This window comes from Perissodus microlepis, chromosome 1 (assembly GCF_051167445.1).
Source record: "Perissodus microlepis isolate ML-2025 ecotype Zambia chromosome 1, ASM5116744v1, whole genome shotgun sequence".
NCBI lineage: Eukaryota > Metazoa > Chordata > Actinopteri > Cichliformes > Cichlidae > Perissodus > Perissodus microlepis.
The window spans coordinates 16,191,735-16,304,301 of record NC_140461.1 but is presented as its reverse complement, the minus strand read 5'-3'; the positions used below and the strand labels follow the sequence as shown (position 1 = coordinate 16,304,301).

The window sequence follows — 112,567 nt, the reverse complement described above, 5'->3', positions numbered from 1 at the left end:
ATGGACTAAAAATTAGGGGGGAAAACAAAACAGATGTCCAAAGAAAAACTTTGAAAACCAATTAAATGTAAGAAAGAAAGTATAAAAGTAAAATATAGAGTGACCGAAGACTTTAGTAATGAGATACTGATTAATGACAGGCTGGATTAATAATTAATAAATAATTAATTTCCTACAAGTAATGTGGATTCGTAGAAAGGATTTCTGAGGGAGGGGCAGGCAAACCCAGGTTAGAAGGCTAAAAACTGCAGTGCATCTGTGGTGTATTCTTAGACCTGGGCTGCCACGTTGTGATATTACAGGGGTCCTCCCTCTTTCAAGACAACAAGCAGGAGTTTTCTGGACTAGCTTGCGTCACATGGTGCCAACTTTTCACTGCAGCAGTGGCAGAAGAAAAAAAAACGTTTGATACTTGAAGAATCCTGCCAACAGAACCACGTGGCACACTGAGTGTGCACTGCAGTTTTGTACAGAATACCTACATGCAGAACTTCGGCGTTTAAACTTTCCTTAAACTTCACCCCCATAAATGAATCTTTAATGAGTATTTGTAATTAAGATCTCTGCAGACTAGTAAGTGTACAGTGTGTGCAAACAGTACGGGTGCCATAATAAAGCAGGAGTGCTTTCACAGGCACATGTTCCCATGTTTTTAAATGTTTAGTGTTCTTAGTCTGAACAGTTACACGAAACGGGCTTCAGCGGCAGAGTGTGTTATTTAAAAAAAACAAACAAACAAACACAAAAGCTCCAACCTGCCCTTCGAAATCCCACCAAGCCTGTCACTAACTTCACTTTCAGATACCAAAAATCAGCTTATGTGGCAGAGTGCTGGTAGCATTTCCTTACCCGAGCCTGTCCTTGCTCTCTTCAGGGGTGAGCTGATCAAATGTTTTGGCCTCTTCTTTGCCCAGAAAGGCCTCATGGTCATACTGGAAGCTCTTATTGTCTTCGTGGGCTTGCCTGCTTAGCTCTGGCTCATGATGAACTCTCTCTTTTCTCAGCGTCGGCTTGGTCTGCGCCACAGCGGCGCAGAGGAGCACAGCGCACACGAAGCTGAAGCCGGCCATCAGTCGGGGTTCAAGCTGACTTCTCTCAGAGGGCACAGCGATCTCCAAAACGGGCCTACAACACCACAACACACAATGATCAAGCGGCTGTGTAGCTCCTTTCACTGCTGGACCGCTAAACGCCGCCTTTTTGTCCTGTCTTCAGCGGCGGAGCGCAACAATGTTGCAGCAATGTTCAAACACCCTCAAAACGCAACCTGCGCCCGCAAACAGGTCCTCTACGAACACCTACACTCCTCACAGTTTTAGGCAATCCTGTCCCTTATCCCAATGAAAGGGATGCAACCAAACAGGGATTTCCTGCCGCCTTACGTACAGCCATTCACAGGCTCCGTTTCATTCAGGCCCCAGCCTCAACCACTGCCAGAATATCCCCCATTGGTCCACGGGATGTCGGTAACACGAGAGGGATTCCGGCGCCACGTTGCAAGCTGACGAACGACCAGAGCAGGAGAATCAACGTGGGTCAGCGAGCAACCAGTGAGAACGGGAGTAACACACACAGTTTTAGGGAACTATTTAAGTGTTTTCTGCCAACTTGTAATAAGGTGCATTTGAAATGAAAAGGCTGTGTACACAGCTACGCTGATGTACAGGGATATAAATAAACCATTGCTGTCTAAAAAAATCATCAGTCACGAGTATGCAGCTCGCTGCTTCAGTGTAAAACGTTTAAAGTAAAACATGCTGGAACTGATTTCAGTGTTTGATGTTTGTTTGAGGGTAAAGTTCCTTGAATCCGTAAAATATGCAATACTATAGTATTATACGAGTACTGCTTACTGGATTTAGATGGATTATTCTATATGTTAGTTGCTATAGAACTGAATGAATAACTGTCGCATCATGACACAGTTAAAGTCTTGCTAAGATAACAGCTGTGGAATATCTTTGAATGTGTCTATGTGCGTGTATGTGTGTTAGTGTGTCTGAGAGTGATGGAGAAAGTGAAGGATGGGAGGGTAACTTGTGGGAATGTTATGTACTGGCCATGCACTATATTTAGTAATAAAAAGACAACATATCCTATCAGATGTTGAAACTGGGACAAAAAATGCTGATTTTAACATGCTTTCAGAAACATATTTCAAAAGACTTAAGCATCTGGAAGCTGAGGAGGCCAATTGCTGTAGTTTGAGCTGCTTGCTTTTGTTACATTTTGTATTTCATAATCCCCAAAACGTTTTCAGTGGGTGAACGACAGGCAGGCTGGTTCAGCACCCACTGTCTTTTACTCTTGTAATCTTGTAATGTGGTTTGGCAATGCATTGCCTGAAAAAGACAAAGCCTGGATGGCAGCATATGTTGTTCCAAAACCTGATTTATCGTTCATCACTGATAATCCCTTCACAGATGTGTGTGTCACTCGTGCCATGTGCACTAATGTATCCCCTTAATGACCTTTATTTTTAAACTGCTTTCTGGAAACGAGTTGGATGGTTAGCTGAGAGGATGTAGCCTCTATTATTTCTTTTGTTGGGTAGAGAATATATGTGTGTGTGTATGTACACTACCAGTCAAAAGTTTAGACACGCCTTGTGATTTAATTGTTTTTCATTATTTTCACGACTATTTACATTGTAGATTCTCACTGAAGGCATTAAAACTATGAATGAACACATATGGAATTATGTAGTAGTAAACAAAAAAGTGCGAAAATAACTCAAAACATATTTTATATTTTACATTCTTCAAAATAGCCACCCTTTGCTTTGATTACTGCTTTGCAAACTCCTGGCATTCTCTCGATGAGCTTCATGAGGTCGTCACCTGAAATGGTTTTCCAACAGTCTTGAAGAAGATCCCAGAGATGCTGAGCAATTGTTGGCCCTTTTGCCTTGACTCTGCGGTCCATCTCATCCCAAACCATCTCGATCAGGTTTAGGTCAGGTGACTGTGGAGGCTAGGCCATCTGGAGCAGCACTCCATCACTCTCTTTCTTGCTTAAATAGCCCTTACACAGCCTGGAGGTGTGTTTGGGGTCATTGTCCTGTTGAAAAATAAATCATTGTCCAGCTAAACGCAAACCGGATGGGATGGCATGTCGCTGCAGGATGCTGTGGTAGCCATGCTGGTTCAGTGTGCCTTCAGTTTTGAATAAATCCCCAACAGTGTCACCAGCAAAGCACCCCCACACCATCACACCTCCTCCACCATGCTTCACGGTGGGAACCATGCACATAGAGACCATCCGGTCACCTTTTCTGTGTCGCACAAAGACACGGCGGGTGGAACCAAAGATCTCAAATTTGGACTCATCAGACCAAAGTACAGATTTCCACTAGTGTAATGTCCATTCATTTTGTTTCTTGGCCCAAACAAATCTTTTCTGCTTGCTGCTTTTCCTTAGCAGCTATTTGACCATAAAAGGCCTGATTCGCATGTTCTCTGAACAGTTGATGTAGAGATGTGTCTGCTACAGGAACTCTGTGTGGCATTTATCTGGGCTCTAATCTGAGGTGCTGTTAACTTGCGAATTCTGAGGCTGGTGACTCGGATGAATTTATCCTCAGCAGCAGAGGTGACTCCTTCCTTTCCAGGGGTGGTCCTCATGTCAGCCAGTTTTGTCGTAGTGCTTGATGGTTTTTGCTACTACACTTCAAAGTTTTAGCAATTTTCTGGACTTACTGACCTTCAGTTTTTAAAGTAATGATGGACTGTCGTTTCTCTTTACTTAGCTGATTGGTTCTTGCCATAATATGAATTTTAACAGTTGTCAAATAGGGCTGGCAGCTGTGTACCAACCTGACTTCTGCACAACACAACTTATGGTCCCAACACCATTAGGAAAGCAAGAAATTCCACAAATGAACCCTGACAAGGCACGCCTGTGAATTATTTATCAATTTTATTCTTTGCTACATAATTCCATATATCTTGTGTCCTGTATTTGATGTCATCAGTATCTATCTGCAATGTAGAAAGTAGTAAAAAATAAAGAAAAACAATTAAATGAGAAGGTGAGTCCAAACTTTTCACTGGTAGTGTATGCATGTATTTATTAATGTAAAGTATGCATATATGATGTAGTCATCCTTCCCACTGCCATAATTTTCATACCGTCCCTTTAATACCATCCATAAGGCAATAAAGATCAAGATTTATTCCTACTGATGTCTTTGATATCTTGAATGTAAAGATAGCAGTCCAGGAAACTGATAGATATCATGTTATCATTAATAGATATTGTTAGATATTATTAATAAAGTTAATCAAAGAAAAACAGTACAAAGTCAGTAACAAGAAACTCTTAGGTGGAATGATGAACTTCACTTTGAAGATTGTGGTTCCAAAATTTGGCATTTGCTCTTTTTGTGCGGTGTTAAATAATTCCGTTTCTCCCACATAAACTAAATAAACTATTTCCCAAGACTCTTATTTGTATAACATATCGCATATATCACATATTGTATAGCATATCATATATAATATTGTATATCATACCACATATCAGCCAGTGGTGTTGGAGATTTTGTTAAATCAATGGATCTGACATCCATCCATCCATGGATAGCCCTCCCCAGAGACTGGACCTCAACATCTTGACCGAGAACAGAACAAAACGCAGCCAACGTCCAAAGAAAAGCTTTGAATGTCCTTCAAGAAGCCTGGAGAACTATTAATGAAGACTACTTCAACAAATGACAAGAAAGCTTCTGTATGAGAGCTCAGGATATGTTGAAGAACACTCTGGGGTTTTTTGTTTGTTTGTTTTGTTTTGTTTTTTGCCTCAGACACACTATTTATTTCCCATTTTCCTAAAACAGTATAAAGTATAAAGAAGTGTGAGGCTGATTCAACAGTTTTGCACTGTAGATTTTAGTATTTACTTAAATTAGTTTAGGTTTTAGTAATTTTAGTTAAAGTAGTTAAGTTAATGTTTTTCAGTTTAAGAAATACAGAGCATGGGTTTTGGATCATAAACAATATCTGAGAATGTGGAAAGGTAAAAGATTGCTTCAACTACAGATAACTTCATAAGTCAATGCGAGAGTGTGAAGTCGTCCAGTTTAGTTGAGTCCTTGCGATATAATGTTTCGAGATAGAGGAAGAGTTGGTGTAGGGAGGGGTGTGTGATCATATCCACGTGAAGAAAACGAAAAGAATCACATTACTGAGCCCCATCTCAACATGAGGTAATATGGAAGAACAGACTCTGTACCCTGGAAACAACTTGCTGACACTGCCATGTCTAATCCTCCTTTGTGGGCAGGAGAAACATGTATTTTGCCATTCATCATTAGCATAATAAGCCAGCACATGGCACTTTGCTGTTTTGCATAAACAGTACACCCCAGTTTATGATTATAAAGAGGCCCTGGGGCCAACTAGCCTCTTTATTCAATTAATGAATAGTTAATGTATTTAAATTAGTCCTGCCTGGTCAATTTGAATCAGTGTGCTGTGCAGACATGAAGAAATACAAATGTGCTTTCCCAAAGAGATGCATTTCCTAAAGATACATATGGATATACAAGAATACAGGATTTTCATCTTGGTGATGATGATGGTCTCAGCAGGATTGATAGTTGGACCCTTTCATTAACTTTAGATCACACAACAGGGGCAGATTTTTAGGTGTTACCTGTATGCTGAAGACTATACTCTCAAACAATGGTAGCATGGCTGAACAACAGCGGGCATTAACATGTTGGAAGGAGAAAGTGGATGGCAAGAGTGGCTTTCAACATGAATATTTCACCAAGGATTAGAACGGGGAGGGGGCTGCAGCTACGGGCGTGTTCAGTTAACCATGAGATTGCACACACTGCAGAATGCATTTGGTTAATGTAATTAAGAAAACCCTATGGTGGGAGACACAGAGCATTAGTGTCCAGAAAATTCCGTTCAGTTGTGGCCTCTTTTTGCCCCGTGCTTACAGACACACACTGCATTTATCAGATTTTTGATCTTCTTTTGGTGCGACAACAGCTTTGTTAGTTTGATTAAGCAACAACAATTAATCAGAGCATCTGAATAATTAAAGGGTTATAAATAACTGAGATCGTGCACAATGGAAGTGAGTTTGACAGTAAATATGATTGTAGTTCTTTTTTTTTAAATCGCTGTTTACTGTATACCTGAAGTCACGCCTGCAACATTTCATTTACTAGTATTATCAAGTATCTTCTTTAAGCATTTGAAGACAGATAAGCTAGAAACTTGTCAATGTTTGCTTTTTAATTCCCCCTTTCCCCCTTTTTTGTTGTCTGATGTCTTTCAGTTGCAGCTCAGGACTAGTGGTTCTCTTTTGTGTAACTCTGAGCCACAAAGGCGACAAAAAACTAAATAAATCAAATAAAACAATGCAGACTTATGCAATGATTTTAATGTTAAATGAGAAGCCTCATGTTGTATTTCGCTAAGACACAAAAACTGAGAATGTTGCCAACATGAAGATTATGAGAAAGAACTGAGCTGTACTCCCACTCACATAAAAGATTGATCGTGCTGTGGCGTCACTCATTTGATAGTGAAGCCCCATTATGAAACGTCAAGCTGAGCGCGTTCAGCGTCCTCATCTTGGTGTTTTGAAAGTAGATGGGATCAGCGCGAGGTGGATCTGAGTTGAGGATACCACACACTCATTGGTTTCTTGTTTTATTCAGTATGACCTGAAACTACCGATTGAGGCCGTAAAGTTGTCAGGAAAGTGTCGAGGGCAGATTTTACATGGATTTCTCTAGAACCGGGATTCTTTTATGGAACGCCAAAAGAGTCACCCCTCTGCTGATCATTATAAGAATGCTGGTTTAAAGCACTTCCACACTGGTTTTTCAGACTCTGAAGCTATTTTATGTTATCTGTGGATGTGACCTTGTGTGAAGTTGCCCCTTCTCACACATAGTGTCAGACAGTTTCTCACTACTGGATACAAACTTTTTGATTTTTCATTTTATGTTTACCTTTATCAAAGAAGTGAGACTTGAGATTAAAAGCCTCTTTTACATCACAAGCCTCTCAAGAAGAACATGCAAAATCCACACAGCAGGGCTCTGCCTGGATTTGAAATCAAGACAAAAACAGTGGCAACAATTGCTAACCATGCTGCCTGGTTTAGCCAAGGGTACCTGGGTAATGAATGCGGGAAAATGCATGTTAAAGACTGTTTTATATCTGATTAGGTAATGTCGAGAAAAGACTGCGGGGTGGAAACAGCTTTAGAAGCTTAGTTTAAAGCACTACAGAGTTATAGCGGCACTCTAAGTGAACATATTCAATATACTTTGAAGTGAGACTTTACAGACAGTATACTGTTGAAGTTCCACTTGTATTTTTTAATGTATTGTTTTATTTTGATTCACAGAAACTGTGAGCCGTGTATTTTAATTTCTTTTTCTGCTTCTGAAGATGGGTATGTAACAAAATGTTTAAGAAACTGATTTAAACTATTACTTAAAAAATAGTTAACAGGCCACATCATGTGTACAGGTGAGAGAGTTTAGGGACTCTTGATTTACATCTCGTTTTATTTATTTTTCTTCACTGTATTTACCACAAAAGTGATTTGATACTATTCCACTTTATCCACTAAATTGTTTGGTTTGCGTTCTTGGGATTTCCCTCTGCTTTTTTCTCATTAATATGTTTGTTGTTGTTGCTGTTGTCAGGTTTCAGGTTGTGGAAGATTCGAGGTGGAATAGTGATTAGAGTGGAACAATAACAGAGAACACAGAGTCTCTCATCACAGAATTAAACAATTTTCCTCTTCCCTTGTGAATTTTCATAGTAACAATAACTCACCACCCTCACTATACTCAATAGATTAATAAACTTCTCATTGCTGCCACACAGGAGAAAAGAAACCTTTGCTCTGTTTAATGACAACTGTAAAGTGGAGGCAATCATGGGATACCTCCCATGACATTTCCCCCGTTCCTGTCCGCTCCACTTACCTTAGACAAATGGCCGTGCCAGGCCACTATCGAGATGAAGCGTTTTCCCCGAGTCATTACGTCTGTCACCAGGGCTATTTCCATATTGAAAAATCTGAAACAATAAACGACGCCTGAGCCTTTAATAACTGTGAAGGAATCATATTTGGAAAATTGCATTGAAGCAATAACCTTTTCTCCCTGTAATTAGATGACAGAGAGGTCCTGGTTTTAATTAAGTCAGCAATTTATAGTCGCACAGCCATACCTCAGTGTGCTGATTAGTATAGGAGGGATCACAGAACAGCGTTGCTTCAATTTGAACAGATTTGATCTAGTAATTACTGTGTTATATGGCAAAGGCCGCTGCAAGTCTCAGACTCTAGACTGTTGATGCAGTGCTCCGTGAAGCATGGCCCTTCCTTTCCAGTGTTACTCGAGCTGAAAATATGTGGCAAGCAAGTGTCTGTCTGAATAGGTTTTCAAAGGGGGGTCATCAACAGAGGACATAATCTTTGAGGAGGCATATTAAGGTGGAATTGTGAATGCGGGGACCTCTATATGTGTATGCGTCTGTTCGAGAGCATTTGTTCTGAGCGCAGCATGATTTCATGCCGCATCTTAATTGATCCTCTTGGTCACTGTTAAATGTTAACATTTGCACGAGGGGGCAGGAGAGTTAAGGATGCTGTTTTAGTGCAGTGTTAATAAACATGGCAATTTACTGTCAATTTATGTTCTGACAGGTCGTAATGAAGACCATGAAAAGAAGATTAGCTGGAGCTGTTACAGCAGACCGTCTGGGGACCGTCATCATGAGACTGTGGGGACCAGCGCTTGTTGTGCGAGCCCGCAGCCTCTGGCTCGCTGTAGCCGTCTACGTGATTGACAGTAATGGTCCGGTTTCAGAAAAAGAGCGACAAATTTATGTTCACTCATTTATCAGATTACACAGACGTGCATCTATAGGCGATCGGAACAATAGCGCACGGCAGCCCCCTTGACATATCATTAGTGACATCTAACAGATGCTTGTGATCTGTGCTGCTAATTTCATTTGTTTCTCTGGCTAACCTTAACAGGATCTTCACAGTGTGGTTAAGGCCATGGTGTGGAAGAACAGGGAGATTTTTGTTTTTCAGAGATGTTCAAAACCACTGAATTATTTGCTTTTTGTGTTTGTTACTTGTTTGCTGATTGTCTCGACCACATGTGAAGTGTGGCTCGAGTGGCTCAAGTCCCAAGGGTAAAGGCACTATGATGGTTTAGTGAGAAGTGCTTTGGATATTAAAGTACTGCCCATGAACTGCTTCACTAGTTTGGCTGTAGACCTCTGCTGCTTGTCCCACCACATCTTTCCCATTGCTTCCTAGCATCTTTCTAGTTCTACCACAGCAAATAAAAATATAAAGATGCCCCAGTTGAAAAGCAGCACTTAATATGAAGTCAATACACCTGGCAGAGATCAGAGAGACAGTATGTGGAGACTCCTGCAGGACTTCTTTCAACCTAATTAGCAATCCCAATGGCCTAATGGAAGAATGGGGTTAATTAATCCTAGCGGATATCTCAGATTGAGCAGAGGGACTCTTTCGGCCCCTAGATCTTCCCTCCATAAAGGTCACACTTCACAATAAGAGAGCAATGCATGTGTTCCCCCTCTGAGGTCCTCTCATCCAATCCCTCAAAACATAATTTGATCTCCTTTCTTCAATCAGCATAACTATATAGCCGGAAAACAAATCCTGGAACACAGTGGAACATTAAGTGCTAATACTAAATGCTGTCTCCGGGCTCTGAATCATCCATAGATATGTGACAAAGCACCCTCAGAGTTGATGGGGTCTGGTGCTAAATGCCTGCCACTGGCTAAACATCATTTGTGTGTGTGCTGACGCTAGATGCTAAAGGGTGTCTCTAGGCTTTGGCTGCATGACTGTGGCCTGTGATTTATGGGTCATCATTTGGGTGACATTTTCCTCTGGTTCAACTTTCTAGTCAGTTGGCATTGCAATACTTTCTTTACACCTTCTTTACACTGTGGCATGTTCGAGGGAAAACCATGCTCAAGTGTGTGCACGTGCCACAAATACTGTTTTCCAGCTTTTGCGCTGCAGGCTTTTTTCTGTGGCCGAGGACACTCTAGTAGATGAGCACTACTACAAAGACCTTAATAGTATGTGATGTAACGAGATTCATCTTCTCAGAGCATTAACAAATCATAACTGAAACACAACATCAGTGGAACTTAAGTATAAAGTAATTAAGAAACTAAATATCGGTGTTTTTAGTGTACTACTATTGCTTCCACTCTTTAGGTTATTAACAGCTCTTGCAAACTCTTTCACTGACTTGCTTCTCCGCTCCCTCATCCAGCAGATAGAATAGTGGAAAGGTTTTGGCTGCAGAAAGAGTGTCTCCCCTGGGCTGCAGCGCAGCTCCTGTCCCCCTTCTCTCCCTGCAGCTGGAGCTACTAGAGCCAGATGCTTCGTAGCTCCACCACCCTCTGTCCCCCCTTTCTCTCTTCCAGGAGGATGGTGCCCAGAGAGGAGGATGACAAACGCCTATGCCTCCTCTTACTGACGGATTTGGACGACCTGACTCCAGCCCTGCACTGTTCCAACCGCCAGCACAAGATGTTGACTTAATGGAAGGGGGTTGGCTGTGGATGGGCCCATATGCGTTTGTATTGGGAAAATATGGCAGGGCGGTGTGTGTCTGTGTATCTCACTATTCAGTAGGATTGTGTGTGTGTTTGTATGTGTCTGCGTGTGTGCGTCTTTTCACCTAGCCCAGACTGCCTACATCCATCATGCCATGGCGCTTTGGCAAAGAGTGGGACTCAGACAGCTTCACTAACACACGGTCAGTTAAATTGCCTGTTAAATTGTCCTGGTCTGTAGCTATCTTAGGTGTAGATAAAAACACTGCACTTAAAGCGTGCACTTAAAGGCAGAAATTGTCAAGTAAATGCCAGCCTCCCTCCATGCATAGAGTGAGAAAGAGCAGGACAGAGGGAGAGAGGAAAAAATGAAGATTCTCCAAGGGAAGCACATTTCCATTACAAGACAAAATTCTGCAGCAAACTAAGGTGAATGTATGTGTGCGACTATTGTCAGTGCCATAACTATGGGTCAAGTGGAAATATCATGAAAATATTCAACTTTAATGTTAGTATAACATTCCCGTACAGGCCATTGCAATCTATATTCCAAATTCTAAAGCACTTTGACACTTTGGAAGATTGACAAAATGATCAAAGTAGGACATACGTATGAAAGCTGCATGAGCTTCAGACCCACCTGATCAATAGACTAAATTATGCATGAGGAGCAAAACTTTAATACCTCTTCATCAACCTTCACCGTTCTCCTTTAATGATTAAAACAACGGTTTCAATCCAATACATTTGACATTTCTCACCATGCAACCAGATGGAAAATTAAGTCCCATTCTTTTTACATTACTGGGATATTAAGGATAATTGCTTGCTTCCTTCTTATGTACCTGGAGCAGAAAGATTTACAGAACTACTCTCCTGTAACAAGTGATGTAGCTGTAATAATATAAAAAAGATGGGTTATTTCTGGCCACTGGTCAGTGTTCGTGAAGGAAACGGCAACAAAGAGTAGGAAAACTTGAGCAAATGTTTGCTGTTTAAATAGGAAAAGTTTGCTACACTCCTTGATAGATCACTGACCAAAACTTAAAGTCTACATAATGAACTGATATCCAGTCAAAATCAGGCTTTGTAGGTTTTTAGTACCCTGAAGTCAAACAGCTCAAACCAGGAACCTTTCTGTACACTCTGATTCATTTTTGAAGTTTAATGGTCATTTATTATTTACACTACTTATATATTAGTGTTTTTTCAAGATTACTATATTACTTCAGAGGGTGTGAGAAGTATGATTTGTGCATAAAGCCAGTAGATAACTTGTCAGTAAAGCTTTAAATTAACTAAGCTCTGTTTTATCTTTTCTTTATTTTATTGTTTGGGATATTTAAAGCTGATTCAGAAATATATAATAGTAAATCTCTAATCTTTATTCTTCTTACGCATATCTATAATTTCATTAGCCAGTGTGCCAGATATTATAAACTGACCTATTCAAGCCACACACTGTTTATAGCAGTATTAGAATTTGACAAGTAGATGGATGCATGCAGTCTGCCAAAGTAAACTGTGAAGTGATATGACAGGTCTGTTGACTCAACGGGGAACTCTGTACATATATTAACTGCATCACTGCACGATGTGTGAAAGTGACAAAAAGACAATATTTGTCAGAAGCTATTAAGATTTTCATATTTGAACAGATGCATGAAAATGTCTCGGTTTAAAAACTCTAGTAAACTACAGAACATTTAATTGTATATATTGAAATTGTTCATGAATGTAGGTTTTTATAAGATTTCACACTGACATCATAAATGATGATGTCGGTGTCCTTGCAGGAAGGTCGGTATACATATCGTCATCTTATGTGGAAATTAAAACAAAAGTCTGTATATAAAATCTGCGTCTCCATTCGGCCTTCCTGAACAATGATGCCAAACATGCACAAACATAAACAAATGAACGAAACAACCAAGTTTTAATTAAATCCTACAGCCTAATTCGAGCCAGAACATAAATAGTGGACTCAAACAGTGAAAGCAATCATTCGGCACAATGTCTACCAGTTGAGTTGATTACAAACTGCGCCAGGTCAGTTTTGGTCAGGAGAGTACAAATTAACTCAGCGGCACGTTCCGGTATTTACACTCTGCAACATTATATGAATTTTTGTGGATATCTAACTCGGCGCTAGGGGGCAGAAAAGCTCCACAAGTGGCAATGATGAAGCGCTATGAAGCTGGCAGTGGAGCTGAGAGCAGCTGCGACTTGCAGGCCAAGTTTGGAATGTTTGCTATGATTTAGACTGAGCTTAATATGTAATTCGAAATGGTATTTATGAGTTTTATTGTGAAGGTTTGGTGAAATTGCGCTGTTTTATTGTCAGCATAGACTGTTCTTAAATAGTATAGTATATCACAGAGGTGAAGTCTTAACAGTGCAGTGGGTTATAATGAAGTTATCCTAGAACATCGCAGTATTGCTAGGTTGTGTGTCAGTAGCAGATTACGAAATATAGACCGCACACGTGTCTCTGCAGCAGTAAGAGGAAAGTTTAAGGATGGAGAGTGTTTTGGCTGGAGTTCTCGTTCTTGCACCCTTTTAGGGGAAAGTTGAATGGGGATGAGCTCTTTCCATCTGAGCGTTTTACTTTAAAACCACACGGTGAATTGTCGTTTGTCCAAGTAGAGCTCGAGAAGCCAAAGTGCAATCTCGTGTAGGTTTCTCCAGTGGTGGCTGAGCAGCCAGAGAACTTTGCGGGAGATTTTGGCTAAACTTCTGCCCATCTGTCTGCCCATCTGAAGAGGGGCAAACCTTTACTTTTAGGGTGCAACTTACGGAGAAAGACTCTTAGTATGTAAGAGCGTTGGCGCGCGCTTACAGGGTAGAAAATGAATCAGTGAGGATTAACCGAAGCAAATGTGAATATTCATCACCACAAGTGCCAGAGTTGTTATTGTTTCTGAAACAGCGTGGTCTATGTGATAGGGTGTGGTATGAGCTTAACGGGAGCAGAGGCTTAAAATGTGATGTTCCAGGTGCACTTTTACGCACAATATATACCTGAAACACAGGAAGACTCTAAAATTCAACTCTTTACCCAATAAAGCGAATTGATTTTTCTTAAATTGAAATGAGTTAATAATATGCACACTGAACCAAAATCTTGCGTTGATGTGTGATGTGTCCTGCTTGGACCCTCAGTGTCGCGCTAATGCGCAGACATGACACTAATGCAGGGTGACCGGGGGCTCTCTCCTGCTACAAAAACCTATGCAGCTGTCTTCAAATCAATACATGTCAAAGAAATATGAAAACAAACACCATAACCACCGCGTCCCCGCTCAGTAAATGGGCACGTACCTCTGATCTCAGATTATAGTTTAATACTTTATTGTATATCGGGACCTATACGCACAACTAACCTACCTTGTTAGTGTCAAGGATAGAGTTTTGTCCCATTTTCTACTCTGACATAATTATACTTCAAATTTTAACCCAGTGCAAGTTACACGAGAAAATAGTTGTATTTAAATGAGTTTGTGCTTTTATTTCGCGTCGCGATGCATTATGATGAGCAGCAACCGCAAACCACACTTCATCCATCATGATTTATTGAATATTACATCCATACATAAAAGACTATGCGAGTCTTGGTTTGTGTGCTTTTTTTTTTTTTTTTTTTTTTGCACCAAGGCAGGAGGAGGGTTGCATCTGTTAGGGTCCAATGTTAGTCTTAATTACTGGCCTTCTTGTTCTCCGTGGCCCTCAACCGTCTTTAATTAAAACCTTGATTAGGGGGGAGGAGGTCTCGGGCAAGGCTATTACCAGATGGGTTTCCAGTAATAATAATAAAGACTTTATCCGCCGCTGCTGCCTGTGTGCCATAAAGCGCAGAACTCGCTGCCCGTCCATATCAAAGCACAGCGAGCAGAAAGAGGCTGTTAATTACGCCGGTAATTACTTGTCTAATTACGGTTCGTTTGTGATTAGATTTAGAAACGTTTCGCGGTTTGTGCAGAGGCTTTCTGTAGCCAGTATGTCGGCTTAACACTGTATAGACTGAAATGTAGTGTGTATCCACAGCGGGGTGCTGCTGAATAACCGGCCTGTAAGGGATGGAGTGAATAAGATCAATAGGGAAGCACTGACCCGAAAATCATCCGTATTTTTCTCAGAGAAGTCCTCAATAATCTATATGTTCAAGGAACAACAAAGTGTCTCTGGAATAAGATACAAACATGTTGTCAATTACAATTTTCACAGGTTTTTTTTTCGCGTTTTCTCTAGAACTTGGCTACAATTCCTACGTTTTTTTTTTGTTTGTTTTTACCCTTCAGAATTTGGCAGGCTTTACAGAGCTTTTAGTGAGCTTTCTTAAAAGTAGCGGAGAGGTCAGCTTCTTCTGTCCTGTGACGTTTCAGAGTCTCTGCAGCCCTCTTATAACTCCCATTTCCAGTGTTAAAAGAACATTTGCGGCTCGCCAAAGAGACAGAAAAGCCAAATCAATAATGCGTCCTGACATATTCAGCAGAATTGCATATTAGCGACTTAAGAGTCGCCACATTATGAATATATCTTGCCAATGGTCTGAAAGTCATTATGACTGCGCACAGGCACGCCGCAGCTTTTATATTCAAGACAGAGAAACTTGCAAATAACAATCAGTTCAATTATCCTCAAAATATTTACTCCAGGATAGGATTTGTCATCCAGACAAGGAGAAGGAGGGAGAGGGGAGGAAGAAGTGATTTCTTGCTGCACTATGTGCGTCTATTTTCCAGACGGTTTGTCGTCGTTATTGCCTGATTTAGTGTGTGTTGTTTTACATAGCCCAGTTATCTGTGTGAGTTCATGTACAGCTTTTTGCCGCGGCATCCATTTATACATATCACATAGATCTACGTTGAGTTTGTCACATTTGGTGTTTTATGTTCTGTCTCCTCTGTTGCTGGAAGCTATAGGGTCATTGGCCTGTGCTCTATCTATCTATCTATCTATCTATCTATCTATCTATCTATCTATCTATCTATCTATCTATCTATCTATCTAGTCTAATTACCTCCCCTCCTCGGATCCTCTGCTTCTCTGCAGCAGGTGTTCCGGCTTCTGACCCTGCATAGAAAAGTGCCAGAGGCCAGGTGATGGCATTAGCGAAGTAATGTCTATTTTTACGCGCACAGCCCGCCTCCTTCACCGCTATAGAAAGGAGCCATGTCGAATAAGATTTTTATACACTTGTCACTTATCATGCTCGTTGAAACTAGGGTGTATAACCCTACTTCGCTCACTTTTTAGGTTAAATTACAGGATCCGAGGCTTTGTGGAAGCATCATTACTCTGCTGAGTTTTATTTGTATGATGCTCAGATATTTTTTTCCACCTGGTCGTTACTAAGACGGCGGACTTGACTAAGTCAGATCGTTTTCATTGACGTGCGACGATCTCCTACATTTACCAATCATCGGTTATTCTAGTTATCCCGAGTCAGCTGATCAAGCAAATATCATTTTAAACGAACGACAGAGCAGCTGCTTGCAGTGCACGGCACATCAATTACACTATCAGGCGGGTTAACCAAATATTAACAATACAACGCAGACCTAGATAAATTGTCCTAGGAGCATGCTGGAGCCCAGCTTCTGCCAGCCCTGGGGATTATGTATCATGACCACAACTACCATACCGTGTGTTGACTATATCGCGCACCATGAATTACACAGAAGAATGCACAACCTCAGTGCTCAATGTTATTCACAAAAATACAGTCAGACCACAGCCCTAGCATGAGTAATGGTGAAACCCTCTTAGCGCAGACCACTGCAAAGCTTGTGACTGGTGACAAGTGTTACATTTCACCATAAAACACTTCGAGTTTTGTCTGGATTTGAACCCAGCTCTACATACAAATTAGTTATTTTTTAAACAAACAAACAAATAAAAAACTCCTAAAGAACCAAATTTTATGTAGGCGCATTGGAAGAAAAATAAGGACTCCTCAAAATAAGAAACGTGAAATCTATAATAAAAATAATTTCCATCTACGAGGTCTAAATTTAAGTTAGAAACATGCTTTAAGGTTCTAATGACATAACATACTTAACAGGTCAAGAAATACCCAGTCAAGCCAACATGTTAGATCTTTGATTTATATTTGATCTATTAGCCAGGTAAATGTTGATGCGTACGAATCTGTTTTGTCATATTTAAGCTCTTCCCTCTCAGTGATTTTCTATTTTCCACACAAACATTTCTTCCAACAGTTACTAAGATAATCTTTGAAAAAAAGACCTTCATTGTGACTAAACTGGCCACATGTTGAAAAAGTCTTTTAATTATGTGCTTGGTCTAATTAGCTGTTGAAAGTAACAACAAAATCCAAGGTCGAGTTGCTCTGTTACCTACAAATCATAGGTTTTTTTATATAGATAGTCCTGTTTGGTGGTTCTGAATCCATGCCAACACCCTTTAGCTGATGCGTAATTTACCTCGCCGTGCGTAATTAACTGCGTCGCCATCAGACCCCGGTACGTGTAACACTTTATTTTGAACGGCGCAATACGTTTCCATTAAACGTTATTAAAGCGCAGGGAGTGACGAGCTCTCATTTGTCTTGTCAGGACATCTGACAACCTCGTTAGCTCCCATTTTCCCCTGTCAGCTCACAGCGCGACACGGACACTGACTTCAGCCACTCCTGGCAAGTGAGTGATAAATGCGCCTACTCAGCCCTGCGCAAAACAGCAACATTATTGTTGCCAGCACTAAGCATCAGAATCAATCACAGTCAAGTCTGAGTGGCAGGTGTCAGTCTTAACACTTTGCTATTATTATTATTATTATTTTTAACTTCAGACCACTGTCAATCTTTAATCTAATTTAAAGGGTCACAGATTTGGGGGGGCATAATATCGCCTCTTTGACTTCTCACTCCAGCCTAACTGACCATGAGTAGCCCACATTTAACGCTCCACACAGGCCTCACTAGGAGATTGGAGGTTTCGCAAAATGAACTGTTATGAATATTTGTAAGCAAATGGATGATCTCGTTACTTCGCAAAAAAGGGGCAGAAGAACACTTAATGGCATTGAATCTTTCCGCTCCCTGCACTTTCAGATGCGATTGTAGATCGAAGTCAGACTTGTCACGTTGAGGCAAAGTGAATTCCTAACATCCAGGACGTGCCTGTCTACTCCGGACAAATTGCATCCAATCACCCCGGGGGAATTCGGCTAATGTCTCGATCCAGGGCCGGGGAGCATGGAGAGAAAACAAATCAAACTCTGCACACAGAGCGTGTAGGGCTTATTAAAACATTTCACACAGGGGAAAGAAAGGACGAAACGAGGAATATGTGTCTGTACACGTGTATGCGTGCGTCGGCTGAGGGGGTGGGCTAATTATGATACATTATCTTTGGACATTGTAGTTTTAAATTGTAAATATCAGTTGTGCAACCTAAACATTTTCACACTACATGCCAGCTGTTTGAGTGGCGGAGAGCGCATGAACTGGGCCTGGCAGTTTAATCACTTCAGCAGGTTGGAGTGGTTGACTAACTTTGGTCTTATTTAAACTCATGTGGGCCTAGCAAGATATTCTTGACGCTAAATAAAAACAATATGCTCTAAAAAAAATCCTAAGGTTAAATGCACACGAAAGATTCTAACAAATTCTCGTTTGAAGCAAGTTTAAACGCGAGGTTCAAATAGAACTTACCTCCTTATCTCCATTGCAATTAATCCTAATTTAGATGGATGAAATGCCCCCCTTTGAACGCAGCATCGGCTCTGCGTGCACCCTCTGCTTTCTGGTAACGTGCTCGGTCCCCTGGACATTTTTCTCTGTCTGCTACAGCGACAGTAAACAATAAGCTCATGAGGCGTAGGCTATGGCAACATAATGTTCTGCATGGCTACAGAAGGGAGGTCGATCATTACACAATTTGTTTTAAATTTGATTAGTCACAGAGAGATTGGCATCTCCCTGGAAAGCCCGGGCAGGGTTGAGCTACTGTAGCTTAAATCCAGGTTTCACTCGTGTTATCCTTACAGACCCCTTCACGTCAGCATCTTCACTGTAGGCCGAAATAATGTCAAGTATTTAACTTTGGCTAGAGTGTCCGTGGTTGTTAAATATGCAGTATAGGCGTAAAGACTGGGATCGCATGCAAATGTGGGTCGATATTTGCTATCATAAATATTTGATTTGCAAAATTGTTTCCCTACTGACATAAAAATTCAGAAACTGACAGTATGATTTTAATGTGTGTGTGTGTGTGTGTGTGTGTGTGTGCGTGTATTTGCGAGTGTGGGGGACACAGAGAGAAAGAGGGGGGAGAGGGAGAGAGAGAAAGGTTGGTTTGTGTAGCAGCGTGGTGACGGCAGAGGGAAAACCGGCTGGACAGATTTGCGTTTACGCCTGATCTGCTTCTGGAGAGCGGGGCTGTGTGGGAAGGGAAAGGGAGCACCTGGCTCGACCGCTGTATCCCATCTCGTTTTATTGACAGCCTGATAAGCAGGGACCAAGCCGTGCGGTTTCCAGCGCGGATGTCGAGCACCCTGCTGCGTTGCACAGTATCAAGGCCTCTTAATGGCTGTTCCTCTAAATAATGGCCCAAACACAGCCAGTCCTGACTGGCCCGTACCTGCGCTGCCCCGGTCTCTTCCTGAGAGACAAGCGGTGGCGCGGTTGCCCATTTACTCAGTCTTGTTCAAATTGACACAAACATCAGAGGTTGTGAAATAGGATTTGAGGCTTTTAGCCTGTCTTAGTAAAAGGGAAACTAAAGCCCCCATTATGAGTCACAGTGACAACTTTATAGGGCTGTAGAAATAAAAAGGTTTTAGCGCAGACTAAAACACTGGGATTGTCTACAAATATAAGTAATGTAATGACCTAGCTCTGCAAACGTGTTTAGCCTTACAGCCGGAGTACGTCATAGGGAGCAGCCAGGGGACATCTATAGACCCCGAGCGGGACTTTCCTGCATCCGTTCCCCCCACACCTGTTGCGCTCTGAGCATGCTCAGATTTAAGAACACAACAGTGTACTTGCTAATCTATTAATATTCATATGACCTATCTATGACCTAACACCAGCAACTGTTACAAGCAGTAACTGTTAATGGGGAATTTCAAAACTTGTTGTTAGGAAGATGCATTTTTGTTACATATAGCTTGTACATTCGAAAGCTGGAACAAATATGTAAATAGCGCCAAGACTCTTCACAGTTTCAATGTAAGATCGGATGCTCGCTCAATCTCAGCCAATCCTCTTTATTCTTAAAATCAACGGGAACACATCCGAGTCATAAAAAATTATTATTATTATTATTATTATTAATAATAATAATAATAATAATAATAATAATAATAATAAACATACAGTGCTTCGATCGGGTGATTTTGAGCGCAAACAGCTCAAACATTTTTAACCATACGGCACGCTTCTTGCTGAAGTGCTCTCGAGCAAGTTTTAGGCTACAAGTTCCATGAATAAATAAAACACGAACAGAAAGATAGAAATCAAACTTTGGATTGAAGTAAAAGCGGATAACATTCACTAAGGTGATGATGTAAATAAAAATAAAATAAAATAAATTATCAATCGGGGAGCGAGCCCGCAGAGTGAATTGTTAGCTGTCCGCCCCTGCACATAGCCGACACACCGGGAAAGTAAACAGGCCGGTGTGCTCCACATGTTGGTTACCTTGCGCACTTCCCCATTCTGCGCTCAGCGTCCTGTCCAAGGCGTGACGTCGAGTCGTCGCTCCAGCCAATCACTGCCAACTTGAGGCTGATGCTGAAGGGAAAGTTGCTGGTAAGAGTCGCAGATTTTTTTCCCCCTCTCACTGACATTTCAACTTCACGACGGATTCAAAGGTAGATAGATTTTCATCGGGACCTATAAGTTTCTGTTTCTGTGACACGGAGGAGAGATCCGGGGAGGGAAGAAGCGAGTTTATATGCACAGGATATCGGTCAGACGCCTCTGCTGCCTTTCTTCCGGTGAGTTTGGCTGGACTATAGCCTACTTTTAAATAGTCTCCTTTTAAAATTTAAATCTACTGTAACTTACACGATAAACCTCTGAGAATATTTAAAGGGTATCCTTTCTGTATTTTTGTATTTTATTTCATTTTTTTAAATCCTGAAAAAAAAAACGCAGTTAAAAGCATGCAGACTGATTTCAAGCCGGGCGCACTGGGAAAGTTGGGAAAATTACTGGTTAAGTGTTTGCACGTTGCTTTGTGTATTACAGAGTAGGAAAACACCAAAACAAAGTGGAAAACAATAAGCCCAGTTCGTTTTTGTTTTTTGCTTGTTTTTTTGTCATCTATCGCACACGCGCACACAACGTGTAATTAGCGATCTTCACACAGGAATTAAGCGCTCGTCATTTCTTTTAAAAAGCGGCTATTATTGTGCGAGTTACGCCTGGAGGGGAATTCAGCCTATACATCAGGAATGTGTACAGTGAGATCCATTCATCTATGCACGATCTATAAGCGCAATGGAAACGTCGATGTCCATCACCGGAAGATTTCATTCTGTGGGCTTTTTCATCAACATGACACGTCTGTGACATTTTGGAGAAACAGCGCGATATTTTGGTTGAAATGCTGTGAGTTAACGTTTAAAGTCAGAGGTACTGTTAAAGAACTAAAACACTTAAAAAAAAAAAGTTGTGAAAGCAACTTGCAAGCACGTGCTTCAAATCTTCAAAAACAACGAAGTGAAGTGACTCGCGCGCCTTGGTGGTTTTCAGATTGATTTTGTTCGGAGGGCCCGGACCTGCTGTTTATGTTTGAGGTTATTACCATTTAATTTCTTCACACACCCCCTCGTCTAATTACGAGCTTTCAGTTGCATTATTATTTACACCCCTCACACATGTACTCATTTCCACACAGTATCTGGAAGTCTTTGGAAGCCTCGGGTCAAGGTTCTTGTATGTTTGGCTGCAGCGTGTCTTCCTGTCACACTGGCCGATCAGCGCTGTGACACCATTAGCCCCGGTGTTTATCACAGCCCTCAGCCTTTTGCTGAGGGCTTTAGCCTTTTATGGACTGTACATATTCTGTGAACTACACAAGAACACGCCGTAGTCTTCACTGTGTCCCCACAAACTTTACAAATTGTTGGGTGGGGTTAAACTACACAGGATAAACTAAATAAAAACAAAATTTTCCTTAAACGATGTACAAAGCACTCCACACTGTGGAGGTGAATGTGACTAGAAAATGAAGCCATTAGATGAGCCACGAGGACGTTAACTGTAACAACATGCTTAAAAAATAATAAAGAGCAGGGTTTGAGCGTGTTTGGCATCCCGACAGAGCAAGACGGGGGCCACCTTAGGAAGCTACATGCGGCTGCCCAGTCCGTGATGGAGTTGCGTTTCTTTATGTTTACTCAGTCTGATGAAAAATGAGTTGCCACTAATGGAGCTTCTGTTGCGGGTCGCTCTCCACGTGCGCCACCACGCTTTCAAAACAGCAGATGGATAAATATCGGCGCAGAAGTCGAACAAGCAAGTGACTCTTTGATTATGGCTCATGAAAACAGAATAATACAATCGTAAACGCGCGGATGATTTATGCAAATAAACCGGCGACGTGCTTATGAGGAGAAATGTGACCGGTCGGCTCTGTCTGATGAATGACAGCTCAGAGCTTTGCAAGAATGCAGCTACACGTAAAAGTCGAAATTTTATACATCGGTGACAACAACAACAACAACAACAACAATAATAATAATAATAATAATAATAATAATAATAATAATAATTATTATTATTATTGTTATTTGCTACCTGGAGTTTTTTCACGTGTCCATCAACATTTACAATACTGCTTAAAAACACAAATGATAATCATTTAATTGAGAATTTCTATAATAATAAGATTATTTTAAAAAGAATAGTAGAACATTTATAATGAAAGGTAAATTAAAGTACATTTGTTACACTCATAAATATTTCATTTATATTTATTTATAATAAATAACAAATTTATTGCATATAGAAAACTCATATTTATATAATTATTTGCTCACCAGTGAAAGTAGGTGTAATACAGTTCTGGGGCTTGTATGTGTACACCACTTAATATGTATGTAATTGTCTAAGAAAAAAAAAATCCCCTCCTATATTAGATACAATTTAAATACAGAAAATGAAGATGCACATCACACCAGGCTTTTTATTGTCTGCGTGAATCACCGTGTTTTCCAAGCGATTATTACTCGAATCAATGCTGCAACAATATTTCTAATAGAAAGCTCAAAGGTCCTGATTTTTGTTTATATATATATATAATTTTTTTTCCTAAGGTGAGTAAACTGTGACCTCCAGTGGAGGTCATCACAACTGTAAACAGTTGTCAATTTTAAATAAATAATAAATCAAAGCAGGCTTTTAGGTGTGGGGTCGTGTCCAAATATAGTGTCAAGTTGTGAAGTGAAAATGAGTTAAAATACTCTATCTTTCCTTCACCAAAACAAGGTTTTGTTTTTTCAGCTAGCTCTCTCTTTTTCTTTTCTTTCTTTTATTGTATTTAAAAGTTTCTGCAGGGGTACAAATACCACACTGCCTCAGGGGAAAATAGCGACGAGATTAGGCTTTCCTTTCAAGGCCTATGACATTAGTTGCTGCTAATCCGAATTGGGCTAATTGCTTTCCCAACATCACCCTTAAAGACTTTTACAGCAATGCAATCTACCTTATAAAAAGATAAATGTATAAATAAAAAATGTATATATTCATAGAGAGGTGCCGTTGACCTACTTGGCATATCACTTAGGTTTCTGAATAAATAAATAAAAAATTAATAAATAGATGAAAAACAAAAAAGAAATCTCTTGAGAATGGAGACAACGAATTAGCTCCTGGAGCGGATTTACAGCTTAACCAAAGAAATCAATAACATGCTGGAGGTATTGTTTCCAAAGAAAACTACTTGACACACTCATCGGGGAATCCGTCTTTCTATGAAGGCAGGTTAGTGGTGTGAATTTTTGACAGCTGCACTCTGTGACAAGTGAGTAGCAATAACATTTGCACTACAAAGGTGCCTCACAAATACACTTATTCAAGCGTCTCACCAGAAAGAATTTAACATTTAGGCAAGATGTTGAATGTGTTTTCTCTCTCAGTACTGTTACACTGATTATGAGAAGATGACATTCTACTTTTGACAACTTCCCTGTCTTATTACTAGAAACCAGCAGCTGCTAAAAGTGGCACACGTCCCGTGCACGCGCGGCTGACCGAGGCGTCCACGAGGACGCAAACTTTAGCGCAGAAAGTTTCATCTTGCGAGTCTTCTTGCGTCAAAGAGTCAACAACCCACCATAGATTTTTTTTGTATTACACGTCGACTTTTAGTTTAATTCCTTTCGAATATCTTTTCTCAAATTAGCCACAACATAATCCATAAACTTGTGAACTTGAATTGCATTGATGTTTCATAATAACTGCTAATTGAAAGTTCCAACTTCGCCGTGTCCTTGATGTATTTATTTTTTATTTTTTTACAGTAAATTATAACCAACACGAGGTCTCTCACTGCACAAACCCCTGTCAGGAGGGGCAACAGGGTTGGGTTGTGTGTGAGGAGGTGTTTGTGGTCTGATGCATTCTAATGGAGGGGTTCTTGACGTAAAAATGTTTGGGACCCCCCCCCCCTCCTCTCTTAACTGATATAAGCTGCGGCCATTCACGGTAGGCCTATAGGCTGAGCCACCAGTCTAAGTGAGTAGAAACAATGCAGGAAGGAGAAACAGATGAATGTGCTCGTTTAGTTTACGGGTTGTTTGATGAAGGAGTATTGGCCAAAGTGTTGTTCCTCACCGCGGGACCCTCAGTGACAGTTTGAGCCGGTCCTCTCAGCTCATTATCTCGCCGGCCCACTGAGGGCCCCATTCAAGCCGGGCAGTCCCTCTCCCCCTCCCCCCTGTCCCTTCTCTCTCTCTCTTCTCTCTCTCTCTCTCTCTCTCTCTCTCACCCTCTCTCCCTCTCTCTGGCAGCGTCGTTTGTCTACTCATTGAACCCGTAGTCAGGAATGCGATGGTTGTTAGGGAGCCCTCTTTCACCTCCGAAGTGTTTTATTGATGAGCTCGGACTTCTCCTACTTTTTCACATGTCAAAGAAAGTCAAGTGTAGGCCTCCACGACTTCATTTCACGGCCTCCCATCCCAATAAGAAGAAGAAGAAAAGGAAAAAGAAAACGCATTTCTCTCCCCCTCCCCCTGCTCATGTCTGTCCCTCTCCCGTCTCTCTCGCTCACTCTCTCCCTCTTTGCCCTTTCACGCACCCCCTTTTCTGCTTCTCCACTTTGGCTTCAGCATCCACACAAACCTCATTCTCTTCCCCTCGGTTTTCCTTTTTGGAATAAGCAACGGGGCTCCTCAGTGCCGAGACTGGTGCTGGCCAAAGCTGGAAGTGTACGCTCAAACACGGGCGCAGAGGGGGTTGATTTTGGGTGCGCTGAGGTGTGCGCTAATAGTCGGTCATTCAGCCGGCTCAGTTTGGGAGCGTGTGGCCATGGCTACGCACTCATTTGCTTTTACTTTATTTACGCGTGCTATTTGCTGTCAGGTCGCAGGAGTGACGTCGCCGTGCCTCGCAAATGTGTCCATAAAAAGCACCCGAGCCTGCCTAAAGGCCGGACTCTTTATGTACGGTGCTCTTGTTGACACGATGGGGGTGGTGGGGTGGGGTGGGCAGGGTGATACTCAAAAGAATCAACAAAAGCACGTGGTGGACATTTTTGGTTGCTTTGAGTGTGAGTGAAGGCCGGACAAGTGCAAAATGATTTTCAAAGCAAAACAACTTTCTTTTTCTTTTTTTGGTGGGGGTGATTAGATGATTTACTTTGGAGCTCAATCGCTGTGATATAAGAGTTTAAAACTGGTGGTTTTTCAAAGTAAAAGTTTTTAAACCTTCAAAGATGACTCCCAATTGCGGCACTTGCGCAGGTGCAACATCGCGCTACATTCAGTCCAGAAGGGAAAAAAGGGCGCTGAAAGTTTTACGCAGCGCGGATGTGCGTCTCTATAACGTTAATCGCATCTGTAGTGCATCGGCTGCTTCATAAAAGGCACGCTGCAGCTCTTTGTAATTTTAATTTGGTGTTACGAGCTCCAGCATTCCAAGTGTGCGCTGCTCCACTGCTAGTTTCCGTCCCCCCCACTACAACAGACACACACACCACCACCCACCGCCCACCCCCCCTTGCGGCTCCAGCTAGCCTCAGGTTGGCGCTGAGCATGCCTGAGATTCCCTGTGCGGACCCAATTCAGCCTGGAAGAATAGAGCCTTCCGTCCAATGGGCATTTCCGAGGCACTTCCTTTGCAATAGGGCAATATTCAGCAAGTGAGCGCAGAGTATTTGCATGCGTGGGCTGATTAGTGGGTTGGGAAGACGCGACTCTCTCTTTCTCTCTCTCTCTCTCTCTCTTCCCCGCTTTCTCGCTCTCTCTCTCTCTCTTTCGCTTTGGCTCGGCCCCGTTTCCCGCTTTGGCTGTGGTGCAGGGGGAAGTGTTTATATGGGGGATGATGACAGAGGTCGGGTCGCGCTAATGGGCCAGTGAAGAGCGGCGGAGGGAGGCGAGGCGAGGCGCACACAGCAGACCAGGAACACATACATTAATACACTTGTTCCATCACCAATCAGTATAGGTGTGTTCTCTTACCCCCACCTCCTCCTACCACCACTCACTCACTCACTCTCCCTCCCTCTTCCCCTCCTTCCGCTCTCTCTCGCTCTCTCTCTCTCTTTCTCTTCCCCATCTCTCTCTTCCCGACTCTCTCATTCGCTCTCTCACACGCCAGCGCGCATCCTCGCCAAACTCCGTGCGTCCTGACATCTGAGTTCACTGTCAATCTCTGTCTCCTTCGCAGGGATATCCCCTTCGTCTCCGCCGAAGACCACTGGAAACTAAATTTTTTTTTCTCTTCGAAACTTCCCGGGAGAGAGCGATCCTGGTCGCCGCTTTTTTCTCCCCCTTCTCTCTTTCTTTGGTGTGGACAACTAGGCTGCAGCCCATAGTTTACCCAGGACTTTGATAACGACGCAGGATGCCCCAAAAAGGTGAGATCCTGACTAAAAGTTTGTCTTGTTGCTGTTAAATTATGCATTATTATTTGTGATAGCCTAAATTATTATTATTATTATTATTATTATTATTATTATTATTATTATTATTATTATTATTATTATTATTATATCGGGTTTATTCGCGGCTGTAAGTGGAGGGTCAGTGTGAGGTAGAGGGTGTTTTATCGTTTGGACTGTGCAGCCTGGACTCCCTCAAAAGTGCGAACAGCCTTTTAGCGTCTCTGTCGGTTTTATCTGCTCGATTTTTGGTTGTTGGGTTTAAGCCCACAGATAGCTTGCTGCTTATTTATGACAGCAAAGAGTAAAAAGTCACGTTGGGCCAGGACAGTGATCATCGTGGAGAATGGGGCGCAATGACCCGTTGAGGAAAGGTGTCAGATTGATTCATGCAGGCGAGTCACCCAAGCGCCTTCTTAAAAAAAAAAAAAAAAAAAAAGCCTTCATGAAGCACTTGCTGAGGAGGCCCGTGTTCAGCGTGTTTGTTTGTGTGCCGGGGATAACACAACTTTACTCCTTGTCTCTAATCTTCTTCGGTGTGTCTTTAATGACAGCGACTGAACTGCTTTTACATTTTAGCAGTCAAGCTGTGGAGTATTTTAAAATACTCAGATAAAGAGGCCTTGGCTAGCCTCAAATTTAAAATGTTTCAAAAATTTTTACAATTAATAAAAGAGAAACTGAAAAACAAGCACAAATTGTTGATGCTTTGAAACTATTTTTTTAATCCACGTAAATAAGCAAAACCTATATTTTAGTGCAAAGCCTCTATTGTAATTTTAAATATAATTTTTAAAGAAAAAATGCATAAAATAATTAAAATAAAACTGCAATGAAAGAATAAATAGCTCTGTAGCTTTCTATGTTAACTTACTCCTTTACTCTTAAATCAGATTAAGCTCTAATGCAATAAATGCTTTCTGTGACATGTGACTTTTTTTTGATTTTTTAATTCGCCTTCATGTGCATATTTTCTCTGTTAGCCAACAGCAGGGCCACTGCAGTTCAGGCCTACATGTTCTCCTTCCTTGTATGAATGTTGTGAGCGCAGGATCCAGCGGTCAGAATAAGCATGTTGAATTAACACATTGTTGTTGCGGATTACTAAAGGGAAAGAAATGCAGATTAGATCGCAGTTAACCTCAGGAACAACAACGTTTGAGCTTTCGACCTTAAATAAATGATTAACCACTTGGACCTTACAGGGCTATAAGCTACTGGCAGCAGTGTATTTGCAGGCTGAAGCCGGTCTCTTATTATTTTTATTGTTATTATTATTATTTCACGCACACATACAGAGATATTCACACCTGCTAAAACCGCCGTGACATTAAGTCGCGGCTAATAAAAATATGTAGTATCATTTACAAGTTTCCTGTGTCTTTAAGATTAGTGGGTAACTCGGCCTATGCGGGCCAGTGTGAAGGAATCTGAATTTGATTAATGACCGAGCAGGCTATTTGTTACAACATGAAAGAAAGCTACACAATCTGAACTTAACGGCGTCCCTACGTGCATCTCACCGACTAGCCCGAGACTAAACACAATCTGTTAGACGTCGACATTACAGGCCATTTTACTCTGTACACAACACAACTTTGCACGGAGAGAGAAAATGAAAACTTCAGACTTCTCCCTCCGTGGCCCCCTTTTTATCTGTTCCCCCATTCAAAAGCTTCTTTAATGCATTTGTCTTTTCCAATTGAGCGCCCTACTGCGCTGTTGTGTCTTTAAAACCGCTTTACAACCCGCACCAGCAGCACAAAATAACCACCAAATATTTATAACAAGAAATTACTTTTCCAAAAAAAAAATAAAAAAATCTTGTTCTATAAAAGCAGGGCAAACAAAACCCCACATTCACGCACTAGCGGCGCAGGGGTCACGGTCGTGTGTGTGTGTCTGCGTGTGTGAAAAAGAGAGAGTGCATGTGTTTGTGTGTATGTGTGAATGGTCCCGGAGGGGGTGGATGCATGCCTCCGGCTCTTTGTATTAATCTGAACTTGTTGGTGTGTTTAGAGGGGAAGCTGCGTGTTTCTAGTCGTGGAGGCCGAGTTTTCGCCCCGGGTTTGAGGTATACGGAGGCAGAAAAGGGGGTGCATTGTTGGGAGTCCAGCAGGCTTTGTACACCAGCTTTGTACCCCCTCCTGGTGTGGACTTTTGCGGATCAGTGAGGCGAGGTAGACAGCGTGTGTCACTGTACAGTTTCCACGACAGACTCCGCAAGAGGAAGGCTATCAAGTTTTAAAAACTACACTAAAGCCTCTTGCTGGGACGATGAGAAGCTGATTTCTTTATAAGAACTAACAAGAAAAAAATGGGGGGGAGACACCAGGACTATTTTTTGTAAAGAGACAATGCTGTAAAGGAGTTACAGGCCCAATATCACATCACGGCTAGGCTGTTAGCTGAGATTTATTGTGACAGGTGCTTTCGGAAACAGGCCTAACAGAGACGTGAAAATAACGAAGATGAATGTTGTCCCGCGTCGATTTTAATTGATTTGTTTGGCACCAAAATTTAGGTTATCTGTAAAAGTAGGGCAAAAAAAATAAATAAATCTGAAAATACAGTAAGTACATCAGTGTAGCTGTGGCTGTGCTAATGTGTTGTTTTGCTTTGTCCTATAGGGAGACATTAAGTAGTGAAAACGGCAGATGATTGACTAAATTGTTATAGCGTGGACAGTCAACTCTGTTTCCAGGCAAGTTTAATTAAAATACATACATACACTCAGGATGTTTTTATTTAAAAAAACAAAACAAAATCATAATTATGGATCAGTAAATGTTTAAGAACCAGATCCGCAATTTAAAAAAAAAATAAAATTTAAATCGGACGACATGAGAAACTTTTTTTTTGTTGTTCAAAGAAATGTTGCAAATTATTTGACACCTTAAAAACAATAATAATAATAGTAAAACAGATCTGTACACCAGTTTTCTGATTTGCTGCTAACCACTTTTGTTATTTCCTTGTGACGCTTAGAATACCACAACCAAGCCACGTGGGAGTCTGGCGTAGCTTCAATGATGCAGAACAGTAAGTTGTTTTCTATATATTTTATTTTGAAACTTTTGATTACAGCCGCAATGTGGTTGCATGGAAGCAACACCCACTGACATTTTTCTATTCATAATTTTATCTTTTATATTTATTTATTGCACTGCTTGTTAACATACATTTCAGAAACACTATTTTTTTAATTTGATTTTTTTTAAAGAGGGCAGATGCATGTGCAGTCATACATTTTCAGGACTTTTTAAGAGCAGGGATGATAATATTTTTAAGTTATTTGATGACGCTTTCATTGCTGTTAATTTATTATTATCTCCCTCCCAAATGATAGGTAGGCAAGTTATTATTGAACAAGTTAATCACACGTCGTCCTTCCTTCTCCAGGGAGAGAGAGAAAGAGAGAGAGAGAGAAGGGGGGATTAGAGGGGGGTGCTGGGTTGAGAGGGAGATTTTTGTTTCTGCTTGAGTTGGTATTAAATAATTGCACAGCCGTCTGCATTAGCGTTAGAGCTGGCTGCCAGGCTGCATACAAGATTAGCTGCGTAGAGAAGAGCCCTGCATGAAACATGAGGGAATAGCAATAATGTCTTATGTAGATTAGTCCATATTCTTCACGGACAGACAGCATGAACTAGAAAGAAAATGCTCATATTATAACCGCAGGCCTCACTGTTAGGTGCAGGCTGAACTCAGAGAGGAAGATAAATATTAACAACCATATTGTCGTGGGTGCCAATCAAAAAAAAAACAAACCCAAAACATGGTAGATGAAGTTGCTTATAGGCCTCATGTGTTTAAAGTGGCCTCTTGCAGATGAATGATTTGTCTTGTTCCTGGTGTGTGTTGAAACCAAAAAGGATAAACATGAAACATTTTCTCTCTTGCTGCTGGACAAGAGGTGTATGACATCTGTGATGAAGGTGTGTGGAATAATTTTATTATATTATTCTCCATATACCTTGATGACGTGTCTGTGCTGTAACCTGTGCGCATTAGTCCGAGTATGTTTGAATCCAATGTTGGACCACGTGAGAGGTGGACTGTTTTATGTGTAGAGAGCTGTGATTCATAAGAAAGCGCTGCGGGGAAAAAACCCCCCCAAAAACACGAGTGGCTTACTTTTGTTTTTCTCCAACTGGTCGTGGTGCTACTAGATTTTTTTTTTCTTACGTTAAATGGCACAGCAATGTGATTTCTTTCTTTTAATCTTATCAGTTGTCAGTTATAGAGATGACAGAGCCTTAACAAACCTGTGTACAATACCCACTGGATTGATGTTAATAGGATGCTCCCCTGGCTTGGCGTGTGATGTCTGGTGCGAATTGCCGAGGAGATATCATTGGGCCCGGCCCTTTGGGTTGTCTAAAGGTCGCGACGGCCTCGCTGGCTTTTGTGCTAATAACTCCTGGGTGTATATAGTGGGGAGCGTCCAAATTGACACCATATGTTTTCCTATTAGTCGACTTGCAATAGAATACAAGGCGCATAATCAGCGCCAGCGGGCGAGATCAACTCCGGGCACTTGAGGGAATTGTGCCGTGATTAAGACTTAACCTTAGGAGAGTTTGATTTTTATGTGATGTCGTTATCTGACGGGTTTTATCGATCCGGAGGATTTATATGATGGTTATAAACCAGAGGTGACGGAGCAACCCTGGAGAACCCGCAGAGCAGGGCTGCTTAATGTGGGTAGGCCAATTTCAGCGTAAGAAGTCTATTAATTCCACTTAATCCTGGAATTACCAAAGAGCAGGAGGGATGATAATGGATTTACTATCAATCAGATCCACGCAGGAAGATTATAACACATAGCGGCCAAAAGGGATATGTTGCTCAGTTAAACAGGTTTATTCTCACTCAAGTAGCTATAAACAGGCCCGATCCCCCTATTTTTTATTTTATTCCTTTCTTTTGTGTCATCTATATAAAATAAAGTCCGTATTTAAAGCCAACTCCTATGGCACATTTCAGCACGAAGACGCCAACCGATTCCACACAACAGGACTGCGGTGGCTGTGAGCATTTGTTGTCAAATACAAACAAGGGGGGGAAAAACTGCATGTCACTTTTAATATGTTAAGAATCCAGGCGCGCCCTCGTTTGTGTGACCGCGCGTAGCCCCTGGCCACCTTAAAACGAAGTCTCCCTCGGAGGGTAAACGAGTAGCGTCCAATTTTGTCTGAGTGATATCCAAATGCAGACAGAAAGGGTCGTTTTATCATGCTACTATTTGTCGTGACGATGCGATTTTCAAAAGCAGAGCGGTGTCATAAAGTGACATGCCTGCCACAAGTGCTCCAACTGATCTTTTCAATTAGCCTCCCATGCATGATCCGAGGCGACTTCCGCCTATTTCCAGAAATTAAGCTCAAACTTGACGTGCAGCTAGCTTTATTTTAAAGACAAATGTCAGGCAGGCTCATCATATTTTCCCCCTCTTCTATATTTGGAGCTTATTTATTGCTAAGGAGCCTCTGCTCCCGGAGTCAATGCACCGGGCGGCAGCGCAGGGGAAGGGAGCGGAGAAACAGAGAGCAGCTCAGGCACTCCGGGGAGTCAGCTCTCCCTTTTGGCTTCAGGTTTGCGGGCTTTTTCTGTGCTTTAGAGCGATTCCATACAATTATTTAAAGATAATTTCTAAATATCACTAATTTTTTTAGACACTAAGCAAAAATAAAACCTCATATTTTAAAGCGAAATCCTTATTTTTTCCTTGTCTTTCTGATGCGTAATTATGGCATGTTTTTTTTAAAGGATTGTCATGGGAAGGATTTTAGCGATTTAATATCGTTTTTCCTACAAGATGCTTTTGAATTGATGCTAATTTAACACATTATTGTAGTGGAGTGTTTATGGGATCGTCGGTGTGGCTGGTTATTGTTTTAAAGCACTGTTTGTGAGAGAGGTGCAGGTCTTGGTGATGGGAGTGGATAACGGTGCGGGTGTTTTAACGCCCAGGTTTGCCGGTTTGCTACAGGATTGGATGAGTTTCCTCTGGCCAGATCATCGACTGAGCTGTAAAATTACTATGAGGAAAAAAATTCTATATTTTTTTATTCGGTGTATGTCGTGCTGCTGTGGTTTGATCCATGTTTTTGCATGTGTTACTAAATAGCTGACGATGCGCCGAACCTCACAACAGCTTAAAAAAAGATTTCTGGAGTGCACTCCGGTTTAAGATATTTTTATAAAATCGTGTGAGAGTTTATTGTGAAACTTCTCTATTGCTGTGTGCTCTGCATCATATCACATTGCATCTATAACTCGATTATTCTGAACGCTTAAATCATTCTGCTCACCATTACTTGGAAGCCGTTAGCTTTATCATATATTTCAAGAGGAGCTGCGACATGATTTGATGACTCCGGTGCTTTTGTCTCCATGTAGGTCACAGTGGCGTAAACCAGCTTGGTGGTGTGTTTGTTAATGGCAGACCGCTGCCGGATTCCACCAGGCAGAAAATAGTTGAACTTGCTCACAGTGGTGCTCGACCTTGCGACATCTCCAGGATACTCCAGGTGACAATCCCACTCCTTTTTTATGAACAGAAAACGCCTTCATAAAGACTTTGGTCTCAGTGAATACAAGGAAATTAATAATAATATCCAAAAGCAAAATTATTGAAAACAAACCGATTTGAATTTTCAATTAAAGCCAGGTTTCCAGTAGCAGTTCACGACCGCTTTAAGCCAGTAAAACCACTTATTACTTTTCAATTAAAGGAATGTTTTAAGGACAACAAACGGAAAAGTAATCTGCCTGCTGTTGTAAAGAATAAATGCCTAATATATCATTCAAGGCATATTTTCTGTATTTATAGACCCATGATGAAGTCCAAGTGCTGGACAGTGAAAAGGTGATAATTATTTGAGCCATCTTAGCAATTCCGTTCATAGTCGTAAATAATGTATGTGAATTGTGTCTTTTGTTTCCCGTCCAGGTATCCAACGGCTGTGTGAGCAAGATCCTTGGTAGATATTATGAAACAGGCTCCATAAGACCGAGAGCAATAGGCGGCAGCAAGCCCAGGGTCGCCACTCCAGAGGTGGTCGCGAAAATCGCGCAGTACAAGCGGGAGTGTCCGTCTATCTTTGCGTGGGAGATCCGTGACAGACTTCTGTCGGAGGGGATCTGCACCAACGACAATATACCCAGTGTAAGTGTATTGACTGTAAGTTGTGTGCATGATTTAATTTGCCACATGAAATGACTTTTTTCTCATGCACTGGAGGAAAAGGAGAAGGGCATCCAACCATTCAGTCTTATTAAGTGCACTGCGATTCAAAGCGTGGGGCACACATTACTGCGAAAGTGATCAGCCAAACATACGCTCGGTTTTGATGGGGCTCGTTGTTCATTTGTGCGCTTTGCCAGAAACATCTTCCTGTACATATTTATTATGATTATAATGCTCGCGTTATGCGTGTAAGAACACGTGTTTTGCCCGCGCGAGCAGAGACGTGCCGATGCTGCGCTCCATCCAATCCTAATCCAGACTTTTATCATATGTAATTTGTCATTCAGGTGTCATCAATAAACAGAGTCCTCCGCAACCTGGCTAGTGAAAAGCAACAGATGGGCGCAGATGGCATGTATGACAAGCTGAGAATGCTCAACGGTCAGACAGGAACTTGGGGGACCCGGCCCGGCTGGTACCCCGGAACATCAGTGCCAGGGCAGCCCAACCAAGGTGAGCCTCATTGTCATGCAGTAGCAATAAAGACACCTTGACGCACGCACAGTTGTGAGGTTCTCTACAAAAAAAGAAGTATACATCCGGGTGGTGTGCTGGCACGCAGTAACATTTATGGTCACCCACAAAAGCATCTGATTTGAATTCAATGAATTAGGTTTAAAGTGAACTTTGTGAGGTCACCACAAGTTGCCATGTATGAATATGAATAGGTTTACGGCCTACTCTTCCAGTGATTCCGGCCCGTGGCTGTTTGCAGGAAGGTATTGTATGGTCATGCTTTTGATGCTCTGAACAAGACTGAAAATGTAAAACTAGTCGATCAGAGGAAGCCATAGGCCATGCATGCATTCTGAATGTCTCCACTGTCCCAGACATGGATGTGCGTGACAGAAGCTTGTCCTTTCAGCAGAGGTGTCCATCCAACAGCCTACATTTTCCTCCCCGATGGGGAGGCAGGGAGCCGGGGGAGAGCTGTGTGCGGCGATGTTAGCACAAAGGAATGCTTTTCCTTCACACGCAATGATTAGTTATGGGAACAGTCCTCACTACGTGTAATTGCTCATTAGAGAGGGCTTTGTCTCTCATTATGGCAACATGCAGGAGTGTGGAGATGGTGAGGCTGCTGTGGAAATGTTCCACTTCAGAGGGTTTCCTGACGGCCCACTGCAGGCCAAACACCGAGCAGCTTTTCTTATAAGAAACTACAACTTTGCAGGCAGGAGTTTACGATCACGGTTTATTTGCACATGTAAAGCGGAAATGCAAGGGTTGGAATTAAGTCCGACAAGATTTAATAAATTAACTAAAAAAACAAAAACAAATTAGCATTTGTGTGACGGCAACTGGTCACGTGGGGCTGTCAACGAGCAGTAAAGCGGAAAAGATCATATTCACGGCTAAAATAATTCATTTAATGATGAAGCTATAACGGCTAATTTAAATAATAATAATAATACTAATAATAATACTAATAATAATAATAATAATAATTATTATTATTATTATATGTAACTATTTAATGTTAGGTATTTAATTATAATAATGATCATCATTTTCATCTGTTGTATATATTGTTTTGCAGCCTAGATTAAAAAAAATCTCCAGAAATAAAACATATAATAATAATAACAATGATATAAAAATCTAAAAATAACAAAGTTGTGTTTGATTAAGTATTTGGGTAAAACAGTTGTTTCAGGGGAACGAAAATATGTTTTCAATCAGACAGCCGAGTAAGCACATATAATGGCTACATGGAGAGTGACAGGGCCCCAAAAGAAGACAACTCTATCCAAAGAGAAACGAATAAAACTCCACACCGATGCTGTCTTTCATCTCTTTCTCATGCTCAGTCGCTGGCTATATGGCTCTAAATCCCGTCTATAGGATTTAGTCTCTCACTTTCTCTTTCAGTTTTAAGCGGTTTCTCAAGAGTGTTTTGATCCAGTCTCAGCAGCTGAAAGGTGCCGCAATTGGTTCGGTATCTCTTTTTTTTTGCTGCTTTTCCGCCTCACTGGCTGAGACATCGTGATACTAAAGAATGAGTTTATTTCCCAGCGCTTTTATAAAGAAAACAAATCCCATCCTAGCGTCAGTGGGTCTGGCGCACGGATAATAGCTGCACATTCACTCCTTTTTATAGATTATCCGGAGTGAAGAAACAAATAGCGTGGATACAAACTATTGGTCTATAGAAGAATACTTTGGCTATTATGCAGCAATGGAAATTGTCAAGAAATGTGTCCCATCAGGTTTCCTTCACTGAACAAAAACGGACACATATAGACACTAAATGTGTTTGGAGGCCTGTGTGAAGCAGGGAGAATTTCCACGCAGCGGAACTATGAGGAAATGTGTAACTTGGTTTATTTTTCTATGAGGCAAACACGTGTTTTATTTTGTGCTATCGCTCTATAGTTCATAGAAACACATTAAGTAATTGGCTGATCTTATAATCCACGTAGGTGAACAGTTACTCGGCCTTTTCTGCACCTTTTCCCCAGTTTTGCAACAACCTGGAGTACATGACTCCAGCTGCTCGGCTCTGGGTTTTTTGGAACACAAATAAAATTTGCTCTGAAAAAGAAAATGCTGAAATGCCACTTCATGGCGTGAACCCACGGGGCCCAGAGCGCCATCGTTGAGATATTACATAAACCTCTATCAACACACCCGCTGCTTAATTTCGCATTAACTTCTTGGTGTGATAATGATGTCCAACAACAAGACAGACATTAGTCGATAAGCCTCGCCCTGCGAGTGAAGGGGCCTTCAGGCCCACCGCGGACAAACAGCAGCAGTGAATAGATTGGCCTTATTTTGGTTGTTCAGGGGGTTGCATGCTCTCTCCTCACTCATTTGTTTCCAATTGAAGACAGAAATCCTGACTGGCGTGTAGCTGGCCGGGGGACGTGATTAATGATGGTAGTGGATAAGGGTTAACACACTGGACTCAAAGCTCTGTTGACTGGGATCCTCGTGCGCACAATGCCAAAGTACTATAGCCTGTGTGCCTCCAGAGAGAGGGGATCCTTTTGTCATCTCCTCCAAAAGCTCCCCTCCACACACACACACCCACCCCCATCCCATCCCATATATTACACCCACCGAGGGCTCACTGCTCGTCCCTGGCTGTGTCCATAGTTTAATGGTTTCCCTTACTCCTGAAGGCATTGTATCATTCTGAAAAGCGTCTTCTTCTATTCAAAAGTTGGTGGTCACCTCAATGGCCATACCAACGCCCATATGGGAACGGCCATTGAGGCACTGCTCTGTCCTGGAGGAAAAAAAGGGAGGGGGTTTTGGAGCTGTGTAGAGAGTTTGGGTTTTAAATACATTTCATAGGCTCTGAAAAGAGGCTCAGCACATCTTGTCACATTTCTCTTAACCTTTTGAGAACACACGCCATTGTTGGGACACGATAAGTACGCGGAGCTTTCCCCTTAGCCAGCCTGTTTTTCCCACAATATTTTATCAACAGTTTAACCACGAAGCCGGTTTGATGTTGTTCCTTTTTCACGCAGCCAGTCGTCTGTAAAGTGGCAAACATTAGGAAGAAATTGCAATAATTCCTCCAATTTTGAAACAAATTAACCATGATGGGTGCTTTAATTAATGATGTACCACCGAGGTCTGTACAATTAGCGCTAGGCTGATACAACACGAGCCCCGATAATTAATTATTCAATTAAGCTTAAGTGAATGTATATTTCCATTAATTTCTCTCTCCTTTTTTTTAGATGGCTGCCAACAACAGGACGGTGCAGGAGAAAACACAAACTCCATCAGCTCGAACGGGGAGGATTCAGAGGAGACACAGATGCGTCTGCAGCTCAAGAGGAAACTACAGAGAAATCGCACATCCTTCACACAGGAGCAAATCGAAGCACTGGAAAAAGGTCAAATATGCAGTGGATAATTTTTATAATTAGTTTTAAACATCCAGACTAATGTTTTATCCATAACACAATACAAACATTTTGGTTATTGTAAGCAAATTCAAAGAAAACGCAAACTGCGTGAGGGACTACATTTCTTTATTACACTGCGTTAAATAAGAAGCCTAATTAAAAACCTAATGTTTTGGATCCAGGGCGAAAGACACGCAATTGTTTCACTAATAGCTCTGAATAAAATTAACTGCCCTTGACCTAATCTTATGTTTATTTACTAACACTTATACCTGTGTGATTAATCCCACTGCAGAATTTGAAAGAACTCATTATCCAGATGTTTTCGCGCGAGAAAGACTAGCAGCGAAAATCGACCTGCCCGAGGCAAGAATACAAGTGAGTGATCGCAACTTTTATGAGCACGTTTAAACGAGGTTTTAAACTTGAAGCTAAAATTATGCTTTTCCCATCCTTCATCTGCAGGTATGGTTCTCAAATAGGAGAGCAAAGTGGAGGCGAGAGGAGAAGCTGCGGAATCAGCGCCGGCAGGCCAATAACTCCTCAAGTCACATTCCCATCAGCAGCAGTTTCGGCACCAGCGTCTACCAGGCCATTCCACAGCCTACCACACCGGGTAGGTCAACCTAATCAGAGATATTACTTTGACCATATGCCCAGTAAGGTAAAATAATACTTAAATTTAATGTTTCAACTGAAATTATTAAAAGTGCAGTCCTACTTCACACGCGCTGCACAAGCACACACTACTTTGTTACAATTTTTTTTTTTTTTTTTTAAATGCATTAATACTGTGATGGGTTCCATAGGCTCAGTGGGTTAAATATTTACTAAACAGTATCATGCCACAACCTGCGGATTCATATAAAAAGGGCAAAGGAGGCCTCGGTGGCTGTGCGCTCTAGTTCGCATGAAGAAGCGCCGTTGCTTCCCTTTGATGGATGATTGAGCAAAACTTCTCAGCTGACTATCTGAGCAATTACCGAATCAGGCACGAGGGTACACCGGCAGAGCTGAAGCTCGTGAAGTCAATCACCTGAGGCTCTCGCTGTAGAGCTATCTGTCCGGGCCCATCAGCCTGTCAAATAAGGCGTCACCTTCCGCACGCACTGCTTAACGCTAATGACATGACTTCTCTCACCGGAGCTCGGTGTGTGTGAGATTTCTGCGGTTTCAAGCGAGTTTTCATTTTCATCCACAGTGTCTTTCACCTCCGGGTCAATGCTGGGTAGACCTGACACCGCACTCACAAACACCTACAGTGCGCTGCCGCCGATGCCCAGCTTCACCATGGCAAACAATCTACCTATGCAAGTAAGTCAAATACTCTGCATACATTACATACGAGTGCTTAAATAAAATGAATTTAAAGCTGGGTTTTTACAGTGACTGGTGTGACTATAAGAGTGGCAAAAAAAGTACAAAATTACATAGGCCTGCATACTGTAACTAAAGGATTCGTGAAATAATTTGATAGTGTTAAAAGCAGACAAACTAGATTACAGACTACTGAGCTGCAAATTATGGTTGGCTAAGCTAATGTAACATTCTCTCCTCATTTTTAGCCCAGCCAGACCTCCTCTTATTCCTGCATGCTGCCTACCAGTCCGCCTGTGAACGGGCGGAGCTACGAAACATACACGCCCCCTCATATGCAGGCACATATGAACAGCCAATCTATGACCACTTCTGGTACCACCTCAACAGGTAGGCAGAAAATTTCACTTTTTTAATTTTTTATTTTTAAAGCAGCCTGCTTGGGAATTAATAAAGCAAACACTGCACTCTTTGAAATATCTGCCACCTTTCCAGTAGTCAGGGGATACTACAGAGTCATGTCTGATTCATGATCTGTCATCCCAAGTTTCCTTTTCCTTTGGTTTAAATGTCTGAGGATCTATATCTCTACATCGCACATCATTTTTCTCTCCGCAGTTGCATGAACGAGACTCATTTCTTTGCCACTCTGGGCCATCATGTCAACCCCACTACTCCAGCCCATAGTTTAGTTCCACCCCATTAGGATGTTACTGAGAGCCATATATACCGGTTATAGTCATGAAGAGTTAATCATGCATAACCACATTTCCTCTGTGCTAAATTGCTAATTAATTTGATTCATTTGCTGTTGTATTCTCTCTGTTTAAATGCCATTGCCAAAGCCTCAATTTATTGAGCTTGCAAGCATTTTACCGAGCCACCACGTGCAGAGCTTTGTGACTCATTGCAGGCCCATGCTCATCTACCTATTTGCAAGCATTTAAAGCACAATGCTCTGTTAGTTAACTGTCATACTAACCGTGCATGGTAAACCTGCTCATCTAATTTTAGCATTTAGACTGCTTTTTTTTTTTTTTTTTTTAAACTTCTTTATGTGTTTCCAATCTGACATCAATCTTTCTCTCTTTGTCTTCACAGGACTCATCTCTCCTGGAGTGTCTGTCCCAGTCCAAGTCCCAGGAAGCGAGCCTGACATGTCTCAGTACTGGTCAAGACTACAGTAGAGAGAAGAGCTACTTCACCCTGTAACCACCCACTCCACCATCGCCCTCCGGCAGTGCTCCTCACACATACACGGCACAGGAGAGTAAAGAAGACGAGAGGGTTGAAAGGAGGCAACAGACAGAAGAGGAGGAAAAAAAAAAAGAGAGAGAAAGGGACTCTGGGAGAGCCTTTGGGACGTCTGGGCTTTGTTTTTCCAGTGGGACAGTGTGCTGTTATGTAGCTCTAGGCACATTCAAACGAGGACTTGGAAGAGTGAACAACGATGGGAAGATCGGGGGGAAAAATGGACCTCTGTAAAGTGCCCGGTGTTAAATTTATATGGAACAAAAACTTCTTATCTGTTTTTTTTTTTTCTATTTCCAACTTCAGTCATTGTTTCCTTTTGTTCTCTGGTGTGTTTGTAAATGGCCATTTGTATGTTAATATGAAAAACCAAGATCAAGTACTGATAGATGGACTGCTAGAAAACCATGTTGGTCTTGCGTTTGTTTGAGAGAGGAGAACCTGAGAGATTCTGCCATGACTATCTTTTAATCTGCTTATATCAAGACTTTCTACCAGCCTTTGCATGGTCTCTGGACGCTGTTGCATATCATTAAAGACGAAAAGCTGGAGGGAAGACTCTTACTGTGTCAAAGAAAAAAACACAAAAGAAGCAACAACTATTTATTGGTCTTATTCCTTGCGAATGGATATTTTAGCAGAGGAAACTCAAACTCGATCCACCCACTGAGGCTGTGGTCTTGGCCCCTCTGACGTGAGCCTGCATTTGCTGGCTTATTAGACACGGATCACTATGAACAGCTTCAAGTGCGCAAAGAAGGTGCGACACGCAACCCAACTCGGACCCTTTTGCTTCGGTGGTTGGATTGACACTTGATTACCACGAAGAACGTTAAATGTGGAAAACACAGGTGCAAAAAAACCCTGTAGTCTGTAAATGGTAGACTGCATCTTCGATATAATCCAGTTTGTTTATGTCAAAATGTAAAGTACTTGTCTTCCCTAGAAATCTTCCAGAAAGATTTCACCAATAAAAGTTGATTTCATTTATCCCCCTCCTCCCCCCAGAATATTCTATAAATGTTCCATGCATCATAAAATACATTTTCTTTAGGGTCAGGTACAATTTGTCTCTTAGGTATAGTTGTATTATAGTGTCCTATGGTCAAAAAAAAAAATGTGCAACTAGAAATATTTAATTCCTATAATTATGATTAAACATTGCTTGACAGAGTTTTAAACTTAAGTGTTTGGCAGTTGTTTACGAGTACATATCAGATTTAATCATTGTTGATTGTAAAACAGACCAAAGCCTTTGTATTTCATCTAGTACACAATGTTTTTTTAAAAAAAGATATTAGTCTTGTGTTGCAAAATTTTGTAAACACGTTCTGTTCAACTATATTGGCTTCGAGTTCGTAAGACTGCAGTCGAAACCCGCAGTCCTTATTTATAATTGAAGACCATGGGAGGGTTTTTCTAGCATCATCTGTCATGCTCTTTTGAGTTTTGCATTTTTATTTCGGTGTGTACGTAGAACATGGACACATACTGGGTTTACGTCTGAGCATTGCTTCTGAGATAAAACGTCTACACGCTGTCTCTTAAATATTTCAATTTAATTTTATTTAAAATGGAGCTTTCTAAATGTATTTTGTGAAAACTATAAAAAACATTTTGTACAGTAAAATTGTGTCTTAAAGAAAGCCTTTTTGCCTGGTTAATGCTGTGTCAGCTTTTACTGAGCAAGGAGAAACTCTCTTTTTTTTTTTTTTTTTGCATCGTTGCTGCAAAAGTGAACAACTCTAACACGGGCCGGTGCCAGTGCGACAGCTTGTGGTGAACGTAACACGTTCGATTCCTTCCCAACAAAGGTGTCCAAAATAAAAAAAACACATTCCTGATGTGTGGGGCCGAACCAAGTCGACACAGACCACACAATGAGAAAGGTCAAGCAATTCAACGTCTCTTGCTCTTGTTTTAGTAGAGTTACGATGGTATGGAAAAAGAAAAAAATACAGGACCGATGACGGGACCAATGAGGAAAAGGAGGGAGCAGAGAAGAGAAAGGGGAAAAAAAAGTCATGAAATAAAGCAGTCAGTGCCTAGAGCGAGGTGGAGGAGCGATTGTGTGGCAGAGTGAGTTATTTTGCTTCACTTGCTGCCTCAGCAGGGGGTGGGGGGTTGTGTGTGTATGTGTATGAATTTAAAGGGGTATGGAGGGGGAGAGAGAGAGAGCGAGAGTAACCATCTAAAAGGAAAAGTTATCCATGAGAGAGTGAGGTCAGGTAAGATTCACTCAGCATGGACCAGCTCCGAACATCCTGCTAAATTGATCAACTTCATGTAGGTGTCTCACTCGATATTAAATAGTTCAGTTAGAAGTTTGCAGGATTGGAGGTTAATCAGATTTTTAAGAGGATTTTTTTTTTCTTGGACTAAAGCAATTTCTCTGTTCATTTAATCCAGTTTATCACACAAATGGAGGAAGTCTGTTTCGGGAGCACGAGGAGGGGAAGACGGAGCAGACTCGATGACTGCGGCAAGACGGAAGAGGAACATTAATAATTACAGAGAGATTCAAAATGCAAGAAAGACTGCAATTAGTGGAAGTCTAAATAATACACAGCTTCGGGATAAAATGGTTTAAATGTAATTCTTGTGCGGAACAAAGTCAGGCAATAGAAGTTTCTGTAAAAGTTGCAGAGAACTTTTTACTTTTTGATATGATTTTTAATGAGACACAATAATTCTGACCTGGAGAAATCTGAATCTGAATTCCCACAGCAAGTGAACAAATGCTGACGCCCGGCTACTTAGCGTCTCAGCGTGAGCGTGTGCTTGAAGCAAACATGAAGTCATGCCTCCCTCATCATTATGAATACAAATAAAGAGTAGTATAAGCTTTGAGTAAGATGTTTTTGACAAGTATGGCTTAATTGGTTCTCATCTCTAAAGCAACACACAACAACACATTTGAAGGGGAATCTGCTTTTACACTAAACTTCTCAGAGAAATAGTTAATGCAGAAAAAAGATATTGAATCTGGTTAAGAAAACACCCTACTTTTTACTTCTTTAATAGTATGTGATAGAATACAATCCATAAAACCCAAGTAAAAGCAACTGTATTCAAATAGTTGGCTTTAGCTAAGAAACATATAGATGTGCAATCTCCACACTACTTCAGGAAGAGCTGCATAATATACCTACAGCATTGAATGTTCATCTTATGTGACAGTAATATGGATTTCATTCACATGACAGTCATTTACAGACTGGTAACATACCTAGTAATAAAGGTGCATTGCATTTTGAGCAACACAACTGAATCAGTCAGAAGAAAGGTGACAAAACAGGCAAACACTTGGCTAATCATAAGCCGCTGCATTGTGGGAGGACGCTGACAAATCCGCTCTATGATAAGTCATATGCTAAATTCTAAATTTGATTCAAAACATTTTATAAATTAAAAAAAAAAAATCAGCTCAAGTGCTTCTGAACAGAGTAGACAGAATGTGAATCAGCATGCTGACATAGAAACTTGGGCTAAATAATGTAAAACAAAAAAACAACAAACTTGCATGCTAGTAAAACGGGAACATAAACACGTGTCAAAATGAGTCTGTTCTATTTTAATCAACCTTTAATTTGTACCCTGAATATGTCATCAGCAACAATAACTTTAAAAAATGCGCTTTTATCTTTCATTCACATGCGTAAGTGACCTGCGTACGAAAACTCATTCTTGCTCATAATATACACCTGATACAAGAGCGCTCCACTCATGTATGAATCCGTCAGGTAACACTACCCTCTCCCGACAAGTGTTGCAGATGGTTACCAATACTGCCAGTTTTTACGAGCAAAAATATTCAAACTGGCATCAACAGCAGACTGAGGAAAATAAAAATGAAACATTTAATTTTTCATGTTGATTTTTTCTTCTCCTCTGTTTCTCCATGTCACCGTTTGACCTAATTTGTTCTTTTGGGCTTGTCATGGCAAAGCAGCTCATCCAGCAAACATGCCTGATGAGGTGTGAAGCCTGCACCCAAATTCAGCTCTCCTACCCTCTGCCCACATTCCTGCTCTGCTCTGCTTACTGGAGGTATACATCACTCACAGGCACAGTCTCAGGGTCAGATGGAGGCATCCCTATCCAAACCTGAAACCAGTCAGGCAAACCAGAGATCAGTCACTCCCAGTCTCACAGTCTATTTTCTCCTCATAGTTGGCGTTGAACTGCAGTAAAGTAAAAACCGACAATATAGTGTGTGCCATGTTCTGTATATTTATTGTTTATTATTTACTTGTACATAAGAAAATTTGATCAACCTGCAAAATAAACTGTATTTATAGACTTTTGTAAACTGGAGTGAGTCGACAGAGGCCCAGGGATTAGTTAAATTATTCAATATTTACTTCGACTGTCTGTCTGAAAGAAAGGTTAAAAAAAAAAATTAACGGCTGCACTTTGCTTGTAAACATATTCTCTAGAGGCAGAGAAAACAACAAAGAACTTACAAAATGTACCAAACCTGAAAAAAACACCCAGCTTGTATTTTATTTAGGTTAAGTAATCATCACCTTACCAGCCATTTACCTTTACATTACATTTCAAAACAACACAGTGTTTCTATGTTTCTGCAGCTTGCAGGAAAAACAGAAAAAAGTTTGCTAGCAACAAAAGTGAAATGAGTCCGTAATGACAGTGTGGAATGTGTGAATATCAGCTTTCAGAGTCAGGAAAAAAACAAAAAGCATGTAGACTAAGTGTAAATAAAAGAAGAGCTGTGAAATATAGGATGAAATGTGTCGGTTATGAGAAGAGGTACTGTGGATGTTTAGATCTTCACCCCTGGCTGTGTCAGTTGGCAGGTGGTAATGGCTGGCAGGGTTATAGATGTTGACATTACGTGGGCAAGGGAACAACCTGGTCACCGCAGTGAAGAGGACAACGCCGCGGCATTCCAGGTGTTGGTTGCCTATAGCGACTGTGTGGGAGCTCTAGAAGTCCAGGTGTTTGTTGCCGGAAGTGCCGGAGCCACAGGCTGACGCCACCGCGGCTGCTCCTGCCAGCTCCCCCCTGCTCACACGACTCACTGTCTCAGACAAGTCTGGAGGCAAATGCAGTCTCTGCACAAATCAGAGAGAGAGAAGAGGGACAGAGGGAGGGGGCAGAGCGTCAGTGCAAGAAGAAAGCTCTGCAGTGGATCAGCATACAGTAGATGTTACTCTTCAGTGATGCTTATTCGCAGAGAGCCATGTTGGGTTGAAATTGCATTAGATGCTTCAGCACTCCCCTCAGCACTGGCAGCATGGAGTAAACCTGCCAGCGTGTTGCTAAATGCTTCAGAGAGCTTTAGGTCTGTTACACCTCACAGGGAATATATGTATGTGTGTGTGTGTTAGGGTTGTTTTGGAGAATTGTGAATGGGACACAAAATCACTCATTTATGAAGTAAGAGAAAGTGTGTGTTCCAACACAACTGTGCCTGGAAAATCTGGATGGATGCGTTTGCATCAGTGCAGCAGCGCTGACTGCTTTACTGTAACACAAATTGTGCTCAGTTGTCTACAAGTAAGTCTTTTACAGTTAAGCTTATCTACAGAGCAGCCTTGTGCCAACTCAAAGCACAAAGACGCCAAGAGGTTAATGAGGGCCACTCGTGTAAACCCCCCAAACACCAACATGCTTACTGCTATAAAGCTTAAGAGGGGTTTCACTGCCTGCTCTGCTTTCTCCAGATCTGCCATGAAAGGCTGTCGGCGGCCCTCCATGAACAAAGTCTTGAAGAGCTGTTGAGAGCGTGAGAGGAGGTGAAGTATCTCCGGAGTCAAGTGTGGCCCTGACAATGGTGCTGAGTGGCTTGTTGCCCAAGTGTCTATTGAGGAAGTTAAATCAGAATACTGCCATTCTGGGTACAAGAGAAGTTAAACCCTATAATTTCCCCCTGAAAGAATCTGCCATGACATCTGAAACCCACTGGCCAAAGCCTGCACTCCCACACCTAGCCCACCTCAACCCTGTAAACCTTCCCTGCCCGCCACGTCCTTCCCCTCCAGACATCCAGCTTTAGCAGAGCCCTTCCACTCCCACAGATACTTATCTTTTTCCTAATGACTAGGTGTTTGGGTACGGGGTTTAAGAGCGTCATTACTTAGAGATAATCAGACCAACGCCGCACTCTTTACCCCTTCAGGGTAGATGACTTCCAGCCTTTATTTTTTTAGAGTGCTGAAACACCTGAGTGTGTTTTAAATGACTGATCTTCGTGTCTGATATGAAGCCTTCTCTTCCTGCTCCTGTGGCCGACAGCTCAAGTTGTTGAGCATATTGCCTTTGTGTGTGTTTCAGAAAACCATTTGTGAGGCAAACAGAGGAAAGAAGAGTAGTCTTCCTGCAGATTATCTAAGGGAAGGTGAGAACTGAGACACTTGTGAAGGACCTGTAATTTAATGTGAGATGGTAAAGCTAAGGTTACATAGAGGCAAGGAAAAAGATTCCCAGTGAAGAACAAACATGAGGCACATAATAAGCATGAACTAAGACTAGTGAGACCAGAAGATGAAGTTGTTAGAAAAACATGAATCTGTTCAACTTCTCTCTGCATGTTAGTCTTTCTTTCACTCCTTTTTTTTCCCCACACACATGCACGCACGCACACACAAACATCCCAGGCAAACTCATACACCGGCCTTGAGGGGGCCTCCAGAAGCGCTGCTTTGCTTCCATACCCTGCCAAACCTCACCTGTGTAACCTTTCGTGTCTTCAGCTCACTCGAGTGTGATTGAAAAAGAAAAACAATGCATTGATCAAGCCTGGACTCAGTCCTGCTTAGCGCACTGCAGCGGAAACATGTTAGAGAGAGAGGTAGGAGAAAAATCAATCACATATACATCATCCTCAGTGGGTGAGTTAAAGGGAAAAAAAAGACATCACACCGTTGTCTGGCTGTCACGCACCCACGGCCCTGGCTACACCATGTCTGTTTGGCTCTGGGCTCTGTAAACCCACTGAGCATGTGCAGAGCGAAGGTCAAAGCAATTCAGAAGTGCAGCTCAGCTCCTCTAACCTTTGAGTTCAGGGGCAGATGAGAACAATCAATGGTAACATCAAAGTTGGAGGGAGGAGCAAACAAACCAATCGATTGGTTTGACACACAGGGAAAATACAGCCTAGTAACAGCCAGCAACCACCACACACATCACTGACAGCCAATATAAGAGCTGATAAATGTTATCAGGGCCAAAAAACTTTCTTCTATACCAAATGAAGTAATCCTAACCACAGCTAAATGCATGAAGACAATCAAATCATTTTCAATAATTTTGAATTAATATTTGAAATTTACACCAAATATTTTAAAAGCATTGTAAGTACAGTAGATTATTGTAGCAATGTTTGCAGCAAATGCATAACTGCCCTGAGCATTTCACACTGACAACAAATGAATGGAGGTCAGTGTAGGACTTCGAGAGACATAGTCAGGGAGGCTCTGAATTTGCTTCCCTACGACCTGCACACTCCATGATGTAAACAAGGACATCCGGATAACCCTCAGAGGCATAGTGGGGTGTATGTGTGTGTGAAGTCTTTCTTTGCTGCCTGGCAACCTTCGCGAGGGTGGAGAAAGAGGAAAAACATAAGAAAAGGCCGAGGGGTGGGGGGTGGGTGCTGGAAGGGAGTGGACGGCGGGAAAATAGACCATTGGCTGTGGTGCAGTGGTGGAGGGGGGCAATGTGAAATTGGATGTGTGCTACAATGTTAGTCAATGTGTGTGTGTGTGTGCGTGAGTGTGTGTCTTAGAGCTGTGATGTCAGTGTTCCCTCCCTGGTGGTGGGCAGGGGTAAAGGTCTGTGGTACAGCTCCGCCACCACAGCCAGAGGGGATGGGGCCATGCTGGCAACAGGGCGAGGGGTGACAAAGCTCCAAACGAGCGCTAAGCACTTGAAATGAGCCCTCGGGGTCGGCCCACAGACTAGCTTTGCCTAAGAGGGTTACTAATATCACCCCACAATGGACAATTCCCTTCAGCTTACCAAAGACCCCAAAGACCTGTTTCTCAGAGAATACGGCGTTTTATGCTGCCCGGTCATTTCCACTCTCTGTAGTTTTATTTGTGGATATGACGTCAGTCGTTTAAGGGTCAGAGAACACACTAAATCACTGTTTTGGGCATCTTCTTTTGTTTTGGTTGTGTGTGTTACAATGCAAAGCAGTTGTGTAATATTCCAACATCTAAATGGAGAGATTTTTCCAAGTGGAGCTTACAAGGGACCTACTCACACAAAGCAGTGCCATCAAAGGCATTCCAGTGGTGGTAACGGCTTGCTAATGACTGGAGTATTAGGTGCTAATTTAACGAGTCATTTCTTCCATAGAGTTTTAGCCACACTTTCAAATGGCCCGTGTCACTGTACAGCTTTGGACGATGGGAAACCCAACACCTTGTTAGAACACATGATGACCGGTCTGGCTGTTCCAATCAGATTAGCTGGCACAGGAATATGTTTAAGGAAGTGACAAGATATTTACCATAAACACCTACTTAATCAATCAGTGCTGTAATGCTGACAGCATTTTGTAAACTCGGTGATTTCACCGAAATTACATAAAACTGAAAATTGCTTCTCTACATTGAAGTCATTACAATCGCAGTGGAGAAAAAGTGACTGAAATCTGGGTACATGCTGTTACCAATAAGATAAGCTTGGGTCATTTTATTAATGCAGAACAATTCAACAAAATGTATTTTTAATATATAGCTCTAGGTCCAGTATTCATAGACTGCGGTCACATTAGAGGTGATACCTTTTGCCAATTCCATTTCCTTGAGCGGCACAGCTGCAGTGCAGCCACTGTAAACTAATGTGTACATCTGTCCGTGACACCAGGTCAATGTCTTCCATTTCCAGCCCCATTTCTACAACCAGCCAAGGGTCAAAATGGCAGCAGACTGTTTCACGGCTGAAACTGGTAGACTTGCTGATCTGTTCAGTGACTAAACCAAGGTAAATCGCCTGCCAGCGCTGTAATCCCTCGCAACTCTAAAGTTTCACAGCATTGTGTGGGAAATCATTTGCTGTATCTATAGGAACTAGTATTGGCTTTAGCACACCAAAAACCCACATAATGAGGTGATGAACCTTTCTATTCGACAAGTAAACTATGAGCACATTTACCCTGGCAATTTCGGAGAATACTTCCGCCACCTTCCCAGAAAAAAAAATGCAGAAACAACCTGGCATAAATCCTTTATGCCAATCACTTTGGAAATTCTAGCCCACCTGCACCTAACAAAAGCTGAGAAGAAGCTCTACCTTTCTCTTCTTTTGTGGTAACAAAGAGCGTAACACAATCCCTGGCCTTGCCCTAAGAATAACCTGTTGACTAGCAAAGTCTTTCTCCTTTAGACTTTGAAATTTTTAAGTAAAAATTTGTTCTCATCCTTTTATTTTGTCAAATTAATTTGACATTATTAATCAGTTTTAGAATATTTGGGATTTTATTCTGCATTCTTTTTGGTAATAACATGGTTTATTGTAGTATATTTAACCTTCAGCGTTATTTGAATACTAGCAAAAAATACGCATGAAAGGACGGATGCATTTTCTTGCTTGTTAAGTTGCATGCTACCTGATAAAGCTTTTTCCTTTTCCTTTTTCAGGAGACAAGAGAAGAAAGAAACAAACGCAAACTACACTGGAGCTTTCTCAAGTTTCTCTTTGGTAATTGGGTGATGGTCACCTGCTCACCATGTCACCTGCTGCCTGATCCGGGATAATCTAAAAGTCAGGCATACAGACAGTCAGGAGGACTGACAGATAGACAGATACAGACACAGGCTCCTCATCTATTCCGCTTCATGGCCTAATGCATCTGACAGAGTAGGCAGCAGGCAGGCAGAAGGATGAGTAAGCATTTTGAATGTAATTATATTCCCTAACACTGGAAAAAGGGGAAGGGACTAATAACTGACTGAATTTCATTAAAAGCGAGCATGTCCAAACAGGAAATTGATTAGCTGACAATATTTCAAGTTTTTTTTAATACCTAATGGAATGTTTATTCTTGTTCTCTTGAATAGCTAACTCCTCACTTACCCTTCACGCTCCATAGACTGATAAAAAGCAGCATTTGATTGTATCTGTCATGTTACTAAACATGACATGCATGGGAATCAGTTAGCTCTGTGATGATTCTGAATAACTAAATGGACAAACAAGGGCCAAAGTGTAACTGTGCTGTAACACAACAACTTGTTATATCTGTCGTCATCATCTTCAACTAAACCCTCCTCTGGGGTCCTCCGCTTGGGCCTGTCAAGAGCTTTGACAGGAGAAGCGGCGTGGGGCCATTTTGTCTCTTTTCAGTTCAGTTTTGTTTCTCTTTGGAGGGCAGTGTTGGTAAAGACCGTGGGCATTGTAGGGTGAGGGCACATTGACCCTTGTGATGGTGGATAGTGAAAAGAGGGGGGTTAGTTGGTGTTATGAACTTGGGCATAGCCAGAGAGTGCTGGATTTCCCCTGGAGTGACATGGTGCCTGGGGAGAAAGGGAGAGGGATAGAGGGCGAAGAGTACAAACATATCTAAGTGCTGCTTTCACTACCAATAGGCCCATAGCAAAAAGTGCGGTTGCATGGGTTATGACAGCATATCTGGGGGATCTCTTGTGCCCTCCATCCTTCAAACACACATTTTACCCCTCAAACTGTGACTCTGATATTGGCATCCTCAAGCTAAAACCTCACTGGCAACTTTAGTAAGAGCAGGTTGTCTAATGTCCTGCTTTAACAATCACACTTTTGGGAATTTAAAATGATTTAGTAAGAAAAAAACAAAGAAAAGCAGAGCTATAACAATAAGATTTAAGCTGACAATGATTTACCAACTATTGGTGTTTACAGGTGAAGTGTATCATTTCTCCCTGTTTTTTGGGGGGCTACAAATCAAGTTTACTTTAAATTTTACTTCCAATATGCACACACCGGCCACTTTGTTAGGTACTCCTAGCTAGCTGAATCCGTTTACCATCACGACTACCTTAATTCTTTGTGGCAGAGATTCAGAAAGGTGCTGGAAACATTTCTGAGAGACTTTGGTAAATAATGACATGACAGCACTACACAGCTGGTGCTCTGCTGGATTGACATCTGGTGACTGTGGAGGCCATTTGACTACAGTGAACTAATTGTCATATTCAAGAAATACCTGCTGGAAGCAGACACTAGAAGATGGGTATACTGTGGTGATACAGAGATGGACACAATACTCAGTTATGCTCTGCATTTAAATGATGTGCAATCGGTACTAAGCGGCTCAAAGTGAGTCAAAAAATCTCTCCCACACCATTAAACCTCCTCCAACAGCATGAATTGTGATACAAGGCAAAACAGATCCATGATCTAGTGTTTAGGCCAAATTCTCATCCGAATGTCACAGCAGAAATCAAGACGCATCAGACCAGGCGATGATTTTCTTCTGAGGTGTGCTCATGCAAATTGTAGCCTCAGTTTCAGTTCTTAGCTGCCAGGAATGATACCCAGTGAGGTCTCTCGCCGCTGTGGCCCATCTGCTTCAGGGTTCGATAAGTGGTGTGCTCAGAGATGCTCTTCTGAATGATTATTTGGTTTACTTCTGTATTCTTACCAGCTCAAGGGAGTCAGTCCTCTGACCTATGGCATCAATAAGGTATTTTGAGTCAGAGAACTGCTACTCAATAGATATTTTCGGAGGGGTTTTTGGACCATTTTCTGTAAACTCTAGAGAGGTTGTGTGGAAAAATCCCAGTGGATCAGCAGTTTCTGAAAAACTCAGACCAGCAAGTCAGACAGCAAATACTATATCACACTCAATGTCCCTTAAACTTCATTAGGTTGTTTTGATCCTGTTCTTATGTGTAAATGCGTTGAGTTGGTGCCATATGATTGACTGATTAAATATTTGTGTTCAAAAAGATGAGATGAGGACTTCTACCTAATGAAGTCGGGTGCAAGTGTATATGAAATCTGTTTATATTTTAAATCAGAAGAATAACAGAAGTAACAATGTAAAGAAATAATTGAGATTTAGATTTTTTTTACTTGCAGAGGTGATTGGAGCACTGAAACAATTCATATGTCTCATCTCAGGGTGAGTTTGGAGGAAGCACCAGTCATCATAGCTTTGCATAAATACTAGCAACAGTGGGGAATAGACTCTTTCCGAAGACAGCAAAACTATCCAGCTAACAATGCTAAATCTCACTAACAGTAGATTCGATATGCACTAAAGCTGCATGTTTTATGAAGCGCTCGTTACTTCAAAAACTCTACTACCCTTTCACGAAATTGTCTGTCACTGTTTCAGTAACCCAAAAAATAAATAAATACAAATTTGAAAAAAATAAAAAAATAAAACCTAGAACATTTCCACAGATATTTTGTCATCTATTATTCATGTATTTTTCGGTGCTGCACTCAGTCTACAACGCACGGCTACTTTCCTATGCATGTGTCACACAGAGGTACTTACAACATGAGTGCACAAAGCAGAATTGTACATCTAGGGTTACCTAAACCCGGCTTTAGCTCCCACTAACAAGTCTTGTTCTTTCTTTCATCATTTACTGTGATAAGAGTTCACGCAGTTTACAGGCATAACATTTGGCAAAGCAAAAGGTCGTCTGGAGGTTACTGTGTCAGCCTGGGTAAGTGGCTGACCCCTCGGGAGGGGTGTGGGGTAATGACTCTCACAGACGAAGTCTAGTGTGCAAGTAAAAGACCAGAACTGAAAGAAAAATCAAAATAAAAGGAGAACACAACAATATATCATCGGCCATTTAAAATGTCTTCAGTGCTGCACGTGACGATATTAAAACTACAAGTTTATAAACTTAACCTGCTCTTACCTCTCTTACTAACATATTGCACATAGCATTGCTGCAATGTAAGCCATGAGATGCACATGACACCAGCACTCCGGTTAAGCGTGTCTGCAACTGAAAACGGCAGAGCATATACACTCGTAAACAAAGGCACAGCTGTGTATAAGAATTATGGGCCAATTCTTTACACTGGGGCCAAACAGTCTCTCCAATTGCAGGTTTCTGCCATGAAGTTCACCTGCTAAATCTTTTGGAGCCAAGCAGCAGTTCAACAACTAAGATTTAGCAAAAGATGGTTGAAGCTAAGGAGGAAGAAAAAAATTCAGGAAAAGAGAATCTGACGAAAAACAAACTGTGGGGATCACGTCAGGTTCACCAAAGAAAACTATACATTTACACATGTAATGCTTTTTATGCTGAGTGTGACATTACATACATATCTGCGTATACCTAAGACATACATGCTCGCTCGCATCTTTCTCTGTTACTCTGCCCGGATGAATAAAGAAGGGTGGGTATAATCCATCACCAGTTGATAGTCCTCACAAAAAAGAAGCCCTTTTTGCTGAGAGGACAGCCCTTGTGTGGACAAAGACCACCATACTGGGGACTTCATAGGACCCAGCTGAAAAGGTGTTGCCCAGAGTAACCCCATTCACACTAACAGGCATGCTGGCCAAAGCCAGTCATTACTGCTGACTTGGACCAGCCGGGCCACACATAGACCAGCCTAGAGCCTCTAAGGCCATTCACTCCACATCAGCCTACAGGCAATCAGCCTGAACTCTGCCATTGGGGAGCATCTAGAATTGTTACCATTCTATTCGACTGTCCATCTTGGGAGCTTCAATATAAGCATGCTTTCAGTAAATTTATAAAAAGCATAAATATGGTTTAAGTGGTTAATACTTATGCCTATTCATAAAACAATCATAATCATGCGTAAATAAGCCGAGAGATAATTTATCACACGCTGACATCTCATTTATTTACTGAATTTTCAGTAACAATCTGTTTGGCAGCTACTCTGAGCACAAAACCAAAACAGCTCTTGTAGTATTGGTATTAATAGCTGAACACTATATATCCAATAGAACTGTACACCACGGACGAGTAGTCGTTCTCGTTATAATTTTTTGAAGTCAGCCACATGGACGTTGGCATGGAGCTTCGTTCTCAATGACTCTGACCTGTGGTGACCTTAGAAGACTTGTGGGCAAGGAAACTTAAAACACATCTGTAAGAAGAAAAAACTGGTGTTACTGCAGACCACAGACATGTTGGTTGAAAACATAATTTTTCACCTTTTTCATACAGGCCGTCTGGATTTATTTTGTAATTTTGTCTGTAAAATTCCAAAATATTCATATTTTTTAGAAATTATTTGAAGTTTCTCTCTAAGCCCAGAATGGTTAAGGATGTAATGTAAAGTAATGTAAAGCTCACATAGTAAAATCTAGGCACAGCTGATATTTCTGTCTACGTTCAGACAGCAGTACCTTGTGAATGCTTTGTGCTACAGAAAATCACAGAATATTCCTGTAAATCGCGTCTTCTATTCTTTCCAAACCTGTTTGAATTTTGTCTGTAGCACAAATGGTGAGCTAATGGAGTTAAAGAGTGCTTGTAAAACGGGCACACCACCAGGCCAATTGTTTAAAAAAAAGTGGGTGGGGGGGTGGGGGGGTAAATAACACAGTACAGGTGGAATACGTTTTTTCCTTTACAACAGACGATAAACTGGAAAATATCTCCTATCTGAGGTAAATTAAAACAACAAATAGCACTGAAAGTAACTACGTAAACATATTTTGTATTGAATTTCTCTGGCACACCAACATACTTCAGTCCCTCCCCCCTCCTTCTCTCTCCCCCATTTGCCCTCCATCGCCACTCCACCTCCACCTCTGCTCTCCTCTCTAGTTCCCTCCCTGTGGGCAGGTGGTTGTGTAAATTTAGCCACAGCTAGGTAAGGTGCTTCCTGGGTAGACTGTTGGCAAAGCCACCTTTAGGGTGTTCAAGATGTCAAAGGGAATGAGGCATCACCTCGGCTGCCCTGTCAAAAAATTCACCACCTTCCATTTTGCCCATAACCACTAGGTCCTAAAAACACTGTGGGTGATGGGGAATTCTTGTTTTGTGTTTTCTAATTTAGCCTGAAAAACACCAGCCATGACCTAACCCAGAGCGCTGGCTGAGTGTTAATTGTGAAGCATTACTAAAGCTATTAAAACAGTGAGCCAAGGCCTGGGGAGAACACATGCTAAAGTTAAAAATCAGACAGCGCTAAATGCATGTTATACCCTCCCTGCAAATGACCCCATAAGAGGTGACACTTCAGAGAATGTCGAGATTTTAAAAGAATGACAAGAAACAAATGTTCTGAGATAGATGGCTGTGACTATTGTTTGTTTGTCAGCATTAATGTGCACAAAATAACCAAGATGATTTTCATGAAACTAGGCTAGTCAAAAAGTATTGACTAAGGGAGAACCCATTAAATGTTGGTGCAGCTACAAATCACTTCTTTGAACTGCAATGATCACTGTAATAAGCTTCCAAAGCAAAATAAGACATAATATTCTATTTATTAAAGGATTTTACAGCAAGATTTTCAAAAAAGCAGATGTTTTATCAAACAGTGCAGGTGTTTTAAACACCCTTTCACAAAATCATAGTTTTTTGTTTCACTTCTTGACCAATTAGGCATGAGAAATTTTATTTGGTGTATTTTTTCATGCTTTTCTTTTCTCTAAAAGTGCAAAAATGTTAGGTTTGTTGTTGAGGAAAAAAATTACTGCACGGAAAGTATCATTTACAGTTATACGAGTGACTAGAAAATGGTCTTTATCATGCAGGAAGGAAGAAAGGAAGAAGGAAGTGATGAATCAATGCATTAACTCAACAGGAATAATTTTAGCATCTTAAACGGGATCTTAAATAAGCTCTTATGAGGGTTTATTTTAAATAAACTAATTTATAATGTCAAGTATGACAATACAACTAGTGCAGAGATTTTTTTTTCAATGATTAGATAATGTTGCATTTGTGCCAATTATGAAGCACTATTAACTTCAATATGTTAAAAGAACTGAATCGTGAGAATTAAATATGACGTGTGCAGAATGAAACTGTTTCATGTCTTAAAGCTGTGTACCTCTGCAGCTCCAGTTGTGGATTTTTTGAAGTTATGGGCAACTGAAAAAAGTTTCATGTGAAATGTATGAACCCCTGGTATGTACCACTAGCATATTGCAGTTGTAGGTTGGTTATTATTTAGGTTAGGTAGGTTACAATCGCTCAAAATAACACAGTTTTACAAATTTCAGAAAAATGCTTTTGTAATTACTATGTGTTTCATTTTGCTGGTAGAGCTTTAGAAAACTATTGCAGTGTTTCTTTTTTTTTTAAGGAAAAGCTTTTCTGTGGTTAGGGTGGTGAGGTTTATTGTCAAAAACCTTTGATCACAAAACCACAAACGCTTGAGGAGACTAATGAGTAAGAATATTAGTTTAAGCCATGCAATTAGCGTGCAATTATATTCTGTGAAGTTTAAAAGAAAAAGAAAGTATAGAGGTGGATACAGAGTACCGTTGATATCAAAAGAATAGCAAAATTGGAAAGCAGTTCAGATGTGACTATCAGCTTCTTCATTCTCCCTGATGTGGAGTTAGGCGTTTTGCTGGGAAATGGGCGGCCTGCCAGATTGGGGCCAAGTCAGAGTTGTCAGGGGATTACAGTTCTGCCTTGCTCACTGCAGGGGGTGCGGAGTGGGCCTCAATTACCCTGGAGCGGCGTGTTTGATTTGGCCCGGCACTTTTGGGGACAGACCAAAAGCTGAATAATGCACCATTAGCAACTCAAAATCCTGCCGTAAAATGAGTCCACTTATGCATCACATACAGTAATTGTGTGTCTATCAAAGGCTGGCAGGTCCACACCAATTACCCTGATAACAACAAAACAATCTATGCATAATATTATCTGCTGAACACCTGTGGGTGCCCACAAACATCCAAGCTTTCCTGTTTAAAACTTCTACCGCTCATTCAAAGTCTGTCACCAACACACTGCGGGGTAATGAAGTGTCAACTTCGGAGCGCAAAAGCACTAAAATGCAAGGTTGCTCTGATATAATGTGGGAAAATGTGTTATGGTACAGATGTTTGTATTTACAAATACATGGAAGATGCTAGACTGGGGGAGAGACAGAGCGTGTGATGACAGAGCTAGAGAGCAAGAGAAAGAGAGCGAGTAAGAGAGGGAGATCCCACGACTCTGGCTACAGTTAGAGCTGTGCAATTGAATTTCACAGGATATGAGGCAGCAAATGGCATGTAAAGGCTGAAGCGTCAGACGGTTCCTGCCACACGGGCCAGACAGATAAGGGAGGTGTAAGTGAAATCATTAGGTAACTCTGCAGGACATCAGGGGCAGTTTGAGGTTGGCAGGGGGCTATGAAAGCCAAAGGTCCTCCTTGAGCTCCATTGAACACCCACTCAGCCTGATATACATGCACTTACAAACACACAGGGAAAATCACTTATACAAACACAAGCTGCAAGGCAAACAAGGACTCGAGACAGAGACAAGCACACAGCCTAGCGCTGTTTTTCCACCTCCCCCAATCTCCACCCACAAACACATGCACATGAACGCATATGGAAATGCGCTCATGCACACATACACACACCACTTCAGACGCCTCATTGAGGTATCAGCCCCAGCGATTGTATTTGTCCACCTGGGTATGAAAGAGCCATTCTGACCTGTGTGGCGGAGACAGCAGTGTGGTACAGCTCCAACCGGAGCCCAGCTAGGCTACGTCTGTCTCAGGATCTCAGGGAGGGGAGCAGCCAAGTGTGGATGCACCTCATTACCTCACTCATCCACACACCAATTACCCCTAAATAAATACACCCAGCCCACAGGCAGCAACAATGACATCCAGCCTGAAAGGGAAGAAAGGATGGCGTTCAGAAAGCATTTGCACGCAAAGAAAAGTGCTGTTGGATAATGATGAAAAAAAGTACGAAGAAAAGAAGCAAAAAGAAGAACATGCAGGGGGCTCCAAGTCTTTTAAGGAGCTCAAAGACGAAATGGAGGAAGAGAAAGAATGAAACAAACACAGAGCAAGCAGAGTGAAGTGATTCAGAAAATGATAATTTCTTGCTAAATTTCACCCAACACATCCGCAAATGATTGTTGTGGCGGGGGAGGGGCAAAGTTTAATTGTTTTAATGCATGCAGCCATGAGATAGCTCTGCCGCGGACTAAAATGGTGATCGCTGTAGAGCCGACACATATTTGCATGTAAGACAGACTGCTTGGGGTAATGGTAACGGCGCCGTGTCCGAAGGCCAAAAAACCCAAAGCTAGAAAAAAAGACACAGGTTGCAATAACCAGCCGCTCAATTCCCACAAAGTTTGACATAATATCGCAGGTGGCATGAACTGTGAGAAGAAATCCTCACGCCTTAAATATGAGAAAACGGTTTAAGCTGTTAACAGTGAAAAAAAAACAAAACTCCATTACTGGAGTGAGAAGGTGAGCGAAGGATGCAGAAAAGGTGTGTGGCAGAGAAAAGAAGACAGATGTGTTTTCAGGGAAGGGAGGTACAAACGAGGAGAGGAAGCCAAGAGTTCCTTCATGCCCCCCACCCCCACCACCCCACTCTCCCACCTCCCTCCATGTGGGATCTTTCTGCATGAGTGACTCTGTCATACCTGGGGGACAAAATGGTCTCTCTCTCTCTCTTCCTCTGTTTGTCTCTCTATCTGCCCCAGTTCTTCCTACCTCTACTCTTGTATGTCTGATGTGATAATAGTAAGCCACGCTTTGCTAGTTGTGTGGTGCTGTGTGGTAAAACAATGTTAAAACTAAAAGTATATTAGTTCTCACTCCAGTACTGAAAATAGTTTACTACAGTCCTCAATATATACATTTATTAGAGACCCATGAATCCCTTATTTTGGCACCAAAAGCAAAAAAAAGATCATGCACTTGCACACGCAAGCAATCAGGTGACGGGTGTAACTTTAAGTTGCTAAGGATGGTGCGCTCTCCACTCTCCAGGATCATGTAGAAACTGAAAATAACCCACATGACCAAAGCCAACCGGTTCACCTGACCACAGGCAGATTCCTGGTTAACGGAAACAGTGGCTGAGAACATATCAGATTTCCACGCTGTTGATTCGGTTTAATAAATTGAAGATGATGGATAGAGTGGAAGTGAAAGAAGCAGGTTTGTTAGGATTCCTTCCTGATGGAGAGCTAATTGAGGGAAGGCACGTTGTGCAGGTTTGGTGCCACAAGTGGGTGGAGTAGCACAGACATGCTGTGGCAGCATAGTAAGGATTCCTGGCGTACAGCTCAACCCTTAACTGGAATCAGAGTGCATGAGAATCCCAGGCTCGGCCACACAGAACATCACAGAAGAGGCCTGCACGGACTTACCTGCTTTTTACCAACTGCATTGTCTGCTGGACATAAAAATAGGAAGCTGTTGTGTCACCCTCTCTCTCCTTTTCTTCCCAGCTTGACATAGCCTAGAGGTTTCTCCTGAGACCTCCAGTGTTTTAATTTTCTGCACCCTACAACATCAACACATGCTGCTGTCAAACCCTGCAGCACGCTTCGCACACTGACGTATTGTGAACATATCACATTTTCTTAAAGGTTTCTAATTTTTTTTTTTTTAGATTAAGGCTTTCAGGCACACACACACACACACACACACACACACACACACACACACACACACACACACACACACACACACACACACACACAGAAATCAGTATCTTCACAATTTCAGAAAGCGTGTGAAAAACCATGAAAATGCTGCAGCAATTACAGTATCTGAACCAGCTTCCAAGACAGGTTTGCGTGACTTGAGAGATTTCACACACTACCTGTGCCTGATTGGAATGTACAGGAGATATGCAACATCCCCAACACACACCCTCAGGTGTTTTTCAATCTGTACAATTCAGGAACAAACTAAATTAAATCCGCCTGCTGTTGTTTGTGTTCATCGAAACATGTCCAGTGGACAAGATTACACAAGCCAGTCATCGATGTCTCTTACACAACTGATCACTAAATTTATTTACTAATGATGAACTTGCAGCTACAGGTGTATGTGGTCTATAAATACAAACTCTCAATGGCTGAAGGGTGTTTGTACCTTAATGGTACCTCTGAGACTTATGAGTTACGGATCAATCAAATAAAGTTGTTAATGTTTAGCAGAGATAAAAACTGTTTTCTACTGTGTCAGATCCCTCCCTGTTACAAAAAAACAGAACTTCATAATTATATAACAGACACTGTTAGAAATCAATGTGTATTTTACAATGAGACAGTGTAATTCTCCAGTGTTTTATCACCAGAGATAATGTATAGTGGTTTTTTAGAAGAAAGGAAAAGATAAGACACAGTTCCTTTAAAAATAGAATTTAAGTCGTTGCTCTTGTATGTTTCCTAATTTAAATAATGTGTAGTGTACTTCTGTGTGAATTTGTCAGATCTGATTTGTCATCAGAACACAACCTGTTCTGGTGGGTACCAGTAAAGCTTGTTGCGTGAAAACAAAGGTAGCTTTTCCTATTTCTTAAAGACATAACTTCCCGACGGTGTTCATCTGCTGGATATACTTTTTTAGGCCTGCCACTTCTAATTTTTCTCCTCCACTTGAGTGGTTTCCTCAATTTTGTTCTGGACACACTGCACACCATGAGATTTCGTACACTAGCTCTCTGAGGATCACCTTCTTGGTACAAAAATACTATTTTATGCCTGTCAAACTGTGTTAACTTTGGCATTTTTCATAGATTCAAGCAAAGAATGCCGAACAAATGTGTGTTTGTCACAGGCTGCTAGTCACAAAGTGCCGAAAGACACAATTCAGAATTGGTTCTTTGCCAATTTGTTGAACCAGTGTTGTCTAGACACAACACTGGTTCATCCTTTGAGTTAAGTATCTCTTTTTTATGCTTGAATGATTCATAGGTCAATGTTCAGTGACTAAACAAACAAACCAAAAACCTTCCTCTGAAAAGTATTAGTTACAAGGACCCGACTGAAAGTGAGGGGAAAAAGAAGCCCACGTCCAAATAAAAACTTTGAAAGAGCTTCAGAAAGCTGGGAAAAGAATTACTCCTCAACATCACTTTAAAAAAAATTACAACAAACTCTCAAAGTATAAAGAAATGAGGTGTACTTCATGACTTTTGCATTTCACTGTAAATAAAAGTACCAGTTATAATAATATGTTAACTTTCTATTCTTACAAAGAGCAGGAACAATGTCATGTGCTAACATTACAAAGTCAACAAGTCATAACTTATAAAAACAATATAAAAATGTTAACACCTTTGTAAACATGAGGCATCTGCTCATTCATCCACCCAACAAATCCCTAAATTAGACAGCTACTCTGTTTGTCATATACTGATTTGTGGTAAGCAGACAATGACATAACTTGGACAAGGTGCTTTGAGCACAATCTCTGAATTAGCAGGACAAAAATGGCGCATCCCAGTTTCATTGGCCATACAGACTGGCAAACAGACTTACTTCATCTGCCAAATCCCTAAATTAACACCTTTTTGGTGAGAAAGCTCAATTTGGAACACATCACACCAACACCACAGCTGGCATTCAAGGGTAAAATTAATTACTTCAGATACATGTGCTTCCTCTCAAAGTGGCAGACTTATTTGCATTGAGGAACATTCAGCAGAAGTAATCGATGCACACACAAAATACGGCCACCCAATGACCCCGGCCCCGTCTCAAAGTCCCTCCCCATCCCCAAAGCCCTGACGGCTCAGCCATGCATGGAGGAACAAACACAGGTAGCGAGAGCAAATCAGACTGCAACAAAACACAGAAACATGAATGGGAAGCATTACAATGACAGGCTGGATGCAGGACAATGGGCCCGCCATTAAACAAACGGCAAATCCCAGGATGGGCTGCGGGAGTATGATACAGATTACAGGCACCTAGTCCCTGCTTGGGGAACAGGGGAGAGGGAGAAAAAAGGACACAATATTGCAATCTGACAGCTGACGTCTTCATATAAATGTATGAATTTACATTCCAATTAGAGGAAATTTACATCTTAATCACAGCGAGCAGTGTGTCGGTCCCTCGGTTAGTGTGTTGCTACGGTAATGAGGTGGGATGCTGCTGTGCTCTCTCATCCAGACAGTGATCTGTCAGCAGACGACACCTCCCTGTTATGAGGGAGCTGCACCCTTAAATGTAACCGCCACCACAATCCAGTAATATTCGCTGAAATCTGTCTTAAATACCAACAAGGTGTGAGCTGCCACCCGAGCATAATGTGCCAAATATGGAGTTTGAAAAACATCAAACACATCTTAAATACAGTGCACTGAACCAGGAGTGTCTTTAACTGTCACTCAAGTGACAAGCTTTCAGTACTCTGTGGCATTCCATTTCAAATTTCCATACTAATAATGGGTATATTATCTTTAATGGTTTGACTTTGTTTTATGGCATTTGAAATGGATGGTGAAGCCATCTGTGGAATTACTCAAACATACAGTATTATGTCATCAGATCACATGCTTTGGCTCTAATGAAAGCAATGTGAACAGGTGAGATGGAACAATTGCGAATATATAGTCAATATCATTTCGGTCATCTTTTACATGAATGTAAATCACAGCATCCAGCACACACAAAAACTCAACGAAATGACACTATGAGTTCTCAAACAGCATGCATAACTTCGTAATGAGGGGGGAAAAGCCAGCCTGCAAAAATAGTAGTGGGGAAGCAGTCAAATCCTCTTTTAAAAAAAGGACTTTCCTGAGGACTTGAGGACTCTTCTTGTGGTTTCATTTAATTAGCAGGCAAGCGCCACTGGTTTGAGGTTGCAGATTCAACTTCTGCACAAAAATTGCACTTCTGATGTCAAATTTAGCAAGATCAGAAAAGGGTTGATTAAATTACACTCCAACATTTTTGGAAAATGCTTTAATCCAGTGAAATCATGTACAGGAACGCTGACTGCTGACAATGCAGTCAGGGAGCACAGATTAGCTACCACCAAATAGAAGACCACATAAATCAGTTTAACACAGTCCTTTGCCAGCTTCACGCTTGACTTTAATACAAGGAAGTACGAACAAAAAAATTGGGGGGAAATGAGGCATGGCTTCTTTATCACCTACCTCGTAGCCAATCAGACCCCTCCTGCCAGAGACATTGCTCTAATGGCTGATATCTATGGAAGCAGCCTATTACTGAATACTGCCTGTAATTAAGACAAGTCAGATTACACCGAGCCAGTGCATCTCCTCTGATATGTAGGCTGCCATTAAGGTCTGAATTGGTAATGCACTTGTCCGTCGCATTCAAAAAAGGAAAAAGGCCCATGTGGAAGGGGGGCAAAAATCGACTGTAAAATATTGCGTGTCTACGGTAAGTGCTGAACGCATCCTCAAACATTACATGGGGTGATATGTGGGGCGTGGCTGGGATTTCACTTTAGCCTGCAGGCTGTTTAAAAAGGATGCCAGTAAGCCGCACACAACCCCTTTGGGTTGCAGATTGATTCCCACAGCAGTGCTACTTTGCCTGAGCACTTTTGTCCAGGCATCCAAATTAGATCGTCTCATCTTTTTGGGGGGATGTGTGAGTCTGTGTGTGTAAGTGAAATGAGGTTCGGCAGTTGAGTTTAGCTTGAATGTTCGCCATGATTACAACTTCTTAAAACAGGCAGCAGCTTATAAGGTGCCAGGTCGACTTTGTGTCTGGAAGTAAATGAGGTGAGACAAGTGAATGCGAACGCTGTTAAGTTGGAACCAAGGTCATGAATGTAGAAAGACGACAATCTTAAAAAGCTGACTATGATTATAAAGAGGACTAGAGTACGGAAGCCTCCCACAAAAGAAACAGTGAATGAGAGGGACACAGAAGGAGGGACAGCGAGTGAGTATGAGAAGGAAAAGCACTTCTTTTTCTACACAGAGTGACTCTGCTAACACTTTATCTACTCGAATATTCACCACTACACTTGCTTTGATGCACTATTCCTGACTCATCCGAGCATGCAAACCCTCCTCTCGACACACACACTCTTCATCATAAAAATTTCCCTGCCTGTTAATATCTGTGCAAGTCTCCATGCCTCCACACACACAAACACATACTAAGATGTAAAAAAAATTCACTGTACTGATTTTGATTATAATTTTGCATTGCATACCTGCCTCCTTACATGTCCTCTGTTGATTCAGAAAGCTCAAACGATGACTTTGTTTTTAAGAATATGCATTAAAGGAAACTGTGGACTTTGATGTTTATATAGATAAGGACATCGTGTATGATCTTTCCCCTTGTTGAAGGGAACAAGGTATTACTCATATGACTAAATGAAGTCACTGAGTAGGTGAAAAATGTATTATTTATTACAAAGTCCAAAAATATTGGCAATTATATCTTAGTGTACAAACAATCAAAAAGAAAAAAAACCTTTTGGACTTTCCAATTAAATTGAGGCGCTTGAGTTTCTTGCTTTTAATCTAAAAAGTTTCATTACAAGTACTGAAACACAGTTTTCATGAAAACTAAATCAGTATTTTAAACACTGTATAGTCCATGTACACATAAATCTAATGAAAGACTAAATTTAAGCACACCAATACATATATACACTCACACCCATTCGCAGAGGGTGACAAAGCAAGTGTACGGTACATGACACCCCCATTCAAATATTCTGTGTAAGTGAGCATACAACATCAGACCATCAGATCACTTCACTCTCCAAACATGAAGCCTTTAATAGATGTGGAACTGGATCTTTTCACACCACTGAGTCGCAACTCACACAGAAGAACAGCAGGCACAGGATGGCAGTGCAAAAAGAAAACAGAAACAAAAAAAACCCTAATAATAATAATAAATAAATAAAACAATGAAGCAAATTCCAGACAGAAAAAAATAAATAAATAATACACACACACACACATATATATATATATATATATATATATATATATATATATATATATATATATATATATATATATATATGTACTTGTGGCACAGGGATCAAGCAGAAGTGTATTACATTCGATTAGATTCAGACAAATGTTTGCAGACTTGACAGAAAACACACTTGTCTGAAGAGGGGAGAAAAGATTCATAAGAATCCTCAGACTAACATATGGAGTAACCTTTGTGGCCTTCCGGGACTTAGGGGTGGTGGTATGGTTACGCGGGGGGGTCTAACGCTCCAAGGACTGTAGGCACGCTAGGGAGAGGTGAGCTGTCACCCCCCATTATGATCACTGCCTGTACCCATAAAGGGGGAGGGCTAGGAAGAGAGCAGGCAAAAAAAAAACAAAACAAAAAAAAAAACTGGTTCCTCTCTAACCGCCATCTAGAGCCATCCCTGGGCCTCAGAACCCTCGGACTACAACTGCCTCCTGGGAAACACTTGCACGCAAGTCCTTCTCATCCCTGGCTAGCGGTGGGGCATAATGTGTGCATGTGGGCAAAAGGAGGGGTTTGTGTGTGCTTAGTTGGGCTGTGTAAGCAGAATGTATGGATTTTGCGTAACAAAAGGAGACAACTGTGCATGTTTTCATAATTGGTTCAGAGTAAGAGAATACACTGTTATTCAGTTTGCCAAAAAACAGAGATGCAGAGAAATATAGTGCATTATGAAGCAACTCTCTTTCATTAAATGTAAACAGTAATTCAAGGGCTCAGTGTAATAAGAGTCCCAGTAGAAACACATTTGACAATCAGTAACTGACATAATTTGTATTTCTTAAAATATCTGGGATGCAGTGCAGGAAAATAAACCTGAAGCACAAATAAAACAAACAAAATGTTCATGTTTATTATAGTGCAATATTATGTGCTAGTGGACGAGTAGCTTGCCTCAGATTTGACCTTTTGCTGCCTTTTGTGTAAGTTTGGGTGAGCGCTGCTTCTGTGCATTCTGTTCCCCAGATCCCACTCCTAACACCCCTGTCACTCATCATCACTCATCATTGTTAGGGACAAAAGGAAAGTTTGGTTAAGCCACACACTGGAGTGCTCTCCCACCCAGTGTCCACCCCCCACCCTCACACGTTCATGTATGTGTGTTAACACACATACAATCACACACACAGATGTGCACAGATTTCATTTTTATTTTTACAAAATAAATATAAAACCTCTGAGTCACACATGCTGTCTAACTCACAAATAGGGTCGCAAACTTTTCAGCGAAGCATCATCACCTTGCCCTCTAACTTTTCTTTTGAACTGCAAGCTGTCCTTCGAATGGCCCTCTGACTCATCTACTGTGTATAATTAAAGTCTATTCAGGGCTCTATACATGCCCTAACTATCCTCCATCATCTGACTGAGCCTTTCAATGGCCACCTGTGAACTCTGAAGGACAGGGACACTTGCCCTCGTAAAATTCATGAGCACCACTACATTCAGCAGCCGGCTAACTTCACTCAATGGCCAACACCACTTTAAACAACTCTGTGTTGACTGTTGGGTGAATCCTTTTTAAATGCAACCATATTCACAGTAGCAAGGGTTAAGTAGCTCCCATGATTAGCTGAAACAAATGCCTGTATAGTGTGCTTGGGGAAGGAAAAAGAAAGAGGATCAAGAGATCCAATTTGTTTTTGTCATTGAGGGATTGCAGACAGTGAAAGTAATTTGAAAAAAAGGCTAAGTGTCCAACTGATCTGGTATTTCTAAGCCTACTACTTTGTGATGCAAACAAATTAATGAGTAAATGATGTAAGCACATTCTTTATGTCCAGAATCTAGAAATGATGGATTTCTAATACCAAGACTGTTGGAGTAAGAATGGGAAAACGAGCTTTTAAAAAATGTTGACGTTCGAAGAACAACATGATTAAGGGACCAAGTTTCTGCTACTGTATTACTATAGTTATTGCACAATAGCACAGATATATAAGGCTGACTGCAAATCTTTGAGATTTCACCTGACTGAACAATATGGAATCTTAACACAAGGCCACGTCACTACCATTAGTAATGATGTTTTGAGAAAATTTTAGCGACAAAATGAGATGTGTGACCAAAAAGAAGCCAGAAAATGGGTGAAGAATGACATCTTCAATGTAAAATACATTTTGAATTCATCATTTGTTATCATTGAATGGCATAAATGCGCAAACTGTTTGCTTGTCAAACTATTTCACAGGAAGACTAAACTGTTAACAAACTTCAAATTACCTGAAAATTAAAGGAGTGAGTCTCTGGGTTTTCAAATGTATTAATATTAAAACAGCATAGCACTACATCGGCACTGAGTGGACACATAGACACACTCCTCCTCCTGACCCCCCAGGACACTGAGCGGTGAGAGTGTGGGAAAGTTATTTTTAGGACCCATGCAGACTGCCTTCCTGAGTTTGATGCTCCTGCTCCGGATCAACATTCCACCTTTGAACCACACCGACCATAGAGCCGTTTGTGCTCATGATGGCAATTTTAACGTTCTCGGCGGACCAACAGCAGGAAGGACACCATTTCATTTAAAATGAGAAAGCCACTGCCTTTTGCATTTTTTTGTCCAACGATAATCATGGCAACAGTCTTTCTGTGCAAGTTTAGAAAGAACACGTTTTGAATGCAGAACATCTGTAATATTAAGTGTTTATATCTGGATTAATGTGTTTGAAAGTTCTGAAAGTACAAATTACCAAAATGTACCTCTTTTCAATTTTACATGCAAATTTTAAAACATACCCATTGCAGTTATTTATTCAGAGGTCTCTGAAATTAACCACTGAACATTTTTTATGCTGCTGGATGTATGTTTGTTTGGGGGGGTTTGTTGTTGTATTTTTTAAAATCAGGATTGTGCCTGACTATGAGGAAAAGGAATATCAGAATTTACAGTGGCAAACTTGACACTCTTGCAAAGAGTTTTTAAGACTTGCACGGAAAGTGCATAAACCTAAGGCAAAATTAGACACAGTCTTTAAAAAGATAGGAAATAACAAAAAATAAATAAAAATGAAGAAGCCAAATATACAGTGAGACTTAGTTTATAAGCACCAGAGGGCCTATAGTTCTCCAGTCACTACCATTATGTTAATACGAGCCGTTTTTGAACAGGCTTACACATACCCTATAGTGCCACAAGACCCCATGGATGCGGGGTGGCATACACGTTATAGCCTTTTTCCCTTTCTCTAATGGGAGCTGAAGACAACTAGGGCTACTTTAATCAGGTCTGAGTCCAATGTGGCCAGTCTAGTCTGATGGGGGCTGAGTGGTCCATGGACCATGTTAAGGGTTCACTGCTCACTGATGAAACAGCTTCACTTCCAGGATGAGTTCAAGCAGACCACACTCTTACTCAATCTGGCAGGAGGAGCACATATGCCCTGTTTTGTTTTGCTTTAATACTGTCTGTTTGAAAGAAAAGTTTCGGCGTTTTGTTGATATGGTATGGAGGGCAGCACATTTGGCTGCCCCAAATATTCTCGCACTGAGCTTTGACTTGGCTACAACAAACACAACTGCTACTGCTTTTTCTCCCTAGGTGCTGGACAATGAAAAAAAAATGCTCATTTGGACTGTTTTAACCAGTGTCCTTAGTGATTTTCTGAACCTTGACCTTGCTTGCACAAGCACATCTTTAATAGCTTGGCTACAGTGACTTCACAGCAGACCACATATAGCACTACAGGGAGTAACATTTCCACTCCCACACATAAAACTCTGCTGATTTGTTGTGGCATTAGTGGAGTGGATTTGGTTGTAGGTTTGCGCTTGTCTTAATTAACACATTTATCAAAGGTCGCTATTTAAGAAATACATAAACTTGTGCAGACAACCTGAATCGCATGGATGTCAAGTGCACACAAAAACAAACAACCCCCCACACCTCTGAGGAAAAAAAAAACTTGCACATTTTTGCAATCCACACACACCCAAGACTCAGCACAGCCACGGTATGAGCTAGGCTTTTCAAAGACACATGCACATTTGCAGAATAGATAAAAACTCTGCTAAATAATAGATAACAATCTGATGTATGTTGAGAATATTGTTCAGCTGAGGGGTGCGATGGCGTGCCACTGACTGGCCTGCACCAAATTGTCTCTCTCGTTTTCATACACGCACAAACCATAAGCACACCTCATTCCCAAATGCAACAGAGGTTGATGTGCACCAAGGGAGGAAGTATAAATAATTCAACTGAAATATTATTCCAAAGGTACCATTCCCATCTGATCGTGATTCCCAAGCCACATGTGGGAATCACAAGCAGGTGTATGGAGTTTTCAGTGTCATTAATAGGTTCAGGAAATCCTGTAAGCCCACTGTTTCAGATTTCTTTTCTTATCCGACGAACCGTCATTATGATCTGCTATTGGAAGTAAATATTAAATGACTGGGTTCAGCTCTTTCTCCATTTCTGTTCTTCTCAGCATTGGCTTTTCTCTGATCTTTAACACTGGGCATTATTGGAGACTTGGGGAGTCTTATATACGATTAGGCATCGAATACAAACAACCATATAAACAAATGTAAAAACAAGGCCCTGAAGCTTGTTCTCTGTCGAATTCATTATGTATTTTACAATTCTTTCTTTCCGTCCCTTTTAGACGGTTTGGTGCCTCTGAGGAAAAGCCCTCATTTTAATTAGACCTGACCTGAGAATCACTTAACTGCTCCTCTCCGCTCATGCCTTCCCCCTCCTCTCCAAGTCTTCGCTCTGTTCCTCACATAGGTCCATTAACACCCTTCCCTTGGCACCCACAGGCTTCAACAGGGGGCAGACGCAGGCGTTGTCTTAAAGACGTTTTGAGGACATGCCAAGAAACATTAACCTTCTCTATACACCTCCCTCGGACTCTTTCAGTTTGTCTTCCCGTTCTTCTCAAGTCTTATTCTTTTCATCACTATCATTATCCTCTTAATATTATTTTCTGCTATCTTGTGGCTTTCCTCCAACGCACGTAAAAGTTAACTACTCACGTTCATGTCATGTGGGATGGAAGGTTTTTGGACAACTTGAGAAGTTTTTGGGAGAGAGGAGTTGGTAGTGTCAGAGGTAAATATATAATATAGTGTAAAAAAAGTTCAAATATGGTAGACTCTGCATTTTTAATAGCATTTATATATGGAGATTTAAATAATAGAAAAATCAAATTAAAAATAGATTTAGAGCAGTTCTAACAAGCTTGAAAGTCAATATTTGGTATGACCACATCCATCAACGCAGCTTGAATTCTCTTAGACAAGCTTTTTCTTTAAGTAGTCTTCAGGAATTGTTCTTCAGGCTTCTTGAAGGACATTCAAAACCTCCAACACCAGTGGCTGAAGGGCAGTCCCACACATAACCGAGCCTCCACCATGTTTTACAAACAGCTGTAGTCACTCCATGTTCTTCCTCTATCCTGAACTCCTTTACACATAATGACCACAGAAGTCTTTGCTGCATTTTTTGCCATTTCTCAAGGACACGACTTTCAGATACTGTTCGACTGCTGTAGATTTTTTAAATGTATTTTTTGGTCTGCTAGCTCTGTTGTTGTCCACTTGTCCAGTTTCCCCAGATTTTTTAAAGGCACACTGCACACCATGCTGAGATATGTCATTTTCAGCTACTAGCTCTTAGAACTTCACCTTGTTGGTGAAAAAATATTATTTCATATGTGTCAAACGATTTTATCTTTGGAATTTTTTGTTGATTCAGCTAAAAAAAATGGAAACAAATGAAATGTTGACAGGCTGCTAGTAACAATGTGACAAAAGATACAATTTAAAATTAGTTCTTTGACAAGTTGTCTGTCATGTACGGACAAAACACTGTTTCATCCTTCTAGTTAGGTTCCTTTTTGATGCTTGAATAAGTCATAGGTCGACATTAAGAGGCTGAATGAAAAGTATTTGTGCTGAAAATAAGTGAAAAAGCAACCAAAGTCCAAAGAAAATCTGAAGCTATCATGTTTTTATTTAATTTAATAACTGTACAGTACTCTGTTTATAGTAACCATTATCCTTAATGTAAATATGTAAGAAAAATTGTGTATGTTTCTGTTCTGTGTCCCGTGTACTGTTTGTTGTATGTGTCTTTCTGGCTGCTGTTACAACCAAATTTCCCCTTGTGGGACAATTAAAGGATTATTCTACTCTATTCTATTCTATTCTATTCTATTATCCTTCAAAGTAAATAGCAGAAATTAATATTAACTGTACCTTGATAGGTGACAGAAATGGTTAAGCCATTTCTAGTTGACCCTGAGGCTGGTTTGGACTGACACCTCAAAAAAGTGGTGTCATACAATTGAACCAGGATGTGCAATATAATTACAGTAAGAAACTGTGATGTAATCCCTATATTTTATATGACCTTTGTCATCATGTGTCATCCTTTCTTCACCAGCTTCCTTTCACTGACTCCTTTCTCTTTATAATAATGCAAAATACTCTAAAAATATAACAGTTCTCAATGACACGAAACTTTTCCTATGTATACACTACACAGCGATAGCAAATGACTTGTCAGAGCAACAGACATCTCCGCATAGCATCTCTAATAGAGGACTAATTTGACATAAATCCTTGTCTTATGGCGTATTTGACCCCGTGACCTACCCCTGGCACCCCAGTACCCCACGGGCACACTGCCTATCAGTTTAAAGGGTCAAACAAAGGTAAAGAGAATGTAATTGCGTACTATCTACATTCTTCAGGGCTTCATCCTTAAAGCATCTTCCCTTGTGAAACCACTGACAGAAGCCTGTATTAGCTGAGTGGCTGGGAAAATTCTCACACACATTGCGTGTTTTCAGAAAGTGTCTAACAATTAAGGCGTGTTCGCATTTCCCAATACATATTTGCTTGTGCCATTGCATGAATGTCAATATCTGTATGTGTGTGAGAGCAAGTATTGTTTGTATATGTCTCTCTGAGTATGTGTTAATCTCTTAAACACCTAACACTCCTCTACCTGCTCAGACAGGGCCACGGGTTAATTCTGGCTTCAGGCGTCGTGGCTAATAACTGCTCATCAACCGCAGCTTGAACTCTGAGAAACATCATGAGCTATCGTGGTGACCTTAAAAAATGAACCAACAGAATATTATTTGCTAAAACCAAAACCCACCATTTAAAAAATATATTCAAAACTAATAAATACAAGATCACTTTCTTATAAATAATGCCTGCACTCTGTGAGCTGGCAAACAAACACTTTCCGCGTTCCAGAAATGTTAGGGGATATAAACATGAGTCAAACAGCAGTTAAGAAATTAGTTACCAGGACAAATCTATGTGTGGCTGGGGAGACATGCAGCTGCCTGACCGAGCTGGTGAGAAGGTAGCACTGTCAATCATCTGTCACTTTCCACCACCGCATCGCAAATTAATCCAGATAGATGATAAATAGAAAGCTGCTGCATTCAGTGCCTTTCATATATGGAAAATGAGTCAACAGTTGAAAAAGGTACATAGCAACATGGATCTGTTGAAGACTGAGCAGTAGAGAAAATGTTGTATTACGTGGCTCCAGGCAGAAGAGTTGTAGCATGAGTAAATGAGGTGATTAGCAGGGATGGTGTGGGCTGTCACACGTCAGACACCGGGCTTAAAATCCAGTCACCATCTTATGTGTCAATCAGCGGCCCACCGAGGCAGTTAACCAATAGGTCAAACACAGTATACACTGAGCAATGTATGTTTGAGATGCACACCAGTAGACATATATACCCATACTCTGCAACAGTGAAGGAAGAGCACGTGCATTCATACCTTTGTGACATTTCTAACTCAGATGATGTACAAATTAATGACAGCGAATCACAATGCCAGAGAACACAACACAAAGCACATAATAGGGCATTACAATGACTAATATGTGATTTGGCTGATTTGATGCATGACTGGTGATACGATGTTCTCTGGAAAATTCCCTAACATATAGCAATGTCTCATAGGACTGTGATTGACATTTTATATTAAGTATGATCTTGTGTCAACAAGTGCATCCATTTTACAATCCTTAAAAAAATCATAGGTGGATATTGCAGAAGTTTTAAGCATATGTTATAAAGACACCGATATGGAAACGATATATATAAATCTTATAAAGTTTGTATCTGTCTTGTGTGAAACTTATATGAAAAGCATACAAGAGTGAAAACAGATATAAGATCCCTTGAAAAATTATATAAATGAAACTTGTATGTTTTGGATACTTCCTAAATGAATATATGAAAGTAATGAGAAAGTGGCCACTTTCATGAGTGAATCATATAAGCCTGATATGATTCACTATATTAAGTAAGCCAAATCTTATGCAAGTCTTTTATAAGTTTTTACTATTTCTTTTCCATATGGGCAGCGCAAGAGTATGACTCCCACTCAGCAAAAAACTTCAATAAAGCTCCTTAAACAAGAAAGGCAGACAAAGCTTGGTCTTAACAATGTGCTGCTGGAATATATGACAGGGGATCCAGGCCCCACAGAGCCACTGGGATTCTCTAGGCCTCTGAACTCCTGGCCTGCCCAATACAGAGCCTAATTAAAAGACCATTTAGGATAACTACCTTGACTTTTACAAACCTAATAAATCACTGGAGTGGTATGTTGGGGAAATCAGAGAAAGGAGGAGGGATTGGGTCAGACAGAAGAAAGGGTTGGAAGGGCAGTTAAGGCGGGCAAAAAAAATGAGAAAGGATTGACCATAAGATGGAGGGAAGTTTGGGGGTGGCACAGGCATTTCTCTCCTCCCCTACAAATCCTGGCTGAAACAATAGGAGTCACTAAGAGCCATGGACCACAGGGTGTGATAAGGTAATGATAATGTAATGAGGACCAATCATGAGGCTGAGCTAAGAGGAGGGCCCCTTAATTTCTCTCTGGAGTGGCAGCTCAGTGACAGACTGATTGCTCTGCCCGAGAGTGATCGTGCCAAAGAGAAAGAGTATGATCAATCATACATCAAAATGAATGAAGAAAGAGGAAGCCCATACAATCACCTAGGTACACACAGTAAAATAAAATGCAATCCAAGAAAACATTTCCACTCTAAATTCTACATAATTTCTATTATTGATGCCACAGTGGTTGTTGGTATAGGTGGTGTATTGCACTTCATTACATCATTTTGCTCTCTTGTGTATATAATATACTGGATAAAATGTTAGAAACATTCACTAATACTCTAATTAATTTTAAGTCACACATGCAAATGCACTAATGGGTCTTTAGATGTCACACTGGAATTTCAAGCTATCTTACATATTAAGGTAATGTTGCTCCTTATTAGAGTAAGCACGTAATCTGAGAGCTTCTCTTTCTCGCTGCAAACCCTGTTTGTTGCTGTTGCCTCATTCTTGTGGCTGAAAAACAAAAGTACTGAGTGCTAAACTAATGCAGGGTCACATCCTTGGATCAGAGTCATGGCTGGTAACAAATTAATGCAATCCCAACATAAAAACATAGAAAACTACATAATTAACTGTCATAAGCAGCAGAAGCAGTATTATGTATTTATGACTATAGATGGATTTTTCTCACTTTGTTGCCTCTTGGCATTACACTCAAATAACTATGGTAGCAACAGAGTGTAATCAATAGCTTCTCCTTTGATTTTGTCACCCAATAGCAGACAAAAGTAAACAAAGGTTGGCAGAGCTTCGCCTACGTGAGAGAGTTCTCATCTGCACGAAGCAAATGTAATCTTTCTTAATAAATAATTACTTTGTATCGACATCGCTTTTGGTTTTAGGTTAATGGCTACAAGGCAAGTTACAAATAAAATAGACCAGGGAGGTAAAATCAGAGCAACTAAAAATTTAAACATTTTTTTAAAAAAGAAAGAAAAACAAAAAAAAAAAGGTTCAGGGTGTAACCCTTGGAATACTGTCTTTTTAATGAATAGATCCTGGTTATGCTGAGTACCTTTGACAACATACCTCAATACTGAACTGTTTTCTCTTGAGCTTAAAAGCCAGGTCCTTGTGGTCAGGGAGTTGGCTCGCCAGGCAGTTCAGGTAAGGTACTTGGCGTACGTGTAGCAGGCCTGTGAAAGGAAGAGGGAGCAGATTAAACCTGAAATACCACACAAAGTAAGAGCTTCCTTTACTTCTTCCTGCCTTACTACTTCATTTATTACAGAACATGTGTATTTTATTTGACTGTGCCAACAGAAAACCCCATTGTGTTTCTCACACGTGCCATTTTTTTATATAAACATAAAATAAGTGACAGCATTTTACAGATTTACTGAGTTACTACCAACTAGCAAGAAATTAACCTTCATTATTATGCTCAATACCCCTATTTTGGAAGAATGCTGTTCCCCTGCACCTTTCAAGGTAACATTTTAGTATGTAGGCAGTAGCTGTATGAGAAGAGCTAATAAAAAATTGCTAGTGACCCCACGTTGACCTCAGCAAAAACTAATATTAAGTTTGATAAATCCATTCGTAAATGCAAGTCTTCATGTCTTTACAGTATTTTAGTAACAGATTATATTTTTGAATGTTTCAAAGTTTTGCAATGGCTTTCAAATGTCTAACTGATCATTATAAGGTGAAGGATTTTTTAAAGTTTGTTTTGAAAATTTGCATCTGTACAAGAGGATTAAATTTAAGGCACAAATTAATTGTAAAATTACTAACAACTAAATCTGCAATAGAATATACTGAGTAAATGTCATTGGCAGACAGAAATGAAGAAGTATTTTGTTCACATATCTGCATGTTACACTTTTCCTATGATTTGGAGTATGAGCGAATGAAAATTTGCCAACTTACACTGGGACATACTAGAACAATAAGGACACAAGACAAAAACGCAAGCTACGGATTCTTACAAAGTTTTGGTGGATTTTTTCCCCCCACTCTTAGTCCTCAATTCATTCACCCCAGTTTTCTTAAAACTGGTTACATACTGTAAAAGTAGGGAGGTATAAATACGTGTGAGAGAGAAAAGGAGTGATCGAGGGAGTAATGGAGAAAGGAAGACAGACATAAAAAGTGGGGGATGGTGGGTTCTCTCCTCTGTGCACTTGGGTGATTTCCCCTTGCCTGATTTGCAGTGACAGGCTTCCCAGCATGCTTTGAGCAGCCCTCAACTGCTGCCGCAAACACGCACGCGCCTCCGCACGCACACTCTCACACTCGTACCAGATGCGTTTGCACTCATGAACACACATCAAAACAATTGTACACGTAAATGTATTTCATAACCCAACCAGAGATTCTCTGGCTGGTTGAACAGGGCAAACATATATTTGAACAAGGTGTGCAAACAATATTAACTGCAAATTAAAAAGAACGTTCTGTTTTGTTTTTGCAAAACAAAATCATTAAAAAAAAATTATACATCCTCACACTCATGTTGCATGAGCTGAAAAGCCACCTGCCCTCACAATGCAGAGGAATGTGATCACTGCTGGGATGTGTGATCTAAATAAAACATGCTGTTGGATGAAAACAAAATCTGCCATTGAATGTTTTCAATCTCATCCCTTCATCTGTCACAACTAGGGCCGTCTAACACGAGGGGGGGTGGAGGGGGGGTCAGAGGAAAAGCGCAAGAGTGAGTGGGAGAGTTCGAGAGGCACTGCTAAAAATACCCAACTCGCTTAAACTGACCTTTATGCGTGGAGGGTGTGATAGAGTGACTGAAAAGAGGAAAACATGCTGGAGAAAGAGGGAAAGATGAAACTGTACAGAAAAAGTGATGGTGAGGACGAGGAACGCAAACACAAACTACGGTGCCTGCCCTCCCTTCGTGTTTCCTTATTTCTTTCTCTCCGAGTGTCCCTTACCAGTGTCCTTTCCCCTACTGAAAGCCTTGCCCTCCATTTATTAGCAGAGCATGCTGGCCACGGAGACATTGACCGAGGGATAGAGCGATAGAGGCAGAGAGGAAGAGAGAGTGATGGTGAGAATATCGATTCCCCAGTGTTGGTCTGCTCTGCTCCAGAGCCTCAGGGGTATGGGACTGGGGATGAGAGTGGGCGAGGCGAGAGGGAGAGAGGCTCTGCTGGAGGGGGGAGGCAGGGATGGAGGGTGGGGGCAGTGGGTGCGAGGGAGAGGGGGTACAGCGTGGCAGCTGAATCCCCCCCGGCCTGTCTACTGAGGAGCACGTCTGATTGAGCAGCAGCACACTAACGCGCACTGACAGTCTGGCCTGCAAGGGGGCTGCCCTGCCTCCATCCACAGCCCAGCCTCAGCCTTAATGCACTGCCTGTATGTATGTGTGTGTATTTGATGGAAAAGAGACAGAAAGATAAGCGTGTGTGTTCTTACCATGGTAGTCTTTGTAGAGAGGGTTGGTCTCTCTCTCAGAGCCTTTGAATGATTCCAAGGCTATGGCATTGTCACATAGCCTGGTAATGTTGCCCATTAGAGCCCGGTCCTGTAGGACAGAGACAGACCAAGATTGAGGGAGGGAGGGAGGGAGGGGGAAAGACACACAGAACATTAACAGGTAATTAAAAGCCTCCTGACGGGCCATCAGAGTTTCAATTAAATTAGGTCATCATTTCCTGTGACCAGGTCATTTCTGCCCATGGCTTATGTGAATGTGATGAGGGATAGAAGGGAAAGTGGTGATGGGGCAAACAAATGGAGATAAACCTTAAGTCATAGATTTGAAAAAAAAGAGAGAGAGAAAAGCATGGGAAAATGTGCCACACTGTAAATATTTTATTTCATCAAATGTTTCACGAAAAAGCTTATAGCTGGTGCACAAACTTAAACCTGCACCCAGCAGGGGAGGACTGGGGAGAAGTTTGAGAAGTAACATAGGCTTGGAGTGGATAGCTCCCCCTACTGGTTTGCTCAGTGACTTGACAATAAAGTGGACAAATTAGGGCTGAATACAGTAGAGAAAAAGAATGAGGAAGGAATATACAAAAGGGTGGAGGCAGAGGGTAAAAGAGTGAAAGGGAGGAAGAGAGAGGGACATTGGGACATAGGGGGAGAGGGAGTCCTGCATTATTAATCCCTTTGCCTCCTGAATCATTCACATCCTTCTCTCTGTGTTGGCTGCCACCGCCTAATGCAGTTTTCATGCCTTCATGTCTTTTCCCCACTCTTTCTTCTTCCTTTTCATTTTTGTCCTACTTTTAAAGTATGCATATCCTACCAGTCAGTACCACCAGCACTTACAGAGAATCTGAAGTCACTCGTGCAGCAATTACAGCCAATTCGAGAGTTTCGATACGCATTATTCAACACATTATTAAAAACACTAATGGCACAATATGACTCAGTATCTGAGTGATAGCCCATGAAAAACTTTATCTGTACAAATCTGTTTAGAGGATTATAACTCTTCTGTGTGCACATAAATAGATAGATTAGATTCCTTATCAAGGAGTGATTTCAAACTTTCCACATACAGCAGCTCAGTTTAATAGCAACAGGGCAGAATGAGGTCGGTAAGACACGCACATGCGCCTCAGCTTCTTGAGTTTTTAAAGCAATAAAAGAAATGCTCCCCTCTGCTGAATATAATTCTTTATATGTTATTTATAATTAATAAAGGGCTGTAACAAGACTCGTTTGAGTCCTGTAATTAAACTCTGTGCTACCTCAATAAATTCAGATTACATCAGTGCAAATCCCCTGAAACCCTCAGCTTCAGCGGATGACCACTGTCTGACAGGTCACAGAGAGGGCCCAATGTTCACCTTATGCTGCAACATTACAGCTATTGTTGTTTTCATTTGGCTGTTTGACTCAATGGCATACAACTAATGCCACTGAGTATACATGTCATTAACTATTAGACTGCAGAAATAGCAAGTAAACAATCTTATTAATATGATCCCAAATCAGTCTGAGTGAGTTAAAGATGACTTTCTGATGATCAAAAGTTGAACAAAATGAAATCCAATGAAATAAAGTCAGTAACAGGAGTTATTTTGCAACTGAAAAAACTGCTCTGCTCTTTGGAATTACAAGAATAGGCAAGTGTTATATTCATAGGTAAGACTGCAGCTTATATAAATGGTGTAGAGGCTATGTGGACATCTTTCTGGACGAGCTGCAATATTTACGTCAATCAGGACAACATGTTAGTCTGAGCACCAGGTGAGTATAGATGAGAGTATAAATGCATTATGGGGAAGACTGTGAACTTTACATTTGTGTGTGGGATGGGTGTGGTAGCAGGACCAAGTAAGATTGAGGGGAACCGGGCTAAGACAAGCTTAATTAATATTTCAGATGGGTTGTAGCACTGGGCTGCTGTGAGTAGGCTTTCAGTGAGTTGTTCAGCTTCCCAAGCTGCTCAATAATGTATTGAGTATTGTAGGCTAGCAGCGGTGGGCTAGCTGGCCAAGACAATAGAGCCTTGGCCAGGTAGCCCATTGCTACTAGTCTAGACAGTTTTCCAAAGGCCATAACTTCTCCATTATAACTATTTAAGAAATGCTCTGGCACAAAGAAACTCTTCTACCAAGTCAAACTAATTTCTGTTATCAGTTTGAAGTGAGTAGGTTTTACACACCACTGCCTTCAAATGATTAATCACTTTACTGAGTGAATGAAATTTACATTAATTGTATAACTAAATTATATAACTAATAATAAGGTCACATAGCCCTAATTACCTCTATGTTGGCTTAGTTACTGAACACCTGATTCAGTCCAAAATCTCCTCTCCTGTTCTTCCCCAACTCATTCACTTCTCTCCCCAGGGTGGAGGAGGGGGAGGGGACAGATTAAGGGTTTGGAAGCTTGGCCAGAGTGGGACAGGGGGACCGCTCCCACCACAGCTGACATCTGCTAGTTAGCCACTCTACCTTTTTTTGACTAGGCCAAGGCCGCTGTGCAGTGAGCACATATAGGCCTGGAGCCAGAGCAAGTTATGACAACACAGCTGTTCTGTAAGTTACTGACCTATATCTTTGTATAAAAGGCTCCGAAATAACAGTGTTTTCATGCTCTTGTGATTGAGTGAGTGAGTAAGAAAGTATGGTGTTACAGTAAAAGAGTGGGCAGGTTGAAACATTTTGGCAGAAAGTCTCAGATGGCTTTTCTGGTGAGTGTGCTTCTGTGGTTGACTGTCTGGGGGAGGGCTGTGGTTTGCCATATGCCTCAGCAGATGACTCCATCTTCACACTGAGAGGCCAGACTGGACACAGGCGCATGCACGTGGACTCCCCCCAATTGCCTAACCACACCACCCACCTCCTCCCAAGATTTACACTTACAACTCGCAACTGCAAGGACTAATATTAGTAAGATAATAAAATGCATACACAGGCTCACACTCTGCTTAAAACTCTAATTTTAAAAACAGCACCATAAACCCCCTCACAGATTCAAAGGCCTTTAAAATAAGTATGCAACTGACTGTGTTTGCTGCAAAAGCATGGCTTCCAGGAAGTGGCCTGAGTCATACCAAGGTGACACTGAACTACAGGGTCAGGAGGATGACACAGTACAAAAGACTTCATACTATGCACTCTACTAATAAAAAAGACATAATCAAATCAAGTTTAGAACATCCCACTGGAGGAAAGAGACACAAGAATAAATGTTTTTGCACGTCATAAAACTACCGACAAACCTCTTTCAAAAAGAGATTCTCAACTATGTTTAATTGTTTACACGTGTCAACCAGTGTTTTACCTGAATAAGATGAGAAGGAACAGTAACTACTGCAACTGACAGTGATGACCTCAGTAAGGCACGCAGTCCATAAAGAAAGGTAGTCAAAGCGTGGCTATGCATGGGGTCGTCGTGGCAACTCAGGTCATCATTCCACAAAGCTGACCCAAGAGAGTGAAGCCCAACACGCAAGATATTACGAGACATGGACTATAAGATAAAACAAAAACAAAAGAGAAAAAAAACAGGGTCAGAAATACAGAAAATATTCAAGAAAAAGCCATGCAAATGTGTTTTATTTTACAGTACAGTCGAATGCAATAACAATGCTTCTGAACATTATCTGAGAACCGCTTTTAAATGATTTCAGTAAGCTGCTGTGGCCTTGGGTAGTATTCCCAAACTTTGGAAGAGAGCGAATGGACAGTCTGCTTACCAGCACAGACAATCGGAACACAGTGCCCAAACGTGACTGGACACAACTGCCCAATCACAGAAGCCATCTGACACACGCACAATGGACCTGTCAGACAGGCTTCCAATATGGCCGCCACCCAGAAACTCCAGCACATTCTTGGCACCACAGCGATGCGCTGCAGCCAAGGGGGCCTGGGTAAGGGTGGAGTGCCTTCCCTTGAAACCCCCCCCACCTCACTACAAGAGATCAACGGTAACCCACTCTCATGGGCAAAGAAAAAAAGTGGCCAAACAGTGGTGGGATATATATATCACTGAAACTGAAAGAATGGAGGAGCCTGTCCAAAGTGTGAGAGTTTTTTAGCCTTTAGTACAATTGCCTTTTATTTGGGGTTTCGTAAGGATGGCTCCTAATTACTGAGGTGAGAGCCAAAAGTGATTAACAAAGTCTTGGCCTAAAATCTGCTCACTTTTTGCTTTTGTCCCCCAGTCTCTTCTCTTCTTTATCCCTCCCCCTCTATTATCTCAACCCTCCCGAAATCTCCTCTGCCCCACTCCCTCCTGCTTCCTCTCCCGACAACATGACCTAAGCTTCATTTGGGTCTGGAGCAGAATCACAGGGATCTTAGAAAAATAAACCCCATTGTTTCTGGGAGATTTTTTTATAGTCAACTCGTGTTGACTCATGTTATTCACCACCAGTGCTTCATTTCTATACCTTACTATGCTTAAATATGAGTTTAATGTGCGCTTCCCTTAAGTCACTTTCTTTGTTGAGCAGTCTCTTCAATCACAGGTTTTGTGGGACACAGAATTAGAAATTTATTTCTGATCCAGGAGATTTATTTTTCTCTTCTTTCTCTTTTTAAGTGCCCTTTCTCACTGTCCCTCTTCCCTTCTGTTTTTCTTTTCCTTCATCTTTCTTTCTCCCTTTCCTATCCCTCAGTCATGTCTGTCCCATCTTTAACAACTGAAAATAAAATAAAATAAATAATAACAACAAAGGTTGATCAAATGGACCAATACGGCAAGGCCGTGATGATCCATTTGGCAAAGTAAATCCATTGGGTATCCTTGTTGGTCTTCAGACAACAATTCTGACGGCTAAAGAACCAAATGGGACAGGCAAAAAAAAAGAAAAAGAAAAGAAATTTATTTCTATGTGCAGCCCAGCAGGGGGGAGCTGTGGTAACATCAGTGTTGCTGTGGCAACATTAGCAAGGGAGGCCAAACTTAACTCCTATAGTTAAGCCTATAGAAAAATCAGGGAACAATGCCAATAAGGTCCAGCCAGAAGCCAACCATATAGACTACAACAAGCCTGGAACCCCGACCTAATCAGCCAGTGTTTGTGGAGGCTCACACAACTCACACAACTCAACGGAATCCACCAAAAACATGCACAGGGAGATTAATCAACATTGTAATCTGTTATTTACAATTTATATTAAACCATCACAATATGAGCAGTATCCCAAAAGCAGATAAACAAATCAACATAAAGATGCATACACACTATCATCCATACTGGCCTTTTTTCTGTGTGTGCCCATGTCGCCCTGTGCTAGTCTGCATTCCTGGGCTGTGCCAACAGCACATCGGGCGGCCACACTGCTTTAATGATGTCAGCAGTTAATCTGGTGTGTGATTGACAGCGCTTGGGGAGGGAAAGTGGGGGGTAGGGGAGGTAAATCTTGTGCGTGAGTGACAGGGGGGGAGAGGTGGCTCCAGGTGACAAGCAGAGGGGTCACAGAATGTAGGTGAATAAGGCATGCACATATGTGTGTGTTCATACATGCACATGCACGCACTGGATCACAAATAATAGAGTTTACATGCTTTTGTGTATGAACACTACTTATTAAGTATTGTTTTAAATTAACAGTAGGACATTTAATAAACAAGCATGGAAAGTGAGGTAGATAAGGCCACAAATGCTTCTGGCACTCTGAAGAGGACCGGTGATTATTCAGAAGATTTATGTCAAAGATAAGACACACAGCTGGGAACACACAGGTGAGGTCAACCTGAGCAGGTGAGAAAGAGGTAAACAGGCTCAAGCAGTGGTTCAAATGTGACAAAAAAGCTTGGGGGTCACAGATGCAGATCTAGTATCTCCCTCTGTGCTACTCCAGTGCTTGTAACAAACATTTATATGAACAATAGCTTGTAATTAAAAGTGAGCTTAAGACATGGTATTTGTAATCTGGTACAGTTTCAGAGTTCAGCATCGTTGCCATACGCTGAACATAAACTATAATGCACACGAAACATGGTTTAGGTCAGCGGTCCCCAACCTTTTTTGCGCCACGGACCGGTTTATGCCCGACAATATTTTCACGGACCGGCCTTTAAGGTGTCGCGGATAAATACAACAAAATAAAACTAGTACCGGTACCGAAAAAAAGAAAATTTATTCATAACACACGTGAAAAGACCCAGGAAAACCGAGTAAACGATAAAAACGATAACAAAATAACGCTGAAAACCAATAAAAACCCTGAAAACTATGCATTTCACACCTGAGCCTCAACTCTCGCGGCCCGGTACCAAACGACTCACAGAGGTCCGAGGCCCGGGGGTTGGGGACCGCTGGTTTAGGTTATATCACAGAGATTTGGATCACCCAGCACTGATAAGTGTTTCTTTGAACATTTTAAAGGCTGCAACTGGTTGAATGGGCAGAAAGGAGCAAATTTAAAACTGAAGGATCACCTGAAGTGGATCATATTTTTATTCAATTGTTTTGTTTACAGTTTTAGCCAAAAAATTTAACCCATAGAGTTACATCTTGCTATGTGTATTAGATGTTTTTGTTGAAGGGACGGGCTGCAATAATTGAAAATACAAACTGTAATTGCAAAATCATCCATTTTCAGACTCAAATGAAACAGATACAAAACAGATATAATACTGGTTCTTACCATGGGGGTAGACAAATCAAAGCCTTCTCTGTGTATGACCTCTTGAAGGGACTTCAGCAATGCAGAGTAAGACTCAATCATGCGACTGGAGAGAGCACAGGGTAGGGCAGAAAGAATGGGAACAGTGAAGCAGACACCCAGAAAGAGAACACAAAAGGGTTATTTAATATATGTAAATTGTCACTGAGACTATTTTGATAAAACTGGGCCAAGCCTATCACCGCAGTAGTTTAATCGTCTATGACTGCAGCATGTTCTTCCTGACTGTGCTTTTCTGTGGCCACTGAAGCAGACAGATGATCCATATCAAGAGATCCAATTAATTTATTTGGTTGATTAAATTACAACATGACTGGTTCTCTGTCAGCTCCCTGAGGATCTGATTGTGCCGAGACAGACAGATAGACAGATGAGACGCGCATATGCACAAACATACGCACAGCAAAGATGATACGTGAGAAGGACAGGAGAATTAATGGGTTGATATCTAAAATTAACAGGGAACAGCATTTTGGGTTTAATCAGGGGTAAGATGTGCACCACTGTCAAAGGGCATACAGTGTTATCAGAGCAACATTTAGCAACAATCAAGGGACTTCCGTGTGTCTATAGGATGGCCGACAGGAATGTTAACCCCATCTTTTTACACAAGGCCCTCCACTTAAGAACGCCCCACCATTGTAATGACCACTCTGTGGTAACTCACACTGGGCTGCTATGTCAGTTGTCAATTCGACCTGCAGGCTACAAAAGCTGATACACATAGATTGGTCACACGCCAATAGCCATGTATAAAGAACAGTAATACACACTCGTGTTGATTACACTTGGCCAAGTATATCCATGTACTCTATTTCAGTTATTCAACACAACAATGGTGCCTCCTGACCCCGCTGTGGCTAATGATAGAGCTGGCTTGGTGAAAGAGGGACACCTACCCTCCACGGCCTCTCTGCCCATGCCCCAGCTCTGAGGTAGGGGGCTGGGATGGTGTGACATGTAGTTGAGGAGGTTGCTACTGGTTGGCAGCCATTGTGATAGGCAGCATTGTGTTTTAGCTACCCCTACTGAGCAGCCCTCATTCAGGTACCAAAAAGGTCTAGGTGCTTAGCTACAGGGGCTAGTGCGTCAGCTAATTAGGATCATGCACAGGGAAGCTTCTTTATCTCAGCGTTCCTATTTCAGCAAGGGAAGAAAAGAGGAGAGAACAGGGATGCTTGGTCTTAAACAACAGGATCTGTATCACCTAGAGAGCAATTTGTGCCAATTATGCCTTCAAGTGAAACGAAGCAATTTAACAGCTAGGGTATCAACATGGGGCTTTGGACACGTGCAAGGGGGAGTAGCCTGCTTAGGAGTTTGTGTGGTACATGTGCGTGTGCAATGCACTGTGTATGTGAGCACATGCATGTGTGTTAATACCGGGGCGGGCTTGGGGCACAATGCTGCAGTGCAGGTGTAGTTTCCCGCTGTCAAAATGCCTGTGAGATCTATAACCCATTCAGACACTACAACAGCACCACTATGTCAGGCTTACTCAGATTCATCAGTGGACAAGATTTTTTTTCTTTTATGTTTTTCCCATTAGGCAATGTTGAGTTATAACAGCTAGTGGTGTCCACTTTACCATCCACACTTTTGAAAGTGAATGTTAACAAAATTCAGTGTATTGGGACAGTTGCTCTGCGAAAGAGTCTGTTTGCTGACATAAAAGAAGAGTGATACCATAAAGCCTCCTCCACATCCTCTGTGCTCCAGATTGCTATATTTACCCTGTGTGTGTGTGAGTGTGCCTTCGTGTGCACTTGTGTGTTCAGCAACACTCTTTGAGTAAAGAGCCTGCATGACCTCTGAACCCTAAGTACACTCAATGCAGGAGAAATCAAACAGACGCTGAGCAAACAAGGCCCTTATTTGAATAGACATACGCAACCTTTCCAAGAGCCTGAATGACTTAGGCCAGTGGGACGCTGCTCAGAACAGAAGACAAACCAGCCAGATTTTAATGAATTTGCATCAGTATATTTTTGAAAGTGGACATTTGACTCAAAAGTACAAAACAATGTGGATACACACAAAAAAGCGATTTCAGCCTTAAAGATATGACTTTTTCATATTTTGAAGCAAATCAATGAAAAGCATAAACTATTAATGCAAAATTTAGCAAGATGCATGCTTGCTTTGCTGCTATAACTAATAAAAACACATATAAACTTGACTGATTTGGGGAATAACAGAAAATTAGGAAATATAATAATCATGGTTCATATAATTAATTCAATAGCAGTGGATCCTAGACTCAAAAAGGGACATATATATGACAAATTACGTTTTGTAAGCCATTAAAAAATATACTGTGTAAAATTATAGACAGAAAAAAAATGTAATCAAGAAAAGAGAATATAATGATTATTAATCAAATAACAAGGAAAGCAATTATACCTTGCAAGCCTAAAGTTGAATAATTTCCTACAAATCTTAACCAAAGGGAGAAACCTCAGTCCTCTCATACTCTCTTCTTTAATTCATGTGACAGTTACAATACAGTAATGTTACCTTAAAATGATGTTGGTCTGTTTGCATTGTACCTGTATTCTGTGAAAAATGCCATGTTTGCTTACCTGTGTTCTGTGGATGATGTCTTATTTGTATAACTGTGTTTTGTGGGTGGTGTCGTGCTTGTGTGCCTGTGTTCTGTGGATCGTGTCTCATTGGTTTCCATGTGTTCTGTTGATAGTGTCTTGTCCTTTTACCTGTTTGTTGTTGATGACTGGGTGGGATGTTCTGGAAGGTAGAAGCGGTGGCACTTGGCTGCCTGGCGAATTTCTGGCTCCATTGTCTTGGAAACATCATAGTAATGCCCAAATCGGGAAGAAGAGGCCAGGGCACTCTGAAAAGGTCAAAGGGTCAATTTTTGGAAAGTGAAACAATAAAAAATCTAACCCAATTAATTTAAAAACCACTTTCAATAAAATCGGACACCTCTACCTGCTTTGAACTTTTTAAAATAATTGGTGTGTATTTAATGTTTTTCAAATAAGAATAGAACAGTTCACAAGAAAATAAACTTATTTGTTTTCCTAATTTGTAAAGAGTTTGTTTTTCCGCTCCATGGTAAAGCAATTGCATTGTTTATGGGTCATTCCTCCACATTCCTACAGCAGAGAAGTTAAATAACCACTATGACCACACTCTTAATCATTTCTTCACATAAATGTCCACTTCTGGCTGTGAAAGCAAACGCATCACGGACGCAGGGAAGGCGGATGTTTTCCTGCAGCTGAAAGAGAGAGTTTTAGCTCTTCTCTCTGAGTGAAACCAGGGATTCTATTGTTAAAGGGGCCCTTAATCTACTCCTAATCTGGATTAGGGCCCCCGGTGTGTCCCTCTCCTGGCGGGACGAGGGGGTCAGGAGGGCAGGGGGGTCAGGAGCTCATCTTCTCTTTGTGAGCTAGGCAACCCGCTTAGCGTTCCATCCCCGCCCTGACGGCCTCACCTTTGATCTGATGTCTTCATCGGGAGAGCAACTCAGTGGGCTATGCCAGGAGAGGTGTGTGTAAGGGGAAAGTAAGCGTTGACTCTGCGGGTGAATTTGGGATGCAAATCCTCTGGTTGGGCTTACTAGTGGTTTGTAAAGACGATTTTACAGGGGAAGGGGGAGAGGTGAGGAAAGGACACAGATATAAAGAAGTTTCCAGGGAGAGAGAAAGAAGGAGAGGATCCCCAGGGACACACTGTGTGCTGTTAATCCACATAGCGATATGGATTATAGAGCGACGGGGGTAGACTGCAGAGAAGTAGAAGGGGAGGGTCACCTCTCCTCAAAGCGGAAGAAAGAGTGTAGGGCTGCCGACCCTAGCAGGGGGAAAGGCAGGGATTTGGGGAAAGACAGAGGCGCAGGTCTGGGTCATAGGGTTGAGCGAGCAGACATGTCAATGCACAGGCTGCAAAGTACTCTTGTTTCCCAGGCTAAGCAGGGGTGCAGGCGTGTGTATATGTGTGTATATGCGAGTTGGGGACCAGTGAAAAGCCTACCTATTGCCAGTTAAGTGTGAGTAATCTGGCCCAGCTCTGAAAGGAGAGGCTGAGGCCTCATTCACCCCACAAAGGAGTTTAGAAGCTGATAGATTTAGTGGTTGAGACAATTGCCAAACCACTAAAGACCAGAGTGCCAGTGCAATCCATTGGCAAATCATCATTAACAGAGACACATTTTGAACTTTTAAGAATTAAAAAAAGACTACCTTTACTCCAACACAATATGAGACATTATATATAATGTATATATCAATCTGACTACCTGTACTTTAGGTAGATTCTGATAGCGCCAGGCAATCTTCATAGCATCCAAATTGTCCTGGGGTTCACAAGACAGCCTGGGCTGTTCCACAGGCTTGTGAATGGCCACATCGTCCAAGATGGGAGCAGGGAGTTCCTGTTCAAAACAGTACATTACACTTCATGTAACTGGTATAAGGGTTAGTTATTTCCATTGGCATAGAAAGTTTGAGTAGAATATGGGGACTATAGGAAGTCCCAGTGTAAGAAGATGTTGTTGAACCTGGGCATCAGTTTATTGTGATAAAATTATTTTCTGAAATCCATGTAAAAGAATTAAAATAAACAGATACCTGGCATTATTACCAGTGGTGGGTCAAAAACTAGATCCTGAATGATTTAGCATCATAAGTGCCAATGAGTTTCTAATAACATGGTTTTTATAAAAGTTTATGTGCAGGCCAAATATTTTAAACTAAAAACAACTGTAGTGGTAACACAGCAGGATATATAATCATGTGTATTACATTACAAAAAAATAATAATCTAAAGACTGACTCATTGCAGAATTTAATCTCGGTTTCTAAGGCTTAACATAAATACAATATGGAAAGAGATCCTGATAAGAGACTCAAAACTAAATCTCTGTAGTTAAGTAACAACAATACTAGAGTGCATCACAACTTCATTTCTCCTTCTAAGCACTTAACTGCATCTTATGGTAATCCATAAAGAGGAACCTTAACATCAGAAAACTAGAATACTGCAAATGTAGCTGTGAAAACACTAAATGATGTGATATATTCCCATTGGGAGCCCCCCCTCTCTTAATAAGTCTTTGATATGTAAAGAGAGGGTGACGCCATGACCCCTCCCACTATCAATCAGTGGGAGAGAGGCCCCCCTCCCTTATGCGGGGTGGCAATCAGCTTCTGGGGCTATGGTGCTCCTCACAAAGTGATACGTCGGGAAACATTTCAACAATGCTATAACCAGGCCACCCTCGACCTCCCAGATACCCCCATTGACCCTGACACATGTTAGCAAAAGCTGTGTGCCTGCACTGTAAAGCAGGTGGGGGTTTATATGATGAGCACAAAAAAATCTATCATATCTGTATAAATATATATATATATATATATATATATATATATATATATATATATAAAAATTATACAAACATCCACAAGTACTTTCCAAAATTCAAACAAAGTTCTTTTTGTTTGACAGTTGTACGGGAAAATGTTAAAGCAGACATAACAACACAAGGCCACCTTGGCTTCTTTGCAAGTGGTTTGTTAAAACTCGCAGCTTAGAAAAATAAATCATCCTTTGCAGTACCTCAGTTTCATTTCAAGTTGTTACAGAATTGCTGACACCTCCCCTCATACCTGTAAGATGTCATCAGGGTTATCTTGAGCTGATGCAACAAAAAGTTCATGCCGACACACCACTCCTTCTGCCAGGAAGTACTTGAGGATCATGCGAGAGTAGCTATCAAACCGGTCCTCCTCTAAAAAGAAATATTGATAAAACAAAGACAACAATAATTAGAATTTGATAATAAGTAAAAAAAAAAAATCTCTGTTTAATGCCAAACATTGTTGATATTCTTTCCTTCTTCAACATTCATTCACACATCACAGATCCAGCAGTTCATGACCACATCACAACTGCAAACTGTAATTGATGTAAGGACCACATTCTGGTTACCTTAAGAGGGACATGAAGTGGCAATCGACATGTCACAGGAACATGTAGTGTGATCTGACTATCAAAGTGGAGATGACATCTTCACCTTTCTTGTTAGGGTCTTAAAACAGTATTTCTATCATTTCGCCATACAGCAGTGGAGGTGAGACAAAGACACCTGCCTTAAGCATTCACCTGGACCCTCCCACTAAATGGAAAGGTACTACAAGTGACAAGAGAAGGCAGAAGTAGGATAAGGTAGGAGCTTCTCTCAAAATGCTTCCTGACACAGGTTCACATGAATCTCTCAGATTTTTGTGTGCATTCAAGTGGCAATGGCATCCTTTCACTATCATTCTCACGTCATTTCCATCAGGTGTAGTTAACAGTGTAAAAAGTTAGTTGTGTATGGTGGGCAGATCTCTGCTCTGAGGGATGACATTAGAGCCACATTAGAGGAGGCATTAAATGGACCGGCACATAATTCTAAACAGCAAACACACTTTCCCAAAAGTAGTCTTTGTTCTTGCGTACAAAGCAGCCACCCGTCCATTCCTCACCCCAAACCAGCAGAAAAACCTGCATCATCAATATGAAACTCTACAGAGCAGGGCCCAGAACCCTTCACAGCATGCTATTGCTGCTTCCTGTCACAATCACCATTTTGTAAAGATTTCATAGGCCTCTCTTCACAATGACAACCAGTGGGCACAAGGACAAAGGCAGCAGTGACAGTTGAAGGTAATGGGCATACAGCTGACAGCTTGGGAATGACATCCTGAGGTGTCATCCTCGAACATCCGGAGAATTCCCTTCTCCTCCCACGTTCCTGGTCCAGGTCCTCACCTACGGACTCAGGATGGCTAAGGAAATTCCATGGCTCTTCAATTTGTTGTCGGTGGGGCTCCCTGTTCTCTTATTGATGGGTTTCTAGGTCAGCAGGCCTTTGTGGCTTTCAGCAGGCCCCACAAAGACTCCCAGATGGGCCCTCTCAAGATGGGGCCTATTGTAGTTGTGTTTCTATGGGAGCCTTACAAATGGAACCTCCAGGAGTCATTAGGCAGTTGAGGCGGGGGGTATGAGGAGGAGGCGGGAGGTGGCAGGGTATAGGAGCAACAGGGGGTGGGGGACAGTCATATCTTTGAGGTAGATCAGTCACTCTGGACAGTCATGGGATGATTTTTTCCCCCATCTTTGTTTTTTTTTTTTTTTGGGTTATTCTGACTAAGGTTCGATAAAGGGGAATGCCTCTGCTTCATTTGCCTTCAAACAAGGGAGCGGGAGAGAAAGAGTCCTGAATCATATCTACTAAAGCTGCAGGGGAGAAAATATCTAGGTCACAATGTTTCCCGTTGTATGTCTTTGGTCCATAAAGTACTATTATTATTATTTCTGCTGAGCAGCTGAGTTAAATTTAGGACACGCAGCAGGTAAACAAAAGAATACAGTTGTTTAAAAAAGCTTTCAAAAAGTGAATCACTACTATAAACACTACTACAAATAAGGGTTAATTTAGCAGCATTTGCAAGCCTTTAATGTCTATTAATGTATCTCCAATGGTAGGGTTCAACTCACAACTGCCATTTGTCTTTGCGCAGTTTATTAATGTTAAACCTGTGGTGTTATGATTTTTCTGACTGATCACCTTGACACCAAAAAATGTACCTTTAAAACATATTTAAAATATTTGTGTCCTTAAAGCTCAGATAAGAAGCTATTCATACAGAAAATACATAGAAAAAACATCTCTATTTCCTCCAAAAGAAAATACTTTTATTTTATATGTAAGTCTTATAAGACCTATATGATTCATGCTATTCTTTACTTATGAAATTCACAATTCCCTCATAACTTACACTTGATTTATACGTAATTATTATCGAGTTTTAACAAAGAACAGAGAACCTTTACTCGATTTTTCTTTGCTTTTATCACTTCTTATAAAGTTTTTTGTTTACCATTTATTACGAAGGAATCTTAACGTATATGTGAGCTATATTAAGCCTTAACTGAGTTATTTATCACCAAGAATACCCATTCAACCAATAAAAATAATTTTGCTTTGATTTGGCAAAAAAACGAGTGATTTTCACATCTCTTTCAGTAGGCTCTGGGACAGTTTAATATTAAAATGTATTGAGTTTAAAGTTTCAAATATCTAATCTACAGCTGTCACATCAGAAATAAAAAAAAACTAAAGTGAAAATGTTTATTTTATTGCTTTGCGCTAAATCCCAATATTAATCACTTTCTGTAGCATTAATCTCTCATCTTTTGCTATTAGATTTTTTCTGTTCTATTGCCATTTTATCATCATTAATTGTTAATGTCTCCAACTGAAGTAGGTGGCACTCGTAGGGATCATTTTGTGCAGAAAAAACAGTCATATGACTTGTGAAATCCTCTTTTTATGTGAGCATGCACATAGCTTGAAGTTGTCAACTACTGTTGTGATACCCATTATCTCTGACTGGGGATTTAGATTTTGTCAAGCCAGCCAACACAAAGAAAACCCAGCTATGTTGAACTTCCTTACTTCATAGTATACCCTTCAGTTATCTTTTGTTTTTCATCTAAATCTGACTAAACTGAACCAACTGGCATCCAACCAACTCTTACAACTGAGTTTGAGTTGTGAGTTACTTCAGGATTGTCCTTTTTATCGCATATTTAAGTTATATTGTTCAAGCCACCTATGCCACTAAGCATCCTAGCGGAAATTCTACCATAATAATAACGGTTAAACATGTCATCTTCTAAATCACCATCCACATTATAGTCAATTCTCAACATAGTCCATATGTATATAGTCAAAGAGCACCTTTATTCACGTGTCATAAAATGTAGTAAAGAAAAGAGACATTTACTAAAACTATAAGAATGAGACCATACATGACCAAAATAATAAAAGCTTGGAGGCTTTGTTCCTCCTCTTGCAAAAACACAGAGATGAGAGATCTTCAGACAGCAGCCATACTGGACTGATCCCCCTCTGGATGACAAACCAGGATGGACAGCTCAAGACACTTCAAAGGCAGACAACGACCAGTCTGATAATTTTATGTCTGTGTCTCACAAACAGGCCATCACAGCTAAAGGGGCAGAGTGTAGGAGACGACTGCCTGAAACAAACACAAACAAACACACACTCCAAACTCCCCCCATTCCACCCACACAACAAAACAGACACAGAGACAGCACAGTGTGCACACACACACACCATCTCTCTCTCTCACACACACCACTCTTTGAGAGACAAACACAAGAGAATGCACACACACGCATTTCACCTTTACTGTGTCTCTCATTACCAGATGAAACCAACCGTACATTGATTCACAAAATGGAAGGGAAGAACGCATTAGTGTGTAATCACTGACTCCTGCATCGATTGGGGGGATGAATTAAAGGGCAAAGCAATATCATCAGTTGGTATAGGCCTTGGCTACACACAAATTACAGCTTCAAGGGGAAACATGACTATCTTAACCTTACTGTCCACCAGTGCATATAGCCTAGCCTATGATGAATGATAATAATAACAATAATAATACAGTGGAAGACATTTATGTCACCAGAAAATCCACTTGCTTTGAATGTAATTCTGAAAAGTTCTATAACACATCTGCAGATGAGCATATTAATTAAGGATCACAGTAAAAGTGTGAACACCTGGGATTCTAACTGGAGACCAAAGGGTCATCAGTCTATTTGCCATTCTGCTAGACAGCGACATGTTAAAGACAAAGATGGAGAGAACAACCAACAATATTGTCAGCTGTAGCTTGCTGATTTCATTTCTGGAATACATTTAATTTTTGGCTCTACACGAATGAATATATGAATATAAGAATAAAGAATAAGAATAACTTTATTGAACCCAAAGGAATATAGAGGATAAAGTAACTATGTGTCTTGAAATCTCTTCATTGAAACTGCTGCGGAGAGTTTCTAAAAAGCTAATTATGCAACAGACTGAATTCAAAAAGGCAGAATTTCATGTCTTCTATATTCATCACATAAAGTGGAATATTTTAAAACCTTTTTTTCTTTGAATACCTGAAATTATTCGATTATTTATCTCTGTGTTCAGGTAAATTACTACTCGTGCTGCAAAAATATCGTATATCTCTTGGTGTCATTCAGTATAAACAATCGCAATCATGATGAAGACTGCTGACTTGAAAGTTGTCCACATGATGATTACCGACATACTCCACAAGGACCATAAGGTAAAGAAGGTCACTGCTTAAAAGGCTGGCGGTTCTCAAAGTGTTGTATCAAAGCATATTAATGTTAAGTTGACTGGAAAATGTGACAGGAAAAGATGAACAAGAGACAAGAAAAGGAATGCCATTGAGAAGATTTTCAAGAAAAGTTGATTCAAGAACTTAGAAAGCTTTGTAACGGGTGGCCTGAAGCTGGTGAGCACTGTAAGTCATGTTTTTCGAACTTTCCAGTGCATTCAACACCATAAGGCCGACCCTACTGGGCAATAAGTTGAAAGTGATGCAGGTGGATGCCTCTCTTGTGTCCTGGATTGTTGAGCACCTGACAGAAAGACTACAATATGTGCATCTTCAATATTGTGTGTCTGAAAAGGTGATCAGCAACACCGGGCACCACACGGGACTGCCCTCTCCCCTTTCCTGTTTACCCTCTACACCACAGACTTCAGCCACTACACAGAGACCTGCCATCTTCAGTATTCTGATGACTCTAGAATGGTTGAATGCACCTTTGAGGGTGATGAGACAGAGTACCGGGCTGTGGTGGACTCCTTTGTCACATGGTGTGAGCACCATCATCTGCAGCTCAATGTGACAAAGACCAAAGAATTGATGGTGGACTTTAGGAGGACCAGGAAACCTGCGATCCCTGTTTCAATCCAGGGGTTCGATCTGGACATTGCGGACGACTATAAAAACCTCGGAGTACACATTGATAATAAGCTGGACTGGGTTAAAAACACCACTGCACTCTACAGGAAGGGATGTAGGTATGGAGCTGGATGGAGCTCCCTTAAAGTAGTGTTGGAGAGATGGATGTTGTCCAAGATAAGGACAATGATGGACAACAGCATTGTGGGAAACATCCACTCCCACCCAGACCATGATGTGCTGACCAGTCACAGGAGCATGTTCAGTGAGAGAATGACATGACCCAAATGCACCACTGAACGACATTCCTGCCTGTGGCTCCCAGTACAACTCCTCCATGTAATGCACAGTACACAGAATAATAGTTACAAAATAACAAAGCTTTTAAAGTTTACAGTTTAGAGTAGAATGTCAATCATATACCTTTAATCTCTGTAATATTCTGGATATTTATAATTGGGCTATTTGTATACATTAGAGCTATTTCTTATATTGTGTATGTTTGTAATATGTTGTATTATTTAATTTAATTTAGTAAAATAAATATAAAAACCTAAAATTCCTTTGCACACATATTGAGGCTTAATATACAGTAAGGTGAAGATGAAAGTTTCCACATAGCTTTATGCAGTCATGTGAAAAACTAAGTACACTCTTACTGCTTCCATAGGAATTAAAAGGGTGCTGCTAATCAAATGAACTTGAATAACTTAACTCACTTAACTGTCTGTCAGCAAGTGTGACCACTTCTGTAAATAGTACTAAGAAGGAAAGACAGCAGCAAAATCAAACAGCTTGGAGTCCACAGTGAGAAGCATTACTCTCAACTGGAAAACAGTGGAAGTCCTAGCAAATTCATTCCAAGGCCAGACCTACATCTCAGAATCCAGAGGGCTTAGTTAGCATGTTAAATGTTAAAAGTTCATGACAGTGCAGTTAGAAAAAGACTGACCAAGTATGGCTTGTTTTTAAAGAACATAAGATAGCAGTGCATGAACACATACCCACAAATCTTAATGAATAACAATGTGAAAATGATTCTTTCAAGTTATTGCTGCTAAAAGTGGTTCTATAAGCTACTGAATCATGGGGTATATACTTATTTTTTCACATAACTACAGAGTCCTGAGAAAACATTCTTTTTTATATGACTGCATCAAGAAATTATTTTGTTGCACAAACAATTTTATGGCAGAAATATAATTTATAAGAAAAGGAATCAAAACAATTTTAGGGCTGCTAAAGCTTCACTTTTGACCCAAAATTTTAGGATTAAACTTCCTGACAGCTGTGGGCAGCAGGGATATGTTTAACTGAGTTGGAGTCTGATTGGAGGAAGCATGTGAAGTTTGTATATTTGTTGCATTGTGGCTGGACAGATCCTTGCATTCACAACAAACTGCAGTGGATGCAGACATCCACACAAAGCCTCACAAACACGTTCTATTGATTCAATTCAAGTCACTCAGCAGACCCTAGCATTTTTGAAGATGTGTGGAGTAAACCACTGAAGCAATAATAATAATAGGAAGAAGAAAGACTCTGAAAAATTACAGTGTCTGTTTTGTGGTTAGGACTATTTGTTACTTGGACCCCTAAATATTTAATTATCTTTTAAGACTGATTTCAAGCTTTCTCATATCGAGCCCATTCAACCTGAATTAACAGGATAGCTAGATAGTGAGCTAGGTAGCTAGCTAGCTAGATCCTTTATTGCCAGAGTAGCAACACATGTCTGCTACCACATATCTCAAAGACCAAACCAATATTTAATCATAATAAAGTTAATACATATATAAATAACAGCCACTAACTAATTAACAAGTATGCAACACATAGATAACATCATACTGGCATCACTGTACATTAAACAGTCTTATAGCAGCTGGTAAAAAAGGACCTCCTGAGGCACTGACACTTGCTCTTTGGTCCAATTAACAGAAACCATAAACTAGTCAATACTTAGAAATTTAAAGTGACATGCTCACCTATGAGAAGCACTGTTCCAACTGCTAATCCACCACCTGTTTGCGGAAACAAAAAACAAAATATTGGTTACATGTTAGTCTCATATATACAATATGTCCAAATCACTATGAACCCTCCCTTTGTTCAACTGCTGCTAACATCTCTGTCCTTTTGGATCTACACAAGAGACACTTAGACTTGTCACTATGTCAAATGAACCCACGAACGTGACAGTGAGCACAACAGCAACTCTCTACAAGTTCCAAGTTGTGACGAGATTATGTTTTCACGAGCACTGCCAATCACTGTTCAGTAAAGACGTGTCAAAACATTTGTCTATGTCTGTTCAACCATGAACTGTACTTCAGCTGTAAAAAACTATTTTGATGGCCACATTCTCTATGTCAGCTGCTCATCTGACAAAACGTTTGTCAAATGACAAATTAGAACGACAGGTGCAACATACTGACAAACAGGTAAACAATTAACAGACAGTACAGTTGCCACAAAGGTTCTGTCATAACTAGAGAGTATTTTGAAGTTGTGGAGAAATATTTTTTTCACACGTTTAGCTGGCAGAGACAACATGAACATGTGAATATAATTGTAGTACTTTTTTTTTCAACTGTTAGATGCTTTCAGGCAACCGTGCTTTTTACAGAAATGACTATTTGAATAATAAACCTGCCCTATTTTGTTATGCCAGGAGCTTCATTAAGCGTTAGACCTTAAAATGGCAGATATCCTTTTTTTGCTCCATTTAACCCACACCTAACCTAAGACTAAAGTGGCCTTAATAGATTTAGTCTGAATTAAGAAAAGCAACAACTCAGCAGTTGCCACACTATCGAATTAGCTTACCACAGTGCAAGACAACTAATAAGAATGTAACTGATTATAAAATGTGCATAAAAAGTAATAGGGAAATGGATTTAACTGGGAATGAATAAGGCCCTCTAGGTATTTTGTTATAATCAACATTTATTGTGAAAATTACCTAGTTGTTTTCACTGTTTTCTCACAGACAGCTTTTCCATCTAGTACTAATTAGAAAATGCATTATGCGTTTAAAATAAAAGCATATTTGTCTTGTCCTGGCAATGTCAAACGTCATAACTCGTCCTTAATATAATGGCTTTTCTTCTCATTCTCATTGCATTGATAATATGAATACAGTACGTTGCAGTAACGTGAAATCCAGCATGCGAAAGTTAGATTGAGAAATACTGCTAGCCTTTGTAGCTAGCATCCTAATGATAGACTGACCGAGCAAATAGTCGAGTGACGTGACACCGGTGGAGACTAGGAGCTGTCCATTTTGAACCGAAGGTCTAGTACCAGGTATGGATATTAACTTGCTCCTTGTTTTCTTCTGAAAACTCGTACTATTGAACGGTGGACGTTCGGCTGAGGGTTTACCCACACTATTCACGGGGGCTGCCATACTGTCAGTAACGTGCTGACGCGTGCTGATGTTTTGGCACGTGTTATCCAATCAAATAGGAGTTTGGTGAGGCTCAACCAATGACTTCCGCTGTTGTTACAGTGCCGCTCCTGGAAGTCGTAAAAGGGAAGTTCAACTGTTATTGTAAGTGCCCGGTGAGAGCTTTTAGTCACACGCTAGAAAGTGAGTACAACTCCACTCATTATATAGTTTAAATGTCTTGTTTTTAAAATTTTCTACAAAAACCTAAGCTTATCTGTTGTTGTTATTATAACAGGAGTTATTCAGAAGTCGCTCAGTCCCTAAAAGTATATCGAGTCTCCCGATTATGACCTCGTTCCCTCATTACACAAAATCTGAACATTGTGTCTTATAAATACGTTAATGAATGACAACATTTGTATGTAAGGAGCTTACACTGAACAGTTTTACCTTTATACTATACAGTGTTAAAATGTTTGTAAAAGAGACTATTTAAATCGTTTTGTAATTTAATACACAAATTGCTAAACGATAATGCATTACGTTGAAATTCTAAATAATATGAATATTTCCTGAGAATGTACGATAATGTGTCGCGGTATTAAGCCACTCCTCAATATCTACAGGAGATTTATTGTATCTGAAAGTCATGTCCTTAAGCAATGGTTAAAAAAAAAATACTTAAAAATGATGTCACTGGACGTGGCTGTCAAGAAGATATTCCTAATGAAGGGAAACGGATAAAAAGATGAGGGATGCTAAATTACACAAAGACTGGACTGAAAATCAGTGGCAATAGGTATTGTCAAATGATGAATCCAAATTTTGAATTTTTAGTTCAAATTATCATTATGTATACAGGTCAAGAGAAGGGTACACCGGTGAACATATACAGGTATCTTTAAAATATACGGCGGAGGCTCTGTTGTGGTTTGAAGCTGCATACAGCCAGTGTTATAGGGGATCTTTTCAAGGTTAATGGAATTATGAACACAGAAAATGCGCAATATCAGTCATTGACTGGCCAGCCCAAAGCCTGGACCTCAACATTACTGAATTAGTGTGGGGTCATCTTGTCAAAGAATGATACAAAAGGTAGCTAACATCCAAAAAAAGAGCTTTTAAGAAGATGTAAAACTATTCCTGGAGACTAATGAAAGAAAGCTTGTCTAAGAGAATTCAGTCTGTAGGAATACAGGTGGTCATACCAAATGTTGACTTTTAAACTCTTTTTTTTAGGCTTATATATTGTATTCTATATATATAAATATATAATATTTACCATTTTCCCATTAAATTATAGAGAAATAAGGGGTGACTAAAGACTTGCACAGTTCTCTATTGTGCTGTAAAAAGTAAATCACAATATTTGTAGTAGTGATTTGTTGTTTTTCTATTCTGTTTCGCATTAAAGGATGGCCATCTTGATGTAAGAATTTTCAAAGTATTCAAGCCCAATTAATGTTTTAATTTTATGCCAGAAATTAACACAGGGACTTCAAAAGAATAAAAGGTTGTGTGTTAAAAAGCAAAAGGACAACTAGCAACAAATCAATCAACAACAAGTGCTTCAGAGAGCAACTTGGGGTTAGTATCTCGCCCAAGGATATTTGGCATGCAGACTGGAGCAGACTGGGATCAAACCACAAACCTGGTTAGTTAGCGCTCTGCCACCTGAGCTGCAGCCACCCCATAGACAACAACCTTTTCAAGGGAGGCCTTGCTTTTTTCAGCAAGTAGTATCAAATCATAGATTATAAAAGTATAGCTCCACAGACCCAATGTTAAACTGGCCTTTGTGCAATGAAGACCAGACAACAACTGGAAAATATTTGCAGATTATAGAAGAGGCCCCAGGAAGCAAGTGAAAAACTACATCAAGCAATAGCATGAAAATGTTTTTCTTAGTTTCCCAACCATAAACAATATCCAGTAATTGAGATAAATGTGATATAACATAATAGTACACATGCCCCTGTCCCAACCTGTAATCTGTTTCTCATATCAAATGTATTTATGACTGTGGCCGTTGAAGGTGAAGGTAAATAATGGAATAGGAGACATTTGTGTTAGCCTTTATGTGGAATTGGTGGCATTATCAAAAATTATATTATTACTGTTATTCTTCCAAAAACCCTTGCACCTAATTAGTTTATTTTTAATGTTATTCAACATGCTCAAGTAGCTGTTTGCATCTCTGTTGCCAGTAGGATTAATTTACAATAATTAAGTATAGTTTGACTGCTTTAGTGTGATCAGAAGTCAGTTTTTAGGGTAGATTTACACTTTTATGTAGAGTGTAATGCACATGGGTTTTTGGCAGATACATAAATAATAACATAAAAAGCTGATAAATTGCAGTAAGTTCCTTTGATTTCAAGGTACTCATATTCTGCATGCTAGTTCGCTGTCACACTGCCATGAGAAATTTGAATGGGATTGAATAATATCAGGAGCATTTGTGCTTTTCCAGAGAATTCAAAATGTGAATTTGGCCTGTTCATGACGAAAACTATTTTGTGAAGAACTCCTACTGTTTTGTTAGGAAAAGCTAGTGTTAGGAAAAGTTGACTGGTGAGTGAATGGTGTGATCCTTAAGACATCTGCAAAAAGGTTTGTTTGGCAGAGAGAGGCCAGAGGCAGCATAAGATCGCAGGATGCTGTGATGCTCCAGAGGAAACAATTGCCCAACTGCTCACTTTACAAATGCTCTCAGCAGACAGTCCTGCTGTTTTGACAGCACTGTGAGATTTATGTGTGCTGACAGGGGACCAAGGGAATATATCATGACTGACAACGCTGGGCATTGTAGTAAGCCTATATGAGGCAAATAAGATGCGCTGACTGGCCTGGGTCTCAAAAGGAGGAGGACCTGCATCAGCAGTGCAACTTGCGGGATGTATGAATGCGTCTCTTTCCCTACATTCTCTGTACATTTCCTTTCATCTCCTTTTTAATTCTCTTAAATCTCAGTTTAAGCCTTTGGCTCTGTTGCACTCTTCAGTGTATGATAGTGTACACAAAGCAGTCTAACTGCAGAAAAAATAGCACAAATTTCCCCCCTTTCAAAGTGTGATCTAGTGTTTTTCTGTGGTGTTTTTGTCATTTTAATCTGTATCTGATTGAGCAATATAATGGCAGCAGTCATAACATGTCAGACCTTTCCTGGTTTGACTGTTTGGATTTCTTTAGTCTAATTCTGCCATCAGCATTGAACTGCGAGAAGCGGCTCCGTTTGTGTGTTGGGAGGATGCAAGATTATCATCAACATGCACATATTTGTTTTGTTAACACTGAAAGAAAAGCATTATTCTAAAGGAACAAGTGCAATCAGCATAGGACAGGTCTTGTACACAACTAATTTTGTCTAAGGATTTGCCTTTTTCCATGTATTCACCATCCCATATTTTGAATAGCTTTATTTTGGTTTCCTGGGATTTTTTTCTACAGATGTAGTTTTAAAATACACTGAGTCATATTTAGCTGACCTATACAAAAGGGACGTAGAAAGTATGGAAACTTGAGTCAAAGGAAATCGCATTTTTAAAAATTGTAGGTTTGCTTTACGGTTGAGGTTCCTGTCAGCAGTTAGTGTTAAAATATAAAAGGCCATTTCATTAGCTGAGCAGTGCATAACCCAAATGGCTTTGTGAATGTGATACAACACCAGATAAAATCTGTCAGCACAAGGCCAGCACAACACAATCACTTGTGCTCTGCACAATAAGGCTTAGTGACTGATTTTTTTTTTTCCATTCAATATTATTGGCCAGGGACTCTGTCAACCTACACTTCCTTTCAATTCATAGCAGTTGTATTCATATCACTTTGCTATTATTTGCTCTGGTTGACCCATTGATTGCAGGTTTAAATCCTCGGCCCCAAATAGTAACCTCGCTCAGCTGTGTCACGGCTGTGTTGCCGTTAGCAACAATGAAAAGCGCAATATGGAGATCAGTCCCTTCAATTAAGCTTCTGATAGAAGGCAGACCTAGGAGAGATGGGGACCAGACATGGTACTCAGTGACTGGGACTTTTACATCTGTCACTCCCCATCAAGCCAGGTGTCTGTGTTTAAATCAGCAGGATTATCTGTGATTGCACTGATAGTTGAAACAGACCCCCTGTGTTGCCAAGCCTCCTCCTTTTTATAGCTCACATTAAGATCAAGTCAAGCTCTGCGCAACAGGACTTATGCCCCACCCTCCCCTGCCTTCTGCTGCCCAGAGGAAGACATCAGAGGTAGGATTCATCCCATCTCTGCTCTGCCTGCTTCTCCAGACTCCCTTCCATCTGGGATCCTTAGGGAGAAGAAGAATATCTGACAAGGGGCTCGTAAGCCTCTTAGCCCCCCTGTTGCCCAGTTCTCTCTCAGCCCATGTTTTCCTAATTTAGTTGTGTAAGAAGTCCACCGCAAGGCCCTTGTGTGCTGTTTGGATTGAAATTCCCTTTGTGGCTCTAATAGACTGGCCATGTATATCAATTAACACTATTCAGCCATGGCAGGGTCAAATCTCTTGAGACTAGTAGCCGTAATTCCTTTCTGAATATTTCCTTATGGCTTCAATAATATGAGTTTAATTAGGTGTCAGTTGTGATAAGCTTTTATTGGCTTTTGGCTGTTTTTCTCTTGTTTTTTTTGTTTGTTTGTTTGTTTGTTTGTTTACTGTTCATATATTGGCAGACTCTAATTGAAACAAATCGGCAGTGGAATCATTTCACTGATTATCTTCATTTTTGAGACGTTTTCCCCCTATGTTTTTTCCAAGCAAATACATAATGTAGTTCAGTTTCTTAATTACAACTTTTAAGAAACATCTCATGTCGATCCATTGGTAAGCTGATAGTACTGAAGCAGCATTACTTTTGCTGAAATTAAAGAGAAAACATTGGAAACACTTTTTTTTGATTGGCTTTCATTTCTTTCTCCTTGTTGTCATTGCAATATTCAGGAACCCTTTTTTATGTATGCATTCTCAAATTTTGGACTAATAATGTTTTTGACAGAGGTTTAAATGTCCTGATAGGCTTTTCCACTGCTGCAGCACTTTATGCTCATATTTGGTATAGCAGAATTCACCCCTCCTAATTCATCTACTTATGATTTCTGCTCTGAATGAGCAGGGCTTCTTCAGGAGTAAGATCACAGAGTTAAACACACAATGAAATGTTTCCATCAAAAGCTACTCATTTGGGCTCCCCCTTTCTCGTCACTGTAGCACTGTTCTGTGACAATGGGAGGCCAATGGCCACAGATGGTTCTGCAGCGAGCGCCGCACTAGCTGTTTTTTTTTTTCCCATGAACATGTTTGGCATGTAATCCTGGATTAACAGTGAGACTTTTTGTGTATTTACAGCTGTAATACAGCATTCATTTAATGTTGATATCCCCCTAATAAACATGCACTGGTTATTAGAAGACCGAGATAGTGTGGGTTATCTGACTCTTTGCCCAGGGGATTTAGAGCTAATAGAGATCACATCAGAGGTCTCTGTGGATGTCCACCTTGTTCTGAATCCCAGTGGAGTCTCTGCAGCTAACATATACACTTGCCATGAAACACATAGGTAATGCTATTGTCTGTGCACATTGACACACCAAAACACCACATGTACACGCACAGACACACACTATCAATGACAGAGGGTGCCTCAGAAAACCAGCCGGCTGCATATGGACTCTCTTGATATCAGTCACTGGCCGTGTGATCTTGTTATGCAAAGTCCCTTAATCCCTACCTATGATGAATGCATGCTGGAATGGAGGGGGGTGATGAAACAGAGATATGAGGGCAGCTGTACGGGAGGCTGTCCACTGTGCTTTGAGAATAAGTGCTAACAAAGATTCCTGATCCCTGGTCTAGCAGAGGGAAGAGCACATGTGAGATCATGTCTGAGACTGCAATACAGTAACAGAATGGCAGAGATGCTGGTGGAGTAAGCTGAGAGCTAGATGAATATAGATGAACATGTTGCTTTCGTGCAGACCTGAGGTTCACATTAACCTTTAGACCATTTGCATCCCAACAGAGGAATTATGGGGCCAGAGGTGTTATTGTACCAGCTGGGGGAGGACTGAGTTTATAGTTCCTGTGGAACAGAACAAGACCGGAGCAAGCTGCAAGTGGAAGGGGGCACTTCATCTGGGCCCTGTCCTGACCGTATATTTCTCCCTTCACCTGCTCAAGCTTTGTCATTTGAAGTAGTAGTGAAAAGCAGAGGGTTGCCAGTGGTGATCGGGGAAAGAAACAGAGTAGCAGCACAGAGGGAGGTGAAAGGATGGAGTTGCTCTTTTTTGGATCAGAAAGGTTGGTGAATAGACCAGAGACAAACCATGCTAGGGATAAAAGAATAGAGGGTATAATAGGTGATGTATAGTCGGAATGAATGAGAGAGCATTGTGTGTGTCTGTGAGAGTGGAGAGGAGTGGAGGAGGGTAATGGGATTAGGGGTAACACCTTTGGCAGGGCTGGGAGAGCCACCTGACACCCGGTCTGTTGAGAACCTGGGGAGAAAGGGAGTGGAGGTGGTGGGGGCAAAGGAGAAATCGGGGGTCTAATCCTTGTCCATCTTTGGGAAGTCATTCCCAGAGCTCTGAGGATTTGGGGCTTTGGTTTCCGCTCTGCTTGCTTTGGTTAATAATACCCTGGGAGGGAGAGAAGACATGGAGAGAGAAAGAGGGAAAGAGACAGGAGGAAAAGAAGAGATGGAGATGAAGATTTCTTTACCCTGTGGTGGACTGGCAGGACAGCAGCGTGAGCTAAAAGAAAATGTTTGAGGTGCAGGCTAACATCAAAATCAAGCTGTATCTATTGTTCCTCAGTTTGCATTTGTGTTTACGCAGGGGTGTGTGCGCGTGTGTTTGTGTGTGTGTGTGGGCTCGCATATGCACTTTGTACAACAGTGTGTAAATACTGCCTCTCTTTTCTCCAACCACCCCACAGGTTGCAGCTTGAGTAAAAGTCAATAACCTAAGTGTGCCTGGGATGTTTGCTTAGAAGACACATGGGTGCTCATTGTGTGTGTTCATGTGGCAGTGTTTGCAGGGCAGTTGTTTGGGTGCTTTTGGTGTCTTTTTGTTTCTATGGTGCTGACAGAAGTTGATAACTACTCTAATGACTGTGGTGGTGATGGAGGCAGCACAGTGTCAGGGACTAGCTGCCGACAGTGCAGAGCTGCTTGGCTGGATGTGTCACAGCTTCTGTGTTTGTCCATCACCTGAGCACAAGGTGTTGATTGGTCCATCCTACGCAGGATCAAAGTTCAGGGCAGTTTTCTGGTGTGAACTGGCCGCTCAGCCTCTGTGAATGAAACACCATAGAATGTGCCATCTTAGCAGTAGGCCAACTGTGACAACCTTGTCCACACCTTTAAGCATTAACCCTAAAACAGCTTTTGTTTTTAGAAATCCCATAAAGAACATAAGCCTACCATAAATGGATCAAGCATGTACTTCGATGACATTGCATTATAATCCATGGCTGCTTTCTTCTGTAGGTTGAGATGTTCCGCCGTGTGCTGGGGAAGACCTTTGGTTTTGTGGGCTACACAATCCAGTATGGCTGCATTGCACACTGTGCTTTTGAATACATTGGAGAGTTAGTCGTGGTTCGTATTAAAAGATTACAGATTTAATGACTTTTTTTTATTCTTACAAGAAATAATTAAGAAAGAATTTTCTTTGGCTTTTATTCAGTGTTCTGGTCCATCCATGGAGCCCACCATTGTCAACGAGGATATTGTCTTCTCTGAACGGATGAGTCGGCATCTTTGCAAAATACAAAAGTAGGTTGCACTTAGTTTATGCAGTCGGGAAAAAAAGATGACAGCAAGCATTTTAGAATATTTATAGCACACATTTTAACATTTCAGTGTGCATTTGTGATTCACTGCTTGATTTGTGACCATTTCTCTGCTTTTTTCCCCCTAAAAATAAAAGAAAGCACAACAATACTAATATCCTACTAGTCATTTCAAATGGTGTCTTAGATCATATGGGATTTTTTGCATTTTCTTATTAAATAATCGTGTTTTATGGTTTCCTTTCAGGGGTGATATAGTCATTGCAAAAAGTCCATTTGACCCAAATATGAACATTTGTAAAAGGGTAATTGGATTGGAGGGTGACAAGGTCTGCACAAGTTCCCCATCAGATTTGTTCAAGACCCACACATATGTAAGTATCTTTTCATCAGGATCATCATCATTACGCCCACATTTTCTGAAGATGTCATGCTTCTTAGCTGCTTTTCTTATACATATTGCGATTACCTGATTTACCAAGTAAGGTTTCTGGTGGCGGCTTTGCAGTTTTACTTCAAACAACCACAACTCAGTGACTGTCTTTGAAAGGAAAAAAAAAAAGGTTAAAAAGATACAGTGCAAATAGAAAGTGATTGAAGAAGGTGTTTACAGCAAAACACTTGATAGTTTGTTTCACCCTAAAAATGACAAGCAGAATCTCTATGCATAATGCAAAACTGTCCCTCGCTTATTCTTTGTGTGTACCGCAGTCTATAGGCTATCATCCTGTTGTTTACATTTTAGACCGCACACATCCATTTTGTGTCATTGGTCAAAATATCAGTTTTGACAACACCTATATTTCCTCAGAACAGTGATAAAACCAGAGAGTGAACAGGGGTTCTGCTGCTGAAACCACTGTCATTGCTTTTCTATTACTACTCTCCCCAACACCCACAGCTCAGGCCTGCAATCTCTCTGAAGCCTGTTAGAGTTAGTGCCAGCCGAATGGACAGACTGATGGGCGGGAGGCTGTGTGTGTGTCGGTCTGTGTGCATGTGTGTATGTGTGAACCAAAGATTTTTATCTTGCATGGTTTTTAAATCTGTTGTGTATTTAAAAGACTTAAGACACAAGGCCTGTAAGCGGCATTCACTGGATGAAAAAGGAAATGTATATATTTTCTCTTTTACAAACAGCATTTTCATATTATATACATATGTACATATGTATATAATCTTCTGTATATATATATATATATATATATATATATATACAGAAGATCGAACTTTGAACTTAAAAGAGATGGTGTCACTCTGTTGTGATTTGTGTTACCAGAATGTAGCAACACATATCTTAGTTTTGAGTCTCTTTTTGAAAAATCTGCCACTAGGTGGAGAACTATTATTATATGACTTAGACTCACTTTACATGTCCTTTCACCTTAATTCACTAATTTAAGTCCTTTCACAGGTTTAGTATCTCAGTTGGATGGATTATATATCAGGTTACTAAGAACATCTGAATCACAACTTGCCAACTAGTGATCCAATTATCATCATCATTGACGATCGGTAACAGATATAATGTGTATATTGGGGATTCAGAAACCAGGATATCTCTTTGTGTAAGCAGGTGCAACACCACAATTACCAGTTAGTTTGATTGTTTGTTTTGCTTTTTGTTTTGTTTTGTTCATTTTTAAGTAGAGCGTTTATTTAAAAGGGCAGTGTCTCTTTGTAACATCTTTGTTAGATTAAGTCAAAGTCATTATAATTAATTACAGTTTGCACATGTATGTGTGTTTGGTGCTTTTTACCCACCAGCAGATGGATAGATCTGTTTGTGTGATTATTACAATAGTGTGAGGCATTATGGGTGGACCTGTAAAGATGAATTTTGGAAGGGAGTGTTACACCCTGTCAACACCTCATTTTCTGTTCTGACAGACAGGCAGGCCCTCTCCACCCTCAGCTATCCAACAGCACACTAATTGCCCTGTCACCTTTTAGGAATGATTTCTGTGTCAGAGCTATTGTGTCAAAACAATGACACTCGATCCCTAATATTATACCAGAGATGGAGAGACGAGAAATAAGAGCGATGAAATGACGCTATGCTTTCTGTTCTTTGCAGTAAAGATAGACAGAGCAATATGATGAAAGATGAACTCAGTATTCCTGTATTAAGCTTTAACATAATTCCCCACCCCAATCATGTTAACATAATGAGCACTTTAATGGTGTGGCTGTTAAACAACACACCTCCACAGTGAATACAGCTCCTGTTTCAGCTCTTCTCGACATGTCTCTGACAGCTACACAATGCCTGGCGTCAACCCAACCTGCAACCACAGGATGGGTGCAGTCATTGCCATCCATCACACCAGAGTCGCAGGCGGAGCTGATCAAAGTGACTCCGCCTCTAACTGCAACAGCTCTGGTTTTGAGCCTAACAGGATTTTTGGAAATACATGTGGTTAGAAATGACATTTGTTGATAACGGCTCCTCTGTCAAAATCAAACATGTTGGTGCTATTATGTGGTAAAATGACAAATTACTGGTTTATGTCAACACCCTGTGGACAGAGAAACATCTTAATTATAACCTTGATGTGTACCCAAAAAGAAATCGAGCGTTCCTCATAGTCTTCTCTTTACCTGCCTGAAACTGCAGTTTTCTTTGAAAAACACTCTTTGAAATGTGCATTGTTTGGTTTATGACTATCTTGCATCCATTTCATTTTAATTGAGAGATTTTCTCTTGACCTGCTAAGTTTTTTTTGTTTTGCTTTGGATTATTCACACACCTACAAAGTGATATGAATAAGCGTTCATCCTCATGCTGGTCGCAGTGCAGCAGGTTCAAGTTTCAGACCTCTTCACTTTTTCACTTGGTGAAATACTGCCTAGTGGATCTTTAAAGTCAGACTTTACTCAGGTTTTGGTTTGATTCATAAACACTGAAACAAAGTGCTGTTGTCAGTCAGACGTTGCTGGTCTGAATCAGTGTTTTTGATTAGGCCTTTAAATAGAAATTATGCCATCAGGAGTTTTTGCTTTTCAATGATTTTTACACTACGCACAAATTCTTAAGAGGTACTGACTAAGTAACCTTTAAGATAAGCACAGTAGAGATAATATTTTTAAAAAAGATGAGAATGTGGAGAAACGGGGGGTTCTGGTTTGGCAGATGACAAACGGTTGTGTTTCTTTTTCCTGTGCTTGGGAGCCAGCATATGTTACCATGTTAATGAGGTGTAATGGTGAGAATCCAGCATGCTGACATATGGTTCTCAGATGACTCCTTTAATGATATTCATTTGTGTCGTCGTTATTCAGTGAGTTGTTTACCTCGTGTTAGGTCAACGTGTCACTGGCTTGTGATTATGTCACATCATCTGTCTCAATTATCAAATATGAAATGAAATGCAGCATCCCACAGTAGTACTCAAGACTCTAATCAGAGAGCCGGCTGATAAGGAATACAGAGGGAAAGATGTGACGTCACCTCAGTGCGGATAATATTCTGTCTTTATTCACGTTATTCTCTTCCTCCAGAGGACTTTTGCCGTTAAAAAGTTAGGCAACACAAAAATAGACTCGCGGATTGTGATGCCCATTATGACAATATAATGTGTTGTTGATCCTGTCTGCACATATAGGGGGGACAGCGCACTTAATTAGGGACTTGACAAGCCCACTCTCCTAAAGTGATGAGATTAATCATAATTGGTGTCACTGTGAATTAGAGAGCGCTCGGATGACCGCCCCACTGGCAGGTCGGACTGCGGTGGAGACCCTTGGACACTGCTGCTAGCCGCAGCTTAGCTCTCCCTCATTCTCTCTCTTCCTCTCTTGCTCCCTTTCTTTTTGCTGCCCAGCTATCTCAGGCCTCTCTCTGGCTTTGCCCTCCTTGAGTAAAAGGGGCTCAGATCTCAGCCAACAGCCTAATGACCCTGTTTGAAGTTCTTCTAAATCCCTTCTCGCCCGACCCTGCCCGTTACCCATGACCCCTCTCCTAAGACGGTGCGAGGTTAAAGAGGGACAAGCAGGTTAACGTTAAGATAGGCTAAGGAGGGAGGGTTGTCTGGAATATGGGGAGGGGTTCTCGCTAAATGAGATCAAATCACTTGTGTCTCTTAAAGTTGAGTAATGGTGCAATTTAAGACTCTAAGACTTCTATCTCATTCCGTTTTTGTGGACTAGAGTCTTTTACATTATGAACTTTTGTTTTTGCCTTCTTCCAATGTGTGCCAATGTTTCCAGGTTCCAAAAGGCCATGTGTGGCTAGAAGGGGATAACCTTAGGAATTCTACTGACTCAAGGAACTATGGCCCAATTCCCTATGCCCTCATCCGAGGGCGTGTTTGCTTAAAGGTAATGGGGGAGGTAAACTCTACATTGTCATATATGTATATTTAAAAAAGCATAACAAATGTGTGGGGTATTTGTGGAGTTTCTTCCTATAAGAGTTTTAGGGACTGAGCTCATGGCCAACCTATATGTGTGTGTGTGTTTCTAGTCTTTTATTGTTTTTTTAAATTATTATTATCAAACAATGTCTGTTTTAAGCACAATTTAATGCCATGAGTCAGTTAAAAGTTCAAAGCAAGTGCGTCTGACTGACCAAAGCCTAGCCAACATATTGTTTAGCTTTCCATTCTGCTATGTTGTCGTGTCACTGGATGTCATATCAACCACGACCCTGTAAATGGGTCAGCCAACCTTCTGTCCATCTGATTGGACAGCAGCACTCCACTGGAGGCCCTACTATGACAGCTGATGAAATCACAGGATTTGCTATGATGTCAATGGTGTCATTAAAATTCATATTAGCAAATGTGTCACACCATGTGATAAAGTGTGCAATATGGTTAGAAGCACCTTTATTCTGTATTTATGCCAGTCTTTTCTCTCTTTTAATCCATTCTTTCTTTGTCACCCTTTGTCCCGTACAGCTCTGGCCACCACATAGTTTTGGGACCCTGAGTGAAAGTCCAACAGAACGGATCATTAAAACTCAGAGCGACTCGGACTCAGATTGACTTGTCTACTTTGTTTATATTTGTACTTGTTCTTGACTTTTTCATTTTTGAATAAAAGTGTTAATTCTTTTAAAAAGTTAATCGTGCCCATTTCATTAAGATCAAGATTCAAGATTTGATTAAGATGCAGCAGTGAGAGACGCTGCATCTCTGTGGAACTGCTAATGGCAGAGCTGGCAGGGGCAAATATGCATAAGATTTAAAGCTGACTTAGTAATAGCAGCTATGTCAATGTATTAAAAGCCTAATCATACCAAACAGCGCAAACACTATTCAGGAATCAGAAGTTACGATTGAGTGAGTTCAGTTGCTTTATGTAAGTGGTGCTGAAATGCACCAAAACTGTACATTTAATTTTTTTGTTGGCTATTTGTAAATCTTGAAAAAGTGATATCTGTCTGAACTAAAAGGAAGTATTTCAGCATTATGTGTCACATTTCCTTTAAAATCCGTTATTTATTTCATGTTTACCCTTCCTTGGTATTACGCTACAACAAAAACTCTCTGAATGTTTAATATTTCATCAGGCTGCCAAGGCAATTGAAAAAATCTTAGCACTTCCCATTTAACCATACAATATTAATACGCACTTAGTAAGGGGCTCTGTGTGTGCGCGCATGTGTTCATGTGTGCATTTAAAAATATCGAGTCTCACACTCAGTATGTTTACATGTACTGGTTATAGCTACTACTGCAGATTTCTACTTGGAAAAACTTAATTCCTTTGTCATATACTTTATAGGTTTTAGGTTTTACAGAACTGCATGGATGTGTCTTAGAAAGACCCAAAATTGGGTGTAGTCATTGCTAATCATGGGTGCAAAATGGGTACATCATTAGCTATATGTCCTTGTTTTGTAAAATAAATCTTTTGTAAGTAATGTGGTTTGCACCTCTGAACAGCAGGTAAATATTCAAACACTATCACAAAGAAAAAATCCAATCCTATGAGCTGTGGGCAGAGAATATTCACAGAATAGAATGGATCTAATTGCAAAACCAAGCTAGTTGTGATATATTTTTCATCAGGGTGTTAACTCACTTAAAGCATTGTGCTGCTGCAGATTTTGAAGACTTTCTCATCCTGCTTAGGCCTTTCTGGACACAGGGACATAGCCGTACAGTGGCATACTGAGCCCTGGATGCTCAGCTGGTCATTCTCTTAGGCAGAGAGGGACTCTTCTTCTTTAAGCTCCCCAAGGGAAGTGAGTTCTAGGCAGCCGTGGGTCCCTGTCCAGCTGCTTCCTCTGTCTGGAGGGGGCCAGAGGGTCAGAGACAAGGCGCTCTGTGACACTGAATTATCTGCCTGAGTGTGATTGTGCCTGCTGGGAGGGACACTCAAGATTGTGTGAGCGTGTGCGTGTGTGTGT

The 112,567-nt window shown here is 40.9% G+C and overlaps 4 protein-coding genes across 10 annotated transcripts in view; 2 read left to right on the top strand and 2 right to left on the bottom strand.

Annotated features, from left to right (window-relative positions):
• The window catches only part of rcn1 (reticulocalbin 1, EF-hand calcium binding domain), a 7,146-nt gene extending 5,772 nt beyond the window's left edge, over positions 1–1,374 (bottom strand). The window contains exon 1 of the mRNA XM_084932091.1: positions 850–1,374. Coding sequence (XP_084788217.1) covers positions 850–1,070 — 221 coding nt within the window. The 5' untranslated portion in view covers positions 1,071–1,374. The remainder of the gene's footprint in view (positions 1–849) is intronic.
• Positions 1,375–20,402: 19,028 nt separating this feature from the next.
• Positions 20,403–42,024, top strand: pax6b (paired box 6b). 7 transcript variants are annotated; one of them, XM_084932039.1, is made up of 14 exons: positions 20,403–20,576; positions 26,473–26,662; positions 29,675–29,728; positions 30,601–30,624; positions 33,092–33,222; positions 33,525–33,560; positions 33,645–33,860; positions 34,229–34,394; positions 37,640–37,798; positions 38,106–38,188; positions 38,276–38,426; positions 39,012–39,124; positions 39,376–39,517; positions 40,229–42,024. In XM_084932039.1, exons 2-14 carry the CDS (start codon positions 26,650–26,652, stop codon positions 40,312–40,314), a joined length of 1,374 nt encoding a protein of 457 aa, XP_084788165.1. In that variant the 5' UTR covers positions 20,403–20,576; positions 26,473–26,649; the 3' UTR covers positions 40,315–42,024. The 7 variants fall into 7 exon arrangements, with proteins under 7 accessions (XP_084788165.1, XP_084788173.1, XP_084788193.1 ...); XM_084932047.1 differs by lacking the exon at positions 20,403–20,576 and adding an exon at positions 26,114–26,250; XM_084932067.1 differs by lacking the exon at positions 20,403–20,576 and adding an exon at positions 29,317–29,390 and having other exon boundaries at positions 26,308–26,662.
• Positions 42,025–44,588: 2,564 nt separating this feature from the next.
• elp4 (elongator acetyltransferase complex subunit 4) lies at positions 44,589–98,435 on the bottom strand. Its single transcript, XM_084932014.1, has 10 exons — positions 98,248–98,435; positions 97,002–97,037; positions 89,833–89,954; positions 88,464–88,598; positions 86,917–87,053; positions 84,164–84,248; positions 80,844–81,032; positions 77,508–77,616; positions 75,162–75,268; positions 44,589–45,456 (listed from the first exon to the last, which is right to left on the bottom strand). Exons 1-10 carry the CDS (start codon positions 98,423–98,425, stop codon positions 45,328–45,330), a joined length of 1,227 nt encoding a protein of 408 aa, XP_084788140.1. The 5' UTR covers positions 98,426–98,435; the 3' UTR covers positions 44,589–45,327.
• A 78-nt stretch (positions 98,436–98,513) lies between these two features.
• On the top strand, positions 98,514–111,278 carry immp1l (inner mitochondrial membrane peptidase subunit 1). Its single transcript, XM_084932025.1, has 6 exons — positions 98,514–98,608; positions 105,905–106,015; positions 106,104–106,192; positions 106,457–106,583; positions 110,419–110,529; positions 111,111–111,278. Exons 2-6 carry the CDS (start codon positions 105,911–105,913, stop codon positions 111,195–111,197), a joined length of 519 nt encoding a protein of 172 aa, XP_084788151.1. The 5' UTR covers positions 98,514–98,608; positions 105,905–105,910; the 3' UTR covers positions 111,198–111,278.
• The last annotated feature ends 1,289 nt before the right edge of the window (positions 111,279–112,567 follow it).

Bases quoted from the DNA above. Each gene is read 5' to 3' on its own strand.
- pax6b (XM_084932039.1), top strand. The intron at 30,625-33,091 runs GTGTGTGGAATA...GTCTCCATGTAG, and splicing joins GTATGACATCTGTGATGAAG to GTCACAGTGGCGTAAACCAG. The intron at 34,395-37,639 runs GTGAGCCTCATT...CCTTTTTTTTAG, and splicing joins GCCAGGGCAGCCCAACCAAG to ATGGCTGCCAACAACAGGAC.
- elp4 (XM_084932014.1), bottom strand. From the start codon at position 98,425: ATGGCAGCCCCCGTGAATAGTGTGGGTAAACCCTCAGCCGAACGTCCA. The intron at 87,054-88,463 runs GTAGTCAGATTG...TGACCTTTTCAG, and splicing joins AGAATCTACCTAAAGTACAG to AGTGCCCTGGCCTCTTCTTC. The intron at 84,249-86,916 runs GTAAAAGGACAA...TGCTCTCTCCAG, and splicing joins CAGTCATCAACAACAAACAG to TCGCATGATTGAGTCTTACT.
- immp1l (XM_084932025.1), top strand. From the start codon at position 105,911: ATGTTCCGCCGTGTGCTGGGGAAGACCTTTGGTTTTGTGGGCTACACA. The intron at 106,016-106,103 runs GTTCGTATTAAA...GCTTTTATTCAG, and splicing joins ACATTGGAGAGTTAGTCGTG to TGTTCTGGTCCATCCATGGA. The intron at 106,584-110,418 runs GTAAGTATCTTT...CAATGTTTCCAG, and splicing joins TGTTCAAGACCCACACATAT to GTTCCAAAAGGCCATGTGTG.